At 36.5% G+C, this 144,179-nt stretch overlaps 3 protein-coding genes and 1 long non-coding RNA gene across 8 annotated transcripts; 3 read left to right on the forward strand and 1 right to left on the reverse strand.

Annotated features, from left to right (window-relative positions):
- Positions 1 to 5,610: 5,610 nt before the first annotated feature.
- Positions 5,611 to 83,037, reverse strand: SLC25A46 (solute carrier family 25 member 46). 3 transcript variants are annotated; one of them, XM_074205669.1, is made up of 9 exons: positions 82,940 to 83,037; positions 81,745 to 82,130; positions 35,531 to 35,573; positions 34,088 to 34,145; positions 31,226 to 31,303; positions 30,574 to 30,674; positions 19,334 to 19,390; positions 17,398 to 17,455; positions 5,615 to 8,094 (listed from the first exon to the last, which is right to left on the reverse strand). In XM_074205669.1, exons 2-9 carry the CDS (start codon positions 81,785 to 81,787, stop codon positions 7,516 to 7,518), a joined length of 1,017 nt encoding a protein of 338 aa, XP_074061770.1. In that variant the 5' UTR covers positions 81,788 to 82,130; positions 82,940 to 83,037; the 3' UTR covers positions 5,615 to 7,515. The 3 variants fall into 3 exon arrangements, with proteins under 3 accessions (XP_074061769.1, XP_074061770.1, XP_074061771.1); XM_074205668.1 differs by lacking the exons at positions 81,745 to 82,130; positions 82,940 to 83,037 and adding an exon at positions 41,445 to 41,800 and having other exon boundaries at positions 5,611 to 8,094; XM_074205670.1 differs by lacking the exon at positions 82,940 to 83,037 and having other exon boundaries at positions 81,745 to 82,292.
- Positions 41,804 to 69,162, forward strand: LOC141501579 (uncharacterized). Of its 3 annotated transcripts, none has more exons than XR_012472271.1 (3): positions 41,804 to 41,963; positions 42,216 to 42,302; positions 68,697 to 69,162. It is a non-coding gene; the product is annotated as an uncharacterized LOC141501579 (long non-coding RNA). The 3 variants fall into 3 exon arrangements; XR_012472272.1 differs by lacking the exon at positions 68,697 to 69,162 and adding an exon at positions 42,867 to 48,464; XR_012472270.1 differs by lacking the exon at positions 68,697 to 69,162 and adding an exon at positions 42,499 to 48,464 and having other exon boundaries at positions 41,825 to 41,963.
- A 67-nt stretch (positions 83,038 to 83,104) lies between the features above and the next one.
- Positions 83,105 to 86,654, forward strand: LOC141501576 (disks large homolog 1-like). Its single transcript, XM_074205667.1, is given in 4 exon segments — positions 83,105 to 84,579; positions 84,581 to 84,659; positions 84,662 to 84,794; positions 86,100 to 86,654. Coding segments are annotated over 4 exon segments (1,467 nt in total). The 5' UTR covers positions 83,105 to 83,356; the 3' UTR covers positions 86,132 to 86,654.
- A 7,575-nt stretch (positions 86,655 to 94,229) lies between these two features.
- On the forward strand, positions 94,230 to 132,050 carry ISOC1 (isochorismatase domain containing 1). Its single transcript, XM_074205671.1, has 5 exons — positions 94,230 to 94,565; positions 110,489 to 110,608; positions 110,724 to 110,927; positions 111,102 to 111,218; positions 131,755 to 132,050. The coding sequence occupies exons 1-5, from the start codon at positions 94,245 to 94,247 to the stop codon at positions 131,899 to 131,901; spliced, it is 909 nt and encodes a 302-aa protein (XP_074061772.1). The 5' UTR covers positions 94,230 to 94,244; the 3' UTR covers positions 131,902 to 132,050.
- Positions 132,051 to 144,179: the final 12,129 nt, after the last annotated feature.

Genomic DNA, 144,179 nt, shown 5'->3' on the forward strand with positions numbered 1-144,179 from the left:
TATACCCCATTGAGTATATTTGCTGTTTCCTCTCCGAGCCATCTCTGATGAGAGCAAAGGTTCCCTCATTCCCCCTTGCCTCCCCCCTTCCATATCATTGCAATAGCTCATTGTAATAAAAAAAAAATCTTATGTGAAATATCTTGGACTATTTCCCCTCTCCTTTTTCTTTCTCCCATTCCATTTCCCTTTTTTTCCTATTGACTCCATTTTTACACCATATTTTATCTTCGAATTCAGCTTTCTCCTGTGCTTCAACTATAAAAGCTCCCTCTACCTGCTCTATTAACTGAGAAGGTTCATATGAGTATTATCAGTGTCATTTTTCTATGCAGGAATACATGCAGTTCATCATCATTAAGTCCCTCATATTTTCCCTCTCCTCCAATCTCCATGCTTCACCTGAATCCTGTATCTGAAGATCAAACCTTCTGTTCAGCTCTGGCCATTCCAAAAGGAACATTTGAAATTCCCCTGGTTCATTGAAAGTCCATCTTTTTCCCTGGAAGAGGACATTCAGCCTTGCTGGGTAGTTGATTCTCCTTTGCATTCTAAGCTCTTTTGCCTTCCGGTATATTGTATTCCAAGCCCTACTAGCTTCCAATGTAGTTGCTGCTAAGTCCTGTGTGATCCTGAGTGCAGCTCCACGATATTTGAACTGTGTCCTTCTGGCTGCTTGTAATATTTTCTCTGACTTGGGAGTTCTGGAACTTGGCTATAATATTCCTAGGGGTTGGTTTTTTGGGATCTCTTTCTCTGGGGATCGGTGGATTCTCTCCATTTCTATTTTGCCCTCTGCTTCTAGAATATCAGGGCAATTTTCCTGTAGTAATTCTTTAAAAATGATGTCAAGGCTCTTTTCCTGATCATGAAGGCTCTTTTCCTGATCATGACTTTCAGGTATTCCAATAATTTTTTAATTATCTTTCCTAAGTCTGTTTTCCATGTCAGTTGTTTTTTCAATGAGATTTTTCACATTTTCTTCTAATTTTTCATTTTTTTTTGAAGTATTGATTCCTGATTTCTGGTAAATTCATCAATCTCCCTGAATTCTATTCTTTGTCTGAAGGATTTGTTCTCCTCAGCGTTTTCTCATCTCTTTTTCCATCTGGCCAATTTTGCTTTTTAAAGCATTCTTCTCCTCAATAACTTTTTGAACCATTTTGTCCATTTGACCTAAGCTGGTTTTTAGCATGCTATTTTCTTTAGCATTTTTTTGGATTTCCTTGACTAAGCTGCTGACTTTATTTTCATGTTTTTCCTGCATCTCTCTTTCTTTTCCCAGTTTTTCTTCCAACTCCCTCATTTGATTTTCAAAGGTCTTTTTTGAGCTCTATCATAGCCTGAGCCCAATTTCTGTTTTTTCTTGGAGTCTTTAGATGCAGGAGCTTGTGCTTCCTCATCTTCAGACCGAGTATTTTGATCCTTCTTGGGCTCATTTGCAAAATATTTCTTAATAGTCTTCCTTTTGTTTCTCTGCTCATTTTCCCAGGCTGGGCTTGGTTTGGGGGTGCTTCCTGAGCTTTTGGGACACTCCCACAAGGATCTCAGTGTGTGAGGCTCCCTCCTGGTGTGTGAATGACCATAAGCACCTCCCTCTGCCACGGGGCTGAGGTGTGGGGGGAGCCTAGGCTGCGATCAGGATCTGAATGTGGTCAGAGCCCCAGAGTCCTGTTCCAGGGGCAGAGGACAGAGCTCCCAGTTTCTCTTCACTCCCCTCCCTCAGCTCAATGGGCTCATGCCCTGGAGGCTCCTGCTTACTAGCTCTGCCTGCTTCTGTTCCTGGATCAGGGCTGCAGAAAGACCAAGCTGCTCCCTGTGTGCCCTGAGGGCTGGGCTCCACGTGCTTGCTCTGGCAGAGGTCCCCCGCTGTTCCCCTACTTTGTGCCCGGTGCTCCCCGGGGTGCAGCTCAGGAGACTCCCCCACTGCTGTGAGCTGAGACTCCCAGCACCCTGGGGCTGCCTCCCGGAGGCTGAAGTTCTTTCCCTCTGGCGGCCGCCCTTCCGACCCTCTTTCCAGGTTACCGTGAGTAGGAGAACTGCCTCACTGGGTCCCTTTGTGGGTTCTGTCTCTGGAAAGTCCTTAGCTGATGAGTTTTATCAGAGAGCTCCTGAGACTGGATCCCTTCTTGTCGCCATCTTGGCTCCGCCCCCCAAGTTAAAATTATTTTTAATAGGTATATACACTATGGGATATTGATTGTTAGAAGTCAGTACACCTCCTTATATATGTCCCTAAATCACTGGACCAATTCACAAGTTTACTAGAAATAGTGACTAATTTTATCAGACTTTTAAGCTTTCTTTTGACTTCTTCTGGACTTTTTCCAGATGAAAGACCTTCTTATTTTTAATGGAAGGTAAATGAAACATAAGTCTATAAGCAAAATACAGTTAGTAAAATGTAACCCATTTTCTTGGGAATTTATTTAAAAATCTAGTTCAAAATAACTTAATTCAATGAGTAAGCTGTGATTTTTTTTACATGTACTTTTTGGGAGAAATTTGGTCCAACATTACTTTAAAAGAAAAAAAAATCTTCCATGGTTCCTGATGTTCTTTCTTTCCAAGAGAACTGAAGATATAAAAAAATAGTGAAGTAAAACATTTGAAGAAAAATGGCAAAAATAATTCCTTCCTCTTTCCATTTTAATCTTAGCATAAAATCATATCTAAAATAGGTCATGAACCTTCTTAGATTCTTATTAATGTCCTGATACAGCAGTTTTCTAAAAATTCTAAAGACAAAATATTGGTTACCATTTTAAAATAATTTTGAATTCTCATATGTGAGTTCAAACAAAATAAAGGATCCTATTTTGAACTCTCAAATGTGAGAGTTCAAACCAAATAAATGATCCTATACAACTTTAGCAGAAAAATACAATCAGTCAGATGAAGTTAATTTTCTCTATAGATAGCAAGAAACACATGAAGAAATTGGTTTTCAAAAAAATTTTTTTTCATGATGGTAACATATTACAGAAGATCCTTTTATGATACTGACATTGACCCTACACTGTTCCAAGTTGTAATCCCAAGGTAAAGAAGAGCATAAGTGCTTGCAGCTGCAGAGGAACAGGGGCTCTGGTCACTTTGGGGAGGATGGGGGAAGAGTGCTTGTGGACACTGGAAGTAGGGACACTGGTCTCAATTCCAGGAGAGAAAGGAGCATTAGTGTTTTCAGCTACAGGAATGTAAAGGATCTAGTCATAGTTACAGGGCCAAAAGGAATGCTAGCATTTATAGATTCTGAGGAAGATCCTTCCTAAGAACAGTAGAGGTCAGGAAGGGAATGACCACACCTTTCCTTAGGTCATACCATCTTGGAACTACCAAAAACATATAGACCTCTAGAACTAGGTCTGAAAACAGGTGAACAAAAGAACTGAGTTTGAGAGTGTCCTCTTCACTCCAGGATTAGAATTAAAATTAAAAGTTAAAAAAAATAGGCTGGAAAAGTGAGCCAAAACTGAAAAAAAAACTTACCATAGAGACTTAATGGTGTTAAAGATCAAGATACAAACTCAAAAGACAATGATGTTAAAATAGGTATAAGTAAAGTCACAAAGATGTGAATTGGACACCAGCCCAATAAGAATTCCTGGAAAAGCTCCAAAGGAATTTTTTTGTTTTGTTTTTTGCAAGGCAATGGGGTTAAATGACTTGCCCAAAGTAACACAAATAGGTAATTATTGTCAGAGGACAAATTTGAACTCAGTCCTCATGACTCCGGGGCCAGTGCTCTATCCACTGTGCTACCAAGCTGCCCCATCCAAAAGATTTTAAAACTCAAATTTGACAGGTAGAGGAAATATTGGGGGGGGGGGGGGGAAAGAAATGAAATATGCAAGAAAACTATGAAAAGTCAATAGCTTGGTTAAAAAAAAAATCACACACACACACACACACACAAATACTGAAGAAAATAACATTAAAAAAACCAATAAAACAGTATAGGCCAAATGGTAAAAAGAAGCACAAAATTATTCATTCAAGGAAAGAACTGCTAAAAAAGAATTGTTCAAATGGAAAAAGAGGTACAAAGGTGTACTAAGGAAAATAATTCCTTAAAGATTAGAATTAGACATAGAGAAGTTAATGACTCCATTAGACAGCAAGAAACTAAAAAGAAATTTTTTTAAAACTACAGAATAAAAAGTGAAATATATTGGAAAATCAACTGACCTCAGTGTTTAGATTATTAGGTTGTTAGATTATCAGTGGACTAGATTAGGAATAAATGACCATAGTAATCTAGTTTGACAAAACCAAAGATCCAAGCTTTTTGGGACAAGAACTTATCACCATTTGACAAAAATTGCTGGGAAAACTAGAAAACAGTTTAGCTGAAATGAGGTATTAACTAAAATCTCACACAATTTACTGAGATAAGGTCAAAATGGGTTTATGATCTAGACTTAAAGGGAATCATAAAGCAAATTAGGAGAAAGTGGAAAATTTTACCTGTCAAATCTATGGTTAAGGAAAGAATTTATGACCAAACAAAAAGACAGAATACATTACAGAAATACATAATTTTGATTACATTAAATTAAAAAGGGTTTGCACAAACAAAACCAATGCATACAAAATTAGAAAGGAAGCAAGAAACTGGGGGAAAATTTTATACCAAGTTCCTCTAATAAAAGCTCAAATATTTCCCAAAATGACCTCAGAAATAAGAGCCACTCTCCAAATGATAAAAATCATCATAGGATTGTGAAGTCAGTTTTCTGAAGAAGCCAAAGCTATCTATAGTCATATGAAAAAAACTCTAAATCACTAATAGAAAAATGCAAATTAAGATAGTTCTGAATTATCATTTCATATATATATATCAGATTGGCTAATATAACAAAACACATGTTGGAAGTGATAAAGAAAAATCAGGATAATAATTTACCATTGGTAGAATAGTGGACTAATCCATTGTGGAAAATAACTTGGAGGGCTACAAAACTATGCAAATTCTTAGACCTAGCAATGCTACTTTTAAGTCTGTATTCCAAATAGAACAAAGAAAAAGACTTTTAGGAGCAAAATATTCATACCATAATATGTTGACAAGAATTAGAAATTGAGGGGATATCCATCAAGTAGGGAATGTCTGAACAAACTGTGGTATATGATGGATGGAATATTTTTATCTTACTAAAAATGAGGTTCCTTTCAGAAAAACTTGTAAGGATTTATATGAACTGATACAAAGTGGGCAGAACCAGAATAATATATAGTTATAAAAATATTATATAATGAATGACTTAGCTATTCTTAACAGTGATGATTCAAGACAATGCTAAAGGATTTATGACAAAATATGCTATCCCCCTCCAGTGAAAGAACTGATGGAGTCTGAATAGATTTTTTTTTTTTACTTTTTTAGGGAGGGGTCTATATATTCTTTTGCAACATGGCTAATATGAAAATGTTTTCCATGACTGCACATGTATAATCTATATAAAACTATTTACCTTCTCAAAGAGGGGGCTAAGAGAGAAAGAATTTGAAACTCAAACTTTTAAGAAAATATTTTTTTTTACATTTTACATGTATTGAGAAAAAAATGTTAAAAAAAGATAGCAACTCAATAACCAGAAACAACTAGACCAAAAATATAAAAATGTTAACCAAAGAAAACAGCATTGGAGCACTATTTCTTAATTTTATTCATTCTCCTCTCTGAATACGGCATATAAAATGGAAACCGTATATGCTTCAGCAATTTTATTTTTTTAAAAACACATTTTACATGGACAACTTACAAGACAGTAGAGAAAGTCCTGATTTACATACTTTTATGCCATTAGGGTATCAAATTTTTTATTATAACATTCTGTGGTTTATGTGTTTCATTTAACTTCCAGTGAATTGAACTAGAAAAGTCAAAACAATAATGACAAGCAACCATATCCCTGACATTTAAGAAATAAAATAATATTTCAATTTTCTTATATTCATGGATTTCAAGGTGTTAAATGGCTCCCAGTTAAATTATGGATCATTAATGTGAGAAATTGTAGAATGCTTAATGACTAATAAATTAAATATACATCAATTTATTCAGCAAAGAACCTACTCACCAAAACTAGTTCAGAAGAAAGGTAGAACTTGGCTCTTACTTAGGACTGATTCCTTCAAGTTTTTTGCCCCACCTCATTTGGTTAAAGTGTGCTCTCCCATGAAACTGATTAAGAAAAAAAATGAAAACTTATCCATGACTAAATTCCTTCTCAAGGTTATGGTGTGTTTTTCAGTACTCATCCAAAACATCAGATTAAATTTTAAAATGGAAATAACCTAGCTTTGATCTTTATGTACATATAATTTGGAAATTTGCTCTTTATGCACCTGTAAGTTAGAAAGTTTTAAGCAGTCTCAAAGACTAAATTTAAAAAAGGAAACTAATCTAACATGACTACAAAAAAAAGGCGAAGAGCCACAAATACATTAATTTTGGCTTTTTTTTTCTTGGACGTCAAGTAACTCTGAAACCAAATATTTTGAGACATTTTTCAAAACACAATTTGCTAATATGGACAGAAGTGATAATCAGTTCTCATGATTATTCTATATCATATATATCTTCAAGTGTAGTTAATGTTTGAAAATGGCTCTAAAATTAGTATCCTGATAGTTCATATAACTAGACAAGGAATTCACTGCAATTAATACAAGTAAAACCTGCATTAAGTTGCTGACAAAACTAAAATTAGTGATAACACCAGATCACTACTGTGGACAGGGAAAAAGAAATTATAGTCAATTCTGCCCCAATGTTATCAAATGATTGATTCTATATTCTGTATGTTTCAATGTGGGTGAGATACAAATAGAAAGTACACCAACAGCTTCATTTTAGGCTAATCCTGCAGTAGGGGAAATTAGGAAATATCTAAGATGAATAGGGATAATAATATGGAGAAAAGTTTTAGAAATACCAAGTTGTCTGGACATACAGCCTTTACTAATTATTTTATAAGTACACTTTCACAACACATTTAAAACACACACACACACACACAGTCTCAAACTCCTGCTCATAATTTGCAAGTTTTATACCTTATGACCTTTTCATAGTTGACTAAATGGAATTGCTATATCATTATATGACATAATCAACTGACCATATGTAACTCAAATGGATAGCTTTAAGATGCCACTCTATATCAATCTAGATGCTTAAACAGATAACAAATATTGAGGCCAGATAAACTGTTTATGTCCCAATACCTTTTCATATTATAAGAAAAAAATGTGCTTCTGTTCAGATTATTTTTCAATCTAGCTTATAAAAGCTCAGCATAACCATTTTAATGAGTACTATTTTGTCTGATTTAGAAATTTAGAGTATTTTTGATCTAAAATAAAGTACTTATGTCTTTTAATAAAAATTATCATCATGGATTCTTTTTTCACCAATTTCATTTTCAACATTCATTTTTTTCTCATAATATCAATGTAGTTAAGAATCCAGATTATATTTCCTGGACTAATGAATGCTGGATCTCCATTTTAAACATTACTTTGAAGCACTGTAGAGTAAATAATTTTGGTAATCTGAAGAACAGCTGCATGCAGAGTATATTGTACTATGATAGCGCCAAACCCTTTATAAAAACCAAGCACTCCTTCTTCTTGTTTTATAGTATTGATACAGTCTCTCATTCCTTCATATTGAGTATTGATTGGAAGAACTTCATAGCCAAGGTCTGTATTGTCAATTATTGTACGTGTTCCTTGAATATGAAGACGGTGCAAAACTGTTTCCAGTGGGAAAAGCATAACATCAGAGCAGAGGCTGGCAGCAAAGCTTGCAATCAGTTCAGGAAAATAAGCATCCAACATACTCTGTACAGGACTGGTGCTTTCAGTTGGATGACTATGAGCATTCTTCCTTTTCAGAACCAGTAGGACAAACTTCTGGATGATAGAACTTATGATATAATGAAGAACTCCATGCAAAACAGTAGGAAAGGTTAAGGCAAGAAGTGGGAGCAACCGCTTGCTATGAGGCACTCCCATGCCTATCACTCTGCCAATTCCTTCTTTTACACATTCCAAAATTCCAGCATTATCCCGAATGATCTCACTCTGCAACCAAAAGAATGAATTAAGTTTTTTTAAAAAGATAAAAAAGATTTTATCAAACAAGTACCAAATAAACTCGCAAAGCTCCTTACAACTCTAAAATTCTGTTACTCTTAAGTTAGGGTACTCCTCCAAAAAATAAGGAACTGTTGGTTCGATTCTCAGTAAGGTCAACTAAGAAGGAATAGAGTTATGTAGTAAAAGCAGCTAAAATAAATTATTATTAGGAGCGAAGTTGTTATACAGATCACAAAGCTATAGGAATTCAAGGAAGGAACAGATGATTATGCAATCAAGTAATGTTATATAAATGAGATTATATTTGTCCTGGGGCTTTCAATGATAGTGAGAAGAGAACTGATAGACAGTAGGAAAAAGGACATTAGAATGAGAAATATAAGTATAGGGGAAAGAAAAATATACATAGAGGACACAATCAAGAAACTGGTCTTACTGGAAAAGAGAGTTTGAATTAAAGAGTATGAGGACACCAAGATTTTTGAATCCTAGGGTTTAAGAATTTGAATTGATTTTCACAATCACTAAGGCAAAAGTATAAAGCAGAAAATAAAATGATTAAATTAGCATCTTATTTTAATCTCAAAATGGTATGTGAAATATTATAAACTGACTTTTAAGTACTACTTTAAAAGTCCATAATGTTTTACATGCATTATCTCATTTTTCTGAAGGTAAGCATGATAGATAACTATCCTAAAGTTGAAGAAGTTGAAATTCAAATACATTGTGATTTGCCCAAAATAATACAATTGGTATGTGTCATAAATGGGATTAGAATCCAAATCTTCTCGGAGTGAGTCTAGCACTCTTTCACCATGCTATGTCTGGGGTAGAAGAGAAACAAGATGAAAAAGGATCTGATTTGAGGAGTGATGCCAGACAAGTAGAATAGTTAGGAAGCAGATGAAGGTCTGAATTAGGGTAGTAGCAAGAAAATGGAAAAGAGAAACGAATCTTTAGACACTGTGAAGGAAAAGTTGATAAGATTTGGTATCAGAATGGCTCCAGAGATAGCCAGTGAGAATGTGATGACTCACAGAACCTGAATTCAAATCCAAACTGTCAACTGTGTGACTTTGTGCAGTTCATATAATTCATCAGAGATTCAAGTTCCAAAACAATAAATGAAAAGATTAGATGGTTAATGAAATCCATTCCAGCTCTTAAAAAACTGTAGTTATGCAAAGGAAGAGAAGTAAAAAGTTAGTTGGAAAAATCAGAACCACTATGAGTTGTTAAGGTTCCCTCAAATTCTAGAATTCTATGATCAAGACATGAAGCAAAAAGAATAGTACGTTATTGACAGTAAAGGAGAAATCAGAAAGGGGAATCAGTTGTTGTGAAGGTGATTAGTTTGATTTTTTACATTAAATTTAAGGTAATGGGACAAAATGGTGATATGCTGTAGGCAGTTGAAAATGAGAAAATGAATACTAGGTGAGAGGCATAAGTTGAAAATAACTTCCAAAACCACTCTGGAGAACAATCTGGAACTATACCCAAAAGGATATAAATTTGTGCATACCCTTTGACCTAGCATTACGACTACTAGATCTGTATCCCAAAGAGATCAAAGAAAAAGGAAAAGGACCCATATATACAAAAATAATGACAGCAGTTCTTTTTGTTGTGGCAAGGAATCAGAAATTTAAGACATGTCCATCAATTGGGAAACGGTTGAACAAGTAATGGTATATGATAGGGTTGGAATACTTCTGTTTACAAGAAATGATGAGAGGAATGGTTTCACAAAAACCTTGGAAGATTTAAATGAACCGATATAAAGAGAAGTAAGCAGAACAAGGAGAACACTGTACATAGTAATAGCAATATTTTAACAATGATCAACTATCAAAGTATGAAATCCAGATAAATACTTGAATTTTACAAAGATACACAATGATTCTAAGCGAAGTGATAATATCTCTGGGTGCAAAGTGAAACTTTTTTTCACTTTTTTCTTGGTTTTTTTTGGCAACATGGCTACTATGGAAACATTTTACATGTCTTTACATGTATAATTTATAATGTCTTAATAGGTAGGGGAGGAGTTAAAAGAGGGAGAGAATTTGGAACTCAAAAAAATTAAAATGATTTTTAAATGTTTTGGAAGCCATCTGCAGAAAAAAAAAGATGACGAGACAAGGTCATCAAGGGCAAAATATCTGAAGAAAGGATTATAGAAGAATAGAGTATCAACTTGATTTGGAGGATACCTCTACAAACTAGTATGCTGAAGAACCACTAAAAGAAGAAAGTGGAAGGAGAAGCAAGAGATCATAATATATGATGGAAGCTAAGAGGGAAAAAATGAGAAAGTAACTCTGAAATACAGAGACTAGGTCACTAATGACTGTAGAGACAGCAATTTTAGAGATGTGATAGAAGCAACACTGAAAAGAGACTATAAGGTGAGGAAAGAGAAGATAGGTATTTAGAGAACTAATTGAGCTTTGTAGAAAAAATAAGGTAGAAAGGTAAGAAAAATAGTAGAGTATAAAGATGAGGAAATTTGTATGCTTAAAGCAAAGAGAAGAAACCAGTTAAGAATGTAGCTGAAAATGCTTGTTGGTGGAGAGAAAAGGGAAGGAAGAAGAAGTCTCTAAGAAATTAGAAATGAATAGGATCTAGAATATATGTTTGAGAGAAGAGAAAGAATTTATAATAAATAAAAGTCACGTTAACCAATCTGAATATCTAATCATCAATGTACTTGAGTCGCCATCTTGTGGTGAAAAATGACCCCCCAAAATGGCTTTTTAATGCCCCCCCCAGTTTACTTGAAAATTTTTCAAATACTTTCACATGTCATTATGCAAACATTAGAAGTCCATTTAGAGTGAACTACCTACCAATGGGGATCATTCTGAGACAAAAGTGAGAGATGGTAAGGATATGAACTAGAGTTGTGGCAGTGTGAGTGGTAAAGGGAAGAAAAGTTGTAAGAAAAATTACAAAAATGTAATCAACAAAATTGGGCAATTGCTTGGACATAAGATGAAAGGAAGAAGGTGGGATAAATGGATTTATGAGTCACCTGAAGGCAAGGAGATGAGGAATAAGTAGTCATCAAAAAGTAAAGGCAGGGGCAGCTAGGTGGTGCAGTGAATAGAGTACCAGCCCTGAAGTCAGGAGGATCTGAATTCAAATTTGACCTCAGACACTTAATAATTACCTAATTGTGTGGCCTTGGGCAAGGCACTTAACTCCTTTGCCTTGCAAAAACATGAAAAAAAAAGTAAAGGCAAAAAGTATAAAATGCTTTGTATATAAGTTTTGTAATGAATAAGTGAATGGGATAAGAGATATATATGGGTCAATTACTTGGAGTGTTTGAGTCATGCAAAAGTTTTTTATTTTGTTCTGGTATAGTAGAGAAAGGAGCACATTGATAGGTAGAACAGAAGAAGCTATGAAGAGGATAAGATTAAAGATGAGAGCTATAGATCATTAATGGCATCGCATAAGAAAAAAATTTTCAAATAAAGAAAGCTATCCAAAAGAATGAGCTGTTTTTGTAAGAAGGTTGCTTCTCAGAGGCCTCCAAAAAAAACTGAATCTTCAATTGTGGATACTTAAAGGGGATGTCTGGACAGGTATGGGTTGAATTAAATAATCACTGATTCATTCCAGATTAAATAAGAATAGAGACATAAGTAGAATGGTTAGCCTTAGCAAGGAGGAACTCTATCTTATCAAAACTACCTTATCAAATCAGAGAAGAAAAGTAAAGGATATGTAAATATAGGCAGTTTGAGGCATAGAGGGTAGAAGAGAAAACTCAAGACGTAGTTTTAATTTCCTCACAATAAAGAAGGCTAGGTTCTCCATCTATTTGGAGTGGGATAAAGAAAGGGAATATTGTTGGGGGTTTGAAAAAAGAGGGATAAGTCTAGAATAGTTATTGCTATGGAGAATATTAATAGGGCATCAATTGAAAATTAACAGGACCATTAGGCTCCTTTAAGATTTGAATCAATGTTCAAAACATGATTAATGTGGAAATATATTCAACATGGTTAGTCATGTATAATCTGTATTAGATTACTTTGTCAAGGGGAAGAGGGGAGGAAAAGAAGGGAGGGAGAAAAATGTGAAACACAAAATTTTATAAAAAAATGAATAGAGGGGCGGCTAGGTGGCACAGTGGATAAAGTGCCAGCCCTCGAGTCAGGAGTACCTGGGTTCAAATCCGGTCTCAGACACTTAATAATTACCTAGCCATATGGCCTTGGGCAAGCCACTTAACCCCATTGCCTTGCAAAAACCTTAAAAAAAATGAATATGGAAAACTATCTTTGCATATAGCTACAAAAATAAATCTATTAAAAAATAAAAGAATAGAGGCAGCTAGGTGGAGCAGTGGATAGAGCGCCAGCCCTGGAGTCAGGAGTACCTGAGTTCAAATCTGACCTCAGACACTTAATAATTACCTAGCTGTGTGGCCTTGGGCAAGCCACTTAACCCCATCTGCCTTGCAAAATCTTTAAAAAAAATATTTTTAAATAAAAGAATAGATATAAATTTATCATGAGTCCAATCACTACCATGTTTTGATTTCCTCCAATAATTCTCAGCAAATCAGAAAAAGGTGGTAATACAAGGTCAAAACACGTCATTCCCCAAATGATAAATGGTCAAAGGCTATGAACAGGCAGTTCTCAGATTGAAAAAAAATATAAATTCTCTATAGTCATATAAAAAAATGCTCTAGGGGTGGCTAGGTGACATAGTGGATAAAGCACCAGCCTTGGAGTCAGGAGTACCTGGGTTCAAAACTGGCCTCAGACACTTAATAATTACCTAGCTGTGTGGCCTTGGGCAAGCCACTTAACCCTATTTGCCTTACAAAAACCTAAAAAAAAAATGCTCTAAATCACATTGATTAGAAATGCAAATTAAAACAACTTTGAGGTACCACCTCACACCTATCAGATTGGCTAATATGCCAAAAAAGGAAAATGGTCAATGTTGGAGGGGATGTGGGAAAACTGGGACACTATTGCATTCGTGGTAGAGTTGTGAACTGATCCAATCCTTCTGGAGAGCAATTTGGAAATATACCCAAAGGGCAATAAAATTGTGCATATTCTTTGATCCAGCAATACCAGTACTAGGTCTATATCCCAAAGAGATTACAAGAAAGGGTAAAAACTTCAGAAAAGGCTAAAAAACTGAAGCTGAGTAAAGTGAGCAGAACCAGAAGAACACTGTACACACTAATAACTTGTGTGGTGTTCAACTATGATGGACTTGCTCATTTTAGCAGTAAAATAATCAAAAACATTTTTAAAGGACTTGTGATGGAAAATACCATCCATATCGAGGGAAGGAACTATGGAGTCTGAATGCAGACCAAAACTTCAATTTTTTCCCCATTTCTTTTTTTTTTTTAAGGTTTGTTTGTTTTTTTGCAAGGCAAATGGGGTTAAGTGGCTTGTCCCAGGCCACACAGCTAGGTTAATTATTAAGTGTCTGAGGCCAGTTTTGAACTCAGGTACTCCTGACTCCAGGGCTGGTGCTCTATCCACTAAGCCACCTAGCCACCCCTATTTTCAATTTTTAAAAATTGTTTTAGGGGCAGCTAGGTTAAATGAATAAAATTAAATTATAAAAAATGTTTTATAGATTATGTTGCTTTTCCCCTTCATGGTTTTTTCCCTTTTTTGACTTGATTCTTCTTTCACAACATGATTAATAAGGATATATGTTTAACATAGTCATACATGGTATAATCTATATCAGATTGCTTTTTGTCAAAGGAAGGGGAGAGAGAAGGGAGAAAAATGTGAAACTCAAAAACCTTACAAAAGGATAGAGCCAAGATGGCAGTAGGAGGACACCTCTCATAGCACTCTCTCCAAAATATTTCAAAAACCTTAAAATTATGAATCTAACTAAATTTTCGAGAGACAGAACCCATAGAAAGATCCAGTGAGGCAATTCTCCAACCCAAGGTAATCTGGAAAATAGTGGGAAGGCTGTGTTCCATGGGGTTGGAGAAGGCCCCAGAGAAGGAGCTTCGCCCTCATGGAAATAGCCTCAGGGCACCTGGGAGAGCTAGCTCCTGGCAGCAGAAGCAGTTTCCTGACCTGCACCCCAGGGAGCACCAAGCCCAACTTTGAAGATCAACAGGGAGACATCTGCCAGAGTGAGCATGAAGCCCAGGCCAGTCTGGCTCCCCTCAGCCCAGCTGTGGCACCTCAGCACAGCCCAGATCTCAAGAAACAGAAGCAGACCCATGGAGCCACCCAGCAGGAGCCACCAGGCAGCTGTGCCCTAAGCTCACAGAAGGTAAGGGAGTGGAGGGAAACTGCCAAGGTCTGTCCTCCGTCCCTGAGATAGGACTCTGGAGATTTAACCATATCTAGACTCTGGTTGCAGTCTGGGCACCCCATAGAGCAGGGATCCCCACTCACAGCCCAAGGAAGAGGGGTGAGCTAGGGATCATTCAACAGACCAGAAGAGCAGTTAGAGCCTCACATAATGAGGTCCTTGCAGGGATGTTCCAATAACACTCAAAAGCTCAGAAAGTACCCCCAAACCAGGCACAGGCTGGGGAAAAGAGTAAACAGAAAAAAAAGGAATCTGACCACAATTACATTGGTCCCATGGAGGATCAAATGTTCAGTCTGAAGATGAGAAAATCCAAGCTTCTGCAGCTAAAGACTCCAAGAAATATAGAAGTTGGGCTCAGGCTATGACAGAGCTCAAAAAAAGATTTTGAAAATCAACTAAGGCAGATAGAAGAAAAATTGGGAAAAGAATGAAAGAGGTGCAGGAAAAAACAGGAAAACAAAGTCAGCAGCTTAAAGTCAGCAGCTTAGTCAGGGAGATCCAAAAAAATGCTGAAGAAAATAACAAGTTAAAAACCAGTTTAGGAGAAGTGGTTAAATCCATTCAAAAAGTTACTGAAGAGAAGAATGCTTTGAAAAGGAGATAAGAAAGCTCTCTGAGGAAAACAAATCCTTCAGATGTAAGATGGAGCTAAAGGAAGCTTATGACTTTGAGAGAACTCAAGACACAATAATTCAATACCAAAAGAATGAAAAACTACAAAAAAATGTGAAATATCTCATTGAAAAAACTGATATGGAAAACAGATCTAGGAAACATAATTTAAAAATTACTAAGGTACCTGAAAGTCATGAACAGGTAGAGCTTTGATCACATTTTTAAAGAATTTCTACAGGAAAATTGCCCTGATATCCTAGAAGCAGAGGGTAAAATAGAAATTGAGAGAATTCACCAATCTCCCCCTGAAAGAGATCCCCCCCATAAACAACCCCCAGGAATATTATAGCCAAGTTCCAGAACTCCCAAGTCAAAGAGAAAATATTACAAGCAGCCAGAAGGACACAATTCAAATATCATGGACCTGCAGTCAGGATCACACAGGACTTAGCAGCATCTACATTAAGGGCTTGTAGGACTTGGAACATAATATTCTGAAAGGCAAAATATCTTGGAATGCAACCAAGAATCAACTATCCAGAAAAACTGAACATCCTCTTCCAGAGGAAAAGATTAACTTTCAATGAAATAGGGGAATTTCAAATGTTCCTGTTGAAACTGCCAGAGCTGAAAAAAAAGATTGACCTTTAAGTACAGGACTCAGGTGAAGCACAGAGAGGGAGGATGAGAAGGGTAAATTATGAGGGAATGATGATGAACTGCATGTATTCCTACATAGAAAAATGATACTGATAATACTCATATGAAATTTCTCATTTAATAAAGCAGGCAGGAGGAGCTTTTATAGATGAGGCACAGGAGAGAGCCGAGTTTGAAGATATAATATATGGTAAAAATGGAGTCAATGGATGAAAGGGAAATGTACTGGGAGTAAGAGAAAGGACAGGTAGAACAGGCTAAGATATTTCACAAAAAAGATATTTCATGTAGCTTCTGCAATAGTATGGAAGGGGGGAAGGCGAGGGGAAATGAAGGAGCCTTCATTCTCATCAGAAATGGCTCAGAGAGGAAACAGCATACACACTCAATAGGGTATAGAAATCTAGAAGAAAAAGCAAAGAAGGGGATGGGGGAGGGGGGAATATGAGTGATAGAGGAGAGGGTAGATCGTGGGAAAGGATAGTCAGATATAATACATTTTCTTCTTAACTTTTTGCAAGGTGGTGGGTTTAAGCGGCCTGTCCAGGACCACGGGACCAGGTTGCTGAGTCACTGGGGTAGGATGTAAGTTTGGGGCCTCTTGGCCCCAGGGCCAGTGCTCTGTCCATTGTGCCACTCGGCTGCCCCACAGCACATTTATGAAGAGAAACAGAGTGAAAGGAGAGACAAAATATAATAGATGGTAGTGGGGAGGAATGGATGGAGGGAATTACAGTCAGCAACAGCAACTATGGAAAAATATAGAAGTAACTTCTATGATGGACTTACGATAAAGAATGTGATCTACTTGAGACAGAGCTGATGGTATCAGGACACAAATACATTTTTTTAATCTCTTTTCTTTATTTCTCATGAGGTTTTATATTTTTGTGGGGGGGTATTTATTTACTCAAACAAGAATTATTTTAATAATGTGAAAATAAATTAAACAAAATTTTAAAATAAAGAACCTACTATTTAAAAAAAAAACCTTACAAAAAAAATGATTGTTGGGGGCAGCTAGATGACTCAGTGGATAGAGTACTGGCCCTGGAATCAGGAAGACCTATATCAAATCTGGCCTCAGACACTTATCAATGGGGAAGTCACTTAACCCCACTGCCTTACAAAATAAAATAAAATAAAATAAGATAAATAAGATAACATAACATAAAATAAAATAAAATAAAATACTGAGGGGAGAGAAGTGAACAAGTAATTTTGATTCTTATGGCAAGCAACAATTTCTGAGTGCTAGAAATGACCTTAAAAAGACCAAAAAAACTACAGATTACCTACATTTATGATAAATCCCAAATGAGATGCTGATATCAGAGTTGATAAAGGAAACTGGAATGGCTAAGGGACAGAGAAAAACCTCAAAATTAGGACTGTGAAACTAGCCTGATGTGCAACCATCATCATCTAGAATGATAGCTAGAATATAACAATGTGATGAGAATATCAGTTGGGAAATACAATTTTGGCTCAAATGATGCAATGTTAATCTATACTATTCTTACATTTTCATACACAATTCAAGTTTACAAAATGTAATAGCTATATGTTAAACATCTGAAAAATAAATGTTAAATAATTACACAAACACACACAAACACACACACACACACACCACGTGCATGCACACAAATAAATATATTGATAATTTACCTGAACAGTTTCAATCAGGCTTGCTGAATAAAAAGGCATTGCGACCACATAAGTTAGGCTGTAGGGATCAAAATAAACATATCACTGTTTTGTAAACAAGACATGTTCTGTTAGATTTTAAAATGCTATTTAAATATTTAAACATATAATCAATTCTATGCAATTTTTCAACTATTCATAGATATAATATAAAGAAATTAACTTCAGAAAGCCTTAAGTATCACACACATTTTTGGTAATGAAAAACTTAGAAGTAACAACATATTAACAGCCCATAAGGAATACAGAGTCTATTTCCTGTCAGTCTGGATTTAATTTATCCATCTATATAAAACTTTCATGGTGATCTATGTAAATAATTTGAAATATTCATTCTACATCTTCAGATTCAGGAGTAGAGCTTCAGAAGTAGAACACACTGCCTTTATACCACAATCATTCACTCATGCCAATTCAAGTCTTCAAATCTCACCCAACAGAACAAAATCAGCCTAGAGAGGTAAATGAAATTCCTTATTGTTTAAAACCAATTAATTAGTTACATTATATTGTTGTTTGTCCATTTTCTTTTTTTCCCCTATTTTTGCAAGGGAAGGTCACACAGCTAGGTAATTATTAAGTGTCTGAGGTCAAATTTGAACTCAAATCCTCCTGACTCCTAGGCTGGTACTCTGTGTAGTGCACCACCTAGCTGCCCCTCCATACTGTTTAAAAAAAAAAATGACAGCTTTGTAAAGTTGTTTTGTCATCTATGTTTATTATACAACTTTGCTGTAAGACTGCACCATCTAAGTTATTAAATTCATGAGGGATTTTCCTAACTTTTATATACTAAGTCCTAACAAGAAGTAGCTTGTGTCTATACATATGTGTATATGAGAAATCTATTGGAAATTAATAGAAGTATTAGGCTCTTTAAGATTAGATACTACACCCTGGAGTCAGGAGTACCTGGGTTCAAATTTGGTCTCAGACACTTATAATTACCTAGCTGTGTGGCCTTGGGCAAGCCACTTAACTACATTTGCCTTGCAAAAAAAAAAAAAAAAAAAAAAGATTAGATACTACAAATTTATGGTAGTTATGGTCACTATAATATTTTGATTTTCTACAATAGGGTTTACAGTCTATATGTGCACACATGCATGCACATTATAGTGACCATCTCTACCATAAATTTGTAGTACATATATATAAATATATATTTATATATGTTTATGTGTGTCTATATATTGGCATACATAGATACACACACATATATACATATATGTATATATACCCACACACATATACGTGTTGGAGGGTTTCACAAGGGAGGCCAACAAACACACAAGTTTTTCCATTTCACAATCTTGATTATATGAAGAGTAAAGTTTTATTCTACAGAACTGATCACTGTTATGCTAATTATTAAAGTCCTTTATAGCATGCTAATGCCATTATAGAAACAGATTTGCTCTTTAGAGCCTTACTATAATCACACACATATGCATATGTATATATAGATATCTGTATATCAATCAACCATGTATTCTTAATTTCCTGAAAATGAAAAAAAAGTCAAGCTTACAATCCTTCCCTCTTCTGAAGTGCTTTTCCCACAAATATCAACCTTTTTTCTTTTTAGTTTTATTTATTTAAGGCAATGGGATTAAGTGACCTGCCCAAGGTCACACAATTAGGCAATTATTAAATGACTAAGGTCGAATTTGATCTCAGGATCTCCTGACACCAGGGCCAGTGCTCTATCCACTGCATAACCAAATGGCCCATATTTTATCAATCTTAAAAATTTATAAACAATCGTGAATCCTTCTATTAAGTTTATATTTTTTCAAACATCTGATACTGTAATAATAATAATAATAATGATTATAATGCTAACAACAACAACAACAATAATAATACCATTAATTGCTTCTGGCAAGATACTTACGCTTTAAGTAGAAGATGTTCTCCCACTTGTTTAGGACTCCACTTGTGAGAAAGTTCCCTAAAACCAAAGAGAGTTTAACTTATTTAATTAGTAGTTCCTGAATTAGCCTTAGATTCTAGTTTTTCTATGTGTAGTCAAGATATTAGAGAAAGTGATTATGATTAGGCTAATTTGTCACAGTGTTTCCACATATCTAAAACCATGGCAATGGTATATGGGGCAGAAAGAGAAGGAAAATTAAAAAGGGAGCAACTATATTTAGCCATTTGGATAGGAATTGGTATAGAGTTGGCAGACAAGAAACCAGGCAAAATAAAATTTACACTTTATTACAGTAATAAAAATGGTGAGAAAGAGAAGGGGGAAATTAGGAAAGTGAGAAGTGGGGGGGGGAACAAATGGAGGAGGGAAAGAAGGGGAAGAAAGGGAAAGTAAGTACAGAAAGGTGAGTAAGAAAAATCAATAAAGTATTAAGAGAACACAGAGAAGATCTGAAAGGAGAAAAAGGGAGGAAAAATAAAGAGCACCAAAACAAAAAAGGTGGAGAGAAAAAGAAAGAATTCCAATTTGTTTACCTCAGTCCTATCCTGTATTTCTGCTATATGTATCCAGCATGGTAATCTACAACCAACTAGTCACCATTAACATCCCCATTCCCATTCTTGAGAAGTGCTGTTTAAGTCACAAAATCTTGTGTGCTAGATCAACAACAAATTCAACTAGGACCTCATAAATGCATGGTGGTTTTTTTTAAATGTAATTTTGTTTAGTCTATAATAAATAATCACATTTATCACACAATTTTATTTCAAATTTTTTTCATGAAAAATTAAAGTTTTAACTAGTAGAATGGCCTCAGCTAGCTGTTTTTTTTTAATAGCAAAAGACTTCTGAAATTTTGAGAGGCACAAAAACACCCTCATTCAGTGACAGCAATGGATATAACATGAAGATCCCCAAAAGAGATATTCTTTCTATGACAGAAGTTCCTTATATAAGAAGTAAACTGTTCAGTCTGTCATTACTGTGGCAGTAAACCTATCAGCAAGAAAGATACTAAAGACCTTGAAAAATGATCTTGGCATAAAATATATGAAATTAGTACATTGGGTTCATTTTTTTTCTTTGAATGAAACACTAATTTTTCTAATATTTAACTTTAGACATTCATGGGTTCTTTAATTTTAGTTGTACTGGTATTTCAAGTCTATCAAACAAAGGTATAATTAAAAGATTATGTCTTTGTTCACAGTGGCCTAAGAGTTAAAAGTGCATGATTTTTCTGTGGCCTGGCACATATGAGAGAAACTTTTCCTTTCTTGAGTTTTTTCTGTGAATCTATCTTCTGTTTCTTCTATTTTTTTTTCTATGATAAACAACTTTCTTTCATTCTGTCCACTACTCTTTAACTGGAGGTGTCGCTAACATGTAGACCCAGCTTTAAAGCTACTTGACTGTAATGAATATACTTTCCAAGGTCATAGTGTATCAAAGGCAGTGTTGCAGTCTAAAAGATGGCATAAGCAGGTAGTGCATCTCCACTTTGGAAATTAGTCAAAATGTCCACTAATCTGTCGGGTGAGTCAATGAGTTCCAGAAAAGTAACAACATTCACTCCTTTAAATAAAACAGCCCTCTCTCTGAGGACATTTTGTCTTTTTGCTGTTTATAGTAAGATATAGCAACTGGTTTCCTTTCCTTTGAAATACAATTGTGAAAAAGATGGAGTGACTGATTTTGAGAAACCTGCACCAAAACAATCTTGACCCAAACACTACATAAGACTGGATATCCTTTTATGCTTTGAGAGGGTCCAAAAGAATAAGTCCTGTGTGAGACTATCTTTGTCCTATCTGCCAAATGAGACCCAATCCATATTAAATTCCACAGCATTTTGATAAATGCTAGTTCTTGATTTGTTTCTAGAGAACTGCATGTTTGAGAAGAAAATCATTAATTAGAAACAAAAAAAAAAACCTAGAGGAGAGGCTATTCTTACATCCAAGAATCTTATCTGAGATGAGGATGCCTTGCTTAGACAGCTAACATTGTCAACTTCCAGTTTTAAAATCATAGTCGTGATTATGGGTACTTATACCAGGTCTGTAGTTCTCACAGGGAAATCAGCAGATACTGGTGGTTCAGACCACAGTCTCTGACAGAGCAGATTTTCCTATTTTCCTGTTCTGCTGGCTTAGGGGAAATTACTGATAGATGATTGGCCCCCCCAGCATCACCACTGAGGCTGGTGTGACTGGGCCTTCCCTCCCCCTCCCAGGACAAGGCAGCCTGGGCAGTCAGCCAACTGTGATCACAAGAAGATACATGCAACTACTGGGTACCCAGTTCAGAACTTCTGCTGGCAATGTCAAAATGTTTGATGATTCATTAAGTCTCCAACTCTTCTTCCTTCTCTCAACAAATGACCAGACCTCCTCTCTCTTATCTTAATGAGAATGTTGAGATAAGTTGGAGTTCTTGCTTTATCTTTACCTGTCCTCTCAAAGTGAAGGTGTGCCACTAGCAAAGTTAGGCACTTCATATTTTCCTCTGATTTCATCTGAATGCTCACTCCATGAGCAGCACTGTCTATCATCTTCAATCTCTCTTTACTGATTCCTCCTGCTCAGGTCATTTCTATTCTAAAAAAGCATTTCCCCTTGACTTGTCATCACCTCAAGTTATAATAACATCTCCTTCCCCTTCCCTGTGACATAGAAATAACTTATACTTGTTGACCTCAACTTTCTCAAAACTTTTTCACTTCTTAATCCCTTGCAACTGGGCTTCGTTTCTCATCTCTAATGAAACTGCTCTTCACAATTTGCAAGTTACCTATTTTCTAGATCCACCAGTCTCTTCTTTGACCTTATTATCCTTGACCTTTCTTTAACATGGTGGACCACAACTCCATTTTTGATATTTTCTGCTTAGCATCTACTAAAGTACCATTTTCAGGTAAGAACCTGAATCCTTTCTGTATGAATGTTCTAAGGTGGTTCCTTCTCAATTTCCCAGCCTCTAAGTATAGCTGTTCCTTAAGGCTCTTTCTTTTCTCTCCTTTTCCTTATGTTCCTTGGTGATCTCATCGATTTTCTTGGCTTCAAATATAACTATATATATATATATATATATATATAAAATCATGATGTTTTGGGATAGAAACAAATTATACAAAATTTAGATATGATTTATCCTTTCCTCCTTTCCCATAGCTATTGTAGTCACCACTCTGCTCATTGTATAAGGAGCTACTCAGAGAAAAGGAATAGTTAGGATTACTTACAAAAAGAACATAAGTTGCCATTCCTGACTTAGAAAGTAGTTAGTTCTCCTTCACTAAGCTAAGAAATAGGGGATTTGCACAAAAGAACTTTCCTTCATCATAGCTAGTTTCAAATTTAAAGTAGAAATTTAAGTTAAAATAAATTAAGACTTTTAAAAAATATAGAAAGTCAATCTCATCAAAGAATGAAAAATATCCTCTTGCTTTGAATTTTCTTCCCCTTTTTTATTGATCTGAAATCATATCCATTGATCTAGGAAAAGCAATTTGCTAATAATTAGAGCAACAAGGGAGGCAGGCAAAATAGTTTAATAATCAAAGAGTTAGGAGAAGGGCATTTTAGGGATAAATAATATCTTGGAGGGGAAAATAATTGTAAATATATAGGTTCCTTGCAAAAACATTGCAAAATGTTCCCAGAGGGAGAGAGAATCCTATCTGGCAATAAGTCCTCATTCCACAATTAAAGGATGCTAGGCCATCTTGAGTTATGAGACAAGAACATGTTTAATTATAATACTAATAATTATAATACTAATAAGCAGTATGGTACTAACAAGTACTAATACACAGCTGAATGAGGCATCATCCGTCATCTAATCCATTCCTTACAAAAGTTTCCATTTCTTCCATAATATTCTGAACAAAAAAATATAATTAAGTAGCTGTTCTAACAGGCTCTGATTTCAAGTCTTATCTTCTTTCTGAATACATTCTTCTAATTCATTCACTCCAAGATAGCAAATTAGAAGATTACAGTCAAGTTTTCCCAACATTTCCCTCTGAGTCTCTTTAAAATAATGCCTCAAATGGAATAATAAAAAATAATAAAAGATCAGATGAGACATTCTTCTAAGTCAAAGACAATTTAGGAGGTTTGAAAAGAGAGATCTGTGACATGGGGAGAGAGAGACTGATTCAGAGCTCAAGTGGATACAATACTATGATGGAATCGGTGGTAAAAAAAAGCAGCAACGTTTTGGGGAACACTTAGGCTAAAGATGATAAGATGATTGGGAACTGCGAAGAACAAGATTACAAGGACCCCTGTTCTAGCAATAATATAGAACCAGACAATGGTTGGCAACTCCATTGCTTATACCCACTTCTGGATCAGAGTCAGGAGAAAGGACAGAAACCCTAAGGAACAGTATAGTATCACTTACTATCCCAAGGTGGAGCAATCCTGCAAACAAGTTTTGCTTGCAATTCCAGTGATGCAGGGCTCTAATTACTTCTGGTCCCAAAGGATCAGGGGTCCTAAGGAGTCTTTCTAGGTAAGGACCAGAGACCAGACCAGAAGAGCAGTGATCACAACTCTCTCAAAAGCACCAAAAAAACCTACAAACCCCTAGAATTTGCTCTGAAAACAACAGTGTGAAAAAAAGATTAAAACCTGGGTCAGTACCCCTCCTCTCCCATCCCCAATGCCAAGACCAGAGTGCAACTTAAATATAAAGTTGGAAGTCAAGAAATAGGCTGGGAAATTAGCAATCAAAAAAAAAAAAAAAAAAGTCTGGCCATAAAAAACTCTTATGGTGATAAGAAACATCAAGACGACACAAACTCAGAAGAAGACAACTTAGCTACAAGCAAAGTTTCAAGGCAAAGAGGGGGAGAAAAAGCTAATTGGACACAAGCCCAATTAAGAATTTCCAGAAATTATTTTAAAAATCAAATAAGAGATATAGAGAAAAAACTGAGTAAAAAAAAGAGCAAGGGAAGAAAATTATGAAGAGACTTAAAAGCTTGGTAAAAGACACACAAAAATTCTAAAGAAAATAACATCTTAAAAACAATTTGGACAGAATTAGAACAGACACATAAAAGAGATTATAAAACTTCACTGATCAAAATAATTCCTTAAAAAGAATTGACTAAATGGGAAAAAAAGATACAAAAGCTCACTGAAGACAATAATTCCTTAAAAATTAGAATTATGAAAGTGGAAGCTAATGACTTCATGAGACATCAAGAAATAAGAAAACAGTCAAAAGACTGAAAAAAAAAATCAAAGAAAATGTTAAGTATTTCATAGAAAAAAAAATTGACCTAGAAAATAGATTGAAGAAGCCATGATCAAAAAAAGAACCTTGGCATCATATTTCAAGAAATTATAAAGGAAAGCTATCCTAATATCCTTGAACCTGAAGGCAAGATAGAAACCAAAGGAATCTACCAATCACCAATGAAAAGTCCAGGGTGCAGCTAAGTGGCATAGTGGATAGACTACCAGTCTGGAGTCAAGAGGACACAAATCCAGCCTCAGACACACACTTAATACTTACTTAGCTATGTGACCTTGGGAAAGTCACTTAACCCCACTGGCTTGAAAAACAACAAAAACAAAAAAGAAAAAAGAATGAAAAATCCTCTTAAATTTCAGAGTCCCAGGGTCATGGAGAAAATGCTGAAAGCAGCCATAAAGAAACCATTCAAATACCATAAGGCTCACATAAAATTTACTGCTATTATGTTAGAGTGTAGAGTGTGTTTAGGGAAGACTAGCACTTCTGGTGTGAGGGCTGCTGAGCCTTTTCCAGGGCTGCTTTCCATCTCTGGAATTGGTTCCAAGAAGCCACAGCATGCACAGTAGTCAAATCTCAGTAAGCTGTTTCAGTATATGGGCTAAGTCAGATCAAAGGTCATCAAGGGGTTTTAAACCCTTCATTGAATTAGGGGGGTATCTAACCCCAAGCATGTAAGGTGAAATTGGAGAATAAGAACAATCTGTTCTATCAGTCATGAATTAGAGCATGGTTAGACATCAAAGATGCCCAGATCATCCACTGCATCCTGATCTATCACCAGTCATCTTGACTTTTGCCACTGGATTTTGATGACAGGTTGATGACTTCACACTTAAATCCAATTTATGTCTCAAATAAAAAAAAAATCCGTCACATCACCTTACCATTTTTACATATCAGAAAGTCCTATGGTAACAGGCAAGTGACAAAGCAACAGATGGAGATATACTGGGAACTGTACAACCCTGCACACAACTGGTCCAGGGGATAAGGCTGTCTTTTTTACTGGAAGCAGCTGTGAGATTCAGCAGCTCCCTGGGTATCTAAACAACCTTTTTGAAAGAACCACTCACTGATCATCTTCTGGAATGAGAGAGGGGCTAGAAAAGGTACCCTAAAAATTGTGTGCTTTACCAAACCTTGGCTTGCTTACTGTGGGAGGTGGGGAATCCCACCCTGAAGGTGAAGCACAAAACAAAGTACAAAAACTTCTGCAAAGTTGATTCCACTCATGATTAGTATATGGAATGTCCACCCACATAAATGGACAATATAAAATACAGTGGACCTGAAGAGGAACAGCTCTTGTTGGAGAACTTAGCAGAAAACATATCCATAGTAGTTGTTCTCAGTGAAGCAAGCTGGCAAATGAAGACTACTAGCCTGACAAAGTCAGTACTAGACACGTTTATGCTTTTTTCTGCAGTGACTAAAAGTAAAGGGAAGTGCTATGAGTTGGTATAAGTTTTGAAATCAAAACTAATCTAGTCAACATGCTTGTATGCATACCAAAAGGAACATATGACAGGTTCATGATAATGTCACTGGCACTTGTTGTAAAGTGCCATGCCACCATCATCAGTGCATCTCCTCCTACCATGATGAACCTTGATGAGGTCAAAGAAAAATTTTATGTGGACTTGGAGACCCCCATCATCATATGTGCTGAAAAAGGAAAGGCTTATATTTATAATTCTGGGTGACTTTAATGTTAAGAGAAGGCAAAGACTACCAGACATGGCAGGGAGACCTTGGAGGAATGGAATCAGATCAGCATTTACTATTGAAAACTTGTGTATCTCATCACCCACACCATCTTCCATTTACCTAAATACAATTAATGGATGCACTCTTGCTGCAAACAAAGGCATTTAATAGACTATGTCATTGTAAGGAGAAGAGAGAGATGGAATATGACAGACAGTGACTATGAGAGTGAAGGTGGCAATGTGTGGCATAGAGTGCTGGACTGATCCTGTACTTATCCTCTCCAAGCTAAATATTCACATTTAACAAGTGATAGCCTCAAGGCAAAACAATTACCAGAAGACATAATGCCAACTGATTAGAGAGTTTCTCTAAATGCAAATAGTTCATTGCTAACTTAAGAGAGAACACTTAGCTGGCAACAGTGGAGCAGAAAAGTAGAGGGCAGCTTTCAGAGATTTTGTATACCGGACTATAGTTACTCATTTGGGTCCAAACACTTGCAAACATTAAGCAAGATAGTTCATCTGTCTTTAAGAATGCAATATTCAACTCCATCAAAAGTAAGTGCAACTGAAGATTAGAGAGATCCAGGATTCTTGATGTAGTAAGAAGGCAGAAATTCAGTTTTATCATCATCACAATCTAAATTGCTTTTACAATGCCATGAAGGCTATTTATGGTCCTTTGGTGCAACTCAACTACTCTGTATTGACGGAGTCATATTGATTAGTGATAAGAAATGATCCTGGAGAAATGGGCTGAACATTTTCCAGAGCATTTCAACTGTCATAAATCAATGCTAGGGCCACTGACTGTATTTCAGTTTTTATTTTATATTAGGCTTTTATGAGGCAATGGGGTTTAGTGAGTTGCCCAAGGTCACACAGCAAGTAAACATCAAGTATCTGAGATCTGATTTGAACTCAGGTCCTCCTAACTTCAGTGCTTTTATCTATTGCACCAATTAGCTGCCCCTGCCTCTTTTTTTAAAGCTCTCTCTAGCCCACCTTCGAATTGAAGAAGTAAATGCCATTAGGCTTCTCTCATGTGGACAGTGCTTTTTGTGGATTCTATTCCAGGAGAGATTTATAAGGCAGGGATACTGGTTCATATAAAAGCTGAATGAAATTTTCTGGGTTATATGGAAGGAGGAGTTTATCTCCCCAGAATTCAAGGATGCCTCAATTTTCATTTCTATAAAGGAAAAAGAAATATATTGTCCTATGACAATCACTGGGGGGGGGGGGGTAGGGATGGTGGTGGAAGGAGCATGTCTCTCCACCATTGCTGGTGCAACTGCTGAAGCTGAGATGCATCGAAGTATGGATTGGTTCTCTGCTGCTTCTGCTAATTTTGGCTCAACAATTAACAGTAAGAAAATAAGAGGTTCTCCACTAGCCAACATCCATTCATGGAACCATCAGTTACAGAAAATGGAGAAATTCTGATTACTTGTGGGTAAGTCCATTTACCTTGGCAGTATACTTTCCAGGGATGTCCACATAGATGATGAGGTTGATTCATGCATTGCCAGAGCTAGCTCAATGTTTGGGAGGCTCTGAAGGAAAGTGTGGAAGAGAAGAGTTATTAGACTGCCTACCAACCTGAAGGTCTACAGTGCCACTGTGCTGACTTCATTGTTGTATGCCTATGATACCTGGATAATCTACCAGCACCATGTCAGGAAACTCAAACGCTTCCATTTGAATTCTCTTAGAAGGATTCTGAACATCTCCTGGCAGGATAAGATATCAGACACTGAGGTTCTTTCTTAAGTTCCACTGCCAAGCACTCAAACTATACTGCAGAGAGTATAATTCCAATGAACTGGTCATGTTGTTCCAATGCCAAATATACATTAACCTAAAAGACTACTTTATGGAGAACTCACATAAAGAAGGTGCTTACAGGTCAGAAAGAATGATACAAAAACACTCTTACTATTTCTCTGAATTTTAGGATTGTATGACACAGAAGACACAAGCAAAAGACCATCCAGCATGGTGTGCCAGTATCAAAGAAGGCATTATGCTTTATGAGTGAAGCAGAATCGCAATAGCTCAAAAAAATCATGAGATGCATAAATTTATAGACATCTCCATTTAAATGTTTGTATGGATTATTTGTGTCCGACCTATGGGAGTCTTCTGAGCTCAAACTGGGCTAATCAGCCATAGTTAGATACACTGTACCTTGTCTCTAACACAGCAATGTCATGTTAGTCCTCTTCAAGAAGGAAGGACAACCACCAATCATGTTAAAGGAACAGAATACTTGGAATATGATAATCCAGAAGGCAAAGCAGAAAATATTACAACCCAGAGTAGCCTGCCCAAAAAATTGAGTATAATCTTTCAAGGGAAAAAAAGATATTTAATGAAACAGAGGACTTTCAAGCATTCTTAATTAAAAGACCAGAGCAGAACAGAAAACCTGAGTCTAAAAACAAGACTCAGAAGAAACATAAAAAGGAAAACATGAAAGAGAAATAAATCATAAGGGACTGTTACATTCCTATGAGAAGATAATACCAATAAGTCTTAAGAACTTTATCATTATTAGGACAGTTATTAGGGCAGTTAGAAAGACCATAAGGCACAGTACTGAGTCGACTATACTGGGATTTTGAGAAAGAAGAATGCACTGGAAAAAGGTGGAAGGGAGAGAAAGAATAGGGAAAATTTGCACAAAAAGTTTTTCAGTAGAGAAGAAAATGATGGGGAGGTTGGGAGATGGAGGGCAATGCTCAAACCTTATTTTCATATGAATTGGCTCAAAATGGGAAGAATATCTATAAATACTCAAATGGTTACAGAAATCTATCTTACTCAACAGGTAAGCAGGAAGTGAAGGGGATAAGATGACGGGATGAGGGGGGTAATAAAAAGGAAGGCATGGGACAGATTACAGAAGGTAGTGGACAGAACCAATAAATATTTTTTTGATCAAACCATTAAACTTATTACAGTATTGCTACCCTTCTTTCTCACACATAGTATTTCCATAAAAAAATTTCAAGAAAGCTATGCATTTGCAAGCAAGTGAATTAAAAAAAAAACAATATAATTAAATATAGCACAATGTCCCTCTAAGAAAATCCAAAATATTTTTCTTCAATGGACTCAACTACCATATTTATCCAAACAGAAGACTAAGTATCAATTTTCTTGGGCAAGATACAAAATGAATTACAGAAATCATACACATATATATGTCAGTCCAATCATGACTCCATTTGGGGTGTTCTTGGCAAAAATACTGAAACTAATTCATTTTACAAACGAGGGAACTGAGGCAAACAGGGTTAAGTGATTTGCCCAATGTCTCAAAGTAAGTATCTGAGGCCATTTTAAATCAGGTATTTCTGACTCCAGTTTAAGCACTATTCACTGTGCCACCCAGCTGTCCTAGCTGTGTATATATGCATACAACATGTTATTTGTATTCAGCAAATATTTAATAATTAATAATATGTACAAAGTTCTATGCTAAATAAGAAGGGAAATACAAGGAAGAAACAGAATCTGAGCTCTCAGAGTTTCCTCTCTATAAGCAGAAAGAGATTCAGGCAATTATCTGTTATACTGTGATAAGTACATAAGAGAAATACAAAGCACCAGGAAAATTCAAGAGAAAAATAAATTCTGCTTCCTTCATCCCTTACTTAAATAAGATCACAGCCTGTACATAGATAAAAACCAATATACTGAGCCTGGAGACTAAGAACTCAGATTGGAAGGTTAGTAAGACCTTATGTCTTTACATGCCCTTACTAATTCTATTCTTGTAATTTGTCCTTTTAAAGTCAATACTATTACTCCAAAACACAGATTTACCAATTTATTTCTACTTTGTAACCCTTGCTTTATATTTGGGGAATATTTCCCACAGCATATACGCTGAGCCCATTACCATCAGTCACAAATATTTATTCTTTTCCAGATTACATTTTCATAGTTGTTATACCTCCAAGTAAATTTCTGAGAGTATTTAGCTTTAGGTATTAATTTATATTCTATTAATGCAATGATATACAAAAAAGGGTATGAGTGAAGAACAGATTTTTATTTTTTAAGAGTCAATATTCTGATGAAAATATTTGCTAGCCCAAAATTTATAAGTCAAAATATAAATGAAACTTAAAATTTTTTTTGTATGACAATATGAAAGAATTCATAAGGTGAAATACTTCACTCTAGTTTTTAAAAGGATACCTTGGCAAAGGTGTGAATTCACTGATAATTCCTTCAGCTCCAAGTGTGATACCCTGAACAATAAACGTGCTTCCCATTCCTTTCCAAAGGGCTCTTGGACCCTAAAAAAAAATTATTCCTATTAAAATCTACATAATAGGGAAAAATTATTTATTATATTGTAATAGTTACTGATGCTTTCCCAGAGAAATCATAATGGAAGGTCTTGACTCAATTTCTTTCCATACTCTTAAGATTTATTAAATTATTAAATTAAGATTTATTAAAATGAGCATCTACTATGTGCCTGGAACTTAAGTGTTAAGTGTTGAGGAAACAAAGATACAATTAATTCAGTCCTAAGGAGCTTATGTTACATTCTTACACATAAATAGTTTAGTTTTAGAGTCACAGACACTGTAAATTAAATATGAATACATATATTTCTAATTTTCCTATTTTTTTTAAAAAATTCTATTCTCCAGTGTGCTAATAATTCTAATAACTAGATGACGCACTGTCCACCTAAGCAAACAAGAACAATTTTTTTAAACTAAGGTAAATGAGTATTATATATATTATATATGTATTATACTATATATACAATATTATATATATACTACTTGAAATTTTTTAAAATGTATCAATCAAATATGTAGATTGACATACTCACCTGGGTTTTGTTGAAACTGTACATGATATTGATGACTGTAAATGGAGTAAGATGATAATGTCGAGCATGATAATTAACCTGTTAGGAAGATTTTTAAAGCTTTGTTATCAGTATAGTACAAACTTCATTTTCCCTTAAATACATGTAGATAAACCAATTAAATATGTTATTCATCTATTTCTATTTTAGCAAATAAAGAAATAGACTTGGAAAACAATTATTTCATTTTTTAAAAACTAAGAAGTAATTAAAATTCATTCAAACTTTTTACTATAGTAGAATATGCTTGTTACATAAAGTTATATGAAGTGACTCCTAATCAACCTAAGTTCCTAAAATAATGATGTTCTAAGTTCAAGTCATTCTCGGAGAATCTATAAATGAGTACTTTATAACAGGAAAGAGCCAATAATGTAACAATAATGTAAAAGAACTTAAAAATTCACCATTGATCAATAAAATGCCAATTCTTTTTCTATTCCAGGATCACAACCTTTGTATATTTTACCTTACTTTTAAAAAGATTCTATCTAAAACTTTTTTTCATAAGGCTACAGAGATAATGCTCCTCATATTCCTGTGTGGGGTGACTACATGAACTGAAGATAATGGATAATCAAAAAAGTCCAGGAGCCATTTATCAGATACTTGCAAAAAAGGCCAACTATATCTGTGGTTCCTCTTGAGGAAGGTATCTTTAATACAGAGGACATTATGGAATCAAGGAATTAAATAAATCATCATCATCATCATTATCACTCTCTCTCTAAAAATCAGAAGATTAGAGGGAGATAGTAAGAAAAGGACTAATTCAGCAACAGGAATTTATACTATGACTTCACAAAAACAAATCATTGAAGATGAAACAAATTTTCCATATTTAATGTTAGAATATTTTTTTAAATTTCCCTTAAATTCACAAAATTTGAAATTAAGAACTACATTTTGAAAAACACTATCTTTATGATAAAACATTTCATTGGAAAAAGTAAAAAATCAAAAGTCAGCCTTAATTCCTATTTTGAAGTATTGAAGAAGCCCACCTGTAATCTATAAGGTCAATTCACTCTATCTCTAAAGATCCATTTGTTCAAATATTCTATGTGTGTTGGGAGCCAGGGTCTCTAAGCTGTTTGACACAGTCGCGGCAAGAAGACTCAGGGCAGTCACACTGCCTGATGGAACATTTCCTTCTTCAATATATATAGGGATTCCATGTACACCCATATTTATAGGTCTATTATTGATTGCAAAACTTACTCATCCTAATAGTGGAATGACTATAAAGGAAGGATTTCAGAGAAATTCCTTGAATAAAACAGATTGTGAACTCTGTCCAAATTTAACAGGACTGCCTCTCCCTGAGACATACAAAAGGCTTCAGCATTATGAAATCTTTGGAAGACACAGCACTGGGAGTTCCAGGGAGATGCCAGAATATATACAGGGAAACCAGATACAAGATGGGTCAGATAGAATTCCAGGGAAATTAACAGTTTTGCTCCCCTTATCATATACAGGAATATATGATAAAGATGATGAGAGAACAGTTAGTATAGGTAACCAATATGTGAACTCTTAACAGCCTTAGTTTATTGGCAAAGAATAAAAAGTCATAGAAACCATAGTGTCTACCAACAAGGGCTGAAAGGAAAATTAGTTATTGAAGGAGTCAACGGATAGGTGGACAAACATAACTACCCTCACTATAGGTTGTCAAGGGAGCATATTGAAAACATTACATATGCGGTACAAAAACATAGAAGCATTCCATTAAACAAATTATATCAAAGATTATTCTAAGGAAAGTTCTGTTTAATCAATAACTTTACTATGCAGCAACAAACTAGGCAACAGGCAGGTTGAGGTCATCACGGTCTGAGGAGGGACAAGAAAATTAATTACATGATTGATAATCACACTTGTAACCACTACATGATCAAACTTGTAACCACATGAACTATGTGATTAATGATGAAAATTGTATACTTTTGTAACCAAGGAAATGATTTTAGTTTGCTTGTTTCATATGATTCTAAGACTATAAAAATAAATCTAAGCAGCTGACAGTCAGTCAACCTGCTCTTGCCTTTACCCACTTGTTGACTCAACTCATTTCGCCGACTCTATCCCTCCTGTCAAGTTCCAAGGACCCCGTGGAGGCTGGAGCCCCACATATGTGTTTATGGTTCTTTTTGTTGTTCTGATGAGGAAATAGGGTTATGTAATTTGCCCAAGTTCACCAATTAGTATTAAGTGTCTCAGACTGAATTTGAACTCAGGTCCTCTTGCCTCCAGGGCCAGTGCTCTATCCACTGAGCCACCTAGCTGTCCCCATGTGTTTATGATTTTAAGATGAAAACACTAGTGAAAAAATGTTATAGCAATATTGACAACTTAATATTTTAGGTCCTATCAATATGATATTTCACAAAATAATATATATACTAAATAATAATAAGTATACTAAAACAATGACTTATGGTACCTTCACTGATATACAGCACACAGAAAAAGGACTCTGGAGTGAGAATCAAAGAAAATGAGTTCTGATCCTGACTTTGCCATTTAACAACCATGTGACTGAAGGAAAGTTATTTAAACTCTCTGCCCTGTTTCCAATTCTTCAAAATGAAGAGATTGAACCAGAATGCTAAAGTCCCCTGTAGCTCTCTAATTCTAAGATACCAAATTCTAGTACAAATTTTAGGAAAAAAAACCACATGAAATAAGACAGTAAATATTTGTAGCCTGCTTTATCAAAGTTGATCACAAATCTTGGACATTTCACCTTCATTATCACCTATACTAAGTCAGCATTTAATTAAAATTTTCAAAAAGTAACTGAAATTATGCAATTACCTGACATTGGCGACGGAGAACAATGCAAGGATGAGCCAAAACATTTTCTGTAAACAGACTATAAAAACAGTTTTGAACATGTGTGTAAATACCCCAAAAATCTATCTTTTGTGAGAAGTACAGGCTTATAATATACAAATCAAAAATTGTTATTATCAAAAAGAACTAGACTGAACATAAAAATATACTTCAAAAGCAATGTACTACAAAAATCACAATTGAACTGCAGCTATGTAACTGAAACAATATGTACTACTCCTTTATGAAGAACAAAATGGTGGATATATGCTAAGCCTTAAACAATCACTTTTATTTCTCTAAGTCTTTATATACTGTGGAATCAGGTTTTTTTATACCCCAGAAGTCTTCCTCTGATTCCTCATCATGACAAAGAGGTGAAACTAGGTTCTCTGTTGTTCGAGAAATAACATAGTTAAGTTTGGCCACAGAGTGGCCATGTTTTGATATGTTTTGAGATCAAAGAAATTCTTAAGCTGCAGAGTATTATCACAACAGAGAAAGAAATTCCCAAATCAAAAAAAAACTTATAGACGTCCCAGAAATAGTGAGACATTATAAAATCATAAAACAATAACAAGCAAAAATTAATCTGGTAATTTTGTCATTTACTGAAATAATGGAAATATAAACAAATGTCTTTGTGTATAGCCAAGCTGATATCCAATTAAAAACTATGAATAAAAATACAAGTATGTCATAGTTAAAAATCTCCTAAACAATAAAATCATAGTCTATTAAATATACTCTATAAATGTTTATACTCTACTCACTATAGTATAAATTATTACAAATCTCAAATTAATCTTAAATAAATTATCATTATTATTTTATTCTAATGCTTATTCTTTCCACTGTCTGGGGGGGCAAAACTAAAAAATTATTTATTTGTTTGTTTATTTATTTATTCATTCATTCATTCATTTATTTATTTGCAAGGCAATGGGGTTAAGTGATTTGGCCAAGGCCACACAGCTAGGTAATTATTAAGTGTCAAACCATATTTGAACTCAGGTATTCCTGACTCCAGGGCCGGTGTCCTATCCAACGCGCCACATCTGATGCGCCACCTAGCTGCCACCAAAATTACTTTTTAAGAAATGAATCGATCCAGGAATTCTTACCATAGGATAAATCGCAAGTTTTATGAACTTGGATAAAGGAAAAAAATTATTTTAATATAGTTTCCTATGTAATTCCATATATTTTACGTTTATGCATTTAAAAACATTTATTTTGAGAAGAGGTTCATAGTTTTCATCAGACTTATAAGGGAGTTCATGACCCAAAAAGGTAAGACTCTTTGATCTAATCTGTATTCCTCTAATCACAAACTCAGAATTTCACCTATTCAATCAATTTCTTCAGCTTAAACATTATTCATTTTCTAATTAACTTAAAGCATATATTATATAAAAATAGTACCTTGCGAGTCCAATACCGAATCCAGCAAATCTATTCAATTGTTCTGAAGAACAAGAAATAAGATTATACATCACTTATGGTTGGGTAAACTGTAGCAACTTAAGAGTAATTTCTATTTTTTAAAATATTCAAGTAAATGACAAATTTGTACTGTCAAGACCCTGAAGTATTCCCAGACTCCTGGTAATTCCTGAATACATTTTCTTCTGTACACAATATAAAGCTAGATACACAACAGTTGATACCATTAAAATGTTAAAATTATTAATCCTGGGGTGGGGGGAATCACATAAAAGTCTCTTCTTTATAAGATTTTTTTCCCCCAGAAACCCAAAAATCCATTTGACTTGAGTTTTCAATTCACTCACTGATAGGCTTAGGTGTCCATTGGTGCCTTTTGAAAAATAAAACTCAATGGAAAAATATCCAGTTAGAAGTAGTCATGCATAGATGTTTGAAGGAACTTTTCTTTACATCTATATCTATCAGAAAAGAATATTTTTCGACCAGGATCACAAGGATTTCAGGGGACATTTTAATAAAACAGTCAAAAAGGGAGAATTCTCCTTGAACAAGCTTTTACTCTTATCTCCTTACTACTTCTTCCCTTTAAAAGAGTCAAGAGTATATATAAGGGAGTGGGAAATTATTTGGAAAGCAGAGTGTTTAAAAATGCTACGTTCATTCACACATTCACACCAGTCTCAAAAAGTATAAAAGAACAGATGCAAAGTTTCTTTCTTCCTCTTATTTTATTTTGTAAGAAATATCTTCTCCAATCTTTCCAGAAAAAGTAGTATCCAGGAAAGATTGTAGTGCCAATAAGGGAATGGAGAAATATCCAATAAAGCTTAAGAAACAAAAAAGATCAAAAACTGCTACTTTATTCTCTCTTTTGCAAGAAATCTCATGCTCAGATTCTCTAAGATCTAAGCTACATTGCATATTGAGTTATCTTATTCATCTTTGTAAGCCCAATAATGCGTAACAGTACCTATATCGGGGACTGAATAAAATATTGCCTAAACTGAACTGAATTGCTTGCTTAATAAATTATACCATTACCTACTGGCTCATATCCTTGCCACAATAACTTCATATGCTATTTCCAAGATAAGACACTGACTTTTTTAAGATAAGCTTTTACCTTCATCCTAATAATATAAATGAAAAAGACTTGCTTCTTTAAAAAAAAATGAGAATAGTTATAATTAAATTCATAGAGAAACAAAAAAAAAGACCATCAAGGGATTTAATGAAAAGAAAATGCAAAAGAAGGAGGCTTAGACTTACCAGATCTAAAATTAGACTATGTTCAAAAGAGACAGCAGGAAATGATTTTAGTATTCTGCTGTTTGATAAACCCAAAGAGTCCAGCTTCTGGGACAAGAACTCACTCATAAAAACTGCTGGGAAAACCGGAAGATACTATGGTAGAAACTTGGATTACACCAACATCTCATAGCCTATTCCAAGATAAGATCAAAATGGGTATAGGATTTAGACATAAAAGGCAATATTATAAACAAGCTAGGAGAACAAGGAATAGTTTACCTGTCAGATCTATGGAAAGAGGAGCAGTTTATGACCAAGGAAGAGATAGAGAACTCATAAAAAAAAAAAAAACAATTGAATAATTGATTATATTAAATTAAAAGGCTTTTGCACAAATAAAACCACTCTAACCAAGATCAAAAGAAATATAAATTGGCAAACAATTTTTACAACTAGTGTTTCTGACAAAGGACTCATTTCTAAAATATAAAGAGAAATGAGTCAAATTTATGAAAAAAAAAACCATTCCCCAATTGACAAATGGTCAACGAATAGGCAAAGGCAATTTGAAGATGAGGAAATCAAAGTCATATGAAAAATTGCTCTAAATCATTACTGTTTAATGTAAATTAAAGCATCTCTGAGGTACCACTTCATACTTTTCAGATTAGCTAATATAACCAAAAAGGATTAAAGATCAATATTGGAAGGGATGTGGGAAATCTGGGACATTAATGTATTGTGAGTGGAGCTATGCCAAAGGGCAATAAAAATGTGCATACCCTTTAAATCCAGTAATACCACTACAACCTGAAGAGATCATGAAAAAGGGTAAAAACATCACTTGTATGAAAATATTCAAAGCAGCTCTGTGGTAGCAAAGAATTAGAAATCAAGTGAATGTCCATCAATTGGGGATTGGCTGACCAAATTGTGGTATGTATATGTTATGGAACACTATTGTTCCATTAGAAACCAGAAGGATGGGATTTCAGAGAAGCCTGGAAGGATTTGCATGAGATGATGCTGAGCGAAATGAGCAGAACCAGAACATTGCATACCCTAAGAGCAATATGAGGGTGATGATCAAACTTAATGGACTTGTTCACTCCATCAGTGCAATAATCAGGGACAATTTTAGGTTATCTGTGATAGAGAATACCATCTGTATCCAGAGAAAGAACTGTGGAGTTTAAACAAAGACCAAAGATTATCCTCAATTTTTAAAAAATGCTGTCTTATGTACCACATAATTTTGCTATCTCTAATATTTTCTTTCTTCCTCAAGGAAGATGCTTTTTCTTTCACTACATTCAATTTTGATCAATACATGTCATGGAAAATGCAAAGATTATCAGATTGCCTTCTTTTGGGGGGAGGGGGGAGAGGAAAGGGGAAAAATTGTAAAATTCAAAATCTTATAAAAAATGATGGTAGAAACCACCATTGTATATAATTGGAAAAGAAATAAAAATATTTATGTAATAAAAAAATGAGACTGACTAGGATAGGATTATAAATTTAGATATGGAAGGAATTTTGGTTCATCTAGTTCAGCAACTTCATTTTAAACCTAAGGATTCTGAGATCCAAAGAGGTTAAGTAATTGTCCAAATTTACATATATCACACAAACTAAAATTGGAAAAACAAATCCTTTTAATTTCCAATCTAGGGCTTTTTCAACTGTACCACAAATATTTTCTAGATATTGATAGCTCAGGAATATTAGCCAACTCAATAAATCTTTGTGTATTTGTGTTGTGTTTATGAGTAGTACAATAAAACTTCAGATCACAAAAGGAAAAATCTTTACCTTTACCTTTCCTTCTGTAACACATGGACAAACAGATATGACCTTCCCTGAAGAGAAATCCACTAACTCTAGAGAAAGCTCATTCTACTTTCGAACACTTTCATTGTTAAAAATTGTTCCTTTTGGTTGGAAACTATATTCCTGGAAGACCAACTAGCATTAGAGGGACATTACTGGATTTGTAGGACTACTGCCTACACCCAGTTGTCCAAAGATTTGGTTAGGGAACTGTTATCTAGACTTAAGGGCCTACTACCTGGGCACAGGATGGGAGTTGGGGCTATAGAACCCTAGTTTACATCCTGAACAGACTAATAAGACTCCAAGCTGTAGTGGAAAAATTACCAATCACCCAGCTAAGGCCTTGGATTTACTGACTGATCAAGCCTTGCTAACAAAAGAGGCCATTATTCAACATAGATTGGTATTAGACTACCTTTTGGCTGAAGAAGGAGAAGTCTGTGGTAAACTGAACTTATCAAATTGTTGTCTAAAGATAGATGACAATGGGAAGGTGGTAAAGGAGATAACCAGGGATATCGGAAAGTTGGCACATGTGCCAGTCCAAACCTGGACAAGACCCTTTAGTACCTCTTTGGATGAATGGGTTTACTGCCTCATGGTATAAACAGTTACTGGGTATCTTACTACTGGCCCTGAGTGGAATAATCCTATTAAATGTGTGTCTCCCGTGTATGATCCAGTTAATAACTCAAATAGTACAAAATCAGCAAATTAGGACTGGTGTATGGCTCTAATAATGAAGAGGTAAAAATATTGAAAGAAAAAGTCAGTAGTGCTACTGAAGATGAGAATTATGAATTAATTTGAGGAAAACATTGCTGGTAAAGTGTGAAGACCAAGTTGTTACTACAAAGAAAAGGGGAAAGTTGTGAGGAATGAAGGGCATTGTTGATCTTCACAGGGTGTGTGTGTGGGGGGCTTTGAAATCTGTTACAAAAGGGGAATGGCCCCAGTCAATCACAAAAGTTCTCCTAATCCCATTCCAAAAATGAGAAACTACATTAGAAGAAACTAGTCCATAACTAGTCAAGAGTAACCTATTCTTGACCTTCTCCTTTTCACATGCTCAAAGAGATCTATCTGTTCTTGCTCATTAGGATAATGAACAGGGTGGGGAAATAAATAGGAACCAGTGTATCAATTAGATTTGTGACCCCTGCCTATGGTTGGCATGAAGGGGCAGGAATAAAGTCTTTCAAAGTGCATAAAAGAGCTTGTATGTTGGGATTTCCCTGCCCCTCTCTACCACCATGAGAGAGATGTGCCATTTTGTTAAGATAGCTTAATAAAAACCATTTTGATCACTCGGGGGGAAAAAATTGTTCCTTTATATTTATAACTCATTCCTCAAAATTGCCACCTTTTAGGACCAATCAAATCCCCTTTCACACAATAACCTTCCCAGGAATTGAAGGCAGACATAAATATCCTGTTCATTCAAGAGATCCTACTATAGACAGTTCTCTAACTACACTGGTTAGTTTCTACATATATACCAGTTTGCCTATGCAGTTTTGAAAACGTGATATCCAGAATAGAGCACAGTTCTCTAGATATAGCATAGGTAGGGCAAAAATGGGTCTACTGTATCTGAGACACTGTCTTTCAATGCACCTTAATTTTTTCAGCAGTCATTCATATTACTGACATTTTTAACCCATGAAAACTCCCTAATTTTTCTCACTGGACTCTATAACTACAATTATGACTATAATTAGAACAAGTCATTCAAACAAATTATTTTCATATTATAAAGTTTTGGAGTCACAACTCCAAATTTGAAACAGCCTTGGTGTAGGGATATTAGTTATGTACCTTTACCATTATCATCAAGGCAAGCGAGTTTTTTTAAATTGGCTGAAGTTTTAAAATTAACTTTAAAAAAAACATCAAAATGGAAAAAAACCTAAAAAAAAATTAAAAGGGGCAGCTAGGTGGCGCCTGGAGTCAGACCTGGTCCTGGAGTCAGGAAGGCCTGAGTTCAAATCCAGCCCTCAGGCACTTAATAATTACCTAGCTATGTGGGCAAGCCATTTAACCATATAGCTATATAGATACAGATATGTATGTATACATATATAAAATATAAAACTACATCGATATATAATAAAAATATATAGTATATTAAAATATGTAAAATATATAAATAAGTATTCAAGTCTAATGATCAGTTTCATGTTCACATGGGGATGGAAATTCTTTAAGATCTGTAGAGTTCTGGATGAAGATTTTTAAAAACTTCTGAAGAAGCAGAGAATTTTATCTAATGGTGACTCCAAAATAAAACAGACCAGACTTCCATACAAACACTACAAATTGTTAAATAAAACTGCTAAATAAAAATGGATAATCACAGAGGCATCGAATGTCCCTGGTATTACTGAAACTTAAAAGTGAAAATAATTAAGTACAATGGTACAAAAAAGCTTGGAAAGAGATTATCAGTGACCTTTTAAAAATGAATCTCGGTGAATTCGCTAGGTCCTGCGGTGGGGGATACAAGAGTAAATAACATTTTGGTCCTCTTGACGCCCTACTCAAAGCAATTTTCATTTTTTTTAAGTGTTAGCCACCTGACTTCCCGGGCTTCCACGTTCCTCAGCTTCAGAGACTTGGATGGGGAAAGAAGAAAATAAAGGAGAAGGGTAATTACAAAGTATGAAGGGCTCTGGGTGGAGTCTGGGGGGGAGGGGAGCGCCGGGGAGGCGATGCCGAGGGAAGGAGCGGCGGCCGCTGTCCGTCCACCCTCCCGCGTCCAGTCACCCCCGGGGGGGCCCGGTAGTGACCCCCCCGACCTCACCGTTGCTAGCCCCGGGCCCGCCGCTGCCACTGCCGGGGTAGGGCTCCTCGCCGGGCCCCCCGAGCGGGGAGGGGGCGGCTCCCGGCCCGTAGTACGGGGTCTTGTCGCCCCAGTGCAGGTTGCGGCTGCCGGGAATGTCGGGCGGCGTGGTCACCCAGTGGCTGGGCTCGGAGGAGGAGCTGAAGGACTTGGCGGCGAAGCTGGTCCCCCCGGGGTCCTCCCGGCTGCCGCCCCCACCCCTGTAGCCCAGGCCATCGAAGCCGTCCGGACGTCGCGGATGCATCGAACCGGACCGAAGAACGACGGAGCCGCCGGAGGAGGCCCTCCCGCTGCGCCCGCCCGCCGCCGCTTTCTCCTCTGCGTCCGCCGGGTCTGACAACCGGAAGTCCCCCGGTGCCCCGGAAGAAGAAGCCCCGGAACATCCACCCCCCTCCCCCGTCTTCCGCTAGGTTGCTGGGGGACGCGGGCGCCTCGTGGCTGTATCCAAAATGGAGTCCCGGAGCCGAGGGGCTGCGAAAGGTGAAAAAGAAGAGGCGTGGCGGGCCCGTGCGAGGGGGGAACCCTGCTTTAGGGTGTATCCCAGAAGGAAGGCGGCGGCGGGCGGGGGCGCGCACCCACCGCGTGGGCCGCGAGCGCCTGCAGGCTGGGCCAGCCGCGGCCTGGGGCACCCTGGCAGCCCCGAGCTTTGGCTCCAACAGCAGGCGGCCGTCCATGTCCAGGCCTGCCCCGCCTGACAGGCTGGGTTTTGAGGTGATTTGTTTCACTTTTCAGATACCTCTGTGCTTGCTGCTACACATCCTTCCGCGAAGTCAAGATCCACCGGAGAAAGGCAAAGACGCTGGGCCCACTCAAGTTATGGTTAGAAACACCCCCCCCCCAATCTTTGGTATTCTGAACCCGGGGAGGGGGGGAGCAATTTAGGACCTTATTTCCGCCTTGCACCCGAAATTCACATTATACTTAATCCAGACTGTTTAAACATAAATATGAGCCATTATTGGAATACCAAGATTGCAATTTCGTTTGAGTGCTTTATACTACCTGTTTTCATTAGCTTCTACAACTCCTGGAACAAAGTCGTCCTTTCTGAACCTCAACTTGCCTTACATCTATTCTTGACTCTCTTCCCTTTGCACCACCCCCCTTCAAGATTCCGACTGTTTTCATAATAGAACATTGAATACTTCTTCATTCTTACCTATATAACTGTTAATGGTCTTGATTTGAAATGGTAGGCAACTAGTAAATAAAAATGTATAAAACATATGTGTGCCAAGCGCCATAATGAACATTGTATGTATAAAAATAGACAAAAGACAATCACTTCCCCGAAGGAGCTCACAATTTAATAGGAAAGACAAAAAGCAAACAAATGTATGTACAAACTATAAAGGATGAATTGATGTTTATCTTTTGTTCTAGAAGAAGACCATGACATCAAGGGAGGTGAAGCCATGACATGCAAGTGAATTGGACTTTAAGTGATGGGGTGCTGTGCAAAGTCACCAGCATTACTTTCTTCTAGATCCATCTAGTCTGGTGGTCAGATATGGATCAGGACAGCAGGAGTTGGCCCTGGGTGCAGTGGGAGACCCTGGCCTTTTTAGGTCTTTCCTAGGCTACAGTTTGACTGAAATGATAGTGCCCATCCAGTAGTTAAAGTTAGGTAAGAGAGAGATGAGGAAAAGAGGCCAAGAATGACCAAAAAAAAAAATTAAGCTAGAAAGATAAGACCCTCAAGGTTTCTCAATGATTGAGGTAGGTAAGAAAGAAGAGAGACAAAAATCTGCCTCCATACAGGATAAATAGGAAATGAAAGAGAAAGGGCACTGGATTTAAGTCAGGTGACAAAGTGAACACAAAACTTAACTTGGAATCAGGGAAATGTCCTCTTCTTGAGTTCAAGTCTAGTCTCTAACACTATGTGACCCTAGGTAAATCACTTAACCCTATTTGCTGCCTGAATTTCTTATCTGTAAAATAAGCTGGAGAAGAAAATGGTACACTACTCTGATATCTTTGCCAGGAGATCCCAAACAAGGTCACAGAATCAGACACTACTGAATAGAGAAACTAGGAAATCTAATAGGTAGGAATAAGGAAGGAAAAATTGTAGGCATAGGGGACAGTCAATGCAAATTCCAAGAGAAATACATGGAGAGTGTTACTAGAACATCAAGGAGGCCAGTAATACAGGATTGAGTGGTATGTGATGGGGAATTAGGTTTGAGAAGCCTGGAAAGGGTAGGAAAGGGCTATGCTGTGATGGGCTTTGCTTGCCAAACAGTGGATTTTGATTCAATAAGGAACTTCTGGAGTTTATTGCTTTGAGAAAATTACTTTGACAACTGAATGGAGGATGGATTGGAGCTACCAGTAGGATATTGCAAAAGCCTCAGTATGAGATAAATGAGAGCTTGCACCAAGGTAGGGGCAATTTCACCCTTTTTTGACCTGGCAGAAATGACTAGATTAAAATGTATAATTTGTTCAGATGCAGATGGCAGGCTTCATTCAAAAAGAATTTCCTATTTTGAGTAATGCAGTGTTGGGTGCTGTGGGGGATGTAAAAGAAGACAAAGTGCTTTTGTCACAATCTAGTTTTAAAAGATCAATAGAGCAATATGACACCTTTTTCTTCCCTCTATTTCGGATGCTCATGCTGTTCCTCAAGCCTAAAATGGTCTCTCCCTCTAAATTCCAACTATCAAATAGCACAATTATATAAACCTTTAAGGTTTATAGAAAGTACTTTTCTCACAATTATTTTAAGTAGGAAGGAGAATAATACCTATCGGTCAAACATTAAATACTATGTATGTCACTGGGAAATTAAAAAGGAAAAAATGCTGACCGCACCTGCTCTCTAAGAATGTTATATAACATTCCACGAAAGATATACAACATGTAAATGTATTCTTTATATTGAAATTATTTTCTATTAATAGTCCGTCATTAGGCTTTCTAATTGCTCATTCAGGGATCAACCCTTGTAAATCAGTCAGTCTCCAAAAGGCATGACTGACAGAGGACACTGCCTTCACTAATACTTGGAGTATCTTATGCTCCTCAAGTTTGGGCAGGACCCCACCAGATAAGGAGACCTTACTTCTTTTTCAAGTGTAAACAATCTAATCTAGATGAATTCCAACCCCAAAGCAATAAGCCCATATCTTTGTACCCCTCCACTGGAGTTTAGGATAATCCAGTTCACGAAAAAGAAAACCATCCAGAGTGGTCCAGGTAGAAATGAATTCCTTTGTTCAGATTATTGGATACTGCTGAGTCTTATGATCAAGCCTAGTTCTCAACAGGAGTAGCTGAAGACTTTGGTGAATCAGGCATGATTTTCCCGTCAGGGGCATTCCCTTTTCTAAAAGTATATTAAGGTTTCCAATTTATGTCTTTGAATTTGGTTACCAAGAGAAACTACTGACCATCAATTTATCAATTTTTAACTAACTTATTTAATAAATTATTAATTACTCAAAAACTTTGTCTTCTGAATTTTTCATTCATTACAATAATTATATAAATACATTCAAGTTAGGGGAGGTCAGGCACTGAAATTGTGATCTAGAAAGTCTTTGTGTTTTAACATAGTCTGAAAGGAATGTGGAAAATTTTTTGATGTGGAGGTTAGAAGGGAATGCATTTCCAGGCATGATAGAAAGTACAAAGATATTGAGAAGGAATATGGAGTGTGGTGTTGTGAGTAGCAGAAAAATGGTTTCAGCTGAAGAATTGTAGAATGAGTTGAGAAAAGGAATGTATAAAGATACTGGGAAAATAGGTTACATCCAAATTGTGAACGACTTCAAAAGTCGAAGGAGTTTATATATGATCCCAGAAGGATTAGGGAACAACTGGAATTTATTGAATAAGGGAGTGACAAAGTCAGAGCTGTCTATGAGGATTATTTCCAGGACCTTTATTACCAGATCTCTGCAACAAGTTTCTCTGATGTAGGTAATATAAAGAACTGATCCAAATTTATAAAATATGCGAACCAATCCATAATAAATAGTCAAAGAATATAAATAGGTAATTTTGAAGGTTATCAATCATGAAAAATTCTATACATCACTAATAATTTGAAAAATACAAATTAAAGTATAAGGTTCTAGTTCACATCTATCAGACTGGGATAGAAAAGAGGAAAATGTTAAATGCTGGAGCAAAATGTTAGATTTTTCTGTGGGGAAATAATAGTCACTAGATCAAGCGTAATACAAGTAGTTTGACTATAGTACACAGTATGTGTAAGAGTATGAAATAATTCAAATGACATTAAATTTTAGTAAGGTGCATTTAAATTTCACAAATGTAGGAATAATATCTTTTAAAATACCCCTTAATGATTAATGTATAGCATAAATAATAATGAAAGGTTCCTGAAAAAATTTTAATTGGATGCTAATTCCTAAAGAATTGATGGATAAAAAGATAAATTATCTTAAAAAAAAGAACTAGACTGCCTTATTATGTGTTTATGTATTACAGACCCAGGGCAAGACACTGAAAATATAAATATTATAAAGTTGTAACTGTCATCAAAAGACTTACTACCATCCTTAAATAAAATTTTAATGGCAAAAAGTTCTTTAAAGCAATTATTAACACCTATGTAGTATTATTTTTTATATAAACTATTGACCTTATAAAATTGACCATAGCACATTTGGAAAATATCCTAACAAAAAAAACTTCATAATACTAGTAAAATAGACTAAGGCAGGTGTTGTAAGCTCAAAGACAAAGCCAGGATTCTAAGTTAAAAAGAATCAGATATTTGTGAGTCAATGTGCATTTAATAAAGGTGGTTTACTTTGTCCAAATACACCAAAGATATGCACAATGAGGATATAAATCAAAACACAACAGTTCTCTGCTTCTCTAGAAGGCCCATCTCCAATGGATCTGGTTAGTCATTATGGGAACCCACCAAGTCTGAGAAGCCTTGAGCTTATATGACTTGGGTTTTTTAATTGGCTATGTACTCCTTATATAAAATGAATTTATTATGTACCAGTACTACATCATAATAAAATTGGAAACATCCAATAGACATTAATATAGTATATGAATGAAGGGAAATTATAAAGAACTCTAAACCCAGATTAGATAAAATATTTCTGAAGAAGGTAAAGTCAGAGAACATTCAGTCATTGAAAACCTCCACTTAAATCCAACAACATACATGGTGTCTCAAATGATTTTCAGTGTGCATACCGAGTTTGAAATTTTGAAAAATCATTTTGAAAATGACACAAAGACATTAGTTGAATAAAATATTTCCACAGTAGGGGAATAATTCATGATCCACAAGAGATAGAGTCACAAAAGTTAAAATTAACTATTTATCATACAAAGTGTAAAACTTCTTCCACAAAGGAAACTAATGTAGCAAAAGATAGAAGCAGGTAAATGATAAGGGAAAAAAAAGCCTTTGCAGCAAGTCTCTCTGAGAAAAATCTTATCTGAGATATCTGAAATTGATCCAGATTTAGTAGAATCATTCCCCAGCTGATTACAAAACAGAAAGCAGCAAAAATAGGTAAGTTATATAGTCATTGCTTCAAATGATTCACAGTGAGTCAAAAAACTTTATCAGCATCCTTATCTTAATAGAATTTCCTCTTTAAAAAAATACTTCAGGGTGGCTAGGTGGCACAGTGGATAGAGCACTGGCCCTGGAGTCAGGAGTACCCGAGTTCAAATCCACTCTCAGACACTTAATAATTACCTAGCTGTGTGGCCTTGGGCAAGCCACTTAACCCCATTTCCCTTGCAAAAATCCTTAAAAAAAAATACATCACATGAAGATCAGAAAATGGGGGGAGGGAAATCTTTTATAGACAGTTTATTAGATAAAGGTCTCAAATACACAGAGAATTCTGTCAAATTTATTTTAAAATGAGTCATTCTCCAATTGATAAATGGTCAAAGGATATAAATAGACAGTTTTGGATGAAGAAATAAAAGCAATATAGCCATGTGAAAAAATGCTCTAAATCATTGATTTTAGAGAAATGCAAATTAAAACAACTTTAAAATATCTCTTCTGGTAGACTGACTAAAATAATAGAAGAGGAAAATGATAAATTTTGGAGGGCATTGTGACAAATTGGGAAACTTAAGACACTATTGGTAGAACTGTGAACTGATACAACCATTTTGGAGAGCAATTTGGAATTATGCCTAAATCTGTATACTTTTTATCTTAGCAATACCACTAAATGTGATCAGGTAAAAAGAAAAATATTTATAACAGATCTTTTTTTAAAAAATATATTTGTTTATTTTGAATTTTACAATTTTCCCCCTAATTTCCCTTCTCCCCACCCCCTACAGAAGTCAGTCTGTTAGTTTTTACATTGTTTCCATGGTATACATTGATCTTAGCTGAATGTTATGAGAGAGAAATCATATCCTTAAGGCAGAAAAAAATAAAGTATAAGAGATGGCAGAATTACATAATAAGATAACGGTTTTTTAAAAAAATTAAAGGTAACAGTTTGTTGCTATTTGTTCAAACTCCACAATTCTATCTCTGGATACAGATGGTATTCTCCATTGCAGATATCCCAAAATTGTGCCTGATTGTTACACTAATGGAATGATCAAGTCCAATAAGGTTGACTGTCACCTCCGTGTTGCTGTTAGGGTATATGATGTTGTTCTGGTTCTGCTCATCTCTATAGCAGCGCTTTTTGTCATGGTAAAAAACTGAAAATTGAGAGGATGCCTACCATATGGTGAATGTCTAAACAAATTGTGATATTTGATTTTGATGGAATAGTACTGTATTGTACAAAATGATGAACAAGTTGATTTTAGAAAAACCTGAAAAGACCTGCATAAGATAAGAGTGAAATATGCAGAAACAAGAACATTGAATACAGTAACAGCAATATTGTTTGAAGAATAACTGAACAACTAAGTGGTTCTGAGTATTATTCAAGCCAGTTACAAAGGGCTTATGAAGAATATCAGCCTCCAGACAAAGAACTGATAGAAGTATACATAACATAGTTTTACATGTACATACATATACATATATATAAATTTACACATATACATGCACATATGTATATATACACATATTCTATGTCAAGTGGTGACTCAAGTTTGGGGTGGGGAATTTAAAATGTAACAAATATAACGTAAAAAATAATTAAAATGTTTTATAAAGCATCACATGCCTATTATAAAAAAATACCAGACTCTTCCAAATATAAACTTATTACATGTTTATATATTCTTAGTCTTTTTTCTAAGACTTCTTAGAGATGCCTGATTTATCTTCATCAAGCTGCTGTCTTCTGTCCTTGCCCTAGGGCCTTCCTTCTCCAGCCCTCTAGATAACTTTCTGTAGTTCAGAACCACCTTAAAGTACCAATGCTATACCCCCACCCACCCACCCAAGATTGCCTATGGGCTTGCCTTTGTCTCCTACCTACTCCAAGTTGAGTCTCTTAGGTATCATTGAAGTTTCAATATTAGTACCTGTTATGATTGTTGTTTGTCCTTCATTCAAGAAGAGGATCAAGACCATGTGCTTGTGAATTGTATTTAAGTGAGGGAAAGCTGTGCAAATTTACCAGCCTCATTTTCTCCTCCACAACCATCAGGGCCCAATGGCTGGATATGGATCAGGAGATCTGGAGATAGCTCTGGATATAATGGGAGATGCTAGCTTTTAAAGCTAAGGTCTTTAACAGGTCTATTTGACTAAGGCAAAATAATCTATACTAGGTAAAAAAGAAGTGAAACAAAGAATGGCCTCTTTTACCTAGTCCAAAAAAAAAATCAGTCTGAGAGGGGAAGATTCTAAGGTTTTTGGTCAAAACAGAAACAATTGCTAGTTACATTCACTCTGAGCCAATCAAGCAACCCAAACAGAACCAGGTAGGGCTAGGCCTGGGACCTATTGTTGATTAACCAATGACAGAGTGATTTGGAGCCCATAAACCCCAAGATATTTTGCCAAATTTTAGGGATTAAAATTTACTTTGGGCTGAGTACCTACAGGCAAGGGTATGATACTCTATGTGGGCAGGAGGAAAAGAAAGAAGAGAAATTAAGAGAAAGGAAGGAGGTAGAAGGGACAGAGAGAGGGAAGGAGGGAGGAAGGAAGGAAGGAAGAAAAAGAGAGCCATGATGTCCAAGTGGCCAGCAGAAGGGCTCCTACTAATTCGTATAGGTTGTTTTTTGTCCTTTATTTTCAAAGAGGACCATGGCATCAGGGATATGATGTCTTGACATGCAAGTGAATTGGGTTTTAGTGAGGTGCAAAGTCACCAACCTTACTTTCTCCTCTGGAGCCACCTTAGTCCATTGGCTGGATACTGATAGGATGACTGGAGATGACCGTGAATGTAGTGAGAAACTTTGGTCTTTTTAGCTTAGGTCTTTAACAGGTCTCAGTTTGACAGAGGCAAAGCCCATTCAGTGATCTCGGCTATGTAAAAAAGAAACAAAACAAAGTCTCTTTTGCCTAGTCCAAAAATAAAAAATCTTGGATTAAGAGTTTGGGCCTTGAAGGAGGGCCATAAGCAGTTTAATTACCTGCCTCTCCATCAATGGACCATTCATCTGCCATGATAATCTGCTTGTATTCATACCTTAATGATGAACATACAGTGACCCTGTCATAATCTCCATCTCCCAATGATTCTTCAGTCCCAGCTAAATAGTATAGAGTATAGAGCACTGAGTCTGGAGTCAGGAAGACCTGTGACATGTGATGCTAGGCAAGTCATTTGCCCTCTCTCTGTTTCAATTTCCTTAATTATGAAATGGAGATAATAGCACAGAGTTGTTGTGAAAATCAAATGAGGTTAATATTTGTAAAGTGCTTAGCGCAGTGGTTGGCACATGATAGATTGTTTTTTTTATTAAAGATTTTATTTGAGTTTTACAATTTTTCCCCAATCTTACTTCCCCCACCCCCACAGAAAGCAATCTGCCAGTCTTTTATTTATTCTTATTTTGTACAAATAATTTTTTATACATTACTAAAATATTCTTAAGAGTAAACATAATACCCCCTCCCCCCAAGAAAATATAGATCCACATCCGTGATAAAGTAAAGGGAGAGAAAAAATTAAAACTAAAATTAAAAATAATAATAAAAAATAATAATTGTAGGTATGGCCAAGGTGGCGCATTGAACAGAGCACCGTTCCTGGAGCCAGGAGCACCCAAGCCCAAATCTGGCCCCAGACACCCAACAATCACCCAGCTGTATGACCCCATGCAAGCCACCCCAACCCCATTGCCCTACAAAAACCAAAAAAAAAAAAAAAGACCCAAAATAAAATAAAATAGTAATAATAATAGTAGGGGTGGCTAGGTAGCAGACAGATCACTGTGCCAGGAGTACCCAGGTCCAAATCCGGCCTCAGACACCCAACAATCACTCAGTTGTGCGGACCCAAGCAGGCCACCCAGTCCCATTTGCCCTGCAACACCCCTCAGAAAATAATAATAATAAAAAGTGTGCTTCAGGCGTAGTGGACAAAGCACCGGCCTTGGAGTCAGGAGTACCTGGGTTCAAATCCAGTCTCAGACACTTAATAATTACTTAGCTGCGTGGCCTTGGGCAAGCCACTTAACCTCATTTGCCTTGCAAAAACCTAAAAAAAAATGTGCTTCAGTCTGTGTTCCATCACCACCAGCTCTGTCTCAGGTGGATCACATTCTTTAGGATAAGACCATCACAAAAGTTACTTCCATATTTTTCCACTGTTGCCATTGCTGATCACAACTCCCTCCATTCATACTTCTCTACTACCATGAACTATATTTTCTCTCTCCTTTCACTCTGTCTCTGCTGTAGGGTAGTTGAGTGGCGCAGCAGACAAATTCCCAGCCCTGGGGCCAAGAGGCCCCAAAGGAACATACCACCCCTTACCCAGCATCCACCCAGCCCTATGGTCCCTGACAGGCCATTCAATCCCAGCCCCTTGCAAGAAGTAAAAAAGAAAATGTGTTCTATTTGACCACTCTCCCCGCCATGGTCCATCCTCTCTTCTATCACTCACATTCCCCCCTTTCCCCCTGTCCCCCTTTTCTCCTTCTTACTACAGATGTTTATACCCCATTGAGTATATATGCTGTTTCCTCTCCTAGCCACCTCTGATGAGAGCAAAGATTCCCTCATTTACCCCTCTCCTTCCCCCCCTTCTGTATCATTGCAATAGCTCATTTTAATAAAGAAAAATCTTATATGGAATATCAGCCTATTCCCCTTCTTTTTCTTTCTCCAATTATATTTCCCTTTTATCTATTGACTCCATTTTTACACCACAATATATCTTCAAATTCAGTTTTCTCCAGTTTCATCTATAAAAGCTCCTTCTACCTGCTCTATTAAATGAGATGGTTCATATGAGTATTATCAGTATCATTTTTCTATACAGGAATATATGTAGTTCATCATCATTAAGTCCCTCATATTTTCCTCTTCTCCTCCACTCTCTATGCTTCACCTGAGTCCTGTATTTGAAGATCAAACCTGTTCAGCTCTGGCCATTCTAACAGGAACATTTGAAATTCTCCTGGCTCATTGAAAGTCCATCTTTTTCCCTGGAAGAGGACATTCAGTTTTGCTGGGTAGTTGATTCTCAGTTGCATTCCAAGCTCTTTTGCCTTCAGGTATGTTATATTCCAAGCCCTAGGAGCTTTTAATGTAGTTGCTGCTAAGTCCTGTGTGATCCTGACTGCAGCTCCATGATATTTGAATTGTGTCCTTCTGGCTGCTTGTAATATTTTCTCTTTCACTTGGGAGTTCTGGAACTTGACTGTAATATTCCTAGGGGCTGTTGTGGGTTTTTTTTTTGGATCTCTTTCTTGGGGAGATTGGTGGATTCTCTCCATTTCTATTTTGCCCTCTGCTTCTAGGATATCAGGGCAATTTTCCTGTAATAATTCTTTGAAAATGATGTCAAGGCTCTTTTCCTGATCATGACTTTCAGGTATTCCAATAATTTTAAATTATCTTTCCTAAATCTGTTTTCCAGATCAGTTGTTTTTCAATGAGATGTTTCACATTTTCTTCGAATTTTTCATTCTTTTGGTTTTGAAGTATTGAGTCCTGGTTTCTCATAAAATCAGCAGTCTCCCTGAGTTCTATTCTTTGTCTGAAGGATTTGTTTTCCTCAGAGAGCTTTCTTATCTCCTTTTCCATCTGGACAATTCTGCCTTTTAAAGCATTCTTCTCAATAACTTTTTGAACTGTTTTATCCATTTGACCTATGCTGGTTTTTAACATGTTAGTTTCTTTAGCTTTTTTTTTTGGTTCTCCTTGACTAAGCTGCTGACTTCATTTTTATGTTTTTCCAGCATCTCTCTCATTTCTTTTCCCAATTTTCCTTCCATCTCCCTCACTTGATTTTCAAAGGTTTTTTTGAGCTCTGTCATGGCCTGAGCCCAATTTCTGTTTTTCTTGGAGTCTTTAGATGCAGGAGCTTGTACCTCCTCATCTTCAGATTGAGTGTTTTGAAGTATTTCTCAATGGTGTTCCTCTTTTTTCTCTGCTTACTCATTTTCCCAGCCTGAGCCTGGTTTTGGGGTGCTTCCTGAGCTTTTGGGACACCCCCACAAGGATCCCTGTGTGTGAGGCTATGTCCTCCCTCCTGGTCTGTGTGAATGACCATAAACGACCCCCTCTGCCACAGGGCTGAGGTGGGGGGGGGGGGCTGCTGTTCTATGGGGGTCTAGACTGTGATCAGGATCTGAATGTGGTCAGAACCCCAGAGTCCTGTTCCAGGGACAGAGGACAGAGCCACAGTCTCTACCTCCCTCCCTAGGCTCAGCATGTTCATGCCCTGGGAGTTCCTGCTTACCCACTCCACCTGCTTCTGGTTCCTGGATTTGGGCCACACTGTTGGCTGTGTGCCCTGAGGGCTGGGCTTCAAGTGCTCACTCTGGCAGAGGTCCCCCTTTCCCCCAAGTTGTGCTTGGTGCTTCCCGGGGTATAGATAAGGAAACTGCCCCGCTGCTGTGAGCCACGGCTCCCAGCGCCCTGGGGCTGCTTCTGGGCGGCTGAAGTTCCTTTGCTCTAGCCGGTCACCCCTCTGGTGGGCCACCCCTCCGACCCTGTGGAGCTGAGGCTTTCCGCTCTTTTCTAGGTTACCTTGGGTTGGAGAATTGCCTCACTGGATCCCTCTATGGGTTCTGTCTCTCGAAAATCCTTAGTTTATAAGTTTTACTCCAGAGCAACTGAGAGAAGGTCCTCTCCTGAAGCCATCTTCACATGATAGATTCTTAATAATAATTTTCTTCCTGTCTCTATTCCTCATTCCTAACTGTTCTCTCATCATTCTTATCCCCTCAACTTTGTTGGATATTTTTGATCAGTTGTGTCTGACTTTTTATGACCCAGAATCCATAGAACATCAAGCTATCCTCCCCTATTTCTCAATCTGTCCAAGTTAATATTCATTGCTTCCAACATATATATATATATACACACACACACACACACACACACACACACACACACACACACAGTCAGTTCTTCCAGTGCCATCCCCTTTTCCTTTGGCCTTCAATCTTTCCTAACATCAAGATCTTTTCCCATAAGTCCATCTTTTCATTATATGGTCAAAGTATTTAGGCTTCAGCTTCTGAATTTGACCCTCCAGTGACTAGCCTGAATTAAATTATTTAAGTATTGACTTATTTTACCTCCTTGCTGTGAAAGGAATTGTGAAAAGTCTCATCTAGCACCACAATTCAAAAACATCAATTTTGTGGTGCTTAACTTTCTTTATAGTCAGACTCTTAATAGTCATACATTGCTACTAGAAAAACCATAGCTTTGACTAAATGATATTTGTCCTTTGTTCTTGAAGAAGACCATGGCATCAAGGAAGGTGATGCCATGATAAACACATGAATTGGATTTGAGTGAGGGGGTACTGTACTAAATCACCAGCCTCACTGGAGTCATCTTGGTCCAGTGACAAGATATGAATCACGTCAACTGGCTCTGGATAGGAAGCAATCAGAGTTAAAGAGATTTGCCCAAGGTCACACAGCAAGTTAAGTGTCAAGTGTCTGAGTCCAGATTCAAACTCTTGTCCTCTTGACACCAAGGCCAGTGCCCTAACCACTGTGGCACCTAGCTGCCCCACTTTGACTATATAAAACTGTTGGCAAGGTGAAGTCTGCTTTTTTAATATGCTGTCCATATTTGCCATGGATTTTCCTCCAAGGAGCAAGTATTTTTTAATTTCATGACTACAGTCACCATCTGCAATGATCTTTAAGCCCAAGAATATAAAATCTGACACTGCTTCCATTTCTTCTTCTATTTATCAAGAAATATTGGATTTAAGGGGGCGGTTAAGTGGCAAAGTGGATAAAGCACAGGCCTTGGAGTCAGGAGTACCTGGGTTCAAATCCGGTCTCAGACACTTAATAATTACCTAGCTGTGTGGCCTTGGGCAAGTCACTTAACCCCATTTGCCTTGCAAAAACCTTAAAAAAAAGAAATAATGTGATCATTTCTATGATCTAAGTGTTTGTAAGGTCTAAATTTCAAGCCAGTTTTGACATTCTTCCCTTTCATTCTCATAAAAGGCTTATTATTTCCTCTTCACTTTCTGCCATCAGAATGGTACTGTCTATATATCTGAGATTTTTTTCTGGCAACCTTAATTCCAGCTATTGATTCATCCAGCCTAGAATTTTTCATAATGTACTCTGCATAGAAGTTAAATTAATAAGATGATAATATATAGTTTTGTCATACTCCTTTTTCCAAACTTAAGCCAATTGTTTGTTCCATGTTCAGTTCTGTGGTTTCTTGGTGTATATATTCAGGTTTCTCAGGAAAGAAGTAAAATAATCAGGAATTCCCATCTCTTTGAGGCCTTGCCATATTTTGTTGTGATCCACAAAGTCAAAGACTTTGTTTTTCTGCAACTCCCTTGCTTTTTCCATAATCTAGTAAATATTGTCAATTCGGTCTCTAGTTCTGCTGCCTCTATGAAGATCAGTCTGCTCTTCTTATAATTCTCAGTTGACATACTGTTTAAGCCTAATTTGAAGAATCTTGAACTTAACTTTGCTGATATGAACTGAGCATAATTGTTCAATAATTTGAACATTTCTTGGCATTGCCCTTATTTAGGATTGGGACATAACACTGATCTTTTCAATACACTGTTATATTTTTCAACTTTGCTGGTATATTGAGTGCAGCAGAATCTTTTAGGGTTTTAAATAGCTCAGCCAAAATTTTACCACCTCCAGTAGTCTTGTTAGCAATGTTTCCTAAGTCCTACTTGACTTTATCCTCCAGAATATCTGACTCTACATCAGTAACCACACCATTTCCATCTCAATCTCTTTCCTAACTATAGTGTCATCCCCTTCCACAGTGTTCTCTTTAAAACATTCTCCGTAGTTAAAAAAAAACTTTTTTTTCTAACAAACTTGTTTTCATTTTAAAATCATCTCCATCTTCTAACTCAGACCTTGATGACACAATAACCCTGGTCACGCTTTCCAGTACTGGTAGTACTTTTTACTTTCCTGACTAATTGTTCATGATAGGAATTTTGGAATGGTTTTTGCTATCTAGTGCCACTTTCAAATTCTCTGGCCACTCAGTGTTAACTACCTCACTCTTCTCTGAAGTACATTCAATTCAAATTTATTAACCAGTCAAGTTTTTTTATCTTTTATCTACTGACCACCAGGATACTCTACTTCCTTTTCTCAATGGTTCAGTGCCTGGCTCACATTCCTTCTCTCTTCCACAACTACTGCCTTTGGAACTTCAACATGTATATTAATACTGTTTTACTTTATTTTAGTTCTTTGACTACTCATTTTCCATGACCTAGTCCACATCAGGTACACAGAGATGTTCATTATTGACCTTATTCATCGTACACAATTGTTCCATTTCCATGGTCATGTTCATCAGTTCTAAAATTTCTTTATCCAATTACAGCATTTTGCCAGTCTAACTTTCCCTCTAAAGTCTTAGACCTGTCCTTTATCCTTATTGTGTCCTTGGATTCCTGTACTTCTTAGTCCTTTTTTGAAGTCATAAGATTATCCTAGCCTCCCTTTCCTCTCGACTTGTTCGCAAATCAGATCTATCCTATAATAGCCTCAAGTCCTTTGCCCCCTTAATTCTATTGCTGATTATGTCTTGCTGTGTCCCAACTTTAGATTCTTCTCACCTTCTGTTGCTTTTACCCTTATTCATATATAATGTAACAAGGTTAGATAAAAATCACAAAAGTTCAAAATTGACCCACTACAAATATCAACTTGGCCCTCACTAAAATAGGACAATCCTTTTATACCTCCCTAAAAGATCTGATATCCCACTCATCTGAGTGATTATTTCAAATCTATTCATCCCTCCTTAATTTTCCAATGGAAGCCTCCTCCAAATTCTCTCAACTGAAGACTTTGTTTTATTCTTCATTGTAAAAATTGAGACCATTTGTCAATAGCTCCCTTTTATTCCCTTCTCATCTCACTAATCTCTTCCCCTACTATCGCCTTCTCACTCTTGTCTCACATTAAGATGTAGTCTTCTAATTATATTACATCAACTTTCTGGTTGCTGCCCTATTGCCTACAAACATGCCTTATGTTTTATTTTATTTATGTATCATTTATCTTTAAAAAATAAAAAAAAACAGGGCAGCTAGGTGGCACCAGCCCTTGGAATCAGGAGTACCTGAGTTCAAATCCAGCCTCAGACACTTAATAATTACCTAGCTGTGTGACCTTGGGCAAGCCACTCAACCCCATTGCCTTGCAAAAAAAATAAAATAAAATAAAAATAAATAAAAATAAAAAAGCACTCCATTTGATCCAATTACCTTTAGACCCTCTCTCTAGCCTCATGTCTAAATTCCTTGAGAATGCTATTTTTAATTAGTGATTGTTTCTTTTCCTCTCCTTTTGTTTTACAGCTTTGACAATTGACTTCTGAACTACTCTCTCTCCAAAGTCTCCATTGCTTTCTTAATTGCCAAATATAATGACCTTTTCTCAAAAACCTTTAATATTGTTAATCATCTCCTCTCTAGGTTTTTAGTGATTCCCCAGTTTTCTTCCTAATTTTCTGACTACACCCTTTCAATCATCTTTTTCCACATATTCATTCTCCTGGTATTATGCAATAATTATGCATAGGCATTCTGTCCTGGAATTTCTCTTTTCATTCTTAACCTCTCATGCTTAGTGATCTCATCAGTTCCAAAAGATTCAATTATTTCTAGCTAGGTGGTACAGTGGACAGAGTCCTGTACTTGGAATCATGAAAATTTATCTTTCTGAGTTCAAATCTGGTACTCATACACTTAAGTATGTGACACTGGGCACGTCGCTTAACCCTGTTTGCTTCAGTTCCTCATCTGTAAAATGAGCTTGAGAAGAACATAAAAAAACACTATAATATTTTTGTTAAGAAAACTCAAAATAGGATAGTGAAGAGTCAAATATGACTGAAATTACTAGACAACAGCAAATTTCATTTTTAGATCTCCTTGTCAATCTCTTATTTTAATCATAGCTTCAGGATGACCCAACAAAAATCTCAATTAAAAAAATCTTTAAAAAATGCACCAGACTGAATTCTGATCTAGAAACAATTTTTTTAAGTCGACATAATTATTTTTCTAGCACAGGGTGTTTTAAGGAGATAGAAAGGTCGGCAGGCATTGGAGACAAAGTCTCATTAGAAGTTCAAAGATTAAAAGAGAGCCAAGACTGGTCACAAGGTCTGAAAGCACTGAGATAGGAAGAGAGCCAGGGGATCCTTAAACAAACTTAAGGTTTAGGAATAGGTGTAATTTGGTGTCTCTGGGGCATGGGGTATGTTCCAGGAAGACTAGGTATGAGGATTGCTGGACTGCTGACCCCTCTTCAGGGCTGCTTTCCACTTTAGATGTCCACCTGAACCACCTAACTCTCACCTGTGGCTCCAAGAAGCTGTGGCATACACAGTGGCCACACCCCGGTAAACCATTTCAGTTGAGGGTAACCAAGGGAGTCTCAAACTCATCGATGAGTAGTGGAGGGGAGGGTATCCACCCAAGCATGTGAAGTTTCCACTGGTGGAATGGGCAAAGGAGAACAATTCTTTCCAATGGGATTCTCCGTCTGCTGCAGTAATCAGGCCCGGGTTGGGTAAACAGATTATTTTTAGGGTACCTTCTCTAGTCCCTTCCTCACATCAGAAGGTGAGCAGTATAATCCTGAGTGAAATAAGGCTGTCAAATGAAAGTCAGCTTACTGAAATTGGAGCTGGATACAGTTTTCTGGAGTGGCCACCATGAAAAAGAATGCCATGAAACTGGGGTAGGTTTTGCAATCAAAACTAATTTAGTCAACATTCTTGAATGTCTACCAAGAGGAGTGAATGACAGGCTCATGACAATGAGATTGTCAATTCCAGGAAAATGCCCTGCCACCATCATCAATGCCTATATTCTCACCCTGATGAACACTGATGAAGTTAAAGAAAAATTTGATAAGACTCAGAGACCCTTATCTGTTGTGTTTCTGCCGGCTAGCTTATCCTTTACTCAGACAAACACTGAAGAGGCGAGAGACAAAGATGGAAAATTCTCTGTTTATTAAACCAAATACAAGTACTTAGATATCCTCTCCAGTCCCTGGTCCACTCCCACTCCAGTGGCACTCTCCAATCAACCAGTAAAACAACACTCTGATGCTGGAGGACAACAGGTGATAAAGGTTTACTTCCTCAGGTCAGTACTCCCACACACAACAATCCCTTACAAATCCCCCTTTATGTTTTTGAGGCAAATTTCTTTAATTCAATAACATGATGGATAAATTGTAAACAAAAATAGTATAAACAAATGTCAATTAAACAATAGTAAAAACAACTAAGCATTTAAGTCAATTACCATGTTATTAAATTTTACAAAATAACATTTCCATCATTATATTATGCATGAATCCACAGATTTATCCCCAAAAGGGGTCATGATTTGTGATATTTCCCTTATCACCTCTTCAAAACAATCACAAGTTAATTCCAGGCTTTAACATTACAGTATTCAAATATCTTATGTATTCACAAGAGAACCAAACACTGTTAATATAATTTCTTTGCAGTTAGAAAAGAATATCACATAACTGATAAATATATTCCCTTCCATAAACAAGTGATGATAGATGATACAAAGATTACAAACTTTTTTTCTTTTGCCAACAAAAGACCTTTCAAAGCAATCAAATTCAAAAAGGAGTAACATTTAACTCAGGTAACTAAACTATTTCAGATCTGAATTACACAGACACACACACACACACACATACACACACACACACACACACAAAACAGGAGTTTAGACACTAACACAAACACAGAAACAACTCTTTTGTATCACATTTACCAAGCTGAGGTTGATACCCAAGCCAGTACCAGACCTCGAGAGTATAGAAACATTTTCCCACCTCTCCAGGCCAGTAGAGAGATATAAAATGTCCCATTGACATTTAAATACACATAAACACACATAATTCACCAATTAAGACCATTCAAAAAAATAACTTTTGGAATCAATCAGAATTTCTTGAGGAACCTCACATATATTCATGAAAATCTTGAAATAGCCGATCAAAGAATGCATTTTAGAGCAACTTCACAAAACTCAGTTAGCTATTCAATTACAGAGATATTAGTCATAGGCACAGGCTTCATTCTAAAGATAAAGTCTAAATTTCCCAGTCCCAGAAAAAAAAAGTCGTCTTCCCCTTTTTTCTTAACCAATTGACCACAAAGCTTACCAATCAATAGCCTAAGAAAAACATGACCATTGCCCAAACCCCCCTCCTCCCTAGATTTCTAAAATAAGTTTTTTTGGGGGGTCTTGTCCTTCCTGAAGTGAAGCATGCATACCTTCTGAGACATAGTTTGAGTTTCAAAGTTCCAAAAAAGGAAGATTTCCCTTCTCTCTCCTCCCTCCCTCTGCACAGAGTGGGGTCCGCAGAGAATGAGAGAGAGCATTTGAAATTGCTTGAATTGTTAACAACAGTACAATTTGGAGTTGTTGCATTTTCTGAACAGTAGCCAGCTCCATTACAAACTACAGGAAGTGCAGTTAGTGTGTTCTTCATGCCTTTCTGGTGCCAGAGCAAGAGTTGTGGCGTGCTTGCTTGTGGGCTGAAGAGTAGAACTCATTGTGGCTTCAGGAGTGGAATTCATCATGGGTGCTAGAGTGGACATCAGGGTTGGTGGCACCAACGAGGAGTCCTTGAAGTTGACCATAGGTTAAGGGTTTAGGCTGTGCTTAGCATGCATAGCACAGCCAGGCAGGCAGTAGTGGCTGAAAAGAGCAGCCAGCAGGTCCCCTGAGGAAGAAGCTCTGTCCTCCTGTGGCGCCACTTCGGAGACTTCACTTCCCAACTCAACAGCAGCCCCAATCAAAGAATCTGTGCTAATTTTTGCCCCCAGTTGACACAATATATCTCTTCCCCATAATATTATAGGGAGTCCTTCAGCTATGAAAGGAGTGACAGTCCCTAGTTTATCTTCTTTTCTCCATTTCAAGGGTTGGCAAGAAATTTCTGTTTCCTGTTGACCCTCAATGTTGACTAGATTAGTATAGGCAGCTTGTTTAGGCCAAACTTGTGGCCAGTTGTATATGGGGAACACAGTTTGATCTGCCCCAGTGTCAATCAAGCCTAGGAAAGCAATTCCTTCTCCTTGGATAACACAAAGAGATTTTTCTAAAGAAATCATAGTAGTAAACATAATTTTGTTGTTTTTCAGTTTTGGCTCCTTTATCAGCTCCTTATCCTTCCAATTTATACCAGATCTTGAGAAAACACATAACTGAGCTATGTAATGGTTCTCATTTATGTAGCTATCATCATCATTAGCATTCACTATTGCAATAGAGAAAATTTCCCCACTCACATGCTTTACTAAAGGTACAATGTGAGTATATTCTGGATTTGATGGAGTCAAAATGATTGCAAATTCCTTATCCATTAATTATAAAGGGTGAATAGGTAGAGGCACCCTAAATTTCCCAGCACTTTTGACCATCAATAATTTGATGGTTGATTTGCTGCCAAAAGCTGCATACTGGTTTTTTCCATTCCATCTCCTGCTGGTCCTGAACTATCATATCCCATGAAGGGCCCCTGGGAGAGGACTCCTTTCTCTGTCTAAATTTCCTTGTTTACATTCTGATGCCCAGTGTCCTGCCTTTTTACACTTTGAGCACAGAGTTTTAGGATGATACACCCTGACCTTTCTGGGTTTAGCTCCTTGGGCACTTCAACAATTTTTCCTTTAAATGTCCAGGTTTTTCACAAACAAAGCAAGTCTGTTTCTCTTTATTTCCCATGTGCATATTAGCAACTGGCTCTGCCATTAATTCTGTATGATAAACCTGAGACCCTACTCTGTCACATCTTTGAATCATTTCTTCAATGGTGGCATGCTTTCTTAAGCCAATCATTGCTTTCTGACAATCAGCATTCACATTAGCCCATGCTAATTATTTTATTAATACATCTATTCCTGCTATATCTCCTAAAGTTCTTCCCTCTGCTTTCTGTAATTGGGAAAAGAAATCTACAAAGCCTCATCATTTCTTTTTCTGATAAATGCAAATGGTTCTTTCTTTTCATTTTGTATTGGAATACATCTGCAAACATTCTTCACACAGGTAGCAATTCTTTCATATGTCTCTAATCCATAATATATTTGGTCTGTGTTGTTGAGAAATTGACCTGTGCCACTTAATTGTTCATAATATGTGGTGGCATTGGGACCTTGTGCATGCTTCAAAGCCATCTGTCTACATTATTGTATAAACTCTGTCATCCAAAAGACAATGTCCAGGTGACAAACATGCCCTATCTGTTTCCAATCATTGGGTGTTAATATGGAGTATGCAAGAGTATCCAATTGTAACTGGACAAAAGGTAATCTTGGCCCATTGCCTTCTTTAAATCTCTGACTGCTTTTATATCTACTGGCTTATGTCTTCTCCTAGTTTCCTGGATTAAAAGAATTTAGCTCCTCAATAACAGGATATGACTGAAACTCAACTGCTAGATCCCCCAAATTTTCTCCCTGATTTTTTTGCCCTTTCAATGACCTTTTGTAATGCTGAAGTTTCTTCATTAGGTGCTATAGGATTAATCCTAGGCTTTTCTTGATAATACTTATTCATTTCTTCTGCCTCAGGCCATGGAGGTGAATATACTTTCCCTTTACCTTCACTTTCCTCCACACCTTCTTGTTCCAACTTGCTTAATATCTGCCCCATGGTAACTTGTTCCCTCTCTGAAGTCTTTTATTCTGGGATGTCACTTGGAATTTTTTTCCTTGCTTGTATCTGCTGGTCCTTATCCCTGACTCCAATCAGATAACCCTGAAATTAGCTTTTTTCTTGCCTTTGTGCCCCATGTTGCGTGCCATTTGTTGTGTCCCTGCCAGCTGACTTATCCTTTACACAAACACTGAAGAGGCAAGAGACAAAGATGGAAAGTTTCCCATGTATTAAAACAAATCAGAGTGCTTAAATATCCTGGGGAGGATATTGGTCCACTCCCACTCCCACTCCCGTGGCACTCACCAATCAATGAGTAAAATAATACTCTGGTGCTGGAGGATACCAGGTGATAAAGATTTACTTCCTCAGGCCAGTACTCCCATACACAACAGTCCCTTATACTCAGTGTATTAAAAGATGTCAGGTTTATAATTTTGGATTACTTTAATTCATGAGTAGGCTTAGATGACCAGATGTAGCAGGGAATCCCTGGGAGGAATGGACTTGGAAACAACAACAGAGATGGTCACCTTCTACTGAAGACCTGCTCACCTCATGACATTCTCATCACAAACACTATCTTCCATTTACCTAAATGCAATAAAACTTCCTGGATGCACCTTCATGGCAAACATTGGCATCTATTAGACTATGTGATTGTAAGAAGAGATAAAAAGGATGTGAGAGTGACAAAGGTGTGGTGTAGAGTGCTGGATTCTTTGCAGACTCATCCTTTCTAAGCTAAATATTCACATTCAACCAAAAGTGGTGGCCCCAAGGAAAAATGGGTATTAGAACAATTAATGTTAAGAGATTAGAGTGTCTCTGTGAGCTAGAACAGTTTGTTGCTATTTTGGAGTGGAGCAAAAAAAAAAAAAGTGGATAGCTTTCAGAGATCTGGTATACAGCACTGCATTAGCAAATACTAATGCACATCTGGGCCAGAACACTCAAAAATACCAAGACTGGTTTGATGAAAAAGGATGGGGAAATACAGAAGCAGTATAGTTCATCCATTTCTAAGAAGGCAACATTTAAAGCATCCATCAAAAAGACCAATCAAAGCTTAGAGAGATGCAGGACTCTTAGCTCAGTAAGGCAGCAGATGAAATTCAATTTTACACAGATAGTAACAAATCAAAATGCTTTTTTTTAGGTTTTTTTTTTGGCAAGGTAAACAGGGTTAAGTGGCTTGCCCAAGGTCACACAGCTAGGTGATTATTAAGTATCTGAGACCGGATTTGAACCCAGGTACTCCTGACTCCAGGGCCAGTGCCTTATCCACTATGTCACCTAGCTGCCCTCAAAAGGCTTTTATGATGCCCTGAAGACTATTTAGGGGCCAAAGACATATGGTGAATCTCAACTACTCAGTGCTGATTGATCCACATTGATTTATGATAGGGGCATATATTAGGGCTGAACACTTCTATAATGTTCTTAACAGACCATCATCAATCAATGCAGAAGCCATTGACTGTTTACCTCAAGTTGAAGTCAGTCAGTCCCTAGCTGAAGTTTTCAACTGAAGAAGAGGCTTTGAATGCCAGTGGCAAAGATGATTTTATTTCAGCTGAGATTTGCAAGGTGAAGGGTCCATTGCTCATCCAAAAACTGATAGAAATTTTCCAGGTTATATGGTATGAAGAGGTTATCCCCCAAGAATTCAAGGATACCTGCATTGTTTATCTCTATAAAGGTAAAGGGAATAGATTGTTCTGTGGCAATCATAAGGGTATTTCTCTTTTAGTCATTGCCGACAAGATTTTTGCCAGAGTCCTCAATAGGCTGATCCTTCACCTGCCACCTCTCTGAGAACCAATGTGGCTTCAGAAAGAGTCAAGGAACAGTCAATATAATGTTTGCTGCCCAACAACTCCAAGAAAAATGACAGAAACAAAACAGAAGTCTTGAATACATTTGTAGATCTGACCATGATACCATAAGTCATAAGGGTTTATGGAAAATTGTATCAAAATTTGATCGTCTGGAGAAGTTCATCAGTATTTTATGTCAATTTCATGATGGCGTGCATGCCTGGGCTCTGGATAGTGGACAATACTCTCGAGATTTCCCAGTCACCAATGAAGTAAAACAAGGATATGTCCTTGCACCCATACTTTTTAGCATGATGTTTTCAGCCATGTTATCAAATGCCTTCACTAAAGATGAACATGACCTCAAGGTCAGCTACCACACTGATGGCGAATTCTTCAACTTGAAAAGACTACAAGCCAAGACCATAGTGGAAGGAGTGATGGTGCTTGATCTTCTGTTTTCAGATGATTGTGCACTCCATGCAGCCTCTGAAGCTGAGATACAAAAAAGTATGGATTGATTCTCTGCTGCTTGTGCTCATTTTGGTCTAACAATTAACACCAAAAAAAAAAAAAGAGTTGCTCCATCAGTCAGCACAACATCATCTATATGTGTAACCCTTGATTAAAGCAAATGGAGAAGTTTTGAGTACTGTGGACCAGTTCACTTACTTGGAAGTGTCCTTTCCAAGGAGGAACACATTGACAATGAGATTGATACATGCATTGCCAGAGAAAGCTCAGTATTTGGAAGGTTCCAAAAGAAAGTATGGGGGAGAAGACTACCAAATTGAAGATCTACAGAGCCATTGTGCTGACCTCATTGCTATATGCCTGTGAAATATAGACAGTCTACCAGCACCTTATCAGGAAACTGAATTGTTTCCATTGAAATTCTTCGGAAGTTTCTGAAGAACACCTGGCAGGAGAAGATACCAGACAGGTCCTTTTTTGAACTAAACTATTTAGCATTCCAACATTACCACAGAGAGTGCAACTACAATGGAATGGACATGTTGTTAGAATGTCAGAAAAAGGGGCAGCTAGGTGGCATAGTGGATAAAGCACCGGCCCTGGAGTCAGGAGTACCTGGGTTCAAATCCAGTTGCAGACACTCAATAATTACCTAGCTGTGTGGCCTTGGGCAAACCACTTAGCCCCATTTGCCTTGCAAAAAAAAAAAAAACTAAAAGAAAAAAAAGAATGTCGGACATACACTTGCCAAAAAACTATTTTATGGAGAAATCAATGACAGGGCAAGTGCTCACAAGGGGGTCAGAAGAAGTGATACTGAGACATCCTGAAGGTTTCATTGAAGAACTTTAGAAATGATTGTACAGCTTGGGAGACTCTGGCACAGGACTGCCCACATGGTGTGCCCTCATCAGTGAAGGTGTTGTACTCTTTGAGGAAGGCAAAATTGAAGCAGCTCAAAGGAAATGTGACATTTTTAAGTTTAGAGTACCCACCCCAGGCATTCACATGGACTATTTGTGCCAAACCCGTGGTTGAACATTACGAACTCAAATTGGTCTGATCAGCTACAGTCAGACACACTGTAATTTGTCTCAAACATAGAGATGTCATTTTGGTCTTCTTCGATAACAAAGGACAAGAACCAACCATTTCTGAGTTAGACTGAGGGGACAGTCTACACATAATGATGAAGAGTGGTTACTGGAGGACCCTAATTATTTCCTGAGCAAGAAGCAAGTTTAGAAGTAAACAGTAGCTCCATGGCTCTGATCTCAGCAAAGCAGGAAGAACTCAGTTGCAGGCTTCAGCTCAAAGTGGAGTTTTCTTCCAGCTTGAAGATTTTCAAGTAGAATAACCAGAGCAGGAGTCCTAGATAAAAGAAAAGCCTGCAGCTGAATTTCTCTGACCCTGCGGCAGAAGCTCCCACTGAGCTAATAATGGCAGAATCTAACAACAGCCAACTGAATTTCCCAATCAGGAACAAACTGACATATAAAAACCGGGGCCAGGAATTTGTAGAACTCAGAAGAATAGCAAGCAGACTTCTCCCTGAACAAATCAATTTGACAGCACAGAAAGTTTACAGGACACCAGAATGAGTTGTGAAAATAGAAGTATATAAAAGGACACAAGGGTAGCCAGACATTCTCCTCAAGTGTATGAAACACAACATTAGCAAAAAATTCAAAAAGTAGATTGGAGGGAGGGTGAAGCCAAGATGGAAAAGTAAAGTTAGAGACTCATCTGAGGTATCCCAAATTCCCTCCAAACAACTTTAATACCTCAAAATGAATTCTGGAGTGGCAAAACCAACAAAAAGAGGGGGTGAAACAAGTCTTCCTCTCACACCTCCTCTGCAGGAGATAAGTATTCTTTTTTACCTTTTACTATCCAATTTTTTTAGAATCATCCCCATCATTCTTGACTCAGAACAAACCTTTCTTTCAAACTATCCCAGAATTGATGATAGTCTTAAGAATACTGGTAACATTGCCACATATAAGAAAATAGTTTATGCTTATTGAGAATTTGTAAGTGGTCTTTGATTTTTATTTCATTTGTCCTGGATCTTATATGTCAAATGTTCTATTAAATTCTTGGTCTTTTTGTGACAGATACCTAAAAGTCTTTCAATTCATTGAATATGCATTTTTTCCTCATTCAGGATTATTCTCAACTTGCTAATAACATTTTTGGCTACAATCCTAGTTCTTTTGCTTTTAAAAATATATTCCAAGTAATATGGGGATGATGATCAACTTTGATGGACTTGCTCATCCTTGCAGGGCAACAACGAGGGACAATTTTGGGCCATCTGCAATAGAGAATACCATCTATATCCAGTGAAAGAATTATGGACTTTGAACAAAGACCATAGCCTATTACCATCAAATTAGGAAAAAGGTTATAATTTTACTATCTCATGCTTTATTTTTCTTCCTTAAGGATATGATTTCTCTTTCATCACATTCAACTGAGATCAATGTACAACATGAAACCAATGTAAAAATTAGCAGAGTGCCTTCTGTGGGGTGGGGAGGGAAGCAAGATTGGGGGAAAAATTTTAAAATTCAAAATAAAATCTTTCTTAAAAAAATATGTTCTGGGGCAGCTAGGTGGTGCAGTGGATAGAGCACTGGCCTTGGAGTCAGGAGTATCTGAGTTCAAATCCAGTCTCAGATGCTTAATAATTACCTAGCTGTGTGGCCTTGGGCAAGTCACTTAACCCCATTTGCCTTGCAAAAAACTAAAAAAATATATATGTTCTACTGTGGTATATGTATGTCATGGAACACTATTGTTCTATTAGAAACCAGGAGGGATGGGATTTCAGGGAAGCCTGGAGGGATTTGCATGAGCTGATGCTGAGTGAGATGAGCAGAACCAGAAAAACACTGTACACCCTAACAGCAACATGGGAGTGATGTTCAACCTTGAAGGACTCGATCATTCCATCAGTGCAACACTCGGGAACAATTTTGGACTGTCTGCAAAGGAGAGTGCCATCTGTATCCAGATAAAGAGCCGTGGAGTTTGAACAAAGTTCAAGGACTATTCCCTTTAATTTAGAAAAAAAGCCCAGATATCTTATTGTCTGATCTTGTTATCTCTTAGACCTTTTGTCCCTTCCTTAAGGATATGATTTCTCTCTAATCACACTCAATTTGGATCAATGTACAACATGGAAACAAAGTAAAGACTGACAGATTGCTTTCCGTGGGGGTGTGGGGGAGGGAAGTAAGATGGGGGGGGAATTGTAAAACTCAAATAATATCTTTAATAAAAATAAAATAAAAAATATGTTCTAAGTCATTTAGTGTAGTGGCTACTAGGTCTTATGTATTATAATTGTGGTTCTACAGGATTTGAATGATTTTTTCTTGATAATATTTTCTCCTTAATCTGGAAGTTTTGAAGCTTGCTTATGATATTTTTCTACCTCTCTTTCAAGTGGTGATAGGTATATTTTTCGAATTTCTACTTTACTCTCTTGTTCTAGTACTCAGGGGAATTTTCCTTATTTCTAGTAGTGTTATATCATGATTCTTTTTTTGATCATAACTTTTAGATATTCCAATAATTCACATTTTCTAATGCATTGTTTTACATTCTCTTCTATTTTTTCATTCTCTTGATTTTGCTCTTAGGCTGGAATCTGAGTTGAGGAATGGAATTTTCTAAGCATGACAGCTATAAAATCAGAGGTGACTGTAACTCCAACCATAAGCTATCTAGCTTTTCTGATTGCAAGAAGTTGTTTGTCCTTCATTCTCAAAGAAGACCACAACAACAAGGAGGTGATGCTATGACAAGGTTGGAAATAAGTGAGGGAGTGCTGTGCAAAGTTTCACTTTCTCCTCCAGAGCCATCTAGGTACAGTGGCCAGATATAGAACAGGAGTACTGAAGATGACCCTGAATGCAGTGGGAGATCTTGGCTTTTTAAAGCTATTCTTTCCCAGGTCAAGTTTGACTGAGGTATTGTGATAACCTGTAAGGAAGGACTAGACAGGTAACCAGCCTCTCCAAGTGGATTATGATAAAAACAAGTTTCTGTATTTTTTAAAACTCTCTTTTCTGTTACAAAAATTAATTCTGTAAATCAATCCTTGTCTCTTGACATCTGAGTAGTCAGATGATTTGATTTGATATGCAAATGCTAGTTTTGGAAATTAAATTAAAGATGCTCAGTAACTTTGTCCTGTTTCTTTTATTTCAGATAATTTTAACAGGTCCACTAAAAATTCTAGAGATATATATGGATTTCTCTGGACATTACCCATCCAGTGGTGGAACATTCAAGTTGTTCCCCTATTTCCCTCTCCCTTTCTACACGACCAATCCTCCTTTATGATATACTTTACTTTTATTCTTTGAATTTTTTTAAAATTATGTGTTAACAACCTGTTCTCATCCTTCAACTTGTACTGAAAAGATGGACCTTTGTTTATGGGCTTATTGTCCACTGTCTGACAATTAGGTGATGAATTCTTGAGCTATAGTATCACATTTAATAAAGCATGATTTGAGAAAAATAAAACTTTACATCAATATCTCTGATTCAAGACAACTAGGGGTTTGGCACAAATATATATATAATTCCCAGAACTATTCCTGAATGAAGTTTCCAAAAGAATTCTAACTCTTCAACCATTAAAAAAGTTGCACCAGACCACTAAGAATAAAAGAACTACAAATTAAAATAAACTGAGATTTCACTTGATACCAAGTGAACTGCAGAGATAACAAAAGATGGAAATAGTCGATGCTGAGGTAGCTATAGGAAGATATGCACTTTGGGTGAACATATAAATTGGAACAACAATTCCAGAAGACAATTTGAAATAATGCAAGAAAAGTCAGTGAACAGTTCACATCCCACTTATCTTCACATCCCAAAGACAAGGAGGAAAAATCTCACATGCCATCAAAATATTAATAGCAACTTTTTTTGTGATATTAAGTATAACTTTCATCCCAAAGATCATGCATCTTTCCTCACTGGTGCAGATCAATACCCTGTGGATCAGGGAAGAGTTGGTGAGAATAGGAGAATTCTGGCATCTTTATTATTTTTAAGTTCTATAGGACACTTTTGGCTTTCAGCTTTGTGAGTAAGGTGGAAGTTGCCTCTTCAGGTTCCTGAAAGGAGAGTAAAACTCTGGGAAGAAGTCAACATGAGTGGAGCTAGCAACGTCTATCATATCCCTAACCCCAAAGACTTGCTACATTTAAGACTTTGGGGAATTTCAACCTGAGTGATTTCTGGGCCTGTCTTTCTTGGCTAATCTGAGTTACCTCATTCTGAATGGGAGAGTTTTTTTCCTTTTTGTATTGTCTGTTATATAATTCTTCTATGTATACTTTCTCTGTTTAGTTATTGATTTGGATAAATAGAATTTCTGTGCTATTGTTATACTTGAGATTTTTTTTGAAATTATTATTCCATGGAAACTCAAATCTTAGATATAAAGCTTGAGGTTCTTCTTTTCCCATTAAAAAACAGTGACCATGGGGCAGCTAGGTGGTGCAGTGGATAGAGCACTGGCCCTGGAGTCAGGAGTACCTGAGTTCAAATCCAACCTCAGACACTTAATAATTACCCAGCTCTGTAAACCTGGGCAAGCCACTTAACCCCATTTGCCTTGCAAAAAAAATATAAACAAACAAAACAGTGACCAGAAGTTTAGCTTGAACCTGAAGACTACATAAACCAAACTAATACTTAAGAGAGCAGAGACATATTCTAGTCCAGTACTCCTCTCTCAGAGCAGCAGACTCTAGTTCCAAACTCCTGCTTACCTCCTGTCAAGAATGAAGTGTCCCATGGTTAAAGATGTGGGAAGTGATGTGATTTATTTTACCTCTCTACCAGATATACATGTCACCCCAAGGAGAGAACAACAAACTAGGAAGAAAACAGGCATTCACTAATTGGGGAATGACTGACTAAACTATGATATGTGAACATAATGAAATATTGTTATCACAAAATGAAAAATATGAGGAATTCAGAAAAAAATGGAAAAGATTTTTTTATGACAGACATATATGGTAAGCAAGAAGAATGAAGGCTACCAATAATGCAAATTAAAATCATATTAAACACAAGTCACATTCTGAATAATTGTGATAATTAACTGTGATCGTAGGGAATACAAGATGAAATAAACATTCATTCAATAGAGTGAGTGAATTGGGCTCTAAAAGACTGAATATTGCCATTTGTGATTACAGTAACAGTTGATTTTAATTAACAGTTTTTCTTCTCAATGAGAACTCATAGAAGATGGAGTTAGTAAACTCAGAAATGACAAAGATGAAGGACTAATAAATATTTGAAGAATGAATTGTTTTCTAAATGTTCTTGTTTTGAAGTACATAGTCACATCTACAAATATTTATTAGTCCTGTGAAGATTTTTGAGGGGGAGATAAGTCTGATTTGTCAGAATCTTGAATTAAGCAAAATCATTGTTACAATTTTACTGGAATTTTAGGGAAAATAAGCAGAATGAAAAAAGAGGGAAACTATACTTAAAACTAAGTATAACCTGGTAACTACTGAAGATTTTAAGAAAGCAGATTTTAGGAGTTCAGAGAAAGAATAAATAGTATGTCACAGTTGAAAATCTGAGAAGGAAAGTTCTATAGGAATGGGAAGTATTTAAAAATGAAATTATGAAGATGCAATAAACCAATTATGAAAAGGGAGAAAAATTCAAGTAGTATAATTAACAATGCTGGATATGGGATCTCTAAAAAAAGCTAGGACAGATTTTGAGCCTAACCAAAGCTGATCTTGAAATAAGATTACTATTTTTTCAATTCAATTGTCACATTTTTTAAAACTTTCTTTTGTTTGAGGTTTGAAATTGCTGGAATTTGCCTCAGAGTTTTATGGGAATTCTTGCCTTTTGGCGGGGTATGAATTTTCTCTGTTTTGACCTTGGAGTACCAAAATGATTTCAGGCATCCCTCTACAAGTGATCATTTATTGGGCTGGCTCTATTTGCATATGTTTAGGGCCCTTTAGGGTGAAAGCAAATTGGGGTTCCCCTTGTGATATCTGTGAATTTTGTTCTGGGAGTGGTGCCTTTGGTACCATAATATATGAGACTTTGTATGAGTAACCCTCCCATGTGTTTGTATGTCTCTTTAGATACCTGTGTTTGTTTTTTGCTTTGCTTAATATTACTGGTATTTCTGTTCTCCCTTGCCAGGGAAGTGACTTCTAGACCACATCTGTGATTTTTTTTTCCAGCTCTAAAAATGAGAATGTCTCTCTTAAAATATGCAATTTAGGTGTTTGATTATTAATCCAGAAATTGTGATTTTGAGGAGAGAAGAGTCTGCTTTTCCTATTTCTAGCACTAAGTTTGGGTCAAATCCTCATGGCCATTTCTTAAACTTTGCTTGGCTGCACAGTTCTCTCCTCAACTCTCTCTCTCTGCAAAGTAATTATTGAAAGAGTACATCGATCCCTACCAGAAAAAGATCCTAAAAGGAAAACACCAAGGAATGTTGTGGCCAAACTCCAGAACTATCAGATAAAAGAGAAAATCCTGCAAGCATCCAGAAAGATTTAAATATCAAGGAGCCAAAGTAAGGCTTATGCAGGACCTGGCTGCATCAACATTAAGGGATCAAAGGGCCTGGAATGAGATATTTCGAAGAGCAAGGGAGCTTGGGATGCAGCCAAGAATCCACTATCCCATAAAGCTGAGCCTTCTCTTCCAGGGAAAAAGATGGACATTTAACGAAATGGAAGAATTCCAAAAATTTCTGATGAAAAGACCAGAGCTAAACAGAAAAATTTAGACATCAAACAGGAGGTTCAAGGGACACATGAAAAGGTAAAAAAGGCGGGGGGGGCAGTAAAAGGAAAAAAAAATGCTATCCAGTAAGTTGAAACTGGCTATATCCCAGCATGGGGGGAAAAAGATTCTCATAAATCTTGAGAATTGTAACTCTAACAGAGAAAATATACCTAGCCAGAAATGATGGACATTCATGACATATCCATGAGACTGCTATCTAATGGGATGTGACTGGCCTTAACCCCACTTGGGAGAAAGATTCTAATAACTCTCAGGAATTTTGACTCTATTTGATAGAATATACTGAACTAGAAAGGATAGACACTCAGAATTTTCTATGACTTAGATGACTTAGAATGATCTAAAAAACACTACCTCCTTAAAAAGGGGGAACAGGAAATAGATGGGAGGAGGGAGGGGATTGAATGGGGTAAATCTCATTACACTAAGAGGTACAAAAAACCTATGGTAATAGAGGGGAAGAAGGGAGCAGATGAGAAACACCTGAATCTTCTTCTCATCAGATTTGGCTTAAAGTCACCCTCATGTACTCAATTATAAAACTTATAAAACTTATAAAACTTATAAAACATCCAACCTTTCAAGTATTAAAAGGGGAAAAGGAGAGGGGGGACAGAGAAAGGGAAGGGGAGGGGGAAGGGAAATAACAAGGAAGGGAAGGGAAAAAGGGAAAGGCGAAAGAAAGGGGAGGGGTGATATAGGAGGGCAAACACATTGAAGGGGGTGGTATTCAGAAACAAAATACTGGGGAATATGTATAAGGGGGGAGGGGGGAAAATACAAACAGAGGGAAGATAGCATGGAGGGCAATAAAGAATTAGTAATCATAATCTTGAATGTGAATGGGATGAACTCTCCCTTAAAACTTAAGCAAATAGCAGAGTGGATTAAAAACCAGAATCCTAAAATATGCTGCTTACAAGAAACTCATTTGAAGCAGAGAGATACATATAGAGTAAAGTTAAAAGGTTAGAGCAAAATATATTTTGCTTCAGCTGAAGTAAAAAAAGCAGAGGTGGCAATCCTTATCTCGGACAAAGCAGCAGCAAAAATAGATAGTGTTAAAAGAGATAAAGAAGGAAACTTTATCCTCCTAAAAGATACCATAGAAAATAAAGTCATTTCAATAATGAATATATATATACACCCAGTGGGACAGCACCCAAATTCTTAGAGGAGAAACTGAAAGAACTACAGGAAGACATAGACAGCAAAAACTCTACTAGTGGGAGACCTCAACCTACCACTCTCAGATCTAGATAAATCGAATCATAAAACAAGAAAGAAGTTAAGGAGGTAAATAAATTGTTAGAAAAATTAGATATGGTAGACTTATGGAGGAAACTGAACGGGGATAAAAAGGAATATACCTTTTTCTCTGCAGTACATGGAACTTATACAAAAATTGACCATGTACTAGGACATAAAAACCTAATGATCAACTGCAGAAAGGCAGAAATAGTGAATACATCTTTCTCAGATCACAATGCAATGAAAGTGATATGCAATATTGGACCAGGGAGATAAAGACCCAGAACCAACTGGAAACTGAATAACCTCATTTTAAAGAATAAGTGGACTAAAAAACAAATTATAGAAAGTATTAACCATTTTATCCTAGAGAATGATAATAATGAAACAACATACCAAAACCTATGGGATTCATTCAAAGCAACTCTCAGAGGAAATATTATGGCTCAAATTGCTTAAATGAATAAGTTGGAGAAAGGGGAAAATCAATGAACTAAACATGCAACTAAAAAAATTAGAGAAAAAACAAATCAAAAATCCCCAATTAAATACCAAATTAGAAATTCTAAAAATTAAAGGAGAAATTAATAAAAAGCAAAAGCAAAAAAACTATTGAATAAATAAAACCAAAAATTGGCATTATGAAAAAACCAATAAAATTGATAAACCTCTGGTCAATTTGATTAAAAAAAAAGAAAGAAGAAAACCAAACTGCTAGTATCATAAATGAAAAAGGTGAACTCACCACCAATGAGGAGGAAATTAAATAATTTGAAATTATTTTGCCCAACTCTATGCCAATAAATTTGATAATCTAAGTGAAATGGATGAATATTTACAAAAATATAAGTTGCCCAGGTTAAATGAAGAAGAGACTAAATACCTAAACAACCCTATCTCAGAAAAATAAATTCAACAAGCCATCATTGAACTCCCCCCCCCCCAAAAAAAATCTCCAGGGCCTGATGGATTCACAAGTGAATTCTACCAAACATTTAAGGAACAGTTGGTTCCAATTCTATATAAACTCTTTGGAAAAATAGGGAAAGATGGAACTCTGCCTAACTCTTTCTATGAAACCAATATGGTGCTGTTACCTAAACCAGGAAGTGTTGTAACAGAGAAAGAAAATTATAGACCTATTTCCCTGATGAATATAGATGCAAAAATCTTAAAATCTTAGCAAAACAATTACAACAAGTTATCACTAGGATAATACACTAAGACCAAGTAGGATTTATTCCAGGGATGCAGGGTTGGTTCAATATTAGGAAATCTGTTAGTATACTCAATTATATCAATAACAAATCTATCAGAAATCATATGATCATATCAATAGATGCTGAAAAAGCTTTTGACAAAATACAGCATCCATTCCTATTAAAACCACTAGAGAGTGTAGGAATAAATGGACTGTTCCTTAAAATAATTAGCAGTATTTATCTGAAACCATCAACAAGCATTATAATCAATGGGGAGAGGCTAGAGGCATTCACAATAAGATCAGGGATGAAACAAGGGTGCCCATTATCACTACTATTCAATATTGTATTAGAAATGTTAGCTTCAGCAATTAGAGAAGAAAAAGAATTTGAAGGAATTAGAATTGGGAAGTAAGAGACAAAACTCTCACTCTTTGCAGATGACATGATGGTCTACCTAGAGAATCCCAAGAAATCATCCAAAAAACTACTGGAAACAATTAGCAATTTTAGCAAAGTTGCAGGTTATAAAATAAACCCTCATAAATCCTCAACTTTTCTATATATGTCTAGCAAGATACAGCAGGAAGAGCTAGAAAGAGAAATCCCATTCCAAGTAACCTCAGACAATATAAAATACTTGGGAGTCTATTTGCCAAGACAGACTCAGAATCTTTTTGAAAACAATTATAAAACGCTTCTCACACAAATTAAATCAGATTTAAATAACTGGGCAAATATCAACTGCTCATAGATAGGTAGAGCTAATATAATAAAAATGACAATTCTACCAAAATTAAACTGTTTAGTGCCCTACCAATCAAAATTCCAAAAAAATTACTTTAATGAATTAGAAAAAATTGTAAGTCAATTCATATGGAGAAATAAAAAGTCAAGAATTGCCAGGAGCTTAATGGAAAAAAGTGCAAAAGAAGGTGGCTTAGCCCTACCTGATCTAGAATTATATTATAAAGCATCAGTCATCAAAACCATTTGGTACTGGCTAAGAAATAGAGTGGTGGACCAATGGAATAGACTAGGTGCAATAGCAGGAAACGATTATAGTAATCTGCTGTTTGATAAACCCAAAGAGTCCAGCCATTGGGATTAAAAACTCCCTTTTTGATAAAAACTGCTGGGATAATTGGAAGTTAGTATGGAACAAACTTAGATTAGACCAACACCTAACACCCTTTGGTGTTAACCAAATGGTTAAAGGTCTTAGACATAAAAAACAATACTATAAGTAAATTAGAAGATCAAGGACTAGTTTACCTGTCAGATCTATGGAAAGGGGAGCAGTTTATGACTAAAGAAGAGTTGGAGAACATCACAAAAAACAAACTAGATTATTTTGATCACATTAAATTAAAAAGCTTTTGCACAGATAAAACCATGTAACCAAGATAAAAAAAAATATAGTAAATTGAGAAGCAATCTTTACAACTAACGATTCTGACAAAGGACTCATTTCTAAAATATACAGAGAACTGAGTCATATTTTTAAAACAAAAAGCCATTCCCAAATTGACAAATGGTCAAAGGATATGCAAAGGCAATTTACAGATGAGGAGATCAAAGCAATTCATAGCCATATGAAAAAATGCTCTAAATCATTATTAGAGAAATGCAAATTAAAGCTTCTCTGAGGTACCACCTCACACCTCTCAGATTGGCCAGTATGACCAGGAAGGATAATGATCATTGTTGGAAGAGATGTGGGAAATCTGGGACACTATTACACTATTGGTGGAGCTGTGAACTCATCCAACCTTTCTAGAGAGCTATTTGGAACTATGCCCAAAGGGCAACAAAAGTGTGCATACCCTTTGACCCAGCAATACCACTACTGGGTCTATACCCTGAAGAGATGAAGAAAAAGGGTAAAAACATTACTTGTACAAAAATATTTATAGCAGCCCTGTTTGTGGTTGGCAAAGAATTGGAAATCAAGTAAATGTCCTTCAATTGGGGAATGGCTTAGCAAACTGTGGTATATGTATGTCATGGAATATTATTGTTCTATTAGAAACCGGGAGGGACGGGATTTCAGGGAAGCCTGGAGGGGTTTGCATGAACTGATGCTGAGTGAGATGAGCAGAACCAGAAAAACACTGTATACCCTAACAGCAACATGGGAGTGATGAACAACTTTGAAGGACTTGCTCATTCCATCAGTGCAACAATTGGGAGTAATTTTGGGCTGTCTGCAAAGGAGAGTGCCATCTGTATACAGATAAGGAGCTGTGGAGTTTGAACAAAGTTCAAGGACTATTCCCTTTGATTTAGAAAAGAAACAGCTATCTTATTGTCTGATCTTGTTACCTCTTAGAATTCTTGTGTCTTCTCTAAGGATATGATTTCTCTCTCATCACACCCAATTTGGATCAAGGTACAACATAGAAACAAAGTAAAGACTGACAGATTGCTTTCGGGGGGCGGGGGGAGTAAGATTGGGGGGAAAATTGTAAAACTCAAATAATATCTTTAATAAAAATTAATTTAAATAAAAAGAAATCAGTAAAGTAGCAGCTACATCATGTTGTAGATTGCACACTGGTCCTAGAGTCAGTAGGACCTGAGTTCAAATCCAGGCTCAGATACTAAATACTTACTTAGCTGTGTGACTGGTAAAAATTTTGTGATAATTGAAGTACTTTAGGTATTTTTCCTCTCTGGATTAGAAAGGTTGTTGCCACTGTGATCTGGGGTCACCAGATCATAATAGGAATTTGGGGGGCCACTGAAAAGCAAAAGAATTTGCATGCTCTCTCTGGGATGTTAAAACTGCTTAGGATTTTATTATGAAATATGGCAAAGTAAACAGGTTAAAAAAAAAACTTTGCCTCCCAAATGGTCAGCAAGCACTTAAGCACTTAAGACAAGAAAAGGTTAGGCAAGATCACCTGGTAGGGAGGGAGACCGAGGGAGATAGACAGAGATAAAAGAATACTCAAGCACAGAGTTTACTGGGACAGAGAGAGGGGTGGTCTGGAGCTGAGGTCCAGCCTCAGGTTTTATAGTCTTACCCTTATCTGGGCACTGAGGGCAAAAAGGGGAATTCCCTTACCCCTTAAGTGACTGGATTCAGGTGGCTGGGGGAATAGGAACTGAGGAGACAGCATGCCAATTTTACATTAAACAATGAAACTAAGGTTAAGACCCTTCCACACCCTTAACAAGATTCCCTAATTTTAACAGCATTAAAAGATTACAGATTTTGATTCCTGCTACATTCATAATTCTCTACTATTTCTATGCATCATTCCCCTCCTCAAAATTATTCAGGACCCAGATTCTTCTGGAACTTTCAGGGTCCATTTGGAGATGATTGCATTACAGGGAGGACTTCATTGAGGCAGGGTTCAGAGAATGATTGACTGGCACAGCTGACTGGAATCCTGCAGAGGCTGGTCTTGAGGGTGTAACCTGGAGAAATGAAACTCAGGGGAAAAAATTTGAGCAGGCAAAACCAGAAAGAGAGATATTTTAACAGAGAATGCTATTTAACAGAGGCTCAATAATTAGCAAAAAACTAGAAGATGGAAGAAAGTTTTGGCTAAGTCCAATCTGGTCCTCTCACCTCATAGATGTTTGAGCAGGTCCAGAGCAATTCAGTGGTTTCAGTGTTTGTTTTCTCAGTAGGTTCAGTGTTTCCAGTGAAGAATCACTATTTGACCTGGGAACTCAGGTGTTTTTGCTAATATCATAAAAGCTTCAACATAGCTAACTTCTGCAATTCTCCCTCTCTTACTGCAAAATTTGTCTAATTCCATGATAACTTCATGTTTGAGTCCCATGGATCAGCACTCTTTTTAGATTATACTTATGTCAATTCTGTGTACACAACTTAATAAGATACTTTTGTCAAAACCTACAAGTCTAATTCCTTCCAATGAGATAGCTCAAGACTGGGGCCAGGGGATGTCTAGAGTCTTTGGTACCAAATAAGTTTTCCCAATGTTTTAATTCTAATGATTACTTCCTAGATGTCTTTGATTGGAATTATAGCTAAAAATCCTTCTATGCATATATTCAGTACTCAAATATATACCACAAACTGCAATGAGCACAAAATCCCACGAACACAGCAATCCCTCTACCACAGATACTCATTGAGCTAACATGAGCCCCACATCTAGGTGGACACCTTTGTTAGTGCCCAAAACATACACTCTCACAGTCTCAAACCTTCTCCTACATTAACCCCGGGGGCAAGAGACCAGACAAACAGAAAGAATGACTAAAAAGTCCAATTTAATTTTCCTATGTTTCTAGAAATCTTGGATCTGGAAAAACATGCTTCTAACCTCTCCAAGCCTGAACAGGTTCCAGTGTCAAGGAGGAAAATGTCCTTTCTTGGTGGTTGCCAGAATGTTGTCAATGGAATCTGGGGAACCAGATAAGCAGAGGAATTTGGGGGCCACTGAAAAGTAAAGGAATTTGCACACACTTTCTCTGGGATGTTAAAACTGCTCGGGATTTTATTATGAAATATAACAAAGTAAAGAGGTTAAAAAAAACTTTGCCTCCCAAAATTTTTTGCATCAAGCTGAGCCACCTTAAAAACCTTATTCTTACTTTGAACTTGGGGAAGTGATACTTGAAAACTTTGTGATTAAAAGCTTGATAAAAGTCCCTTTCTGTAAAATTTTTCATATGTAAGTTAATTAACAATTAATGCTGTTTTAATATGAATTTGTTGCCATTTCGATGGCAACAAATGATAAGAAATGTTTATATATTGAATTTATCACAAGCTATTGTGAAGAATGGAATTCATCCTCCTTTATCAAGTATTAGAATGGTCTCCAGGGAAGTTTAAGGTTTTGTCTACTCTTGTTATGTATATTGTTTTTCCCTTGCTGCTGAATAAGTTTTCTGATCTCCCTCAGTTTTGTGTGATTATTATCAGAATGACCTCCACCTATAAGTTAATGGTAAATCCCAGAGAATAGAACTTCATGTCTAACCTATATTTTGTCACTTTATTTGGATCCTATATTTTTAAGGTTTATAGTTTATAGGGCTCACAGTTTCAATCAAGAGAGAATGTATATAAATGTGCAACATGACCCAGTGAAAATGATTGTCAGGAGAGAAGGATTCGCTGGAGTTGGTGATAAGATCTAAGAAAAGCAAAACAGGTGGAAATGTGGTGGGAAGCCATTGAGTGGAAAAGTAGCCAATCAAAAAGGGATGGGATTAAAGAGCTAGATCAATAGGATAAAGATGATCCAATGAACCAACAGTCAATATGTTGATATTTCTTAAGAGTCTATTATGTGCTAAGCATGATCCTAAATCCTAGGGAAGTAAAGAAAGGCAAATAGCATTTATAGGAGAGACCATATACAAACAACTATTTAGACAAGATATATACAGGAGGATAATCAACATGGGAAGATACTAGATTAAAGAGGGTGTGCCGGGTATTGAGACCCTAACCCAAAATGACTACTCGGAGTCCTCTCAAAGTAGTAGAAAAGCATTTAATTTGGTTCTTGCAAGAAGTGGGGCAGTTCCTAACTCTCTATGAGAGAGAGAAAGAGAGAGAGAGAGAGAGAGAGAGAGAGAGAGAGAGAGAGAGCAGGAAAAGTTGAATTACAGAAGCTGAAGCAGGGTTAAAAAACCACAAAAACCACAACCCCCTTCCCCTCCTCTTTTCTGCTGACCATCACAACAATTGGTCAAACTTGATGGTCCAAAGGGGGGAGGATTGCCTGTCTTTGTTTACACCTTATATGGTTAGAGTGATATAATTTTTCTAGCTGGAGATCCGGGTTCTCACACTCACCTGATTCTTGAGAAATAGAAACTGAGGCCTATGGCTTAGACTAATTTAGCACTGTGTTTCTGAAAAGTCAGCATTCTTGCCCCTCACAGGGGTCATAAAAGTTTTGTAGAATTTTAGCTGGGACTTGAAGGGAGGAGGCAGAGCCAAAGAGGGAGACAGTCAGTGAAAATGCTCAGATTTGGGTGATAGTGTTAAGAGTGAGAAATGGAAAGGATGCTAGTGTCTTTGCATCAAAAAATACTTGCAGGGAAGTATGGAAGAAGACACCTGGAAAAGTGGACCCAGGTACATTACAAAGAAAATGCTAAATGCTCTCTTTAATCTTAGTGAAGGAGAAATATTGTAGAAATATTTGTCTAGCCTTTCTTGTAATATTAAGCAGCTATGCTGCTTTAGCATTTTCTGTGGGTCTATGACTTCCTCCCCACAGTTCAATCTAATTCTCTTTTCAAATGTAAATTCACTAAAATAATACAAAGTAACCTCTGGCCCTTCTCCCCTACCTCTCCCTCCACCACTTAGCCTTCCTCCTTGATCCTGACACCCCCACCCCCACCCCTCTCGGCACAGAAGGCTGGTTAGGCTCCATATAAATGTTTGGCTCACCTTCTTCTCCATGCTGGATCCATGTAGATCTAAGCCCAGCCATCTTCTAGTGGTTGTTTTTCTATTGTCCTTGTTGTCTTCACCAGTCCAACTCTATTGTTGTTTCTTTGCTTAACTTTACTACTTCTACTGAAACTATCTTGCTGCTTCTCCAAAGGATCTAACCTATGAGCTTTTTTGTAGGAACTTGTGAATTAAATTTTGAGCCTTTTCTTGCCCTCCTAAGTCAGAGCCTTCTGTGATTTCATCACTGATAAAATAACCCGCATGGATTCTTAAGCGGCCTCCCCTGAGCTGTTTTCCTGATAGAAGTTACTGGAGTGTATGGATGGGAGGTCTGTAGCAGGGCTTCATTTGTTCCCGTTTGGAAAGAACTAGGGCTAAGACTTCAAGGAACAAGAGAGGATAAGAGGTCTGGGGGCTCAAGAGAGGACAGTGTAGAAGTGAAGGGGTGACTGCTAGGTGGCACAGTGATAGAGCACCCTTGGAGTCAAGAGGACCTGAGTTCAAATCCGACTCAGACACTTAATAATTACCTAGCTGTGTAGCCATGGGCAAGCCACTTAACCCCATTGCTTTGGGAAAAAAAAACATATGTACATATATATATATATAATTATAAAACATTATAAAATATATAATATATAATATTTATTACATAATAATATAAAACATGTATATTATATATAATTATGCAATAATATAAAATATATAAATAATATCTAATATACAATTATATAATATTTACAAATTATATATGATAATATATCATATATAATATATTATAATGATATGGCTGTATAAATGATATATAATTATATAATAAAATATAAAATATAAAAATGATATATGTAATATATAATTATGTAATAATATACAATATATAAATTATATATAATTATATAATAATATGAAATATATAAATAATATCTAATATGCAATCATATAATATAAAATATGTAAATGATAGATAATGTATTATAATAATATGAATATATAAAGCATCTATAATGTAAAATATAAAAATAATATCTGTGTTATATTGTTATTTAATAATAATAAACAATATATAAAGGATATATGATTATATAATAACAATATAAACTATGTAAATAATATCTAATATATAATTGTATAAAATATATAAATAACACATTGTATATAATACTAAATACATATTATATATATTATATACCTATAGTCTTTAAGGAGAGAAGGGGTGGGGGAGTGCGGGCAGGGTAGTGATTACGACCTGGGGGTCTTGGTAAAGATAAAGCAGAACGCTGAGCTGGCCCCGCCCGGCCCCGCCCGGCCCCTCCCCTCCCGGACCCCGCCCCCTCTTCTTCCCGGGCCCCGCCCCTGGGCTGCCCCGTGCCTACTCGCTTGCCATTGGCTGGCAGGCCGGGGAAGGCAGTCCCGTTGGGCCGCGGCCCTGTGGCTCGGCTCCGCCATCTTGGGGTCAAGTTTAAAGGGAGGAAGAGGAGACAGCGGGGAGGCGGAGAGGGCCAAGGAGGGGAGGGAGCGGGCAGAAGGGCGGGCGGGCGGCCCCGCCGGCCGGGGCCCGGAGCCGTGATGGCGCGCGGGGCCTGAGGCGGCGGCGGCCGGGCCGGCCATGCCCGTGCGGAAGCGGGAGGCGGAGCGGGCGCTGCAGCTGCTGCAGGAGCACCTGGCCCGGCTGCAGCCCGGCCCCGGCGCTGGCCCCGGCGCTGGCCCCGGCTCGTCCCGGCCGCAGCCCGGCCCCGGCGCTGGCCCCGGCGCTGGCCCCGGCTCTGGCCCCGGCTCGTCCCGGCCGCAGCCCGGCCCCAGCCCCGGCGCTGGCCCCGGCTCGTCCCGGCCGCAGCCCGGCCCTGGCGCCCGGCTGCGCGGCTCCCTGGAGCGCCTCATCCGCCTCTTCCAGAGCAGCCTCTTCCACGCGCTCCTGGACATCCAGGAGTTTTATGAAGTGACGTTACTGGACGGCCCACGCGCGCCGGAGCCTGCCCAGCCCCGGAGCCCCGGGCCGCCCCGCGTGGTGAGCCGCCGGCGGGCCCCACGCAGCCCTGCCGCGGCTCGGGCCGAGGGGCCCGGGCCCGGGCCCGGCCCCGCCGCGGGGCCCGGGGAGCTTCCACCCTTCGCCCCCGCCGAAGAGTATGAATACAAAGAGATCACGCTGGCCCGCGGCCACGCAGGCCTGGGGCTCAGCATCGCGGGCGGCCGGGACAACCCGCACGTGGGAGAGGACGCGGGCATCATCATCACCGACATCATCGCGGGCGGCGCGGCCGCGCAGGACGGGAGGCTGCGGGGCAACGACTGCATTCTGCAGGTGAACGGAGTGGACCTCCGGGACGTGACCCACCGCGGGGCCGTGGAAGCCCTGAAGGAGGCGGGCCCCGTGGTCCACCTGTACGTCCGCAGGTGGAAGCCGGCCGTGGAGAAGATGGCGGAGATCCGGCTGCTGAAGGGCCCCGAGGGCCTTGGGTTCAGCATAGCCGGTGGCGTGGGCAACCAGCACCTCCCCGGGGACAATGGCATCTATGTCACTCAGATCATCCCGGGAGGAGCAGCCCATAAGGACGGCAAGCTGCAGACCGGAGACAAACTTGTAGCTGTGAATAGTGTGTCCTTGGAAGAAGTCACTCATGAAGAAGCCGTGACGGCCTTGACCAACGCCTCCGACTTTGTGTACCTGAGGGTAGCAAAGCCCACCAATATGTACATGAGCCCTGCCATCAGCCCTTATCCCCTTCCTCTGGATAACCACCTTAGTATGCCATCTTCTTTGGGCCAGACACCAGGATCATCAGTCAGATATTCCCCAATTCCCAAAGGGATGCCTGGAGAGGATGAATTTACCAGGAGGGGAAGATGGAGAAAGAATTTTTATTTCCTTTATCCCTGCTGGAGGGCCTGCTGATCTCAGTGGCAAACACCGGGAAAAGGAGAAGGAATCCTATCAGTAAATAGTGTCCATCTCAGGGCATCCACACAGGAACAGGCAGCAGCGGCAGCAGCAGCTCTTAAGAACACTGGCCAGGCTGTCAAAATCGTGGCACAGTATGGGCCTGAAGGTAAAAACAAAAGCTGTGCCTTCTCCACCTGGAATTATTCCAATTTTCCATTAAATAAGAATAGGCAAACTGGAAAAAAAATGATTGTTTTTTGCAGATATGATGAATTTAGAGAACCCTAAAAGAAACAAATAAAAATTAGTTGGAAAAATTAATAAATGGAGCAAAGTTGTAGGACATACAGTCTCTCCACAGAAATCAGCATTTCTGTATTATTCAAACAAAATACGATAGGAAGAAATGAAAAGAGTAATTACGGTTCAGAGAACACTATAAAATACCAACATTCATATAAGAATAAATTTAATACAACTAGAAAACACTTTGGAAATAAAACAGCCTAAAAAAAATAAGACAGTTAAAAGGTAGAGGGAGGGGCAGGATGACAGATTGTGATCACATAAAGGAATTTCTGAATTTATACTTTGAAGTAGTCATTTGTAGGTGACATCAAGATTAAAAGTAGGATCATCTTTATAGCTGAGGTGGAATGTAAAACACAGTAAATGAATCAAATGAGGAACCAGGAAAAGCAAAATCACTATAGTAAGTGTGAAATAAAAGATATGTAGCTAGTAACATAGTAGCTAGATGTGAAGTCATAGGATCTAGGTTCAAATCCTGATCCTTCCATTCAATACCTCTGTAATCCTGGATAAGTCATTGCTTTTCTATGTCAATTTGCCGGACTATAAAATTAGTTTGACTAACATTATTTTACTGGTTCCTTTTAGTTCTGAAGGTGGAGGAAGTAGGAGACCCATATGAATACCTCTAGATTGATTTTATTGAATTGCCAAAGTCTAGGGAGTACAGATATGTTTTAGAGTGTAGAAACCAAATGAACTATGGGATTTTCCAGAACTTTTCCAGCAACAGATGCTACCACAAACAGCAAGATGTCTGATCAAGGATATAATACCAAGTTTTGGTCTTCTATATTTTATTAACTGCAACCAAGGGCCACACTGCAGAAATAACTGCATATTTTAGTATAACCCTGACCCTATACCACATCCTCTATCACCCCCAAGCACATGGAGGAGATAAGTAGGATATAGCAATATAGCAAAGTTATATAAGAATATAGCAAATTTTAAGATCTTTTTGGGAAAAGTGTTGACAACAGAATGACTGTTTCCCCTTTTGTTCCAACTTAGAAATTGTAATGAGCAGGATTATGGATTGTATCTTTTGAAATTCTATTAGGCCAATCAAGGGAAAAACTCTTGGAACTTGTGCCTGGCTGCAGGAGATGAAAACATAAGAAGATATATCATCTCTATGTCTAGTTGTCTTTTACAGGCTTAGAAGGAGGCAATCTTGATGTTAACTAACTGCCTTTGGAAGAGATGGTGCATCCATTTGAGCCAGAGGACTACATGTAGACCCACAACTCCAACCTTCCTGCAATGAACCTTTCCAGGTCCTGTTGACTAGCCATATTATCAAGGTTACTGAGTAAAGGTGACCTTAATACAACACACTCATGAAAAGCCTGCTCTGATTGATTGCTGTTTAGCAGAGGAAGGATCCCCTGATCAGCCTTTGAACCTAGCTGGGCTCAAAAAGTACCCTCAACTGTTGAACCCAAAGAGCAAGAAGGAGACCAGAGTTTGATAAATGTGGAGATCTTTATTCCCGGGGACTGCCTGGGGATGGAATGCCCAAATCAGACAGGACCTAAGTGTTCAGGGGATAGGGTTTTTATAGTTTTTTGTGGGGGGAAGTACTGAGAGGAAGCAGGATACAGAAGCAAAAGACCATCTTATATGTAAATATGGGGTTCCCTATAGACAGAAAGGGTCTTTGTTTGAACATGTTTCCTGAGATGGGGGGGGGGGGAGTCACATATTCATGAGCCTCCCATAGGTTTAAGGAATTTACTATCCTATTGTTCCAGCCACAGCTGCGGAAGGGGGAGGCAATTCTGGAATTTAACAGATACAGCAAGATAATTAGGCTGATGAGGGTGCTTTGTGATTCTTCAAACAATTGTATGGTATGTCCTGGATCAAGTACTTGAGTCTTATTATTTTCAGACCCAAAGGCACCTGGCCAAATTCATATTTCTAAGGAATTCCTCAGGGCCTAGAAGGATGTCGGGGGACCCCTTTCTATACAGGAATTTCACAAACATTGATATTGTACTTCACAACATCAATCAGTGAGTGGTCTTTGGCTGCTTGTTTGACCTGATTTGTTGTCATTTTTAGTCATGTCCGACTCTGTGAGCACGTTAGAGAGTCTTGACAAAAATACTGGAGTGGTTTGGTATTTCTCCTGCTCTTCTTGCAAATCAGGAAACTGAGGCAAACAGGGTTAACTTGCCCCTGGTCACAAAACTAGTGTCTGAGCTCAGATTTCTTCTTAGGAAGATTAGTATTTCTTATAGGGGGCCTGACACTCTATCCACTGTGACATTTAGTTGTCTATTAGAGTGGCTATTTCCTTCAATGAATTAAGGGAAATAGGAGTTGTGACTTGATCTGATAATTAGACCCTAATTCCTCAGCTGCTATCTACTATGCATTTTTTTTTATTTTTACAATTATCTTTTTCCAGCTATATTGCAATGGTAGTTTTCAACAATCTTTTTTTTTTTTTTGCAGTTTTGGGTCATACATTTTTTCTCTCTGGTGGCAAATAATCTAATTTAAGCTATACATGTATAACCATGCTAAACATAGATCCATAATCATGTTGTGAAATAATGTAAACCAGGAAAAAAAGACTTAAGGCAACTTTTAAAAATTGAAGATATTCACTTGTATAAAAATATTCATAGCTGCCCCGTTTGTGGTAGCAAAGAATTGGAAATGAAGTGAATGTCCTTCAATTGAGGAATGGCTTAACAAACTGTAGTATATGTATGTCATGGAACACTATTGTTCTATTAGAAACCAGGAGGGATGGGAATTCAGGGAAGCCTGGAGGCATTTGCATGAATTGATGATGAGTGAGATGAGGAACCAGAAAAACACTGTACACCTTAACAGCAACATGGGGTTGATGATCAACCTTGATGGACAACCAGGGACAATTTTGGGCTGTCTGCAAAGGAGAGTGCCATCTGTATCCAGAGAAAGAATTGTAGAGTTTGAACAAAGACCAAAGACTATTACAAGAAACCTGTTATCTAATTAAGTAATCTTGCTATTTCTTATACTTTATTTTTCTTCCTTAAGGATATGATTTCTCTCTCATCACATTCAACTGAGATCAATGCATACCATGGAAACAATGTAAAGACTAACAGACTGCTTTCTGTGGGGGTTGGGGGGAAGGAAGGAAGCAAGAATGGGGGGGAACTATAAAACTCAAAATCTTTCTAAAAAAATTTTGAAGATAATCTTTGGTTTACATTTGAATTCCACAGTTCTTTCTCTGGAAATGGATGGTATTTTCTATCACAAGTCTTTTAGAATTGTCTTTATTATACTGCTGAAATGTGCAAGTCTATCATAGCTGATCATCACCCAATATTTAGCCACCATATGTCCTGCTTTGCACCCTTGGGGTTGGAAGATCAGGAGAGCACAACAGGAGAGTATTTGATCCAAAATGCAATCGAACTTTTAACTGAACCAAGTGCCAGAAATGTTTGCCTTTTCCTTGGGGGAAAGGATTCCTCTGCTGGGTGTGGAGGCAGACATTCAGGATTTCTATGATAATTATTTGCAATCAACACCAAATTGTGTATGATTGTACATAACATCAAATTGTACTGCTATAGGCTGGAAGAATGAGTCCTTTCACTGGGAAAAAGATCACTAACCTTTTGCTATCTCATCCCCAACTTGAGCTTGTGATGTCAACTTCAGTTCTGACACGAGTTCAGGAAACAGGATGACAAATGAAATTTAATTTATACTCTATGAAATGAAATGTGACCATTCTGGACAGAAAGGGTTTTCTGAGAATTTTTTTTTTTTTTAAACAGGAGGCCTGGCACATATGAGTGGGTTTTTTTTTAGTGGGGTTTTTTTTTGCAAGGCAATGGGGTTAAGTGGCTTACTCAAGGCCACACAGCTAGGTAATTGCTAAGTGTCTTAGGCTGGATTTGAACTTGGGTACTACTGACTCCAGGGCTGGTGCTCTATCCACTGCACCACCTAGCAGCCCCCATGAGTGGGTTTTTTAAGATAGCCCCACAGGGATTTTATTTTCCTGTGTAACAAAAAAAGGCCTATTACTGGCTTCCCTCAAATTGGACCAGTTGATATGGGTTAGGGTGGGGGCTTTTTGGCCTCTGGTCCACATTTACCCTACCTGTTTATACACACAAGTGTAGAGCCATCCAAATTTTTTCATACTTCCCTTTTTCATAAGTGACATTGAATGTATCTTTTCTATCTTTTTTTCCATGAAGGTCTCACACAGATGCATTCTGGTATTCCTGAATAAAACATTTTTTGCAAATTATAAGTTAGTTGGGGCGCATGTGGATAGAGCACCTGCCCTAGAGTCAGGAGAGTTCAAAGCTGACCTCAGACTTAATAATTGCCTAGCTGTGTGACCTTGGGCAAGTCACTTAAACCCCATTGCTTTAAATAAAAAAAAATTAAGTATTAGTTGAAATCATAGATGCAGTGGAAGACCTTAATATTGAATTTCACATACTTAGGGCAGTAGCCAAAATAGGTTGATTCTAGTTTCCTCCTGGCAAAGAGAGAAAAAGGATTATAAACTCTCATAAGTCAGGAGGAGTCTTGCACCTTGAGTGCCTGACAACTTGGATGATATTCATATACATATGGACTGGGTTTGGAATGCCTGGAACAAGTTCCAAGAGGATGGAAAAGAATCCTGTTCCCTATGGGAATGGCTAACCTCTTGGTTCCTAAATCTCTCATGGCTAAAGTATTTATTTGTGTGTTTTCCCTCATGTGTCTTCATAATGATTGTATGTTGTTTGTGTTTATAGGATGTTCCTTGGTGCCCAAATTTTGATTTCCAAATGACTTAACTCCCAAATTACAAGCACCAGAGATTAAGATGATGCAGTTGAGGATAGAGCATTGGTATAGGTTCCATTATGGTTAGCATCAAAGGTGTGATTGTGCAAAGTCAGATACTTGTGCAGTCAGTCTGAGTGACCTCATTTTGACTTTGGCACATGTGCAGCTAGTCTGTAGGAGATGGTGGTCTGGAAATAACCCTAGTGTTTACACACTAATCCCACCTCACTGCAATACTATAATGAGAGAAGAGCTGAAGTGGCACTAACCCCATCTCCTCATGATTATATGTACCAACCAACATTTTTGCCCTTATATGGAAATTGTTTACTCCTGTCTATAAAAAAGACAGCAATTTGAATTGGGCAGCAATACCTAGTTGCTTGCTGCCTTGGTATGCTCAATAATCTTTTCCTAAGTTTGGCTCATTAACCAAGGTGAGGCCTGAACCAATATTTTGACACCATACCAAAAGAAGAGAGTTTAAATTTGATCTTAGACACTAGCTGTATGTCCCTGGGCAAGTCACAACCTCAGCCTCAGTTTCCTCATCTATAAAATGAGCTGCTGAAGAAAATGGCAAACCACTCCAGGATCTTTTCCAAGAAAACCCCAATTGGGGCTTCTCAAAGAATTGGAGGACTGAACAAAAACAATAGTGCAATAGAGAGGAATTATGTTACTTCCCTCTTCCTATGTCTCCCCTTTAGCTCTCTATACCATGTTATGAAAAACCAGACCAATAATCCAGCCAAATGGGGAGACACACTGAAAGCAAACATGGTAATTTCAAGGAGTATGACTAGCCTTGTGCTTGAAAATGTAGCCACTTGCTTGAGTTTGATTATTGCCTGTGACAAATCACAATTCAGACCTGGGAAGTGTGGAAAAGAAAATAGAGATTTATTGAAGTTTCAACACATAAGAAAGTAGTAGAGATTAAGGAAAAGACCATGTGTATTGCTAATTAATACTGGCAGGAGAGGTAGCAGGCCCATCTGAAGTTTGGAAAGGAAGAGAGAAAGAAAAAAGGCAGGCAGCCACGAGGCTTGGGTTGACCAGGCCACATGGTAAAGCCCAAGGAGATCCACAAGGTTTAAGAAAGAGCCAGAGGAAGGCCTATCCTAATGGATGGGAGGCTGGAAGAAGCAAGAAACTCAAAAGGGCAGTGTTTCCTGTAAAATACCCCTCCATTGTAGGCTGGACAGAGGGTGGTGCTTGGGGTATGGTATTTCACCTTGGAACCAGGTCATCCCCCAATGGCAAACCATATATAGGTCCTTCCTGTCCTTTTAACACATCATTTCCTGCCCATTAGTGTCTATGGCCAAGGTGGAAATGTGGGATAAGATACAAACAACAGGGTCAAGGGGAGATAGGATACAATCAACAGTGTCCAAGGGAGGCAGAATCTCAAGAGTAGGAACCTCCAGCCATTTAACAGATTTTGTTTCTGCTACATTCACAATTCTCTATAACAATAAGAATACTAGTCTGCTATGGATTGAAGAAAACCAATAAGTAGGAATTGAATATATTCTTAGGCCACACATATTCTTCATAGGTGTCTCAGCACTGTCATTTGTTCTGTCACCCATGGAATATGTATTTGTGAGAGTGTGCCCCAGATTTTTCAGGGGATTGGTTTTGTATCAACTATCCTTGTTAAACTTCCTTAAAAAGTCAATGGAGAGGGGCAGCTAGGTGGCATATCGATAAAGCACCGGCCCTGGAGTCAGGAGTACCTGGGTTCAAATCCGGTCTCAGACACTTAATGATTACCTAGCTGTGTGGCCTTGGGCAAGCCACTTAACCCCATTTACCTTGCAAAACCCCCCCAAAAAAAGTCAATGGAGGGTACAAAGAATAGGGCATGTGAGTTAAAGTAATAGAAATAGAGCAATTCAGTTCTCTCACTGCCATGAAAGAACAGTGGGCAGCCTGCCATTCCAGTGAGGGGTGGGAAAGCAACCTGCAGAGAGTACCCATGCCAGCCCTTTTCCCTTTTAATCAGGTTCGTCTACTTCCATCTTTATTTCAACAGCTTTTTCACAACCAGCAATGGAACTCAAACTCCTAACTATTCATCTTTTTTTTTTTTTTAGATTTTATTTTGTTTTACAATTTTTCCCTCTCAAGAAGCTTGCTTCCTTCTCCCCAACTCCCCACAGAAGGCAGTCTGTTAGTCTTTTTTTTTAAAAGGTTTTTTGCAAGGCAAATGAGGTTAAGTGGCTTGCCCAAGGCCACACAGCTAGGTAATCATTTAGTGTCTGAGTCTGGATTTGAACCCAGGTACTCCTGACTCCAGGGCCGGTGCTTTATCCACTGTGCCATCTAGCCACCCCAGTCTGTTAGTCTTTACATTGTTTCCATGATCTACATTGATTTAAGTTGAATGTGATGAGAGAGAAATTATATCCTTAAGGAAGAAAAATAAAGTATAAGAGCAAAATTACATAATAAGATAATGGGTTTTTTCCTAAATTAAAGGTAATAGTCTTTGGTCTTTGTTCAAATTCCACAATTCTTTCTCTGAATACAGATGATATTCTCCATCGTAGATAGCCCAAAATTGTTCCTGATAGATGCACTGATGGAATGAGCAAGTCTATTAAGGTTGATCATCACCCCATGTATTCATCTCCTTTTAGAGTCTTCTCCAATAGAATTAGATTTCATGGGGGCAAGACTGTCTTATTTTTTACTTGTTAAGTGTTCCTAGCACAGTGTCTGACACAGTTAAGTATTTAATAAATTATCCATCACATCTATTTATCCATCCCCAGACTGTGATATATGTAGCATATTTTCCTTTTCAACTGAATGGGGGACTGTAATAAAGGTTAAATCAGCCCTGGGCTCTGGTTGTCTGGAAAAAAATATAGTTACTTGAATAAGAGATGCAGTCCTTTGTGATACCTGGTAAATTGTGATTATATCTGTTCTAAAAATGTATTTGTCATAGAATTTTTAGGAACCTTCTTTCCTAATCTCTTCTCTCTCACCCTATCTCCCATTTTATAGATGAGAAAACCGAGACTCAAGTTAGCATTGTAGGAATTTGAACTTGGGTTCTGATTACAAACCCCTGCATGTATATTAAAAGTGGAGGAATGAATATGTAATGGTTGCTAGTATTATCTCCGCTGGTCGACAGCTGCCACCTCCAGAAACGATTCCCATTTCCCAATAATAGTAACAAAAAGGGGCGGCTAGGGGGTTCTGGCCCAGGAGTTCAAATCTGACCCCAGACACTTCGTAATTACCAATAGTTGTGCGGCTTAGGCAAACTACTTAATCCCACTGCCTCGCAAAAAAAAAAAAAAAAAGATTGCCTAGCTGTGTGGCCTTGGACAAGCCACTTGATCCCACTGCCTCGCAAAAAAAAAAAAGACTGCCTAGCTGTGTGGCCTTGGACAAGCCACTTAATCCCACTGCCTCGCAAAAAAAAAAGATTGCCTAGCTGTGTGGCCTTGGACAAGCCACTTAATCCCACTGCCTCGCAAAAAAAAAAAGATTGCCTAGCTGTGTGGCCTTGGACAAGCCACTTAATCCCACTGCCTCGCAAAAAAAAAAAAGATTGCCTAGCTGTGTGGCCTTGGACAAGCCACTTAATCCCACTGCCTCGCAAAAAAAAAAAAATTGCCTAGCTGTGTGGCCTTGGACAAGCCACTTAATCCCACTGCCTCGCAAAAAAAAAAAAGATTGCCTAGCTGTGTGGCCTTGGACAAGCCACTTAATCCCACTGCCTCGCAAAAAAAAAAAAAAGATTGCCTAGCTGTGTGGCCTTGGACAAGCCACTTAATCCCACTGCCTCGCAAAAAAAAAAAAATTGCCTAGCTGTGTGGCCTTGGACAAGCCACTTAATCCCACTGCCTCGCAAAAAAAAAAAAAGATTGCCTAGCTGTGTGGCCTTGGACAAGCCACTTAATCCCACTGCCTCGCAAAAAAAAAAAAAAAGATTGCCTAGCTGTGTGGCCTTGGACAAGCCACTTAACCCTATTGCCTTGCAAAAACCTAAAAAAAAAAATAGTAACAACAAGCTATTTGGAGCCTAGTTCTGCATTAGGAAAAAAAAAGGAAGAACTCTTAGATGGTAGATCTTGGAAAGAAGAGACGGAACACAAGTCCCTCAATCCCGCTGCCTTGCAAAAGTCAAAAATCAGGGACAAAAAGGGGCCGGGATCCCAAGCGATCTTTTGGTGTCCTTTGTGCAAAAAGAAAACCATAGCGACGAGGAGCCCACAGCACAGGTGGCCTCGGGGAGGAGATCCAGCCCCCCGGGTCCTCCGGCCCTCCCTAAGCGAGTGGGCGTGGAGTGGCGCGGGGCGGGGGGCGGCCCGAGCAGGTGGAGGCAGCAGGAGACCGCGGCCCTCTCCCGGCGGCCAGGAACCCGGAGGAAAAGGAGGAGCCGTGTGCGGGCGTCGTGGGCTTGGCCGGAGGAAGCTCCCGCGAGCGTGCTCAGCCGGGCCCGGAGCTGCCCGGGAACATGGCGGCGGCGGCCGAGCCCGCTTCGCTGGCTCACCCGCCGCACGGCGCGGCCGGGCCCCCGGGCCCCCTGGCCGCCGGCGGGGCCGTGCCCGTGCTTTTCTGCTTCTCCGTGTTCGCCCGGCCCGCCAGCGTGCCGCACGGCGCGGGCCACGAGCTGCTCACCCAGAAGTTCCTGAGCCTGTACGGCGACCAGATAGACATGCACCGCAAATTCGTGGTGCAGCTGTTCGCCGAGGAGTGGGGCCAGTACGTGGACCTGCCCAAGGGCTTCCTGGTGAGCGAGCGCTGCAAAGTCCGCCTGGTGCCCCTGCAGATCCAGGTAGGACCCGGCTCCCGGCGGGCCCGCTCCTCAGGTGGCCGCCCCCGGGCTGCGGCGGCTCCGCGCGCCGCGGGGGCGGCCGGAGGGGGCCCTTGGCGCGCGACCCCCGCTCCGCCCAGCGCCGCTCGCCTGGAGCAGTTTTTAAAATTGCCTTTAAATCTTTCGACTTAATCCTCCAGCGTTTGTGTGTGTGTGTGTGTGTGGGGGGGGGGGGGGTTGAACCGTTGCCCCTTTGAATTGGCTTCTTCTTTGTAGTGCTTCACCTTATGTTTTCCTCAAAAACTGCCAAGGAGCTGGGTTTTTTTTTTAATTGGAAAAGGGTTGTTAGGTGAAATTTGCTTCCTGGTGTTAATCATTAGTCATAACTTTTGCTTTTTGGCAGTTGGAAACGGGTGGAAAGAGAGGAGAGAACTTGGAATAAATAGCCTTTAAGATTTTCTGATAACCTGATCTTCAACTTGGTTTATATTTTTTCACTTTAATTTTCTTTTTTTTTTGCATATTGGATAGAAACTAGCCATTTAGGTTGCAAATGAAACAAATGTGGAATTCCCTTCTTGCCGGCATTTAGAGCTCAGGCGTTAGTTACCCTCTGCCAATTACTCTGAACAGCTGTTCTTTTTTTTCCCTAAGACTTTATTTATTTATTTTTTTAAATAAAGATTTTTATTTATTTTGAGTTTTACAAGTTTTCACCTCATCTTACTTCCCTCCCCCTCCCCCACCCCCCCCCCCCCAGAAAGCAATTTGTCAGTCTTTACATTTTTCCACGGTATACATTGTTCCAAATTGACTGTGATGAGAGAGAAATCATATCTTTAAGGAAAGAAACATAAAAGTATAAGAGATAACAAGACCAGACAATAAGGTATCAGTTTTTTTTTCTAAATGAAAAGTGATAATCTTTGGTCTTTGTTTAAACTCCACAGTTCTTTCTCTGGATACAGATGGAATTCTCCATGGCAGACAGCCCCAAATTGTCCCTGGTTGTTGCACTTGATGGAACGAGCAAGTCCATCAAGGTTGAACATCGCCCCCATGTTGCTGTTAAGGGTGTACATGAACTGCTGTTCTTGAACTAATCTTTGGCCTTTCTTACCTGCCCTGACTTTCTTCTGCCCTGTCATGACTTGAGCATCCCGATCAAAAAGTGCATAGGTGGTTTGCTAAACCAAATAATGTTCCCTTGCTCTGGAAGCTTAGGGTTTATCAAGTTCCTCTCAGCATCTTTGAAAGTTTCTTTAGGCAACCTTGGAATGATGCCCTAAATACTTACCGGATTTTTTATGTCAAAACATTTTTATGGCTAATGCCTCAGCAACTATCCTTAAAAGAAAGTGAACCTGGAGAATGTACCAGTGGATAAATAGTAATTCAAACAATCCTAAATACTCCTAAAAAAAAAAAAAGCAAAGTAGCAATTGAAGAGAACAGAGATTTTTTGTTTGTGTTTATTTGTTATCACTTTGTTAACTCTCAAGTCATATTGTGAAAGCAATCATCCAGTGTCATTTTATGAAGTATCAGTGGTCAAGAAAACCATTTTAACTAAATATTTCAAAACGTGCCCAAGTCACACACATGGGTCCATATTTCCTTTAAATTTGATTTCATTGGGAAGCTTCCTCATAGAATCAGTTGAGATTTGTGAATCATGCCCTACATGTAGGAGACAATCACTGGATGCTTATTTTGCTTTTAAAAAATTCCTTTAAAAAATTTTTAAAGTTAGGTTTTGAATTTAAATTGTACTTTTTTTCTACAGTTGTATTCTTAGCAATTAAAAGTTGCTGAGGTACACAGAATTTCTTTCCTTTTCAGTAACAATTTTTTTTTTAACTCAGGACTGGGATAAGTCTAGAGGAAGATGCAAAGAAACTCATTTTCCACTAGAAAAACTTTTGAGCTTATAGTTTTTTAATTCTTTAATATGCATTAGCTATTCCTGATAGTTTGTTGTGTTTTTTTTTAGGTTTTTGCAAGGCAATGGGGTTAAGTGGCTTGCCCAAGGCCACACAGCTAGGTAATTACTAAGTGTCTGAGGCCAATTTGAACTCACGTACTCCTGACTCCAGGGCCGGTGCTCTATACACAGCACCACCTAGCCTCCCCTCTGATAGTTTTTAAAAAAACATTTCATATTATATTCATGGCACTGTGAATGGTCATGCCTAGGAATATTCCATTATATTCATGTATGACATTTGTTCAGCCATTTCCCAATTGTTTAAGAGGTATAATCTAAGATACTACCCCAGATTCTAATTTTTTGCTCTTTCCTTTGTTCCTTTAAAAAAAAATCTTTATTCATGTCTTCTGTTGTTGTTGCAGCACTAAATTTACCCCCAATTTTTTCCCCACTCCCATTCCATATCATAAATACTAATTTAAAGAATAAATAAGAAAAAAGGGAGAAAAAATCAACAAAACTGAACAATGCACAGAAATGTCTGAAAATATATTTACCATACCCAATGGACTTCTTACCTCTGCAAAGGGGGGATGTCTTACATCTTTTCTTTGGAGTCATACTTGTTCCTTGTAATTTTGCAATATTTACTTTTGATTTGGGGGGTTCTTTTTACTTATTTTTCTAAATTATCTATTATCTATTTTATATCTATTTTATTTTATTTTATATCTATTTTACTCTTCATTAGTTCATGTAAATCTTTCCATGCTTCACTCTATTCATAAATATTCATCATTCCTTACAGCATAGAAATACTTTGTTTCATAGAAATGTGAGATGAGCAAATTTAGACATCTCCATTCCAAATGGACTGTTTGTCCCCAACCTGCAGTAGAGCTTTCTGAGCTTTTTATTGGCTTGATCAGCCGCAGTTGGACACACTGTACCTTGACCTGGACATAGTGACGTCTTTTTGATCCCTTAGAGTCCAAAGGATAAACACCATTCTATTTCATTCATACACCGCATTTTGTATAGCCATTATTCATTTGATGTATATCTGTTTTGTTTCCAGTTCTTTGCTATCACCAAAAAAAAAAAAAGTTTTTATAAATATCTTGATATATTTGGGCACTTTCTTCTGGTCTGGGTCAAAAGTTGCAGCATTTTAAATAATTTAAATTTCTTTCCAGATGGTTGTACTGATTCATAGCTCCACCAACCACTATTTTTTCTTTGATGAGTTTAGATTTTTGGACTTTTCCTTTTAGAGCCTCTTTCAGGAGATAATTATTAAATTCTTTTTCTGCGGGGTCTCATAGGTATGAGCAAGTTTTCATTTATACAGACTTTGTTTTTTATCATTTTTGTTTGATTCTAGTTTCCAAAAAAGTCTATTTCTGGGATAAGGTTTACCACTTTATGTTAATAAAATATAAATTTTCCTTTCATTTTTTCTCTAGACATTTTAATTTTTTTAAAATCTCTTGCTTTCTTCTAGGTATTCATGTAGTTCTTTTGGAAAGTCTATTTTTTTTTTCTCAGAATCTCTGCTTAAAGTTGTTATAGAGAATTATTCTCTCCTATTTTAGGGATCTCTAGATTTGAAGTATTTTGGGTTTTTGTTTTTGTTTTTGTTTTTAGGTTTTTGCAAGGCAAATGGGGTTAAGTGTCTTGTCCAAGGCCACACAGCTAGGTAATAATATATTAAGTGTTTGAGATGAGATTTGAACCTAGGTACTCCTGACTCCAGGGCCAATGCTTTATCCACTGAGACACCTAGCCACCCCCTGAAGTATTTTTTTATATTGCTGTGTTTCTATTTATTCTTCCCTGCTTCCTGAATTGGTGCTTTGGGTATGCTTTTGGGGAAAAAGTGGTCAGTCTTGCTTGGTCTTGCCTGGGGGCATTAGGGTTCCAATGTTGACCCCTGCTCTAATCTTCTGTCTTTCTATGGCATCTGAGGACACATCTCAGGAACACTTGCCTGGCCTAATCTCCTCTGAATATATTGATACTGCATTTATTGCTTGCCCTACTTGCTACTTTCTGGTACATCCAAAAGACCCCATCATGGGCCTTATGGACCTTTGGACTTTTTTTTGACTAATCTGGATCTTGTTCCTTCAGATATGGAGTTTTGCAGGTTATGTTTGTCTCTACCCAATCTCTGGTCCCACTGTAAAATCATGCTGTAATTGCACAGAATCACTTGCCTGGACTAGTCTCTGAATATATTGATACTGCATTTTTTGCTTGCCTGGGCTAGTAGTTTCCTCTGACAATATTGATAGTGCATTTATTACTTGCCCTACTTTCTACTTTCCGGTACTTCCAAAGGCCCCAACATGGGACTTTCCTGACCCCCTTTGGCCTTTTTTGGCGGGGAGGGTAATATGGATCTTGATTCTTTCAGATACAGAACTTTGGAGGTTACATTTGTCTCTAGCCAATTTTTGGTCCCGCTTTGAGATTATCCTGTAATTGCACTGACTTTGCTAGCAACTCCCTTTCCTTTTTTGCCTTCGGATTCTAGATGACCTTTTAAAAAAAATACTTATTTTTCCAATTATAATTTTCACCATTAATTTTTGTAAAGTTTTCTTCCTCCCACCCTTCCCTCCCCTTATCCTAGGATAACAAGTAATCTAATATAGGCAAATACATTACATATTACACATATTTTCATATTAGTCACACTGTGAAAGAAGAATTAAGAACAAAAGGGAAAACTGTAAGAAGTTGAAAAAATAAAAACCAAATTAGAAAAAGTGAAAATAGTATGCTTTGATCTGCATATAAGATTCTCTGAATGTGAATGACATTTACCATCCCTAGTCTTTTAGAATTGTCTTTGATCACTGTATTACTGAAAAGGACTAAGTCTACTATAGTTAATTATCATACAATGTTGCAATTAAAGTGTACAGTGCTTTCCTGGTTCTGTTCACTTCACTCAACATCATTTCATATAAGTCTTTGCAGGTTTTCCTGAAATCTGCCTGCTCCTCTTTTCTTGTAGAGCAATAATTTATAATTATATGCCACAACTTGTTTAGCCATATCCCAATTGATGAGCATCTCCTCAATTTTCAGTTCTTTGCCACTATAAAAAAAAAGGTCCCATAAATATTTTTGTAAATATGAGTCTTTTTGCCATTTTTGTGATCTCTTTGGGATATAGACCTAGTAGTGGTATTGCTAGATAAATGTTTTATTGTCCTTTGGGCATATTGCAAACTGCTCTCCAGAATGGTTGGATAAGTTCACAACTCCACCAACTGAGCATTCATATCCTAGTTTTCCCACATCCCCTCCAATATTAATCATTTCCCTTTTCTGTCATATTGGTCAATCTGATAGATATGAGGTGGTACTTCAGGGTTTTAATTTGCATTCTCTAATAATTACAGAGCAGTTTTATTTGACTATAAATAGTTCTAATTGGCCTATTTGTCTAGTTTCTCCCATACTATTTTTTAGTTTTCACAGAAGTTTTTGTCAAATAGTGATTTCTTATCTCAGAAGCTGAAGTCTTTGGGTTTATCAAACAGTAAATTATTATAGTTATTTGCTATTGTGTCTTCTGAACCTAGGCTATTCCACTGATCTACCACTATTTCTTAGCCAGTATCAAATAGTTTTAATAATTGCTGCTATATAATATAGTTTTAGATCTGGTATGACTAGGCTACCTTCTTTTGAATTTTTTCCCATTAATCCTTTGATAGTCTTGTTCTTTTGTTCTTCCAGATAAATTGTTATTTTTTCCTAGATGATGTCTAGTGAAGTCTGTAATATCTAATTGAATTTCTTGACCTATTTTAGGTCTGTTGCAAACTAATGGGCTATATATGAGGAAATATGCGGCAACTGGGCAATCTGCTTTTTTGTTCTGGCTGTCTTAAGCCAGTAGTCTATAGTTTAGCTTTTGAGAAGCTTTGTTCTGATGCCTTGTAATTGAACATTATCTAGGAACAATACAAACAAGGGATTAGAAGGCCTATATTCTAATCTCTATTATGTTAATTTATGTGAACTTGGTTAAGGCAGTTGACTTTAGTTTCCTTAAATATAAAAAGGTTATTGAATTGCATGAATTTGAACATCCCTACCAATTCTAATATTCTATGACTTACCCAGTATAGAAATATTTATATTTCAGTGGCCATGTTTTCCTTTCCTGTTTTCTCTGCCAATAGAATCATAGAAGTTTTTATTCTAGAAGAAACTTTGGATACTAGTTTACTTTAACAAACTGGGAAAATGATATTGTAACTTGATCCAAGTCACACGTACTTAGTGCTAAAGTTCAGATCAGAAATAATTTTCTGGGAGGCTAGGTGGCGCAGTGGATAGAGCACCAGTCCTGGAGTCGGGAGTACTTGAGTTCAAATCTGGCCTCAGACACTTAATAATTACCTAGCTGTGTGACCTTGGGCAAGCCACTTAACCCCATAGCCTTTCAAAAACTAAAAAAGAAAAATAATAATTTTCCTAATGCATTATATAATGCTTGACAGCCATCAGCCTTTATCTGCAACAAACCATATGACTCTAATTGTCTCTCTTTTTTTAACTGAAATATTCAATGACTTACAAGTGCCCCATTTCATTCCAACATGAACCTGAACTAATAGGGTGCTGCCTTTCTGGTTCTTTCCACTCACCACCATCTTTTAATATGTCTTCAGCATTTGATAATGTAGATCACCTTTTCCTTCTGAATATTCTCTTTTCTCTTGTTTTTTTTTTTGTGATACTAATCTCCTCTAGCTCCCTGACTCACCAACTGCTCTTTCTTAGTTTCCTTTGCTGTCATGTCCTAACTGAGGATGTTTCCCAAGACTTTATCCTGACTCCTCTTCTCTCTCTAATACTATCTCATTAGGTAATCTCAGCTCCCACGGATTAAAATCTCCATACAGATAATACCTCCATACATCACCTTTTCCTCCTTCCTCTAGTTCACACTTCCATTTGCCTCCTTTATTGTCTTAAACTGATTGTCATATAGACATCTTAAATTCAACATTTCTAAAACAACTTCTTATTTCCACTGACAAACCCTCTGAATTTCCCTATTACTCTCTAGGGTGACATCATCCCAATCACCCAGGCTCATAATCTGGGTAGCATGCCTGATTTATGATTCTCACACTATGTTAGAATCAATACATAGTTTCCAACTCTCTCTTCTTCCTCTTACCCCTCACAATTTGGGGTGGGCGAATTTTTCAATAACAGGTGAAGCTAATTGCTCCTTTATCCTTGTTTGCATATTAATATGCAACATTAGGGCTAAGTAAATTTTTTAACTGTTCAGTAAAATTATAAATTCTTTTTTTCATGATAGCTTTGAATCTGAACTAACAAAGTGCTGATGTGTCTTGCCTTATTGTTTCTTGTTATTTTCAGTCTCAGTGGTGTTTCTATCTTCACAACACTTTATAATCTCTTCATTCCCTAGCATCTGTGTAGTTCATGCCCTCATTAGCTTTCTCTTGGATTATTGTAGCAGCTGCATGTTTGGTCTACTTGCCTCAAATTTCTTTTTAAAAATTCTCAAATATTTTATTTTTTCCAATTACAAGTGAAAAATTTTAAATTCCAAATTTTTTCCCACTCTCCTTCCCATTTGATAAAGGTTATACATGTGGAGTAATGCAAATCAAATTTTCATGTTAATCATGTTTTAAAAGAAAAAACAGACAAAAAAACCCCAAGAAAAATAAATCATACAATTTTTTTTTTGTTATGTTACTAATCTGGTCAGTTTTGCTGATATTTTTCCTAATATTGAACCAGCCCTGCATTCCTGGTATAAATAAATCCCACATGATCATAGTATTTGATCTTTGTCATATATTACTATAATCTCCTTGCTAATAGTTTATTTAAAATTTTTGCAACAGTATTCATTAGGGAAATTGGTCTATAGTTTTCTTTCATTGTTTTAGCTCTTATTGGGTTAGGTTTCAGAACCAAATTTATGTCATAAAAGGAATTTAGTGGGATACCGAATATTTTCCCCAAATCCTATATAAGTATTGAGATTAATTGTTCTTTAAATGTTTGGTAGAATACACTTGTAAATCAGTCTGTCCTAGGGCTTTTTTGTTAGGGGGCTCACTAATGACTTATTCAATTTATTTTTCTAAGATGGAATTATTTAAGTGTTCTATTTTTTATGTTAATCTGGGTAATTTATATTTTTGTAAATATTCATTTATTTCACTTAGATTGTTAGATGTGTTGGCATGTAAATTGAATGAAATATCTTCTTATAATTACTTATTTCCTCTTCATTGGTGGTGAATTCACCCTTTTAATTTTTAATACTTGAATTTTGTCTTCCTAATTTTTTCATCAAATTAGTTAATGGTTTATGTTTTATTTTCCACCCCCACCTTCCCCATAAAACCAGCTTCTGATTTTATTTCAGTGGTTTTCTTTTTCTCAGAGTCAATCTCTCCTTCGATTTTTAGGATTTCCAACTTGGTGAGTAATTGGGGATTTTTAATTTGTTTTTTAAGTAGCACTTCCAGTTCATTGATGCGCTCTTTCTCTACTTTATCAGTATAAGTCTTTAGAGATACACATTTTCCCCTATGTACTGCTTTGTCTGTATCCCATTAATTTTGGTGGTCATCTCCTTGTTATCATTCTTTTTAATGAAATTATTGATTATTTCTATGATTTGTTTTTTTGGTGCATTCATTCTTTAGGATAGTTATTTGGTTTCCAATTAATTTTTAACTTGTTTTTATTGCCCTTTTTTGAATATAATTTTTACTGCATTGTGATCTGAAAAGGATGCATTTCATATTTCTGCTTTTCTGCATTTACTTGAGACATTGTCAGTTTTTGTGTAGGTGCCATGTGTGACTGAGAAACAGGAATATTCCTTTCAATTTCTATTCTGTTTTCTTCAGTCTATTATATCTAATTTTCCTAAAATTCTATCCATCTCTTTAACTTCTTTCTTATTTCTTTTATGGTTATATTTATCTAATTCTAAGAATGGAATGTTAATATGTCCACTTATATTGTAAGTTAGACTTCTATACTCAACAGAGTGTGTTTACTGTTTTCTCTTTGAGCCAGTTCTGAAAAGACTAAGATAAGGTTCAAGCATTGCCTGCATCTTCTCTTTCCCCTTCTGTAAAAGCTTCCTCCTGTGTCTTTTATGTGAATTAATTTTACTTTTCTACTTTCTCTCATCAAATTCTCTAATTCATTAAATTTTTTAATATCATCCCATCATAGTCAATTCACATACTTCTATGTACACTCCCAATTGACCTCATAATTCTTAGGGTTATAAATATTATCTTCCCATATAGGAATGGAAACAGTTTATTGATTCTGTATTTCTCTTACCTGTTTAACCTTCTTATATTTACATCATTTTTAAAAGTCAGATTTTCTATTCAACTTTGGTCTTTTTTTTTTATCAAGAATGCTTGAAAGACCTCAGTTTCATTAAATGTTCATTTTTCCCCCTTGAGGGATTATGCTCAGTGTTTCTGAGTTGTAATTTGCTTCTTGGTTGAAATCCTAGCTCCTTTGTCCTCTGGAATATCACATTCAAGCCCTCAGAACCTTTAATATAGAAGCTGATAAATCTTGTATTATCCTGACTATGACTTCTTATTATGTGAATTTTTTTTCCTGTTACTTGTAATATTTTCTCCTTGATCAGGGAGCTCTGTAATTTAGCTATAATATTCTTGGGAGTTTTCATTTTGGAATATCTTTCAGAAGGTGATTAGTACCTTCTCTGTTTCTATTTTACCCTCTGATTCTGGGATATCAGGGCAATTTCCCTTGATACTTTCTTGCAATATGATATCTAGGCCCTTTTTCTGATTATGGTTTTCAGGCGATTCAATAATAAGTCACCCCTGGGCCTTCCTTCCTGGTGGCTTGGCCATGACCTACTGGGCTAGACAATGCTTCACTCTCAGCCTCCTGAGACAGATCTTTCCTCTGACCATTGTCTTGGGAATTCATTTCATCATTGTTTGCTTCTGTCACTCTGGAATTTGTTTTGAGGCATTATTTTGATATTGTTTGAGGGGAAATTTGGTGGGAGAACTTGGGTGACTCCTTGACTGAGTCTTTGAATTTTCTTTGTCATCTTGACTCTATCCTGCTACAAATCTCTTGATTCTCAAATTCATCTTTCTGTAAAAGTCATTTTTTCTCCCTGATGTTTATCCTTCATTTTCAAAGAAGACCATGACATCAGGGAAGTGATGCAAGGACAACCTCATGACTGTATTTGTGTGAGGGGATGCTATTCTAAGTCATCAGCCTCACTTTCTCCTCCAAAGTCATCTGGTTCCAGTGGCTAGTATGATCAGGACAACTGGAGATGACCCTGGATGGGAGGCAGGCAGTCAGGGTTAAGTGACTTGCCCAATGTCACACAGCTAGTAAATGTTAAAATGTCTGAGGCAGGATTCAAACTCCTATCTTTCTGACTTCAAGGCCAGTGCTCTTCTTCCTGCTTTTATCAGTTTATTTATTTTTCAGTTCACTATTGGTTTCTTTTTTTTTTTAAATCTCTTTTGTGCTATTTCAGAATTTCTTCTGGTGTTTTATTGAGGATTTTTAGTTGATTCTCTGTCAGTTTTTTAGTTGCATGATCAGTTCATTATTCTGTAATTTCTTTCTTTTGTTAATTAGTATTTAGTAACATAAAAGTTTCCCCCAAAGACTTTTTTATCTTCATTTGGTTTATTATTTCATTACTGCCATTTTCTCAGATGAAATTTTATATTGTTTCCATGATTTATCTTTGACTAAACATTTCTTTCAGGTTAAATTATTTAATCTCCAATTAATTTTGATCCTTTCTTTCAAAGTCCTTTATTAAATATAACAATACATTGTAGTCTGAAAAGGAAATGTATGTTTAATATATTTTGTTTTTTGTATTTGTTAAATTTTTACGTCCCAGTGGATTGTTAGTATTTGTAAATTGGCTATTCTCGACTGAAAAAATCTGTAAACTCCTTTGTCTTCATCAATAAGATCAGTTTTTTAAAATACCTGTTATTTGTCAGGAATTGTGCTATGTACAGAAGATATAAGTACAAAGAATGAAATAATACAGGGAGCTTAAAATCTAATATCATTCACTAATCATCAGAAATCTAACATCTAACTTACTCTATATTCAGGTTCTTAACTTTTTTGTGTGTTTATTTTTTGTTATATTTGTCCTGCTTTGAAAGTTATACATTGAGTTTCCTCACTAACATACTTAGTTATTTCTCCCTGCAATTAATTAATTTTTGGTTAATTTTTCTTTTAAGCATTTAGATGTTTGAAAGTTGGTGAAAATATTTTTTAAGTATTAATATTCTTTTCTCTTGTGCCTTTAACAGTTTCTTTGCTTATCTCTTTATCTACCATTTTTGTTACATTGTGTTATCTGAAACCATTGCTGCCTCTGGTGTTTCCAGTCCACCTTAAGCATAACTGATTTTACTCCAATTCCTTTTTAAATTTCTATATGAACCTTTACGTTTCAAGTATTTTTTTTCCTTGTATGTAACATATCTGAACTCTGCCTACTACTCCATTCCCTGTCTTTTTTCATTTTGTGTTGAGTTCATCCCATTCACATTCACATCTAGTCCTCTTGTACTTTTTCATCTTATCTTCCACTCTGACCTCTATTCCTCCTTTTACAAGAAAGTGTTGAAAGAGAATAGTTTAACATTGGGGATTTCTAACTGAAGCTATTTGTTTTGATTTCTTGCCTTGTTTCTTTTCCCTTTGCCATTCCCCCACCTCAGGTTTTCACTAGTTCTTTTCTTATGTACCCCTTTCACACTTTCACTATAGGACATGAAAATTTGTTTTGCTAATTACAGTTCCCTAAATGTGTATGTGTTCAGCCTTCCAGTTTCTGATTCAGTGGCTTGTTTACTCTTTATTTCATGAACCCCTAGAATGTTCTGTGTGATAGAAATATTCTGTTTGATTCCTACTTTTTCCCTCAGTATTTTCCTTCCCCCCCCCCCCTTTTCCTTCTTCTCCTAAGACTATCAAAACTGAACAAAACCACCCCCAGGTCTTCTATTATCTGATTATCTGATTGAACTTTTTCTCTGACCTGAAGTATCTGAAGATATCCTTGTTTCTTTTCTCCCTTTAAAACAATACTTCATCATTGTGTGGGTCCATGAATTCTCTTGTCTTCTCCTTTTGCCTTTTCAAATTTCTATACCATTTTGGCCTTTTCATCAGGGATGCTTGGAAATCTTTTCTTTCTTTTTTTCCATAAACTTTCTCCACTGCCACTCCCCCCCACACACATACACACTCAATTTAGTTGAATAGGTTGTTCTTGATTACAAATTTTTATGTTATTTACTTATTTGTTTTTGCTTTTTTGAGTTTGATTTCTAAACTCTCTTCTTTACAGTGGCAGCTATGAAGTCCTTTATGATACTTACTGTGGTTCCTTGATACATGATCTTTTTCTTTTTGTTCACCTGCATTTTTTTTTTATAATTCTGGATTTTGGCTATAACATACATTGGAGTTTTCATCTTGAAGTTTCTTTCATCAAGTGATTTGGTGAATTCTTTATATTTTTTGCTTTCCATAGACCAAGAGGGTTAGAGAAGAGAGCATAGTAGAGTGACTGTCTTTCTCCCTCTCCTTTTGATTTTGTTTTAAGACAAGATGAGGCAACAATTATTAACTGCTTGTTATATCCCAGGCACTTTGTGAAATAATGCCAGTGATAAAAATATAAGCAAAAAGAAAGTTTACATCCTAACCACAGAATACAGTACACAGAAGGGAGCCGAAAAGCTGAAGTGTTTATGTGTATGAAGAAATAAAAGTATTCTTGAAGGGCCATGGTGTTGAAAATCAGAGGCACAACCAGAAAGAGGATGAAGGTTTCCTGGTCTGAGACTCCCTCTAAAACAGACATCCTGGGAAGATAGATGCTCCTTGTTTAGGAAGCTCCAGGCAGATGACACTGCAGTAGAGGTCTGGTGTTGAAATAGAAAGGTTAATTCTTATTGCCTGAACTATCAGAAATGTTTGCATTTGTACAATTCTTTTGTTTGTGTAGATGGTAAACTTTACCACTCTCTGTGCTAAGGCATCATCAATTTTCCTTGCCCTTTACCCTTCCAATATATTATTTCACTTTATCTTTTATTTCATTTCTTCCTGATATTATTATACTCCTTTTTTGTGGGACTTCATTTCTCTGCGAACATGGATTAGTAAAGTTTCTTCTTCCCTCTTTACCTCTTGGATTTCTCAGTCTATGATACTTATTCATTGTTTGGCATTTTCTTCTGCTTATTCCTATCTCTAATCTTATCATTTGGACTTGTTTTGGAAGGTCAGATTTAGCTGCTACCTATACTCTTAGGTAGGTCCCTTTTTGGTCCTAGATGGGTGATCCCATTTTATGTCAGACTTACTGGGTTCGACCTCAGGATTCTAGTGGCTTTACTTGAGGGTTTACCTCTTCTTGATGTTTCATCCCCTGGCACAGTCCCCAATCAGTTATTAACTCAAATCCTCAGGGGTTTGCTTCCCAAGTTCTGCCCTGGCCCTGTCTTCTCAAGTACCTCTGGCAGTGCTGCCTGGGTTCCTTTTCAGTTCATTGCTTTTATTCTGGTTTGTTTCTTTCTAGACATTCTCCACAAGATTCTGGCAGTCTTTTTGTGCAATTTAGAATGTATAGAAAGCCTGCAGGAATTTTCCCTTGCTTTTTTAAAATCTAATTGACTCTTTGATTGTATTTTTAGAACTTTGCTGAGGTATTTATAGATGTTTAGGGTTTCTTTATTTTCTAACACGCCCCTATTTTCTCAGTTACTCCTGAGTTGCAGCCTAGCTCTTTCCCCTACCCCCTTACTGGATACTTGATTGACAAATTTACAAGTCTGACTTTTTACATTTGCAACTATTAAATTTAATTATATTTGGTTTATTATATTAAATTGAAGATTCCATTCATTCATCTATCATATGACTATTGAGAACCTATTATGCACAAAGAATAAAGATTACTATGGCATCAACCCTTAAAGTTTTTTAATAAATAATATCGTTATCATACACAGGACAAATAAATTTCCATGTTACATGCTAATTAGAGGGAAAGGTTTAAAAAAATTTTCATGGGGAAACAATAATTAAAGGAGATTGATTTATGAAATATAAGTGAATTTTATTGACTTATTTCCTATAAATATCATGAAAAAAGAACTTTATAAACTTAAAAGTAATGTTATTCAAAGTAACTGTAAAGGTTAATGAATCTTCTTGTTAATCCTGTAATACAAAAATCCTGTAATACAAAAACTTGGCAATTAGTAAAAGCTCTCTCTGTTGACAACCAGTGTAAGGACTGTTGTGTGTGACAATACTGTAAAATTTCATCCCTTGATGTCCTCTAGCGCGGGAGCACTGTTTTACTGGTTGATTGGAGAGTACCACAGGAGTGGGAGTGGACCAGGGACTAGGAAGGATATTTAAGCACTTGTATTTGGTTTGATAAAAGGAGATCTTGGAAATCTAGGAGATTCTGGAGATCTTGTCTTCCTTGTCTCCCGCCCCTTCAGTGTTTTCCTGCCTAAGGATAGGCTAGCCAGCAGGAACCTAACACTTCCTAAGTAGCTGGTCTAATAGAAACATAAAAAACCAGGTAATATTAATGCCAGGCCTGGAGTCAGGAAAATTCAAATACTGTCTCAGACACTTACTAGCTCTCAGACACTTACTAGCTATGTCAGCTGGGTGATCATTTAACCTATTTGCCTTAGTTTCCTCATTTATAAAATGAACTGGAGAGGGAAATGGCAAACTCTACTGATTTTGGAGCCAAAAGATTACTAGAGAGTATTTTTGCCAAGAAAACCCCAAATAGGATTGCAAAGAGCTAGGAGACTGAACAAGAACATACCCTTCTTAAAGACTCAAATGATATGAATTCTTGGAGATTCCTTCAGTGGAATTTGTTGTTAGATATGGCAATACCAAATAAGGCAGCATTTTTTTTTTAAATCTAAATTCATTGAATTTCCATATTGTCCTATATATTTAAGAATAGAATTTTGTTCTCATGTTGTGTTGCATATTATTTAGCAGTGGTTAGATGTTTCTTTCAAAAGCGAAGAAGCATTGATTAAAAACCTTTATTTCTTCCATTTTGTTGTATTCCTGAAAGTTGCATTTTTTGTAGGGTTTTTTTTGCAAGGCAAATGGGGGTTAAGTGGCTTGCCCAAGACCACACAGCTAGGTAGTTATTAAGTGTCTGAGGTCAGATTTGGACTCAGGTACTCCTGACTCCAGGGCTGGTGCTCTATCCACTGTGCCACCTAGCCACCCCTGAAAGTTGCATTTTTTAATGTTAAAAGAAAAGCTTTCTTTGCCCTTATTAAAGAAACAAAACTCATGTGGAGAATATTAAAAGTAGTTAATTTAAAAACACCAAGGCTAAATAAAACACCTTGGTGGGATAGCCGTGAGGGCTCTAAACTTGTCAGCTGCTTTTTTAAAAACAGCTTTTCTCATTTTGGCAAGACAGATTCTGATGGGTCCAGGTTTTTAAAAAGAAGAGACAAGTTTACTATCTAGGAAGATTCATATTTCTAAAAGGTGATAGGCATTGGGCCTCAGCTCCTCCCACATTACCACAGTAGGAAAATAGGCTAGATGTTAAGAATAGGATGAAAGCCCACATTGCTATGTGCTCATTCTCTAGGAGAGAATGGGATCAAAGTTCATGGCTGCAGATCAACTGAGGCCTCTCCAAACAGACTGATTAATACCAGGTACTCACTAGAAGATAAAGCTGACTGAAAACAATGGGGGGCACAGATTTCAATATTAAAAAGTTTTTAGTTTTTATCATTCTACTTTGTGTGATCCTTAAAAAAATTTTTAATGAATATATTCCAGAATTAAAACTCTAAAATTAATTGTTAATTTTTCCCCCCCTCTTCTCTTTTTCCAGCTCACCACATTGGGAAACCTTACACCTTCAAGCACTGTATTTTTTTGCTGTGATATGCAAGAAAGATTCAGACCAGCCATCAAGTATTTTGGTGATATCATTAGTGTAGGACAAAGATTGGTAAGTAAAAAAATTAGCTTATGTGATGCATTAAATTCTTGTTATGTTCAGTTGTGGTACTGTATATCTTTTTTGGGAAAAAAAATTGTTCTTTTTTATTTTTATTTTTTTGCAGTTGCAAGGGGCACGGATTTTAGGAATTCCAGTTATTGTAACAGAACAGTACCCCAAAGGCCTTGGCAGTACTGTACAAGAAATTGATTTAACAGGTGTTAAACTTGTACTTCCGAAGACTAAATTTTCAATGGTAATACCAGAAGTAGAGGCAGCTTTAGCAGAAATTCCTGGAGTCCGTAGTGTTGTCTTGTTTGGAGTAGAAGTAGGTATTTTTCATTTTGGTTACTGTATTGTTTTGTGTGTGTGTGTATATATATATATACATATATGTCTCATAAAGTGGGATCTTGACCAATAGAAGTGCTAGTTTGTTTTTAAGCCTGAATTTAATGCTGTCTTTTATTGTTCTGTTATGATCTTGACACTTTTCTATTAGACACATGTGTGCATTCAGCAAACAGCTCTGGAATTGGTTGGCCGAGGTGTTGAAGTTCACATTGTAGCTGATGCCACTTCATCAAGAAGCATGATGGACAGGATGTTTGCTCTTGAGGTAACATGACATCTTTAATATTTGAATTTAATTGATACAACTATTGTTGTAGATCCTATTAAATTTTCCAAGTAAACCTGCTTTTGAAACAATGTTTACAACCTAATAACAGCTCTCTATGTTTATATTTAAGCTCAGAATTGTGGAGAAGGTAAAAATATTATGTGAATTTATTTTTGGTTTCACCATTAAACACAATATAATGGTATAAATAGATGCATTTTTGGTATCCTTATCATATGCCATACTCTTCGAGTTTGTTGAAACCAAAAGCTGGTATAGTTTCATCCAAGTATGTACTCTTAATGGAGTGCATTAGGAGTGCAATGTGCCTGTGTGCTCTTTTCAGTTGAATTCTCTCATTCTACCTCACTGTATTCTTTTGATATCTGGGAATTAAATGTAATTATTCAATCTTTGGTCAGGCTAAATGTGACCATAAAATTAAAAAGAAATGAATAAAGCAGAGAGTTATGATAAAAACAACTTTGGAAAAGATGGTTCTTTCCATTGTACATCTTGATGTGAGGAAGGCTAGAGGCTAGATCAGTGGTGGAAAACTTCAGGGAAAAGAACTTCACTATTTGTAGTTCTCCAAGGCATATATAGTATACATGTTGTATACATATGAATATTATATTTTTATTATTATATTTTTATATGATATGCTGGAATTGAAGTCTCCAAAGAAAGATAATAATTTCAGTAATGGTGAAGTGCTGAAGTATGACAAAAATAGTGCTGTACATGACAAATATAAACACATGAAATTTGAATTTTTTTTCACTGGTATAGATACAATGTGTTGGTCTTTGAGAAATTATAAAGTAAGTTTAAAAAAAAGAGAAAGTAAAATTATTCATTCAGTATTTTATTAAGCCATGATAAGACAGAAGAAGAAATACTACACCCTTCCACTGAGAAGGGTGGAAAGGAGTGGAATTCCAAGAATTTTAGACCTCATTTTGAGATATAAGTTATGTTGCTATAAAGAGGGGATAATCAATAGACCAAGGAGGAAATATACAACTTTTGGAAAAGATGGTTCTTTTCACTGTAGTTTGCATCTGATGGCTAGAGGCAAAGAGTCTAAGAAGGAATGTAGAGTTTTATAGGTCAGTGGTGGAAAACTTCAGGGTAAAGAGCTGCACTATACTATTCCTACGTTGTACTATAGACTATTGACCCCTTCACTAGGAAGAGAAAGAGAATAAGGAAAGTATAAAGAAGCATATGAAACATGCCTATTTATTGAATAAAGTTTTTATTCCATTCTTGTTTAAAGTTCTAATAAACCATTAGCTAGTAATGTAGTGACCCATTAGAGTGAACATTCCTTTATATTTAGGGGAAATTATTTCAATTCAATTGAGATTGAGTAGCCGAGATACTTAAGCAAATTTTTTTAATATTTTACTTTTTTCTAACTACAAGTGGAAACAATTTTTTTCAGGTTTTTGCAAGGCAAATGGGGTTAAGTGGCTTGCCTAAGGCCACACAGCTAGGTAATTATTAAGTGTCTGAGACCTGACTCCAAGGCTGGTGCTTTATCCATTATGCCACCTAGCTGCCCCTGGAAACAATTTTTAATATATATTTTAAAAAGCTTTTGGGCTCAAGAGTCTCCCTGTCCCTCCCTTCCCCCTCATTAAGAAGGTAAACAATTTGATATAGGTTACACATGTACAGTCATACAAAACATATTTCCATATTAGTCATGTTGTGAAAGAAAACACAGCAAATCCCTCCCCCAAAAAAACCTATGAAAAAAAAAAAGTAAAAATTAGTGTGTTTTGATCTGCTTTCAGATTCCAGCAGTTCTTTCTCTGGAGGTATATGGTATTTTTCATCATAAATCCTTCAGAATTGTGTCAGATCTTTGTATTGCTGAGAATAGTTGTCATTAATTATCATACAGTAATGCTGTTAACTGTGTACAATGTTCTCCTGGTTCTGCTTGCTTCTCTTTGCATCACTTCATGTAAGTCTACAAGCAAATTGTTTTAAATTTTAAAATTTTAAATGAAAATTAGCTTAAAAAGAACACAATTTTCATTGACAATTTAAAAGATTTGTGAGCATTCTCTTCTTTAATGAAGTTTAATGTTCCTTCACTCTCTACATTATTTTATGTAATTCTTGTTTGTTTCTAATTCCTCTCAGTGTTCCATAGTTGAATCTGAGACAGTGGTCTCATCAATAGAGATAGGGAAGTTAGGAAAAGGAGGTTAGGGGGAGTTAGTTTTGTCACTGAAATTATGTCTGCCGTTTCCTACTCTTTGATTTAAAAAAAATGTTAGGAAATGATGTGACTTTTCAGGTTGCTGATATCTATAAAAGAGTTTTCCCTGAGTTATCTATACTGCTTGTAGGGTCTATACTATGTCCATGCTTCTGGAAATGTAAGTTACTCCTCATTCAATAAAATTTCTTTTTTGCTAACACATTGTGGTTCTCATTCTCTTGGTACTCCCATGATTTTAATCCAAGCCCCCTATGGATTATAAGAGAAGATCATCTTGATTCCTAAGTACCCCTTTGACCCTTGGAATCAAGAAGATTTAAGTGAAGAGAATACCAACTAATACAAGCAGGTCAGATACCAGAAAGGAACATTAGGAACTGCAAGAAGGGTCTTATCAGTGTTAATAAAGCAATGATTCTTAAACCAGAACAATGGATCTGACTATAAACTGAGCCATATCTCCTGAGCCATTGTTCACATTCTTCCTCTCCCTCTCTACATGAAGGAACTGAATGTTCCTTTATGTTATCTACTTATTTTAATACCTCACTTTATTTCCCTGTCAGTCTGATTGAAAGGCTGCTAGAGGAGCTCAGGCAGTTTTAGTCTTTGCCTAACATAATAACTATAATTTCTAAGTTATTAAAGTAGGATAAAACTTATTTGCCAACTGAAACACCAAACTCTTTGTTACTAACAGAAAACCAGTTTTGGTAGCTCCTTTCACAGGGACTATTATTTTTTCTTATTCTTATCTTTAAGAGATACAGCATTCACTGTCATGTGAGGAGTAAGTCTGGATTTTTTAAGGTTATGACAGTGAAGCATAAGCTCTGGCAGCTTCTACCATGCTTGAAACACTTAATGTTTGACCCCAGAAACAAAACAGCTTTGTTTTCTAATGACTAACTTAACTAATCATAGAAGTATATTACAAGTAAGGGTAGTTAATTTTTTTTTCACTATGGCAACCAGTAAAACAAGGAAAACATTTTAAGTGATCTTCATACCTGTGTAGCCCCTTTTAGCTTCTCCCATGACAGTGACAGAATAGTGGGAAAACTGACAGAGGGTGCTAAAAAAAATCTTTAATTTGATGATTCACCCTCTAAGTGTGAGATCTTTATCCAAAGACCAATAAGTTGACATGGTACTAGAAGAGTTGAATCATATCAATCTTAACAGTCTTGTCATAAATAAAATTAGAAGAAAGATCAGGCTCAATCTTGAATGTAATGTTTCCATTTTTATATAACAAAGTAGGCTTTTTATGCTCTATCTACCTCCAAAAGAGGCCTCATCTTTTATCACCAAACCCACAATAGATAATTCTGGGTAATGGTGATTAAGCATCATTTGCTTCTTAACAACTAGGGTCTAATAGTGGGAGAGTAACTGTTTCTTGGGAAGCTAGGGTGACAGTGAATAGTGCTAGGCCTGGAGTTAGGAAGACCTGGGCTTGGATTCTTACTTGCTATATGACTTTGGGCAATTCACCTAACCCTGTTTGCCTCAGTTTCTTCATCTGTAAAATGAACTGGAGAAGAAAAATCATTCCATTATCTTTTCCAAGAAAACCCCAAATGAGGACACAAAGAGATGGACATTACTGAAATAACTGCACTTTTTTAGGGTGGTATAATAAATGGCAGATTTAGGAAGCTTTTGATTCTAGAAATAAAATAGTCATTTGATTTTTATCACCCCAAGGGTGGACATATGTGTAACTTCCTCTTAATAGCTGCCACAACTGTGATCCCCACAAGGGATCTTCCAAAGACTTGTTTCTGAACAAGAATGCTTTATAGCTTGTCCCCTGAAATTTTCTATGGATCTTGATTTATCCATTAATATTCCTTCAAATAATAGCAATCTGGCCACTAATATCCAATAACCCTAACTCTCTTTGTATCTTTCCCTTCACCTCCCTTCGAGGTCACCTCAATATGGTTTATGGCCTGCAGTCCTTCTGAAGTACTACTTCTAGGATGATCCTATAGGGGAATCTTGATGTTGGCTTAGGAAAACTCATCCCAAATTTACTCAAGTCTGAGTATAGAGATTTGAATGACCTATGCCAAACTTCTCACAAAATGGCCCTATCATTAAAAGATATAAGGCCTATCACTTCTTTTCTTAAAAACAAAACAAAAACAAAAACCTCTCCTGGAGACTTAATTTATCTTCCAGGTCAATTGGATACAAAAAGATATATTGAACTTCAACCTGTCCCAGAGGTTTTTCCAGTATTTCACAGTGGGCAACTTAGGGGCAGAAGCTGTGCTTATTTGAATCAATGTATCCTTGAGTAAATTTCTTTTCCCTGTATCTTAATATTCTGTTCCTTATTATGGATAAGTAGCCAGGTCATTGATAAGTGTAGTATTTGTCCTTCATTTTTGAAGAAGACCATGATATCAGGGAGGTGATGCCATGACAAGCACATGAATTGGATTTGAATGAGAGGGGGTTGTGCTGTCACCAGCTTCACTTTCTCCTCAGAACTATCTAGTCCATATGATTGGAGATGGTCTTGAATGTGAGGCAGTCAAGGATAAGTGATTTGCTAAGATCACACAGCTAGTCAGAGCCAAGTGTCTGAGGTCAAATTCAGCTCCTGTCCTCCAGACTCCCAAGACCAGTGCTCATCTGCACAGAACAGAACCAACCCCAGATCCCCATACATCCTTCTGTTAATTATTAGATGGATTATGAATGCTCTGATCTATTACACAGGAATGAGTTTCAATCTAAATCTTTGGAATAAATTACATATCCATTTAAGAAATGTTATTGTAATAGTAATAGTCATATGTGTTTATTAGATGAGAGGATTGATAGAGAGATGAGCAAAAGGTTATGATAGAAGAGGGTTCTCTAGTTTATTTCATATTTAATAAATTGGGGTGCACCTTAGATCTAATTGATTATTGAAAGAGTTGTACAATTTAATTAAATAGGTAGGATTATCCACATGTGCCCCTTGATTGCCTTAGAATCAGGAATTACAATTGCAGAATCACAGAATGTGAGAGCTAGAAGGGATCTTACAACCTATCTATCCAACCCATATAGAAAAGGAATCCTCACTATAATATAATTTGACAAGATTTTATCTAGTTTCCACTTGAAGACCTCTACGGAGTGGCTGTGGATTCCACTTTTGGAAATCTGTAATTGTTAAATAGTTTTTCCTAACATCTAGTCTACTTTTGACTCTTTGCAACTTTAACCCATTGCTCCTTGTTTTGATCTCTGGGACCAAACAAAACAAATCTGTTTCCTCTTTTTCATGTCAACTCTTAAAATATTTGAAGACACCTTCTTTATTCCCTGCCCCCCCCCCCCCCCGACTCTTCTCTTTTCCAGGTCAAACTTGTCTAGTTCCTTCAGTCAGTCTCATATGATACTATCTTACACTTCTTTGTCATCCTCTGTTGCTCTCCGGAGGACACTGTCCACATTGACAATGAATATTCTTCTTCAACTGTGGCCCCCAAACTGAATACAGTTCTCTAGATGAGTTCTGATGAGGATGGATTACTATCACCTCACTATTCATGGAAGCTAAACTTCTCAATGTGGTCCAAGCCCATTAGATTTTTTTGCTTGCCACATCATGCTCATCATTCTTATTTCACAGCTCAGTGAAAAGTTGAAATTTTTTTCAGAATGAAATTTCTTATCCATTTAAGAAATTTTACTTTAACAGTAATAGTTATATGTAAGTTTATTAGATGAGATGATTGATAGAGAGATGAGCAAAAGATTATGATAAGAGGTTTCTTTGAGTTATTTCATATTTAATAAGTTGGAGTGGACCTTAAATCTAATTGATTATTGAAAGATAAATGGATGTGAAATGCCTAGGGTGAACAATATGTGTTATTGAACCATTAATAACTACTTTTTGAGTTTAGCTTACCTAGTTAGTTTTGATTTCATCTGATTTTATTGTCATCTAAACCATATCTCTTCATCTTATACAAAAGTATGAGATCATTTATGAAAAGCTTCACTAAAATCTCTGTAAACATTATCCACAACATTTCCAATATTTACTACTTTAAAAATGCTTTCCAAAAATGGAACTAAAGTTATTCTGACATGACCAAAAAAAAAAAAAATACTAGGGTTGGAGGTGTGTTAAAAACACATTTGTTAGAGACCAGAAAAAATAAAATTGTATATGAACCTGTGAATCATATAGCTATTTTCTTTCTATTTTTTAATTTGCATCATTATCATTAGTCCTTTACTCTTCCCAAATATATCTCCCTCAAACCCAATAAGAAAAGAAAAAATAGGGGACAGCTAGGTGGCACAGTGGATAGAGCACCAGCCCTGGAGTCAGGAGTCCCTGAGTTCAAATCCAGCCTCAGACACTTAATAATTACCTAGCTGTGTGGCCTTGGGCAAGCCACTTAACCCCATTGCCTTGCAAAAAAAAAAAAGAATAAAAGAAAAAAACAATTCTTGATAACAAATAGGAATACTCAAACAAACCAAGTTTGTATTTAATTGGTTATGACTGAAAACATACACTTGCAGACCATGACCTCTCCACCAAGTGGTAGGAAAATATAATAGTCTTTTTGAATCCTATTTTGGCATTGTGTTCTTTATGAATTTTTTATCCTTTCAATATTGTTTTCCTTTATATTGTTATATATATATATATATATATATATATATATATATATATATATATAAAACATTATATATTTCATACTAGTTTTTCTAGCTCTGCTCTTTTGATACTGTATTAGTTCACAGAAATCTTCCACAGTCTCTCTGAATGTTTCCCTCTTAAAATTTATTAGCATTAATATTCAATTTTAATTCAATTTTATTTTTAGGTTAATAAGCAATTATTTTCTCTCCTTCCACCTGCCTGATAAGAAAAGAAAATAGGGGCGGCTAGGTGGCACAGTGGATAGAGCACTGGCCCTGGAGTCAAGAGTACCTGAGTGGGGCAGCTAGGTGGCATAGTGGATAGAGCACCGGCCCTGGAGTCAGGAGTACCTGGGTTCAAATCCAGTCTCATACACTTGATAATTTACCTAACTGTGTGGCCTTGGGCAAGCCAATTAACCCCATTTCCCTTGCAAAAACCTAAAAAAAAAGAAAGAAAGAAAAAAGAAAAAAAAGAGGATCAAGACATCTAAAAAATATGGATAATCTTGCAAAATATAATCTGTCTGCTCTTGTCTCTGTTATGTTTCATTTTGCATATTGAATCTACTCAGGTGCCAAATAACATACTTCATCAGTGATCCTCTAGAATAATCCTTGATAATTGTATTGTTCAGAATTCTAAAATTTTTATAATTGTTCATTTTAAAACATTTTTGTTTTATTAGAAAGTGTTTTTATGGTTTTGTGCACTTCATTATTCAAACAAGTCTTTTTAAAATTCATTTAAGGACCCTTTATCATTTTTGGGGGGGGGTTGCAAGGCAAATGGCTTGCAAAGTGGCTTGCTCAAGGCCACACAGCTAGGTAATTATTAAATGTCTGAGGCCGGATTTGAACTCAGGTACTCCTGACTCCAGGGCTGGTGCTCTATCCACTGTGCCACCTAGCCGCCCCACCTTTGTCATTTTTTACAGCATAATGTTAGCCCATTACATTTATATACCATATTTTGCTTAGCCATTCCTGTGATTTCAGTTCTTTGGTATCACAGAGCTACTACAAATATTTTTGTACATATGAATCTTCTTGTTTTCTTTTTGATCCTTTTTTTGGTATAGATCTAGTAGTAGTATCACTGGGGCCTCTTCTTATAAATGAGTTGTTCAGCTCCTACTCACAATAAAATTTTATTTTTTTTGTATCCTGTAATATGTTTATTCAGTCCCCTATTGGAACATAGTTACTTTATGACACTTTCCAACAACAAAAGTATTGTCTTAAACATTTTTGTATATGTAGGCCCTTTCATTTTCTCTTTGATCTCTTTGGGTATAGATATACCTTGTAGTACTTAAGTATATATACTGTTCCATGACTTTTGGAATATAATTCTAGATTAGCATAATTAGTATTATTTATAGTTTCTCCACAGTCCATAAACATTTCTTTGCTGCATGACCTTTTCTTGATGAAATTTTCTTGTGTCTTTTAAAAATGACTGTTTCCCTTCCTAGGAGTTTGTATCTCTTCTAGAACTTTCCCAGGAATTGTCTAGTTCACTGAGGCTCAGCAATCACTCTACAAGTTCTTTCAGTATTTAGGGATGCCATTTATTCTAGGTCAGGAGAACTTGAATTCATTTAAGGCAGACTGATGGTCTACTCTCTTCTTGTTTATCTTGGTATCAAGATACTGTTGGCTAACTTGTCAATAATCATATAACATAAAGATCATTTCCCTTGGGAAGAGGAGGTAAATAGAGCAAAATAATTCAATATTTCTACTTGCCCTCTGCCATCAATTGTCATAGTCCCTCTTAGTTCAAGCATAGATCCTAACACACACACACACACACACACACACACACACACACACACACACTCACATTCTCTCTCCCATCACCCTTGTTATTGTCCTTAGCTTTTAGTACCAGCATCAGCTTAATCCAAAATTTGGCTTTTCTTTTATAGTTCTGTGCCACCCTCTCACATTTATCCCATGTTATGTCTCCTTGCTTCCATCTTCTATGTATTTCCTTTTTTTAAATTTTTTTTTAGGTTTTTGCAAGGCAAACAGGGTTAAGTGACTTGCCCAAGGCCACACAGCTAAGTAATTATTAAGTGTCTGAGGTTGGATTTGAACTCAGGTACTCCTGACTCCAGGGCTGGTGCTCTATCCACTGTGCCACCTAGCTGCCCTTTATGTATTTCCTTTTAAAATCTATGTTGGTTGATGAGGTATATCCACATTAGTCTCTTCAAACAATCCCATATTTTTCTTCATTGAAATTGTTATGCTTTGTATCTTCTGAATTCCATTCTTAAAAAATCTTTCATTTCTTTGGGGCTTGCTTCCTCTGTGATAGATAAAAATATAAAATCTAAGGCAAGTAAAATCATCATTACATACTAAGTGCTGGGGATAGAAAGAAAACAAAAGTACAGTCCTTTTTTTGTTTTTAAGGGACTTACATTCTAATGGAGGAATGCAACATTTAAATAAATAATAGTATATTACAGAGTAACCCAAAAGTTTTATATAGTGTTAGACTATTAAATCTTTAGCAGACATTTTTTTGGTCCATTAAGCTAATTTTTCTTTTCTGCTTTTCTGCTATCATCTACTTCAGTCATACTCTAAAACTTAAGCGTAGATTACTTAAAATTGTACCAGAATTTTTAGGTAGCAGATATACAGAGTAGATGGAAGACACTGAGTGTTGTGAGTGAAATTTAACAAAGGTAGGCTGAAGCACATTTTTCCCAAGCAAGATAATAGTTTATTAATGCTGCACAAATCTATAATAAAGGAGTCAACATCCAGAGGAAGAACTATGGAGTCTGAATGTTAACCAAAGCATATTATTTTAACTTTTTAAAACTTATTTTATGTTTTTCTTTCCCTCTAATTCTGATTATTCTGTCATAACTTGACTAATATGAAAATATGTAAAACATGATTGTATTTGTATAATACTTGCTGTTGTGGGGAGGGTGGAGGGAAGAAAGATAGACAAATATGGAGCTCAAAAGTTTACAAAAAGATGTCTTGAAAATTATCTTTGCATACATTTGGAAAAAATAGCATGTCTACACTCGGGTGTTCTACTATCTACTTATGCGACCTTGAAAAATTCAAAAGGTTATTTAACTCAAAAAATTTATAATAAAGGGGTCAATAGTTTGCCTCAATTCATGCCAAAGATCCCAACATGAAGACTTAACTAATTTTTATAAGGTTAGAACAGAACAGAATAGGTAACATCAGGGGTTGAAGACAACATGATTTGTTAGAAAGCTGAGACTTGGGAGACAGTATGATTGATTGGAAGTTGTGCACCCTCTCCTTCCTTACTGGGACTAAGAAATATTCATTGTTTGAAGCCACCTGCAAGGTCAATAACAGTGAACCAGACATCCTTGAAGAATAGTTTGGTGGTGCATAGATACCAAAACAGACTGGTGTCCATATGCATTCTTCAAAGTTAACATTTTCCTTGAGGTGAGAATAAAACACTGATTGTCAGGAAAGTTAGATACTTTTAAACTTACCTCATAATTGGCCTCTGAGTTTCTGAACTAAGTTCAGGAACAAAGATCCATGACTTAGGTAGTAATAGGGCAAAATCAATTAATTGTAAATATACATTAGAATCAATTTAATCTTTTCAATTTCCCCCTTTGATCAATGAGAGACATATACACCTCTCAAAGATTCTCAAGCTAATTCTATAAGATATATAGCATAGTCATTACTAGTGGAGCACATTAACATAAATTTTTCCAGAATAAGATCAGAATAAAACTTTAGCATAATATCTAATATAAAATCTAAAAAGAATTGAACAGAGGATCAATTCAACAAGGGTAGGTAAAAGATTGATTAATTATCACATAAACTATAGCAAAGAGGAGAGATTCACATATTATCAAGATACACAAGGAAACCCATAAAACTTAGATACTGTGAAACACTAAGCCAGAATAATATGCTAATGATCATCAACCCTAATATCAAGTCTCTTAGTATCCCAGGAACTCACTCCCAATGACCGTTTTATCAGCACATTTTATCTTGGATCTCAGATGGTCCTTGAAATTGTCTGGTTTCTGGAAACATCTTCTCTAGGACATTCTGGAATAGTTCTTACTGTCAGAGTGACTCTGAAGGTATTCCACTTCAGTAAATTTGCTTGCAGAGTCTTTTAGTTGTTCTTAGTAAAATCTTTTGCAAGATCTTAGTTCAGGAGCAGCTGGGTGGCGCAATGGATAGAGCACTGGCCCTGGAGTCAGGAGTACTTTTGAAATCTGGCCTCAGACACTTAATAATTACCTAGCTGTGTGGACTTGGGTAAGTCACTTAACCCCATTGCCTTGCAAGCAAAAAAAAACAAAACTAAACTAAACTAAAAGATCTTAATTCAATTTATTGCAACTCCTTAAGTTTTACTTCTCCAACAATTAGTTCATGGGATGAAAACCAGTTCAAACCTTATGATATGCTCTTATTAACAGTAAAACTATAATGATAAAATCAAATTAGGAATTAGGAATCCATAATTCACTTAAAATTTAAGAAAATTTAATTGTGCATATCCTGTTTTTTTATCTATAGCTAGACACTTTATTTGATATAGAAACTGCTTACAACAGACTGAAAGAAGAATCTTTACAAACAAATAAAATGATGAGAATCTGACTTGTAAAATGAGTCTTTCTGGTTTAATATTTAATATTTACCAAAATTGACATGGAAGGTATTATGATTTATCTACTTTTGATCTAAGTTGACAAATTGTGATATTGATTTATTTAGGAAATTTGAATAACATCTGAGTCATCAAAAACAAACAGTTTAAAGCCTTTTAACTTAAGTGTTAAAAGAAACCACCAAGTATCTGACTTAAGCAAAGGGTGAAAAACATAATTTTATATTAAAAAATTCAATTTTAGAAGTTATTAAAGCATATGTAAGATCTGCTTAACCTCATTGAAAATTTAAAAAAAAACCCAAATCAATAAAATTTATTTTTTAATTTTAATTTTTTTCTAATTACATATAGAGTTTTCAACATTGATTTTTTGTAATATTTTAGTTCCACATTTCAGAATTTCTTTCTAAATTGATTAGTACTTTAATTTGTTAAACTCCCAAGTGTCTAATTAGAAGGCCTAAATCAAACTTACTTACTTTTTGATGTTATCCCAATTTACATAAACTTCCTTTAAAAGGGCTAGCTAGATCTATTTAAAATGTAAGCTTTTTTTTTTCACTTTGAAATTTCATTGATTGCTACTTACAAAATGACTTTTTTCTTTTTTTTAATTTTTTTTAAATTTAAGGCAATGGGGTTAAGTGACTTGCCCAAGGTCACATAGCTAGGCAGTTATTAAGTGTCTGAGGTCACATTTGAACTCAGGTCCTCCTGACTCCAGGGCTGGTGCTCTATCCACTGCACCACCTAGCCGCCCCTAACTTGTTTCTAATTTCCTAAATAACTTTTCTTCTCTTAGCTCTAAAACAATAAATCTGTCCTTAGGCGGTAAAAGAGTATTAAGAGACTTAAATATTATTTTCCATGTAACTCTTAGAATTACGTAGTTTCCTTAAAGCAAACCCTAAAGAACATTAACCCCAAACTCATTTGAGTATGTCAGCATTTATAAAACATATTTAAACCACAAAATGGAGATTTATAGTAGAGAACTTATAGTTCAGTCACAGACTAAATGTCTAATTAGTTTTTGATGTCTTAAACTCCTTTTGCCTACCCACTAACTTGGCATAGTCAGACAAAACAAACAGACATAGAAAAACACACAAACAGGAGCATTGCAAAATAAACATACCACTGAGGGAGCAGCTAGTGTTTCCTTATTGATTCTAATGTGAGGCTTCTGCCTAAACCAATTAAGGAGATTTGATACCTAAAAGCTACTGACAGACCAATTACCTGAGTACTGTTATTCTCAGTTTAATCAGTAGATGTCTCCCGAGATGATGCTAACACTCCAGGGTGATCAGGCCTTGGTAAAGAAATACTCATCAGAAAATAATTTAGGGGCGGCTAGGTGGTGTAGTGGATAGAGCACCAGCTCTGGAGTCAGGAGTACCTGGGTTCAAAGCCCCACTTAACCCCGTTTGCCTTGCAGAAACCTAAAAAAACAAACAAAAATTTTAATTCTTAATATTTATATTTCACTTTGTTCCTGTAAATCTTTCCAGGATTTTCTGAAATCTGCCTCCTCATCATTTCTTATTGGGGAATAATATTCCATTACATTTATATAACATAATTTAGACTTTGCTTTCCTTTGCTCTCTGTCATCGACCTCTATGGAGATGTTCCTAAGTTCAGCCATTCTTCAATTGATGGGCATCCCCTCAATTTCCAGTTCTTTGCCACTACAAAAAGAGCTGCCATAAATATTCTTTGTTACAAACCTCGTAGTGATGTTGCAAATTCAAGGGATGTGCACAGTTAGATAGTCCATTAAGCATACTTTGAAATTATTCTTTAGAATGGTTGGATCAGGTCACAACTCCATCAACAAGGCATTAATGTCCCAATTTTCCCATATCCTCTCCAATATTTCCCTTTTCTGTCATATTAGCCAATCTGATAGGTATGAGGAAGTACCTCAGAGTTGTTTTAACTTGTATTTCTGTAATTCATCTGAAAACTGCCCATTCATAGCCTTCAAACATTTATCAATTGGAGAATGACTTGTATTCTTATAAATTTGAGTTCTCTATATATTTGAGAAGTGAGGCCTTTATCAGAGAAATTTGCTGTAAAATCCTCCCTTCCCCCCCCATTTCCTGCTTTCCTTCTAATCTTGTCCACATTGGTTTTGTTTGTCTATTTTTTTTAGTTTAATAAAAATTATCCATTTTATATCCAATAGTTCCTGCTCTTGTATTTGCTCACAAATTCCTTATTTTTATTTTTGATAGGTAAAATTTTCCTTGCTCTGCTAATTTGCTCATGATATCACCCTTTATAATAGTTTAAATCATAAACCTATTTTGATCTTGGCTTGGTTTAGGTGTGAGATGTAGGTATAAACCAAGTTTCTGCCTATTTGATTTCCATTTTTTCCGGTAGCCTGGATCTTTGAGTTTATCAAACTTGATTGTGCACCTAATTGATTACACTGATCCTCCACTTGATTTCTTAGTACCGGATTGTTTTGATGATTACTGCTTTGAAATAGTTTGAGATTTGGTATGACTAGGTCACCTTCCTTCACATTTTAAAAATATTCTTGACCTTTGTTCTAGGTGAATTTTGTTATTATTTCTTCTAATTCTACTAAATAATGTTTTGTTGGTTTGGTATGACATTGAATTAAGTATGTTAATTTTGGTAGCATTATATTGGCTTAACCTCTCCACGAGCAATTAATATTGTTCCAATTGTTTAGATCTGCTTTTATTTGTGTGAAAAGTGTTTTGTATTTGTGTTCTCTTGGCAGGTAGAATTTCAAGTGTTTTATATTATCTGCACTTATTTTATTTTATTTTTTTATTTTTTTTAGTTTTTGCAAGGCAAATGGGGTTAAGTGGCTTGCCCAAGGCCACACAGCTAGGTAATTATTAAGTGTCTGAGACCGGATTTGAACCCAGGTACTCCTGACTCCAGGGCCAGTGCTTTATCCACTACGCCACCTAGCCGCCCCTATCTGCACTTATTTTAAGTGGAATTTCTCTTTTTGTCTTTTTGTTGCAGGACTTTCTTGGTAATATGGAGAAATGCTGATGTTTTTTGTTGGTTTATTTTATATCCTGCAACTTTGCTAAAGTTGTTCAATTATTTCAACCAATTTTTTAGTTGATTCTCAAAAGTATACCATCCTGTTATCTACAAAGACTGATAGTTTTATTTCCTTATTCCTATTCTAATTCCTTCAATTTCTTTCCCTAAGATAGAGTTATTTAAATATTATATTTTCTTCTTTGGTTAATTTGGGTAATTTGTATTTTTGTAAATGCTCATCGATTTCACTAAGGTTGTTAAATTTATTGGTATATAATTGGGTAAAATAGCCCCTGATAATTGCTTTAATTTGTTTTTCATTTACCTTTTTTCATTTTTTATGCTGGTAATTTGGTCCTCTTCTTTCTTTTTCCTAAATCAAATTAACCAATGCTTTATCTGTTTTATTAGTTTTTTTGTAATTGCATGCCTAATTTATTTATCTACTCTGTCTTTTTTATTGATATAACTGATTTTCAAAAATTCTGTTCACCTCTTCCTTCTTATTTTGTGATTAATGGAGAAGAAAAAGGTAAAAAATGAACTTCAGTCCAGGACATAGACAGCTTCCTACCATGCATCAGTATCTTTTCTAGCCCCTGCAAGAATTAAATATTTTTTTTTAGCTTTTTACAAGGCAACGGGGTTATGTGGCTTGCCCAAGGCCACACAGCTAGGTAATTATGAAGTGTCTGAGGTCAGATTTGAACTCAGGTACTCTTGACTCCAGGGGCCAGTGCTCTATCCACTGCGCCACCTAGCTGCTGCAAGAATTAAATATTCTAGCAATGAGCCACAACAGAAAAAGAGAGACCAAAAAGCAATCAAGATAAATGCTATTTAGAAGGAATCCAAAAGTAGTACTAGAGAATCAAAAGAATAAAAATCCAGAATTAAATAATATATAGAATCAATGAAAGAATTCTTTTTTCAGACAAAAAATTTAGAAAGTGAAATTTAAAAATTTTAACAGATAACATAATGTGAAGATGAGAGTAAGGGAATTTTACTTGACTATTTAACTGAGGAATAGAGAAAAGATTTTATATAAACAAAAAGGAACTAAATAAGAAAAAATTTAAAAACTAAGCCATTAGTGGGATAGACTTCTGGGTAAAGGGAGCATAAACAGGTCAGAAAAGAGTTGCCTCAAAATAGATAAAGAAGAAAAGCATTTGTTAAGTACCTACTTGTTTTACTCACATTATGTCATTTGATATTCAACATTCCTAAGAAGTCAGTGTTGTACCTCCATTTTCCCACTGAGAAAACTGAGAGATGTTAAATGACTTGCCCAGGAACTTGTTCTTAGATCTTCCTGACTTTAACCCAGTGCTTTATCCACTGTGCCACCTAACTAAAATAATTGAAGAGATATAATATGTTTTCAGAGGAATAAAATCTTAATTTAAGAACTTAATATAAGAACTTGAGAAAAATATAAATCTAATTAACAAAACCCCTTAATCTATTGTTTACAAAGAAGCACATTTTTTTTACTTTATCCTAGAGATACTAGGAAGCTAGTATCTCTTTTTTAATTGTTTTTTTAATTTTGCTATTTTCCCCCAATCTCACTTCCCTCCCCCACCCCCCCACAGAACTGGCAGTCTGATTGACCAAAATTGAATGTGTTGAGAGAGAAATCATATCCTTAAGGAAAAAATAAAATATGAGAGATAGCAAAATTACATATAAGATAACTTTTTAAAAAAAATGAAAGGTAATATTATCTTTGATCTTTGTTTAAACTCCACAATTCTTTCTTTGGATACAGATGGTATTTTCCATCACAGATACCCTAAAATTGTCCTTGATTGTTGCACTGATGAAATGACCAAGTCCATTAAGACTGATCATCAGCCACATGTTACTGCTATGGTGTACAGTAGTCTTCTGGTTCTGCTCATGTTGCTCAGCATCAGTTTATGCAAATCCTTCCAGGCTTCTCTGAATTCCCATCCCTCCTGGTTTCTAATAGAACAATAGTATTCCATAACATGCATATATTACAATTTGTTCAGCCATTTCCCAATTAATGGACATTCACTCAATTTCCAAAAGAAGCACATTTTTTAAAAGTCATGCACCAAATTTAAAAAGAAGTTGTAAAAAAGTTTTCTATGTATCCTGTTATATATAAAAAAAAGAAAGCCATAGTAATAGTCATGGTATTAGACAAAGCGAAAATATTCTTATAAAGGGATTAACATGAAAAGAGATTAACAAGGAAACTACATGATGCTGAAAGGAATTATCGAAAAGAAGTCATTATTAAATTTATATGCTTCAGTGGCAGCTAAGTGGCGCAGCGGATAGAGCACCAGCCCTGGAGTCAGTAATACCTGAGTTCAAATACGGCCTCAGACACTTAATAATTACCTAGCTATATGGCCTTGGGAAAGATACTTAACCCCATTTACCTTGCAAAAACCTAGAAAAAAAATTTATATGCTTCAATTCTTTAGCATCTATATTCATAAAGGAAATGTCTGAACTACAAAAGGTGTGGATAGTAATGCAATAATGGCAGGAGATTTCAGTGTCCCTCAGTTTTAGGTAAGTCTAACAAAAAGATAAAAGGAAAATAGAGAAACTAGAACTAAAATATTTCTAGTACTTTCTAAATGGTACTGCTAAAGAATATAAGTGTTTTTCAGCAGTAAATGTAACTTTTACCCAAAAATTGACTGTGTGTGTGTGTGTGTGTGTGTGTATTAGATCACAGAAATGTTGCAAACTAATGTAAAAAGTTAGAAATAGAAAATACATCCATTAAAGACTATCATGACACAATAAAACATTTAACTGATTCAGACTGAAATAGAGACATAACAATGAAATTCCAAATAAGGAGTGGCTCTTTCATGAGTTAAATTTAACAGAATGGCACACTGAATCATTTCTCCAGGTAAAATATCCTTTATTTACAGGGGCATGCCACCTTTTAATACAGGATGGACAAAATAGCCTTGCCTCTGACCAAAAGACCTTGAATTGAGGGTGTAACACATTTTTATAAGCATAGAAAAAAGATCAGAACAAAAATCATGTAACTGGTCCTACAAAGGTGTGAGAGATTATGATTGATTGCATCAAAGAAAGCAGATGACAAACACCTCTGTACCTCTCAAAAAACGCATTTTTTAATTTTATGTGTCTTATGAACATCTTGAGATACCTGATAAAGGCAGACTTATTGGTGACTGAGAAATGAGACAAAACCACCTTAATTGTTAAAGCTTGGACAAGGTCAGATAGTATTAGTTTCTCAAGGATACCTCACAAACCTTTCAGAAAATTTTGAGAATAATGTTATTATGAAAATATTAAGAAGAGAGTTTTTCTTTAAGTGGTAATCATTGTAGGAAAACTTTTAGTATCTAACTCAGAGAGGGGGAATTTAGCACATATAAGCTTTTGTTACTATCAGAGAAGAGAAATGATCACAGAATAAAATCATAGAGTAAAATCTTATAGAGAATATAGGATCAAAAATCAATTCCCACAGATCAAAGAATAAACTTATAAAAATAATTATGTGAAAGAAAATGAAGATGAAAAGACATACCAGAACTCCTGGGATATGTAGCTAAATCTTGGGGGGGGGGGGAATCATACTTTGTTAGAGGCACAAATTTTTTTTAAAATACTGTTATTAGATATGCATTAAAGTAGAAATCCAACATGAACTTAAAATAAGAATTGGAGATCTTGAAAACAAGAGAAATAAATAACCTAGAAACCAAAAACAATAGAAATGATGAATCAAATATCTGGTGGCAAAGAAATAGAAATGGAGGGAATGTTATAAGTCGGGGAATGGCTGAATAAATGGTAGTATATGAATGTAATAGAATATTGCCATGCTTTAGGAAATGATGGATATAGCAAAGCATAAATAAGTAGAGCTATGAAAATAGTATACTCACTGTTTTCAAAACTATAAATAGAAAATTACACACTAAATCAAATGTGAATGTTGCAAAATTATTAAGAACAAGTGATTGAAAGAAGAGATATGAGATTTTTCAACGTAGTAAAAGTTCTACATGTATTGTCCGTTGTCTATATTTTCAAAATTTTTCAGTGTATGACCAATTGTGTTGATTTTTTCTCATTTCTTATTTGACTTTCAAAAAGATGCTTTTTTAAAAAAATAAAATGACTTCCTTAGAGTAGGAGAAATTAAAATGAAGTTTAAAAAACAAAGTAGATTAATAAAAAAAATTTATAAAGAAAGGAAAAAAAGAAATAGAAAAATTCTTTTTTTTTTTTAGGTTTTTGCAAGGCAAATGGGGTTAAGTGGCTTGCCCAAGGCCACACAGCTAGGTAATTATTAAGTGTCTGAGGTCGGATTTGAACTCAGGTACTCCTGACTCCAGGGCCTATGCTGAATAGAAAAATTCTTAAAGATTTAAAGTGGCAACTTGAGTTACCCCTAGGGCCGAGGGCAGTAATCTCAAGGTTTAGCAGGCTAGGAGGTTTTTCTGTTCCTCCACCTTCCTTTCCTCCACCTTTTTTTTCTTTCACACCGAAATACTCAGGTTTACCAAGGATGTCTTAGCTTATCCCAATATTGTTATTTTTCTAACATCATCCATAGATAGCTCTTTACCATAGGGTGCTATGGACTAATGTAAGGCAGGATGCTGAAAGACTGCTTTGTTCTTGAAATACAAAATAATGTTTACCATTTTGGCTTCCTAATTTACAAGGCAGATAAAGAAGTGGTTCTAAAACTTAGATATCCGTGTGACTCTAATGAGTGCCCTATTTATGCCTACAAAACAAGTGGTATAAAAGAATTGTTTTATCTACCTATAAAAATGCAAGTGCTGAATAGAGAGGAAGGACATAAGTTAACTAGTTTTGGTTCTTTTGAATTTAGAGGCAAGACTTCCCCTTGTCTTCCTTACCCCTTGGAAATGGTCCTTGAAATAGTGGCTGATGACTCAGGTCTTCATAGTATGAGAGAACCATGAGGTCTAAGAAGGCACTTGACCCTTTTCGTTAGGTGATTTTATATACCTTGGGTTGGGAATGGAAGCACAATGAATAGGAAGCACAATGAATAGAAGACCAGTTCTAACTCATCTTCCTGAGTTCAAATCTGGCCTCGGATACTTCCTAGCTGTGTGACCGTGGGGAAATCACTTTTCCTTGTTTACCTCTGTTTCCTCATCTGTAAAAGGAGCTGGAGGAGGAAATGGCAAACCTCTCCAATATTTTTGTCAAAAAACCCCCACAAGGGATCAATAAAAACTCAGATACGACTGAAACTACTCAACACTACCACCAGCAGATACTATATATCCAGGGGAAAGTCTTAAATTATGTGTAAAACAAAGAAATCTTTATGCTTTTGCTTTTTCATCTTATGTATGGAAAGGAGATTACTTTCTACCATCATTCCCTAACTTCCAGTTGTTGGCAATCTTATCTACTTTATATTTAAGGAACTTCTAGAAAATTAAATCTGTACCACAGCTGAAAAACTTACCACTTAAAGTCCTGGCTTCTCTCTCCAACCTGCTTCTTATATTTTTTAGTGTGTATAGACCTGACCCTGACCTGCCACAGGTTTAAGGGAGTTTTCTTTATTATACTGCATGTCTCATTTGTGCACTTTCTCACCATATCCAACTCTCCTCCCAAAGGATCTACCGCATAATAGCAAGTCTACTTCCAAGCCTCTGTGACTTAATTTCAGTTCTATTTTAGGAATGAAGCAGGGATAGGGTCAGTTATTCCCCATAACTGAATTTAAGTATGGTACTTAGAAGCCTTGGCTTCCATTTAGAATGTACTTTATTATTACCTAATATACCTTTGCTTTTTGGAAATAGTTTTATTTCTCATACTAATTTTATTTATTTGACTTCTGTTTTTAGCGTCTTGCTCGTACTGGAATAATAGTTACTACAAGTGAAGCGGTGCTGTTACAGCTGGTAGCTGACAAAGACCATCCAAAGTTCAAGGAAATACAGAATCTAATTAAAGCAAGTGCCCCAGAATCTGGTCTACTTTCCAAAGTGTAGAATTTGAAAGGATTGGCTATTAATCCACCATATATAAGAACAAAATCATAAACATTGATGTGCTGTCTTCTCACGTGTACTACAATTGAAATGTTAAAAATTGACTACTTTTTTTTGCTTGTCTTCACAACATTGATTTGATTAGTTTATTTGGGTACTAGAATTTGTTCACAAAAATCAAAGATTTTTCGGTCTTTATTATTTATTTTCATCCTTCATTCCATCATTGTTCTTTCATTACTCTTGACCCTGTTGTAACAGCTCTTAAAAGTTCATAATTCTGTGAAATTTCTCAATTGGGCACTTTGTTAATAATAAAAAGTACCTGTGAGTGGTTTCACTTCTGACATTAACATAATGTTCATGTATAAATGTCATATGTATTCCATGCTTTCTCACAATGTAAACTGATTAAATGAAAATTATTTTAAAAGAATTTCAAAAACATTTTGAATTTTTTTCAATTAAAAAAGTGTTTTATTTAAGTAGAAGCAAATTCTAAAGTCAAATGTATTAGTTTCTTTGGGCAGCAGAAGTTAGTTCTTATCTATTTTACTCACTATTGCCCTTTTACCTCTAAATAGAGACTTATCAGACCCCAATATTCTTATTCTCTCATTGACTTTATTATTACATTTTTCTCTCACTTGATAGTTTCTGTGGATCTACTTTATTTTTTTCCTGGAGGAAAATAACTTCTTCATTAGAGCATCTAACTCCTTCAATTTGAAGTTTTAGGGTTTTTTTTAACTCCTCATTATATATGGTTGTTCTTTTTCTTCCTCTCTTCCTCTGCCAATATTCCTCTAGAACTTCTTAACAAGGGTTAATTTTTCCCTTAATCTCCCCCCCCTTTGAAATCCTAGTTCCATTTTTCAAGGAATACCTTATTGTCCATATTAACTGGAAACATGGAGAGGAAAGTTCTTCATTTGGGCTTTACCCTGATTAATGTGGCAAAACACAGGACAAGGAGAAATAAAAGGAGTTCTTTTTTGAGAACATCAAAGTAGTAACACACTGACAGACTTATCACTGGGGATCCTTTTATTGTTTAGGCCAAATGTCAGCAGAACAGACCCAACCTTGCATCTCATTTCCTCCTCAGGGTAGTTAATTAAGCCCATGACAATTTCCAGGTAGGTACACATGACCAAGAACAAAAAACTTAGTGTCACCTTCCTCAAACAAACTCTCCCCAACACTGAGGGACAAGCAGGTCTGAGAACAGAGTCACTGTTGACATAATTTTCAATATTAATTTGTTAAGGGTATAAGAATAGGGGAATAGAGTTTTTACAATTTATTTGAAGCTGGTTAACTTGTGGAGGATCCTATGTATACTAGGTCTATGGGAGTCATTTGGACACTTAGCCATGAAAAACTGAACGAACTGCCTTTATTTCAGTCATTCCCAACTCTTCATGACTATTTGGGTATGGTTTTCTTGGCAAAGATACTAGAATGGTCTGCAGTTTCCTTCTCTGGGCAATTTTATAGTTGACGAAATTGAGGCATGTTAAGTGACTTGCCTAGGGTTACATAGCTGGTAATTGTCTGAGGTACTTACTAGTACTTAGTACTCCAAGTACTAAATACTTGGAGAGCAAAAACAAAAGCAAGGGCTCCCTACTCCTTTTCCTCAAAGAATTTATATTCTATTAGGGAGATACAGCACACATAAAGAAGTGGGGACCAAATCAAATCAACATTTATTAAGTATTTACTTTGTGGCAGGCATTGTAAAACCCTGTAAATACAATCTCAAATCAGAAAATGTCTTTAAAGAACATACATTCTAGTAGAGAATATCATGCAGAGGCATGGGAGAGAGTACAGTCAGAAATGCATTCTGGAGAGAAATGAAGTGACTGGCCTAGGCTCTTTCTCAAAATGGAGGAACCATCCAGGCCAGGGGTAGAGTAAATTTTCAAGGTGAGGATGTTTCTGTTGGAAGAGGAAAAATAAGTCCATTGAGTCAGTAGCCAATTGAGAAATGAAGGGAAGTATATTTTTCTTTGGAAGCCACAGGGAAGATGAGTGGAGCCTTAGGGAAACCAGCAACTCTGGAAGCTGTAGTAGTAGTAGTAGTAGTATAGTGCTTGATTATTCAAAGTAAGATTATTTCAAAGTAAGAAGTGGAGGGTAGAAAGGGTATGTGCTTTGTAGCATAGCAGATGGCAAGAACATTGTCCAGTGGTCAGATGGAATGTAAAACATAGTATTGGATCTGGAACTGATAAGATATGTGCCATTTATACTCTAGCATGCATCCAGGACAGTATGGTTCCCCAGGGCATTGATAACTTCCCCAGGAAGTTGTAATTGGGGAAACATGACCATCTTGACTGGTTTCAGGAATAAATGCAAAAGAAGTCAAGAAACAATACTCATGTATAATAGCCAATTAATAAGAATATGAATCTTACATAGAATTTCTTCCTTTAAATTGCCTAATCCTGGCCTTGCAGGTGACTGGAATTCTTCTCTCAGGGGAGGATCAAGTGTTCCTTAATGAAGAAAGATGCTTGAATTATGTTCTCTTAGGAGTCTACAAACTTAAGAATCTTTTTTTTAATTTTTTAGATAATGGGTTAAGTGACTTGCCCAAGGTCACACAGCTAGGTAGTTATTAAGTGTCTGAGGTTGTATTTGAACTCAGGTCCTCCTGATTCCAGGGTTGGTACTCTATCTACTGTGTCACCTAGCTTCCCCTGATAACAAACTTTTAATATACAAACTTCCTAAAATGGGGAAAAAGTCCCCAGTGATTAACCTATGTCTAACTATATATAGACATGTAGTATGATTATAAATTTGTTCACATGTCCATGGCTGGCATTCACAATTACAAAATTCTAAGAAATAAACATCTTTATACACATAACAATGGTCTTGGAAATCAAACCAGATGCTATAAAACTCTAATGATCCTAGCATAAAGGATTCTATTGACTGGTTCATTTAAAAATTTTTTTATTTTATTCTGAACTTAAATAATAAAACAATATCTCAATAACATGGTAGAATAGAAAAAAAAGATTGTACATGAAAGTGAAAATCTATTATGTATAACTTGCTATTTTAAATATGTAATAAAGTTATCATGTAACTTGTTTTTCCTTTTTTTAATTCCCTCCACCCTTACCCTTTATAGCTATCATTACATACAAATTTACACACACACACATACACATACATAAAGTGTTCTTTCTGTGTATGCAGATAGAGTCTTCCTTCATATCCTTTTTAGTTAATTTGGGTATAGTAGTCAAAGTGATGCAGTTACTCAAAGTTGTTCTTAAAACAATATTGCTGTTATGGGATATATTGTTCTCTTGGTTCGCCTCATTTCACTCTTCATTATTTTGTGCAAGTCTATCCATGTTTTTCCATGAGCATTGAGTTCATCATTTCTTAGAGTGCAGTAGTACTCCAGCACAATCATTAACCACAATTTGTCCAGCCATTCCCCATTTGATGGGCATTCCTGCAGTTTCCAGTTCTTTGCCATCACAAAGAGATCTGTTGTATTTTAGAACACATTGGTTCTCTTTCCCTTTTTCCCTAATCATCTTGGAAAATAGACCTAGTGGTGACATTCCTTGATCACAGGATATAGGCAGTTTAATAACTCCTTAGGAATAACTCCAGATTGTTCAACAAAATGATTGGATCAGTTCAAAGTTCCATCAAGTGTGAATTAAATGTCCCAATTTTTCTACATCCCCTCCAAAAGTTGTTGCTTTTCTCTTGAATAATTTTAGCCAATTTGAGAGGTTTAAGATGATATCTTTTTTTTAGGTTCTTTTTTTTTTGCAAGACAGTGGAATTAAGTGACTTGCCCAAGGCCACGCAGCTAGGTAATTATTAAGTGTCTGAGGTCAAATTTGAACTCGGGTACTCCTGACTCCAGGGCTAGTGCTCTATCCACTGCACCACCTAGCTGCCCCTTAAGATGATATCTTAAGATTGTTTTAATATGAATTTCTCTAATCAAAAATGATTTAGAGCATTTTTCCATATAACTATGAAATATTTTGATTTCTTTATTAAAAAACTGCCATTTCATATCCTTTGACCATCTATCAACTGGGGAATGACTTGTATTCACAGATTTGACAGAGTTCTTTATATGTTTGAGACATAAGACCTTTATTTGACAATCTACCCCTAAAAATATTTTTCTCCAATTTTCTACTTTCCTTCTGATCTTGGCCACATTGGTTTTATTTATATAAAACCTTTTAAATTTAATGTAATTGAAATTATACATTATGTACTTCATACTGCTCTCTATCTTTTGTTTATTCAAAAATTGTCTATTCATAAGTCAGATAATACATTCTATGTTTAAATTGGTTTGTATTATCTCTATATCTGGGTCATGTATCCATTTTAATCTTCTGGTAAATGGTATAAGATATTGATCCATGCCCAGTTTCTGCCAGACTGCTTTCTAGTTTTCTCAAGAATTTTTACCAAATAACAAATTTTTATTCCCCAAACTTGTTTTTACACTTGTCAAATACAAGATTATTATATTAATTTGCTGTAAACTGTATTTCTACTCTGTTCTACTACTTTTCTATTTCTTAGTACCTGATAGTTTTGATGATTATAACCTTTTATTATAGTGAAAGATCTGATACTGCTTTTGGTTTATTATTTTAGTCAATGATTTCCACCAATATGACTTGTGCAGCAACTGCTCCTTGCTCACTAGTGCCAGCCCTTGAATTTATGTCCTGGTTTTTCCATTTATTTTGTGACATGACTTTGCTAAAACAATTTAAACTCTCTTTATAAATGAGACCTTTATAAATGTTTCCTCCTTTTTAAATGAGACCAGTAATACAGTAGCTACCTCATAGTGTTGTGAGAATAAAATGAAATTGTGACCTTCAGGTGCTTTACAGCTAAACATACTCTTCTCCATTAGTCTAGTTAAATTTTGATCAAATTTCACATTTTATTTAAGTTGCAGGAAAGTTATTGATAGGTGTGAAGAGAAGAATTAAATCTTTATATTTCTCATAGCTAGCAGAAGTAAGAGAACAGAGCTGATCTTGACAAGGCTTCTGCTTTGTTGCCACTAACATGGCTATCCTGAGTCATGCAAGCAAATATATTGTGAATTTTAAATCATGCTACTGATGACACTATTAAAATAGGTAAGGAATTAATATACAAAATAATATTCATGAAAATTTGACATTGTACATTATTTTCTCAATTTTGTTGATTTATTCTGTGTATATGCTCCTAGAATTTTTAAAAAATGTTGAGTGGGGAAAAATAACTGCCTTGTTGTGAGCAGTAGTTTGAAGAGGATTCTGACCCACTACCAGAATCTGGGGAGATAGCCAGGAACTCTTGGGTCAGGAGAGGGTATTGAGTTGTACAGAAGGATAACACCCTTATAATAGGGTCATAGAAGCATAGATTGAGGGAATAGTGAATCCACCCCCCTTCATTTTACAAATGGAGAAATTGAGGATGAGGAGAGTTAAATATCTTGCCTAGGTTATACAGTAAGTGTCTGGAGGCAGAACTTTAATTCAGGTCTTCTTTACTGCAAGCTCAGGACTATCTGCTGTACCATCTAACTGTATTAATCATAATCAGGAGTTGTGTTTTTAATTTTATTTTTCTTTTATTGATGGAGATTTGTCAAATTGAACCAATGAGTAAAAATATTTTTTTCTTACTTGATTACATTTGTAACATTTGTAATAGTTTTGTGAATATTTTTTGCAGTTTTTGCAACCTAGTTTTGTGAATTGAAAATAGTTTTTACATTTTAAAGTATTTTTACAGAATTTAAAAATGTAAAGAAGTATTCTTAACTTCTAGGCATGGCTGTAGTTTGTCAGCCTCTGGCTTATAGCACGAATTTATTTATAAGATTTTTGGCCCATATTGTTTTCCAGCAACATATCTGTAAAAGGGCAAAGCTAACCAATAGTATATGTGACCTTCAATTGGACACAAAGCTCTGAAATAAGAACAAGATATCGAGAGGGCTTGGAGAAAAGAGAATATATTCAATTTTGAACATGAACTGAAGATATCTATCAGATATTCAATTCAAGATGCTTGCAAGGCAGTCAGTAATACTAGATTGAAGAACAGGAGAGAGAGAGAGTAGAACTGGGTAAAATATCTGAGTATAGAACTGAGTAGCTCAGAAAACAATATAATAAAGAAGAAAAGGAGAAGTGACTTAGGACAGAACCTTGGGAAACCCAGCAAAGGAAACCAAGGAGTGGCCAGCCAGTCAGGAGAATTAGAAAGAGAAGTCACAAAAATTCAGAGTGATCAGAAACAGTCAATAAGGATACAGACTGAGAAAAGGTCATTAGATTTGGTCCTTAAGACACTGATAACTTTTGATGAGAACACTTTCAGTTAAACTGATAAGACCAAAAGTCAAACTGTAAATCAAGAAGAGTGAGAGGAAAAGAAATGAAGGCATTGATTTTAGACAGCCTTCTCAAGTTTAGCCATGAAAGAGGAGAGATAAATGATAGCTAGTGGAGTTTTAGATTGTGAGGGTTTTTCTGAGCCTTACAGAGGCATGTTCATAGGGAGCAGGAAAGCAGCTAGTTGAGGGAGAAGTTGAAGATCAGTGTGTACAGATAATGAAAAGGAATTTGGAGAAGGCAGGATGCAATGGGATCAAGGATACATGCAGAGGGGTTTTTTCTTGGCAAAGAGAAAGATCACATCTTCATGTAAACAGTTTGGAGTTGTATGTAGTAGGGCTAAGGCCAATAATTAAATCCCAACTAATGTTTCTCCTTTCTTTTATTTTTTATTCATTTTTTTTTTTTGCAAGGCAATGGGGTTAAGTGGCTTGCCCAAGGCCACACAGCTAGGTAATTATTAAGTGTCTGAGGCCGGATTTGAACCCAGGTACTCCTGACTCCAGGGTCGGTGCTCTATCCACTGTGTCACCTAGCCACCCCTCTCCTTTATTTTTCAAAGAAGACCATGACATTAAAGAGGTGGTGCCATAACAAGCAAATGAACTGGATTTGAGTGAGGGGTGTTGTCTTAAATCCTCAGTTTTATTTTCACTTCTAGAGGCATGAGTCCAGTGGCTGGATATGAATCAGGACAACTGGAGATGACCCTGGGTGTGAGACAATCACAGCTAGTAAGTGTCAAATGACAGACTTGAATACAGGTCCTCCTGACTCCGGGGCTGATGGTCTGTCTAATGCACCACATAACTTCCCACTAAATCCTTTACAAATACATTTTTGAGGGGTGGCTAGTTGGCACAGTGGATAGAGCACTGGCCCTGGAGTCAGGAATACCTGGGTTCAAATCCGGTCTCAGACGCTTCATAATTATCTTTGGCCTTGGGCAAGCCACTTAACCCCATTTGCCTTGCAAAAAAAAAACCAAATACATTTTTGAGTCTCTAGGAGCAGAGGGTCACTAAGCTATTTAGTGAAGGACAAAGCAACACAGGTGAGAAAAACAGCATGTTAAAACTTCTTTGTTAATCTATATTGGAATCAGACTTGTGAGTAATCCCTGGAAAAAAATTTAAAAGTACAAATTTAAGATTCCTGTCTGAGAAAAGGAAAGAGAAGAAGGGTATGAGAGGAAAAAATAGTATCAAGCATAAATCACTAATGTTGAGCACACTCCTTTTTACTCTCCTTTATAATGGAGGAGAAAGGTAACAAAAAAAGGTAGGGGAAGTATATGAGAATAGAATAGAGGAAAATACATAATAAATGATCATTATTGTGAATCTGAATTGCATGAATTCAGTTATAAAATGGAAGGAGGTTGTAGAGTGAATTAGAAATCAGTACTCATCAATTTATTGTTTACAAAATCTCAATTAAAACATAAATTATACACACAAAGTTAAAATAAGAGAATTGCAAAAAAGTCTATTATCCTTCAGATTAACTGAATTCTAGAAGGCCAGACTATAATGATTTCAGATAAGGCAAAAGCAAAAAAATGTTTGATTAATAGATGTACTGGAAACCACATTATGCTTAAAGGCCCAACAATTAGCAACAGTTCTAAATATAGATAGATAGATAGATAGATAGATAGATAGATAGATAGATAGATAGATATTTAGTATTTTAGTCTATCTAAATATATCTATATCTATAGCTATAGCTATATCTATATATATTATATACCAAATGGCATGCCTTCTAATTACTTAAGGAAAAAATCTAAATGATTTCTAGATGATTTCCTGGGAGACTGAGTCAGTAAAACTATAATAGGAATTTCTTTTATACTTAAACATAGCTAATAAAAAATAAAGGAAGAGAGTTAGAACTCAAAAAGAATTTTTTAAAATGAGATATGATATAGTTACAATAATTATTGAATGGTAATAGAAGAGAATATTGCTGACCATATAAGTGGTACATTAAAAATGTTCCAAATTAATGAAAAAAGCAAAAATATTAAATATATCTTTTATTTTTTACAACACAATAAAAATCAACAAATGTCTGCTAAAGAAATGATTAGAATTAATTGGAGACTAAATAACTTAATTTTAAAGAATTAGTGGATCAGTGAACAAAATCATAGAAACAGATCATTTTAGTGGTGATAATAGCAATAAGATAACAGTACAATTTTAGGGGTGCAATCAAATTAGTCCTTTAGGGAAAATTAATATCTATAAATACTTTTATTGCCACACCAAAAAAAAAAAAAACCAGAAGGATGAATTTAGTATGAATTTTAGCTTTAAGGAAAAAAACCTAGAAAACTAATTAAAAACTCAATTAAACATCAAAAGAGACATTCTGACAAAGAAGAAAAAACAAAACTAAAACAAGTAAAATACAAACTCATTTAAAAACCAATTAAATCATTAACTAAGTTTAATTTTTAAAAAAGAAAAATGATCAATATCACATATAAAAATGATTTCACAACAAATGAAGAAAAAAAAGGAAAATGCTGAAAATTATTTTAAACTATGAAATACTTAAAACTCTCTTGTAAATCATTTCGCTCCAAAATGTCTCATGGAATTTACTAATACTCAAAAGATTACTAAAGTCACTAATTCTTTTTAGTTTTGGTAACCAGATAACTCAGTGTTCAAAAAAAAATTTATGTATGTATGTATCTATCTATATCTGTATATATGTGAACTTTATTACCACTTTCCATAAAAGAAATACTAGAACAAGAAAATCTTATCCCAAAAGTAGGAACTTAATTTACATAACTTTTTTGTCCACTCAGAATCTAGGAAGATGCTATGTTCTAGGCACTGAAGAGAAGAGAGTCTCTCTTTTTCATCCTTCAATGACATTTCAGTTTCAATTGAGCAACTGTTTACCTGAGGACTTTAAGCTCTCTTAGCCACAGACTCTCTTTAAGACCCTATTAGAAACAAGGCCGAGGGTAAGCAGTCCCAGTTCTAGAATCAATGGTCATCTTCCAATCTGTTGCTCTGCTGATTTATCTGGGTCTTGCCTGACCACCTATAGTACATTTCCCTCAGGGCTCTCTGCTCTGGTTTAAGTCTCTAGTCTATCCCTTATTTCTAAGTTTGGAACAAGAGACAGTACTCTTTTGACCAGCCTACACTTGTAACAATAATTGCAGACTTCTGATTACTCAGATTTCATATCTTGCTTGCAAAGCACAAGGACCCTAGGTCAATTTAGGACCAGATGCAGCAGGCCTGATCCAATCTCAGGTCTGATCAGGTTGGGATCAATTCTTTTCTCTTACACTAGGGCTGTTCAACCTTAGGCTATCTTAGGGTTGCATTAAAATAAAATAATTATTCAAGGACTGCACCTAGAATTAAAAATTCAGTATACCAATATAATAGTTAATTTGTAGTCTTACCTTGGTTAGGTTTAACAAGCACTACAAAAAAATCATGGTACTTTTAACTTCTTAGAAAATGGGGGAATACGAAAGAAGACAGGCAGGGGGCAGCTAGGTGGCTCAGTGGATAAAGCACTGGTCCTGGAGTCAGGAGTACCTGGGTTCAAATCCGGTCTCAGACACTTAATAATTACCTAGCTGTGTGGCCTTGGGCAAGCCACTTAACCCCGTTTGCCTTGCAAAAAAAAAAAAACCTAAAAAAAAAAAGAAGAAGACAGGCAAGGGTGTGAAGTGCAAAAGTAAACACAAAACAATAAAGCCAAAACACAACAGTATAAAGGTAGATGCACACTGATTAGTCTGCATCATACAGATAGAATGCATCCCACAAATGATTGAAAATTCCCTGTGATATGTTCCATCTGTAATATTGCTTAAGAACACCAAAGAAAATTAACATTAGCAAGATTATTTATTAGTGATGGAATTTAAAAATCTAATATGCATTCCATGCAAATTATTATTTTATTTTTTGCTTATGAAAATTAAAACCCACAGATGGGCTGCATAAAATGGCACTGTGGGCTGTACTTTGGACTCACACTCACATAGTTGTATATAATCACAACCATAGGCAGACCCCAGTCTTTATATTGTTTGTGTATATATATATATATATATATATATATATATATATATATATATATATATATATATATATATAAATTTTTTTTTAAACTAACAATCTCCCCTTACATGCTGTGGAAGCCAAACACACTACATTGCTCACATAATAGAAACAACAAAGTAGGGGAAATACTGGACAGATAATATACTTTACAGCTATCTGTACCCTCTGTACTGACTGAAACTTTCTCCCCTTTCATTGACCAAGCTATAAGTCAATGAACTTTTAGTAAAGCACCTCAACCCTCCAGGCAAAAGACAAGCCTCTATCAATAAACACTGGTTTTATTTATTTAATGCCTTAGCTGAAAGGATTATCTTTGATCTGCCATCCCTCATCTACATCTCTTCATCTCACTTCTGCTCCCTGAGGTATCCACCCCTGGTTCCTGGTCTTCCTTAGAAGTTCAACTCACTCCTCAGTTGAGCTACTCTCTGCCTAGGAAGAAAGAACAGCCTACTCTGGGGGGAGTGTGATCTCCCACCCCTTTCCTCTTCTCTACTACTTATCCCCATCTTGCACGTCATCCTGTGAGAAGCCAGCCTGTTCTGGGGAGCATGATTCCCCAAACTCACCAACCCTCTTCTTATTTCTGCTGAAACTCACTATCTTGCTGCTTCTACAACAAACTTTTCCTGAAGTCAACTTGACTTTGTAAAGTGCTTTTCATTCACTATCAAGTTAATTCTCATGCTTCATTTGATTGCCATTTTAGACAACTATAATTCCTAGTTACCTGGGAACTTTATGTAGTAACTTGTGTCACTTGTAAACTTTTGCAGCAACTTGTGAATTAAAATATAAAACTTTCTTATCCTCCTGAGTCAGAGAGATTGCTGAATTCTTCACAAAATGAACCCACATCTATCCTTAAGCCTCTTTCCCCAGAAATCCATTTTTCTGACCTGGGACGGGGGAGGACTGAAGATATAACTAAACCAATAACTAACTAGCAATATGACTAAGTTGGTCTAAGACCTCTTCTGGTTCATTCATTCTGTGAAGTCAACTTGACTTTGTAAAATGCATTTCATTCACTATCAAGTTAATTCTAATGTTTTATTTGACTGCAATTTTAGACGACTAGAGTTTACTTTAATATCCAGTCTGGTAGTCATGTCCTAGAATGAGCATTTGCTCACAATTTAAAAACTAAAATAAAGGGACATTGATTGGTCTGATGCATTCCTATCCTCTAACTCTGAAAAGAGTTCAGAGGAAAGTCCAGTATCTCTAATATAAGAATTTTAATGTGGCAGCCAGGTGGGTAATCTATTGGCATTGATGTTTGTCTTTCATTCAAGAAGGTGATGCCATGACAAACATATGAATTGGATTTGAGCAATGAAGTGCTGTGCTAAGTCACCAGTCTCACGTTCTCCTCCAGAACCATGGGGGTCCAGTAGCTAGATATAAAACAGGAGGACTGGAGATGACCCCGGATGTGAGGCAATCAGGGTTAAGTGACTTGCCCAAGGTCACTCAGCTAGTACTCTAAATTTTAAGCCAGGTCCTCCTGCCTCCAGGGTCCACGCTTTATCCACTGCACCACCTAACTACTTCCGGGAACCTATAAGAATCACTATATTAGACAGTGACTTTTTTTTTAATAAGCTTCATACATCTTTTCTTTTTCCCAGATTAAACTGTCTAGAAGGTCATTTGCAACAAAGACCTAAGAGGGAAATTTTTATTGTGGGTTTTTCCTCTTCAAATAAAAAGTGGAACCATCTCAAGG

The sequence above is a fragment of the Macrotis lagotis genome, chromosome X (assembly GCF_037893015.1).
Source record: "Macrotis lagotis isolate mMagLag1 chromosome X, bilby.v1.9.chrom.fasta, whole genome shotgun sequence".
In the NCBI taxonomy this organism is placed as follows: Eukaryota; Metazoa; Chordata; class Mammalia; order Peramelemorphia; family Peramelidae; genus Macrotis; species Macrotis lagotis.

Coding starts and splice junctions, on each gene's coding strand:
- SLC25A46 (XM_074205668.1), bottom strand. CDS start 41,727: ATGCATCCGCGACGTCCGGACGGCTTCGATGGCCTGGGCTACAGGGGT. Junction 35,574..41,444: donor CGGGCCCGGGGCTAGCAACG/GTGAGGTCGGGG, acceptor CTTGTTCTTCAG/AACAATTGAATAGATTTGCT. Junction 34,146..35,530: donor TTCGGTATTGGACTCGCAAG/GTACTATTTTTA, acceptor CTGTTTTTATAG/TCTGTTTACAGAAAATGTTT.
- ISOC1 (XM_074205671.1), top strand. CDS start 94,245: ATGGCGGCGGCGGCCGAGCCCGCTTCGCTGGCTCACCCGCCGCACGGC. Junction 94,566..110,488: donor TGGTGCCCCTGCAGATCCAG/GTAGGACCCGGC, acceptor CTCTTTTTCCAG/CTCACCACATTGGGAAACCT. Junction 110,928..111,101: donor TTGTCTTGTTTGGAGTAGAA/GTAGGTATTTTT, acceptor CTTTTCTATTAG/ACACATGTGTGCATTCAGCA.